The sequence below is a fragment of the Narcine bancroftii genome, chromosome 1 (genome assembly GCF_036971445.1).
Source record: "Narcine bancroftii isolate sNarBan1 chromosome 1, sNarBan1.hap1, whole genome shotgun sequence".
Classification (NCBI taxonomy): domain Eukaryota; kingdom Metazoa; phylum Chordata; class Chondrichthyes; order Torpediniformes; family Narcinidae; genus Narcine; species Narcine bancroftii.
Window position 1 is genome coordinate 159461985 of NC_091469.1, and position 144179 is coordinate 159606163.

General features: G+C 46.1%; 1 protein-coding gene across 4 annotated transcripts; it reads right to left on the reverse strand.

Annotated features, from left to right (window-relative positions):
* Positions 1–852: 852 nt before the first annotated feature.
* Positions 853–71410, reverse strand: LOC138765592 (uncharacterized). Of its 4 annotated transcripts, none has more exons than XM_069942593.1 (13): positions 71286–71410; positions 58180–58572; positions 55066–55461; positions 33681–33770; positions 31459–31498; positions 29764–29825; positions 26585–26632; positions 23594–23641; positions 20787–20834; positions 17806–17874; positions 11688–11723; positions 8455–9427; positions 853–3396 (listed from the first exon to the last, which is right to left on the reverse strand). In XM_069942593.1, the coding sequence occupies exons 1-12, from the start codon at positions 71344–71346 to the stop codon at positions 9393–9395; spliced, it is 1326 nt and encodes a 441-aa protein (XP_069798694.1). In that variant the 5' UTR covers positions 71347–71410; the 3' UTR covers positions 853–3396; positions 8455–9392. The 4 variants fall into 4 exon arrangements, with proteins under 4 accessions (XP_069798694.1, XP_069798697.1, XP_069798695.1 ...); XM_069942596.1 differs by having other exon boundaries at positions 58180–58379; positions 71286–71372; XM_069942594.1 differs by lacking the exon at positions 20787–20834.
* Positions 71411–144179: the final 72769 nt, after the last annotated feature.

Consider the following 144179-nt stretch of genomic DNA (forward strand, 5'->3'; position numbering starts at 1 on the left):
TCAAACTTTAATCCAAAATCCCCCCTTTTATAACAATGCCCACTGGTTACTATGCAAATTTCTATAACATTGTAAAACTAATAAATTCCCCAGCCTAAATATAATATATGTAATCAAAGTCTAAGATATATTTCCAACCAGCCCACAGAAAAACTTAGACACAAAACAAACACAAAAACACACAAGACTCATAAAACTTTGATCTCAACCGAAGCAAAGATCATGAACAAAATTCAGTTTGTTTGGTAAACTGAAGCCAAAAGATCTTTGCGAGAGAGAGAAAAGAGTCGCCTTCTTGTGTTGCTGCAGAGAGAGGAACAAAGGCTTGGTCCAGATCCTTCTGGCTGCCTTCGGAATGTTCCTCCCTTTTAAAATGCCCAACATTCCAAACTGTCCTCCAGACCATAACTCATGCTCTGGGCCTCCTTCCACTCCACAGCCACCCCAAGTGGTGGTTTATCATCCAAGTCCAGAGATTTCTAGATCATCTTCTGCACATGCCCCGTCCGACTCCCACTCTCTGCAGTCCACCTTCACCTTGGCTTTCTAAGGCAAACTCACTTTTTATCATAAAACCACACAAAGCATAGGCCAATACACAAACGAACTCTGTAACATTACACTGTTGTGCCCCGCCGGCAGGCGAATGCAGTTTCATCGCGTTGTCCTGGTCCAATCAGATGACAAATAAATTTGAACTTGAGGAGGCTGGGTCATTGGATGTATTTAAGGCAGAGATTGATTGGTTCTTGATAAACCAGGGCATCAAAGGTAATGGGGAGAAGGCTGGGGAATGGGGTTGAGTAGGGAAAGGGGATACGCTTGTCAGAAATAAAACTTCTCACACATGAGTCTCTTTAAAACTGATGACACGACAAGCTTTATTTACAAGTCTGCAGAGTTGGACTCAACTGGTTTCTCACCAGTTAAGCCCCGATACATACAGTGCATTGATTTTTATACCTTTATTATTTGCCCTTCCCCTTCTTATTAATACTGTTTTAATTGGTTAGTATTACAAAAACATTCTAAGTATAACTGCATTATTAATTATCACGTTCGTTACGTACGCTGTGAACTCTACATTCACTAAATTCTGTTTCTCACACTTCTTATCAATCCTTTGTCTCCTGCATGTCTCTCACTATGACCATGAAAAGATAGGTTTAAAAAAACATATTCAGCAGATCCTTCTGTCCTTGACTGCTAGTAAACTCTCTGTCCGTTCTGGCTTCCCTGTTTATGATTAATCATCACATTTTAACTTAAGTCTTTTTAACCTAAATTCTCTATATAACAATCCACCCCTTTCTCTCTTTAAAATGTGTTGAATATATGTATAGATATGAATGGGGATTCTAAGCTAGGGAAGAGAAATGTTTTATGATACATTAATCTCACGCTGAAATAAAAGTCTTACAGGGTCTCCCATTCCCCCTGGTTGCATAGCTTGTTCGACCATGGAAATCACCAGGCTGCGTAGACAGGGAATAATACAGGGCAAAATAAGTAGGAGGAATAAAATACCTCCGATGACCCACAAGAAGGTACGCCACCAGGTTCCTCCAAACCATTTGTCCATCCAATTAAATTGTGGGAAAGGATGCCAGGTTTGAACCGGTACATGGGACAATGTACGAATATTATCAGCGATTTTACGAACGGCTTTTCCATTATCATCAATCTGTAAGCAGCAGTTAGTCAAATTAAGTTTGCCACATACACCTCCTTCCGTGGCTAGGAGATAGTCTAGGGCTAGACGGTTCTGATATATAGCAGAGCGCATTTGACCTTGCTGGGATGCAAGTAATTGCAGGGCTATAGCTGTTTGATTTGTAACAATTTCAAGGACTGCTTGTAAGCGAATTATACGATTTAACATATATATAGGAGTACGATAACCCCAGGATCCATCTTGAGCCCATGTAGCGGGACCATAATATTGAATTATGCGTTCTGGAGGCCAATCATCTCTCCATTGTCCCAAATGTACCGTGGTAGAGCGGGGTTGACGATGTAATGTATCAAAGACCTTCACGCCTAATTTATGACCGTGATCGTGGGGTAAAAGGAAAAATTCTGGGTGGATTATTCCTAGGAAACAAGTTCCACTCCACTGTGAGGGAAGACGAGTATAAGCTTTATTACCACATACCCAGAATAATCCATTTGGGGATACTCCATACCCCCTTTCCCAAACTCTTTTAAGAACGGGATTTGATTGGTATGGTCCTGTGATGGTGGAAGTGGTACAATTCCAAAACTGAATACTGCTATTAGACAGGGGTAGGCAATTAGTTTTAAAAACAGTGGATAAGAACCAAGTCTGAGGTTTAGGAAACCAAGTGAAAACACCAGGCGAAATGCGAATCCATACAGCCTTGCAGGGACTTTCTCCTACTGGGTATTTGCCGGCTCGTGAGAGACAATAAAAACCAGAGGGGATGTTAGAGAGAGACCAGGTTTCTCTTGATCTCGTTCGGTTAGTTGTCCAAATCCGGGAAATCATGGTCAATGAATTGAGGGGTTCCCCCCACCAAGGCCATTGTTCTGACATCCGTGGACCCCCGCAGACCCAACAATTGGTTACATTAAAAGTTCCTGCAATTTTAGTTGCCAGATCTACAAAAAGGTTATCTCCCCCAATTGCATTACCGAAACTTACATGGTTATTTGGATGGACTCGAACTAAGTCCGGCTGTCTTAAAGGGACAGGCAATTTCGAGTGTGGAGTGTAACTTTTCATTGGAACAGTACGTTGGTGTATGCAAAACCAGAGTCCATCAGGGCATGGTGGGCTTGAGTCACCTTTCCAACCGTTAAGAGGGAAAGGAGTGGTATTAGGAATCTGTATATAATGACCCATATTATTTCCTTCTTTTTCCACACAAGGGGTATATGGATGTTGGGTGGTATTTTCTGCCCAGCATTTCTCAGGAACTGAGGTATGGGAAATGAAATTACCTTCCTTTCTTCCCCAAATGTGGTCCTGAAACAGGACCACTGTATCTCTGCATTTCTTACATTTCACACCTGATAAAGACATAGGCAAACTAAGAAAAATCAAAGAACATAACAATAACATTGTGAATTAAGTCTTTTTGCGAAATCGTAAGGTAAGAGGTTTTTCTCCAGGAATACAAGTCCAATCTGAGTTCGTATCAGGGTCCTGAGGCGCCTCTACAGGTCCCTTAAATCTGGATGCGTGTGTCCACCCCTTCTCTCTTGTTCGTGCTGCAGCTTCTGTAGTTAAGAGAATTTGGTATGGACCTTCCCACTGGGGCTGGAGTTTTTCAGTCTTCCAGGTCTTGATGAGAATCCAGTCTCCTGGTTCCACTTTGTGTAAAGAAAAGTCTAGAGGCGGTGTTTGTGCCAATAGTCCTCTCTTTCGTAAATCTGTAAGAGAGCGTGACAGTGCCTGTAAATAGTTCCTAACAAATATATCCCCTTCCCCCAAGGTGGGACACCCCTCAACTGTACTCCAGAAGGGAAGCCCAAACATCATTTCATAAGGGGACAGCCCTACATCTTTTCGTGGGGCAGTACGAATTCTCAATAAGGCCAGGGGCAGACACTTTATCCAAGGCATTTTAGTTTCCACCATTAACTTTGTCAATTGGATTTTTAGTGTTCCATTCATACGTTCAACCTTCCCTGAGCTTTGTGGATGCCAAGGGGTATGTAATTTCCAAGAGACCTGTAATGCATTACAAATCAATTGCTGGATTTTTGAAGAAAAATGTGGACCACCGTCTGAGTCTATAGAATCCATTATACCATATCTGGGGATTATCTGCTCTAGGAGGAGGTGAGCTACTGTAGAGGCTGTAGTATTTATTGTTGGGAAGGCTTCTACCCATCGGGTAAAGTGATCTATTATCACCAACAGATATTTCCATCTTTGAACTTGAGGTAACTCTGTGAAGTCGATCTGGATACGTTGAAAAGGGCGTATGGCTAATGGTTGACCTCCCATGGTCCCTGTCCTCATTATCTTCTTATTAATTTTTGTGCATAGGTAACAATTTTGCACCTCTTGTTGGGCCAAGGTGTAGATTCCCTTACACACATATTCTCGAAGCACTGTGTCACATAAGGCTTGGGTGCCCCAGTGGCTCTGATGATGCAGGTGTTTTAAAATATTGCGAGTTATTTCTTTATTTAGAACCATTCTTCCATCTGGTGTTTTCCATGTTCCATCAGGTAACTGGCTTGCGCCCAGCTGATCCATGTTCTTTTCTTCCTTAGCAGTGAAAATGGGAGCTGTCTTTATGCCTTGCCTTATTGGGATTAAAGTCAGCAAACGGACTTCTTGTTGCATGGCTGCTCTTTTGGCTTCTTCATCAGCCAGTCTGTTTCCAATTGCTGTCGGGTTATCTCCCCTTTGATGGCTTGGTATGTAGACCACTGCTATTTCTTGGGGTAATGTTAAGGCTTCTAAAGTCAGAGTAATCATCTGTTCGTGTGCCAATTCCTTTCCTCTTGATGTAATTAGACCACGCTCCTTCCAGATCTTACCAAAGGTATGCACTACCCCGTATGCGTATTTGGAATCTGTGTAAATCGTTCCAATTTTCTTTGCCAGTATTCTGAGGGCTCTCTGCAAGGCATATAGTTCACAGGATTGTGCTGACCAGCTTCCGGGTAGTCTCGTGGATTCTACTACTTTCCAAGTATTTCCTTCTATTATAGCATACCCATTTCTTCTCATTCCGTCAACACATCTGGCGGAGCCGTCAATGTAGAATTCATATCCTTCTCCCAGCGGAGTATCGCAAAGGTCTTCTCGGGTCTTGGTCCGAAGATCTGTCAACTCGACACAGTCATGCTCCACCTCTTTTTCTGTTTCACTGCCGTATAAAAATTAATAGCTGGGTTGCAGCTATTAATTTTTGCAAACTGTAAATCTTCTCCAACCATTAAAATGGTTTCATACTTTAATATGCGAGAATCAGTCAGCCATCGATGGGCAGTTTGTGTTAATAAAACACTCACAGAATGGGAGGTGTACACAGTCATCTTTCCTCCAAAAGTAAGTTTACGTGCTTCCTCTACCAACAGAGCAGCAGCCGCTACTCCCTGGATACACGTCGGCCATCCGCGAGACACTGGGTCCATCATTTTGGAAAGGAAAGCCACTGGGTGTCGCTGACCGCCTTTTTCCTGTGTTAAAACTCCCACAGCTGTTCCTTGGTTATGAGTGACAAATAGCTGGAAGGGCTGTTTTAAAGAGGGCAGAGTGAGTACTGGGGCTCGTGTTAGGCGATGTTTCAAGTCCTCGAACCATCCCTCCTCCTCCTGGGTCCATTTCAATGGATAGTCATTTTCATTTGTCAGTTTATCATACATAAACTTCACCAAAGCTGAGTAGTCCTCTATCCATAACCTACAGTATCCTAAGAGTCCCAGGAATTGTCTTATTTCCTTCTTATTACGAGGTAAAGGCATTCTAGTGATTCCCGCAATTCGTTCAGGGGTAATCCGTTTCTGTCCTTTACTTATCTGGTGTCCCAGATATATCACAGTTTTCTCAACAAACTGTAACTTGTTCCTGGACACCCGTAGACCCTTTTTCCCCAGATAATTCAAGAGTCTAATGGTCTCTCCCCTCATTTCTTGTTCCTTGGGTCCTGATAATAGTAAATCATCCACATACTGCATTAGTTGGGAATCATCAGATTGTGGATAGTCCATCAGGATTTGTTCTAGCATTTGTCCAAACAGGTTTGGAGATTCAGTGAACCCTTGGGGCAATACAGTCCACCGAAACTGTCTCCGTCTACCTGTCCATGGATTTTCCCATTCAAACGCAAACATATCTCTACTTTCCTCTTCTAATGGACACGTCCAGAAGGCATCCTTCAAGTCGATAACACTAAACCACTCATGGTCTGGGGGAATCCGACTCATAATAGTATAGGGATTAGGCACCACTGGGTGGCGGGTCTGAACAATAGCATTCAAACTTCTTAGATCCTGAACTAGGCGATAGGATCCATCTGACTTTTTTACTGGGAGTATAGGGGTGTTATAAGGTGACATGCATTCTTCTAATAGTCCGTCTCGTATTAAAGTCTCAATTACCGGCTGTAGCCCTTTTCTCCCTTCCAAAGAAATAGGATACTGACGTTTCCTTACCGGCTGATGACCTGGTATTAATGTGACATGTAAAGGTGGGATGTCCAGACCTCCTCGATTTCCCTCCTTATACCAGACTCTCTCGTCAATCTGCCGTTCATCCTCTTCCTTTAAAGCGCAGAGGTGGACTCGCACTTCTCCGTCCACAGGGAGAGCACCCAAACCTAGGAGAGCCTGTAAGTCCCTTCCTAGGAGGTTAAATCCAGCCGAAGGTAATAACAAGAGGTCTTGTACCCCTTCTCTTTCTTCCAGTTTCACTGTTATTTGGGGAATTATTGATACCATTCTGGGAGCCCCTTCTATCCCAGAAATTGTCAAATTACTTTTTATAGGCTCAGTTCCGATTGGCACAGTTATTACACTACTTCGTTCCGCTCCTGTGTCCACCATAAACACCACCTCTTCTCCCTTGGGACCAATTTTTAGTTTTACCAGGGGTTCCCTCTTATACTTGGTCCCCAACATTTGGAACCCCTGACACCCCTAATCTTCTTCCATAAGTTCGAGGGCACGCAATTCCCTCTTGTATCGGGGGCATTCCCTCTTAAAGTGTCCTTCCTCATTGCAGTAATAGCACTTAACGAACCTCCGGGGTCTTCCCTCTCTTGGATATCTTGGATTGTTTAGAGGAAGGTTTTGTTTTCTTTCCCCTCTGGATTCAGCATTCATCTGTCGGATAGTCTGTACCATAACCTTTGTCGCCTTCTTTTGATCTTCTTCTTCTCTCTGCACATATACTTTTTGTGCCTTTTTTAACAGTTCACTTAGGGGTTTTTCACTCCAGTCCTCCTCCTTTTCTAGTTTCTTTCTAATGTCTTGCCATGATTTGGAAACAAATTCAATTCGAATAAGCTGTTCACCCATTGGTGTACTAGGGTCCACACCAGCATACTGTTGGACATTCTTTCTCACCCTCTCCAAAAAATCAGTAGGGGACTCGTCTTTCCCCTGGTGGTTCCCAAATGCCTTGGTAAAATTGTGACCCTTTGGCACAGCCTCCCGTATCCCTTTAATTGTCCACTCTCTATATTGTCTCATACTTGCCAATCCCTCGGGTGTTCGTTTGTCCCACCTGGGTTCATTTAAGGGATATTTTTGTTCATGGGGTCTAGGGTCCCCAGGTTGTTCATATTCCCACATGAGGAGGGCAGCCCGTCGAATCATCTGCCTCTCCTGGGGTGAAAATAATGTTCCCATTATTGCCTGCATCTCTTCCCACGTATATGTGTTTGGTCCCAAGAATTGGTCAAGCTGTTCAGCCAGTCCTATAGGATCTTCCAATAACTTTTTCATTTCTTTCTTAAATCCCCGCACCTCTGTACTAGTTAGGGGAACATTCACATATCCCGTTCCCCCTCCCGGTCCTCCCATAGGAACTTCTCTCAGGGGATTTAGGTTTATTGAAAACTTTGATGGTCCTGGACCAGTCTGGGATCTTGTCCAGGGTCGGTTTACCGGTGGAAGTTTAGGGTCCGACTCCCTTAATTCATCCTTTTTTTCCCGGCCCCCTTCGGGGCAATCAGATTCATCACCTTTCCCCTCCGGTAATAAGCTTTCCTCGGGCGCAGTAGGCACCGGGGGAATATAAGGAGGGGGAAGGTTGTCCAGAGGTTCCCATTTCTTTTCTCCTGCTACCCTCAATTTAAAACATTTTGTTAAGGATCCTGGCCAGGGAACCCAACAAAATGCATATGCTGACTCTTCTTGATTCACCTTTGGTCTCGAATTTACATATATGTTTAATGCTTGTCTAACCCAATCCTCATCAGATCCAAATTTCGGCCACCAGACCGAGGAACCTTTAATAGGTTGTTTTGACCAAAGGAGACAATATTGGACCATCTTTTTCTTGTTTTTGTCCCGATATCTTTTACTATCCCAATTTTCAAACATTCTCCCCAAAGGGCTGTCAAGGGGAACTCCCAGGAATTGTCCTGAATTTTCAGACGAGCCCTTAGATTTTGATCCTCCCATTTTCCCACCTAGATCTGTTTATCGTTGCTGAGGACCCTCTCGCTCTGGACCCTACTCCCTTCTTCTCAGACGCCTCGTCGGAGGTGCTGTCCCTCCTTCGGTTACCGCTGAGGTTTTCCTGGGGTTGACCCCTCTCTTCTCGGCACTTCGTCGGAGGTGCTGTCCCTCCTTCGGTTACCGCCGAGGTTTCCCTGGGGTCTATCCTAGAGTCCCGCGACAGGGTCCTCACACCACGACAAAAGATCTATACTTAATCTATTCCGTTAGGTTTTTATCCAAACAGGTGTATCCCGTTACACCTGTTACCCAATCCCCACACCACAATCGTAAATCGTCACTTACCGGTGTCTTCCCGGGGATTGAACCGTCACCCTTCTCCTCTCCATCTTGTCGTGTCACCCTGTCCGGATACCACTCGCTCAAGCCGCCCGAAGCGACGAGCAAGGGACTAGGAGCCGCTGAACTCAGCGGGGTGCACCGCCTCCGATGTCCCTCTTCTCGCCTCCCCTCACGGCCGGAGTGTAGATCCCGGACGAGCCCCCATTTGTCAGAAATAAAACTTCTCACACATGAGTCTCTTTAAAACTGATGACACGACAAGCTTTATTTACAAGTCTGCAGAGTTGGACTCAACTGGTTTCTCACCAGTTAAGCCCCGATACATACAGTGCATTGATTTTTATACCTTTATTATTTGCCCTTCCCCTTCTTATTAATACTGTTTTAATTGGTTAGTATTACAAAAACATTCTAAGTATAACTGCATTATTAATTATCACGTTCGTTACGTACGCTGTGAACTCTACATTCACTAAATTCTGTTTCTCACACTTCTTATCAATCCTTTGTCTCCTGCATGTCTCTCACTATGACCATGAAAAGATAGGTTTAAAAAAACATATTCAGCAGATCCTTCTGTCCTTGACTGCTAGTAAACTCTCTGTCCGTTCTGGCTTCCCTGTTTATGATTAATCATCACATTTTAACTTAAGTCTTTTTAACCTAAATTCTCTATATAACAACGCTCATGATTGAATGGCGGGGTAGTCTCGATGGGCTGAAGGGACTTTTCTGTTCCTATATCTTATGGTGCTAATGAGGCTGGAATATTAGTGCCAACTCCCAACACAGGGACAGGATGGACAGCGCCAGGGAGCTTTTCATCCCAACCAAATATTGCAGAGTTGGGAGTTAAGTCCAGACCAGTCACGGGTTCCCAGCCCAGATGAGGGAGGGGACGGGGTCTCCCTGGGTCCAGCCGTCATCCATGTTCGGCACCTTCATTGGTTCATCCCCACATTGATGTAAATGGCACCTGAAACACAAGAAGCAAGATGGTGCTTGCACACTCCAGGATGGGCGCACCCGGACCCGAGATCCGTGGGGTTTCCAGGCGCAGAAGCAGCATCAGTGTGAAGGGCAGGTGACAAAGACCCCCCCCTCCCCTCCCTCTCCCTATGCCGAGTTGCAGCCAGCATCCCGGCCCGGCAGATGGTGCATTGATGCCCGACTCACATGCATTTCAACAGGGCTGGCCTTTCCACTGGTATCACAGACTCCCGAACCCAGTCCTCCCCAGTGGAGTACTGTGGGCAGTTACACAGAAACGCAGAACACTATGGCACACAAAAGGGTCCTTCAGCCCATCTAGTCTGTTCAAACTATACTGCCTCGTCCCTGTACCCAGACCCAATCCCTCCATACTCCTCCCCTGCACGGACATGTTCACATTTCCATTCAATGTGAAGATCAAGTCTGCATTCAACACTTCATCTGGTAGCTCATTCCACACTCTCAGCCTCTCTACATGAAGAAGTTCCCTGAATGTTCCCCTAAATATTTCCCCTTTCACCCTTAACCCATGCCCTCTAGTTCCTCTCTCACACAACCTCAGTGGGAAAAGCCTGTTGCATTTACTCTATCCTGTTGCCATTATTACACGAAGAGGGTCAATCAGACAGGAAGAGCTCAGGAAGTGCTCAGGAAGTTGCCGGGGAGTGGGGGGGCATCAGGTACAGGGAGAGGTTGGACAGGCGGGATCTTCATTCCCCGAGAGGTCAGCCTCTACAAGAAATCAATCGAGGGCATCCTGGCCGGCTGCATCACAGTGAGGTTCGGTTACTGCAGAGAAATGGAAATTTTGGTGGTTTGATGGAGGTTGGGGCCTGTCACTGACGGGAGGCGGGGTCCTGACACTGACGGGAGGTGGGGGCCTGACACTGATGGGAGGTGGGGGCCTGACACTGATGGGAGGTGGGGGCCTGACACTGACAGGAGGCGGGGGCCTTACACTGACGGGTGGTGGGGGTCTGACACTGAAGGGAGGTGGGGGTCTGACACTGATGGGAGTTTGGGGCCTGACACTGACGGGAGGCGGGGGCCTGACACTGATGGGAGGTGGGGGTCTGACACTGACGGGAGGTGGGGGTCTGACACTGATGGGAGTTTGGGGCCTGACACTGACGGGAGGCGGGGGCCTGACACTGATGGGAGGTGGGGGTCTGACACTGAAGGGAGGTGGGGGTCTGACACTGACGGGAGGCGGGGGCCTGACACTGATGGGAGGTGGGGGCCTGACACTGACAGGAGGCGAGGGCCTGACACTGACGGGAGGTGGGGGTCTGACACTGAAGGGAGGTGGGGGTCTGACACTGAAGGGAGGTGGGGGTCTGACACTGACGGGAGGTGGGGGTCTGACACTGATGGGAGTTTGGGGCCTGACACTGATGGGAGGCGGGGGCCTGATCCTGATGGGAGGTGGGTCCTGATACTGTAGGAGGCGGGGCTTGACACTGACTGGTGTTAACGGGAAATTCTGCAGCGACTGTGACTGTGGTGCCATCCACCAATGTGTTGGACAAACTCAGCAGGTCATGCAGTGTCCACAAGAAGCAAAGAGTAACCAACATTTCAGCCCTGGGCCCTTCGTCAGGAATGAACAAAAAGCAGGAATGTCCCTGAATATAATGGTGGGGGTGAATGGGGGAGGGGAGGTGGGGGTAGAGGGGAGGAGTGCAGCCTCATAGGTAAAAAGTCGGTGGTGAACATATATGGGAGGGCAGAAGGTGAGGGGTAGGGGGGAGAGGGGTGCTCACTGAATGGAGAGGGAAGGGGTGGGGAGCTGGTGGAACGGAGACAGAGGGGTAGGGGGAGAAAGAGATTGGGGGAGTGGGTGTGTTAACAGGAACTGGAGAAGTGGATGTTAATGCCGCACGGTTAGACAGTACCCAGACGGAATATTAGGTGTTGCGGTTCCCTTGTGGAATTAGCCAGGGTTTGGCCTTTTGACGTGTGGTGGGACCCGATACTAAATACTGAGCTCCAAATTCTCACTTTCCCTTGTCCCTCTGACTCCTTCCCTCCATCCCCCCATCCCCTTCCTCTCTGTGAGGAGGGAGCATCTTTCTCTGCCCCCCCCAGCCCCCTCCCCACCAGCTCCCCCCCCTCCCACCTATCACCTTTACACATTCCCCCTCCCTCCAGTTTATACCTATGGTCCTATCATTCAAACCCACTGTGGGTGTTTTGCCAGGTGAACACGTTCAAGAGTATCTTGAAGGATAGAGTTGACTCACCCCCATCTGAAGCTCTGACTCCGATCTTCAGGCCTCCTGGATCAGAAGGAGAAAGTGAATTTTATTTATTTATTTATTTATTGTTTTAATTAATTGAAAGATACAGCATGGTAACAGATACTTCAAGCCCACGTACCCGCACCATCCATCCACATCTGATTGACTGATTAACCTACGAACCCCATGGTTCTTTGGAATGAAAATCAGAAGAAATTGGGGCAGGACTCGGCTATCCGGCCCGTTGAGCGTGTTCCACTATTCAATGAGATCACGGCTGATCTGATGATTGGCTCATGTCCACCTTCCTGCCTTTTCCCCATATCCCTCAATTCCCCTACTACGTAGAAATCTATCTAACCTTGTCCTAAATACATACACTGAGGTCGTCTCCACTGCTTCAATGGGCAGTAAATTTCAGATTCACACCCCTCTGGGACAAGCAGATCCACCTCATCTCGTCCTAAATCTACGACCCTGTATCTTGAAGCTACGTCCCCCAGTTCTAGTTTCCCCCACCAATGGAAGCAACTTACCTATCTCTATCTGATCAATGCCTTTCACAATTTTATACATTTCTATGAGATCCCATCTCATTCCTCTAAATTCCAGCGAGTACAGGCCCAGATATCTCAGTCTCTCCTCATAGGCTCACCCTTTCATCCTTCGAATCGACCTGCTGGACCTCCCCTGCACCGTCTCCAAAGCCAGGACATCCTTCCTCACGTAGATCTGCAGGCAGTTCTCCAGATACAGCCTCACCAGTAACTTGTTCAGTTGTAGCACAACCTCCCTGCCTTTAAATTCAAACCCTCTAGCAATATGGGCAACATGAAGGAGCCGACAAGGTTGGTGTCGCCGTTAGTGAACCGCTTTTACAGCGCCAGCGATCGGGACTGGGGCCAACCCTGCGCTATCTGTAAGGAGTTTGTACATTCTCCTTGTGTTTGTGTGGGTTTTCTCTGGGGGCTCCAGTTTCTTGCCACTGCTCAATATGTACGAGGGGTTGTAGATTAATGGTTGTAAATTGGGCAGCATGGACTTGTGGGCCAAAATGGTCTGATGCAGTGCTGATGTCTAGATTAATTTTTTTAAATTAAGCATTCCATTTCCCTTTCTGATAACCTGCTGAACTTGCAAACAACCTTTTGCGATTCACGCACAAGCACTCCCAAGCCCTTCTGTACGGCAGCGTGCTGCAATCACCTACCATTTAAATAATATTCTGATCTTCCACTTTTCCTTCCTTCCAACGTGGATAACCTCACATTTACCAACATTGGACTCCACCTGCCAGCCCCTTGCCCACTCACTTAACCTATCAATATCTCTCTGCAGATTCTCTGTATCCTCTGTACAATTTGCTTTTCCACTCTATACAGTGTTATCACCAAACAGATACACCCCGCTCTGTCCCCTCTTCCAGATCAGATCGTATATGTATATTGTGGACAGTTGTGGGCACAGCACTGACCCCTGTGGTACCCTGCTCACCACTGATTGCCAACCAAACTGGAGTTCCCGGAGGAGTCCCAGGCAGGTCATAATGAGAACATGCCAACTCCTTACAGACAGTGAGGGATTGGATCCCAAGTCACGGAAACTGCAACAGGTTTGTGCTAACCTCTACACCAGGGGTGTCAAACTCAAATTCACAGAGGGCCAAAATTAAAAACTTGGACTAAGTCGAGGGCCGAACTAAATATTTATTGAAAATTTTCAACAACATCTGCATGTTTTCTCTTCTTTCAACATATGTAATGTTAAACTTTTATTAAAATAAATGTTTAATAATAGTTTTGGATAAACTCTTTCATTGTCATTGTCATTGGCCCATTTCCTTTGGAGATCTGAAACCGTGCACATGACGAGTCAATGAGGGATGATTAAAGCAGTGGTCTTCAAACTTTTTCTTTCCACCCACAGACCACCTTAAGCAATCCCTTACTAATCACAGAGCACCAATGGCACAGGGACGCGAGTGGAAAGAAAAAGGTTGAGAACTGTTGTATTGTGGTAACTCCACATCTGATTAGGTTAATTGTTAGGCAAGTGGTCAGAGAAGGACCCCCCCACCCCAAGAAAGGCTTAAATCACAGGAACAAAATAAGCTTCCGTCTCACTGCTCCCAATCTTACACACAGTCCTGATGTGGAATGTGGGGTCGCAGCTCCACGTTCACCCGAGTTCAGGTGCTGTCTGTGTGGAGTTTGTACGCTTTCTCCTTGTCTTGGACCAACAGGTCAGTCGCCTGACGAAGTCACCCGAACCCCCCGTTGAAACGCCGGCGTCCGGGGCAGTGGAGGAATTGGCTGAGAAGAGCGCGTTGCTCCCACCTCCCTCCCATGGTTGGAGAGGGATTAAACTGCGATCTCATGGCACCGGGCTCGTCTCCAACAAAAGGAGTGGGAGGCAGGGTCCGCCGCGCACAGAGCGAGGGGGAAGGCATCGCCAACGAGACGTTCGGCCCAGCGTCGCCGCTGAAGCGCAGATCCAGCGAGGATGGTCCCCAACTCCAGCCGCGTCTGTGTGTCCAGGAGCCGGGCGGGCTGAGTGCGGCGCTCCGATCCCCGGGATTCGGGACTCTGAGATCCCTCCACACCTCCGGCGTCTTCATTTTCACCTTCAGCGGCCAGTAGGCCAACTCTAATATATATTTAATATGATCTTGCAGGCCAAATATAATTGGCCCGCGGGCCAGAGTTTGACATATGTGCTCTACACTAACCATGTCACAAGATCAAGGAACAGAAGTAGGTCATTCAGCCCATCGAGTCTCCTCTGCAAATTCACCCTGAACTAAACCGTTCTCACATCTAGTTCCCAATTCCTGCTTTTTCCCCATGTTCCTTGATACCCTGACTAATTAGATACCTGACAATCTCCCCCCTTAAACTTCCCCAATGATCGGGGCTCCACAGTTCTATGTGGCAACGAATTCCGAAATCTATGACCCTCTGGCTAAAGAAATTTTTCCTCCTCTATTTTAAATGGGTTCTTCTAATTCGAAGACTGTGCCTCTTGTCCGGGAAGCATCCCATTCACAGCCACTCTGTCCAATCCTGTCAGCATTCAAGATGTTTCTGAGATCCCCTCTAATTCTTCTACACTCCAATGAATAGAGTCCAAGAGCTGATCAACCTTCCTCAAATGTTAACCCTTGAATTCCAGGAACCATCTTGGTAAATCCTCTCTGTACACTCTCCAACATCATTACATCCCTTCTAAGATAAGGGGCCCAAAAATGCACACACTTCTCCAAATGGGCTCTCCCCAGTGCCCCACAGAGCCTCATCAACACCTCTTTATTCTTATACACTATTCCCCTTGAAATGAAGGCCAACATAGCATTCGCTTTCTTTACTGCCGACCCAACTTGGTGGTTAAACTTTAGGGGATCCTGCATGAGGACCCCAAGTCCCTTTTCACTTCTAAATTTTGAATCTTTTGCCCATTTAATAATAATCTGCCTGTTTATTTCCTCATCCAAAATGACCAACCGTACATTACTCAACATTGGATCTCATCGGCCGTTTCTTTTCCCCTCTCCCAAACTGTCTAAGCCTCTCTGCAACCTTTCGGTTTCTTCAACACTTCCTACTCCACCACCCATCTTGGTGTCATCTGCAAACTTGGCCACAAAACCATTCAATCCATAATCTAAATAATTGGTATACATTGTGAAAAGAAGCAGCCCCAACATTGATCCCAGTGGAACGCCACTCGTAACCGGAAACCAACCGGAACAGGATCCCTTCATTCCCACCCTTTTGCTTCCTGCCCATCAGCCAATGCTTCTCCCTCTCTAATCTAATATAAATCCTGGAATTCCAAGGGCTCTCCTCTAATGTGGCAGAAATTCAAGACATCCACATTGACAGTAGGGAACACATCAGGGGTTTGTCAGGGCCCGATGGCAGGCACCTTGCCTGGTACATTTTACTTGACTTTACTTGATTGGGATGGAATGGGACCCCACTCCCCACCCCCCACCCCATCCCTCCCTCAGAAGGATGATAGATCAAGAAGGCAGGGGGCTGAGATACTCAGAACTACACATTAACTGTGCTCCTATGAAATGTAAATATGGTGGCCAAATTTTCAGAAAAACGTTCTGCTTTTCCCTTAAGTTACAGATAATTTTCTCCAGGGGACACAGCTTTGCATTTCTGCATTCTAGCTGCAATGCCCAAGTGCGAGTCAGATAGCCAGGGAACCGCTCTGCACTTCCTGGCCACGGCCAATGCAATCATTACACATTGGATTTGGAGTTTGGACGCCTTCATCTTGAGCATCATGTCCATCATGTTCCCAAAAAGGAACAGCTCTGTATCCTGGGAGAATTCTTTACCTCTGATTTTAATCTCAGGCTTGGCCCAGTTCCACCCAGAAGGGTCCCTCCCTTGGTACACGTCCAGGATCTGTGTACAAAGGTTCTCAATGCCACATCTGAAGAATTGGTCTGAAATTTATGGTTTAGCCTTATTCAATTTTTGTGGTGTCAAATATAGCCGGTGGAGAAAGTTATACTGCACCCGCCAATACCAGGCATTAATAATCGTGGTCATACTGTTCCGACATAGGTCCGACCAGCACCGCACATCAAGTCTGACTCCCAACTTTGCCATGATTTGTGAAGGGTCGGTTTTGGAGTAAGGAATACATCCTGAGATGAACTTCCCTGTATTCCCCCTTCAAATCAGGGACTCTTTGGGGACAGCCCCACTCCAGACCCTACGTATTGATTAATTTTGTTCCATAGAGAAATTATGTGTTTTAATATCATGTGGTCTTTTTTTCCAATTAAGTGTCCCACTTGTAAATAAAATCTCTTCCTACCTTTTCACCCACTGTGTGCAGACCAATTTGTGCCCTGGATGGTGCATCTCCCCCTCAAATAGTCAGGCAATATACCTCGACTGGGCTGCCCAATCATATTTCTTAACATCTGGTAGCCTTAAACCGCCCAGTCGAAAATCCCAGAGCGTGTGCCACAAGCAAAAGTCCTGAGATAACCAACCTTGAAGTCCCGCCTTTTAACTTCTTTCCTAACTCCCTATACTCCCTCTTCAATATCTCATCATTATGTCTCTCAATGTCATTGGTCCCACGTGGACCACAACATCTGGTTGCTCCCCCTCCCACTCCAGAATTCTGTGTACTCAATCCGAGACATCCCTGACCCTGGCACCTGGAAGAGAACATACCAACCTGGAGCTCCATTCTCATTCACAGAAGCCCCCATCCATTTGTCTAACCAAAGTGTCCCCAATCACTAATGCTCTCCTCTTCTCCCCTCTTCTCTTCTGAGCCAGGATGTCAGCCTCTGTGCCAGAGGGGTGATCACCTTGACTTATCCCTGGTAGGTCGTCTCCACCCACAGTATCCAAAATGGTATATCTATTATTGATGGGAATGGCCACAGGAGTTCTCTGCACTGTCTGTACCTTCCCCCTTCTCTCCCTCTCCTGACAGTCATCCAGCCACCTGCCTCTTGAATGTTAGGGGTGACTGCCTCCCTGAAATTCCTGTCTACCACTACCTCCTCCTCCCTCAAGATCTGCAGTTCCTCCAACTCCAGCTCCCTAACTCAGTTTGGAAGGAGCTGCCGCTGGATGCACCTTTTGCAGGAGTAGTGGTGTACGCTCACCCAGATTTCCCACATCCTGAGGCCGGACCAATCCACGGCCACAGGTGTTTTCTTTATCTAAATTTAATTTAAGGATTTAAACCACCTCCCTTGGTCTTACCTCTCTGGCAGCAAGCCAGCTCTTCCGCAGCCACTGCTCGCTGAAGCTTCTTGAGCCAAAGCCTCGCGCTCCACTACTTCCCTGTGCCTCTAACACAGGGGGCTGCTCCTTTACCTCCCCCTCCTTTTATTGGACCCTGCCAATTAACTCAATTACCCAATTTCTCCTTCCCTCAAAACTACACTCAGCTAAACTCTTTGCCGTCTGCGCCCTTTTCAAGCTTTCCAACAAACGTGGACTCACCAATCACTTGCCCCTCTTCCGACTCGACTGGAAATGAAATGAGAAGTGAGCCTCTAAAGCTGCTCCATTTCTCCACTGGCTGGAATCCAAGTCACCTGGGAGGTGGCGATGAAGAACATTGAACTTACCTGCACCGTGGGCTTCAGGTGCTTGGGCTTCTCCACCACCGACCACAAGGCTGGCGTACGTGCAGGTATCTGTAAGTCAGGCAGGGATGACTGCCGAGGTGCAGGTTGTCTGCAGATGTCCAACTCCACATACACGGAATCTCAATGAGGGTGGAGTTGTGATGGGAGGGCAGGGTCAGATAATGACTGGAGGGGGGGGCTTGATACCGACAGGAAGTGGGACTTGATACTGATGGAATGTGAGAGTTTATATTGACAGAATGTGGGGCCAGATATGAATGGGAGGCGGAGCAATGATACGATAGGATGGTGGGGCCTGATGCTGACAGGAGGTGGGACCTGACACTGACGTAGGAGGGGCCAGATACTGAGGGGAGGTGGGGCCTAATGCTGACAGGAGACAGGACCTGATACTGACAGGAGGCGGGACCTGATACTGACAGGAAGCGGGGCCTGATACTGACGGAGGCGGGGCAAGATTCTGAGAGGAGTTGGTGCCTGATACTAACGGAGGAGGGGCCTGATACTAACAGGAGGCGGGGTCTGATACTGAGTGGAGGTGTGGCCTGATGCTGATTGAGACGGGGCATGATACTGAGAGGAGGTGGGTCCTGATGCCGACAGGAGGTGGGACCTGACACTGATGTAGGAGGGGCCAGATACTGAGAGGAGGTGGGGCCTGATGCTGACAGGAGGTGGGACCTGATACTGACAGGAGGCGGGGCCTGATACTGACGGAGGTGGGGCCTGATACTGACAGGAGGCAGGACCAGATACTGATAGAGGCGGGGTCAGATACTGAGAAGAGGCGGGGTCTGATACTGAGAGGAAGTGGGGCCAGATACTGACAGAGGCGGGGACTTATACTGACTGAGGCGGGGTCTGATACTGAGAGGAGGCGGGGCCAGATACTGAGAGGAGGCGGGGCCTGATACTGACAGAGGCGGGGCAAGATTCTGAGAGGAGTTGGTGGCTGATACTAACGGAGGAGGGGCCTGATACTGGCAGGAGGCAGGGCCAGATACTGACAGAGGCGGGGCCAGATACTGACAGAGGTGGGGCCTGATACTGAGAGGAAGCGGGGCCAGATACTGACAGAGGCGGTGCCTGATACTGACTGAGGCGGGGTCTGATACTGAGAGGAGGCGGGGCCAGATACTGAGAGGAGGCGTGGCCAGATACTGAGAGGAGGCAGGTCCAGATACTGACAGGAGGCGGGGCCTGATACTGACAGGAGGCAGGGCCAGAAACTGACAGAGGCGGGGTCAGATACTGAGAGGATGTGGGGCCTGATACTGACAGAGGCGGGGCCTGATACTGACAGGAGGTGGGGTCTTATACTGAGAGGAGGTGTGGCCTGATGCTGACGGAGGCGGGTTCTGATACTGAGAAGAGGCGAGGCCTGATACTGAGAGGAGGCGGGGCCAGATACTGAGAGGAGGTGGGGCCAGATACTGAGAGGAGGCAGGTCCAGATACTGAGAGGAGGTGGGGCCAGATACTGAGAGGAGGTGGGGCCAGATACTGAGAGGAGGCAGGTCCAGATACTGACAGGAGGTGGGGACAGATAGAGAGGAGGCGGGGCCAGATACTGAGAGGAGGTGGGGCCAGATTCTCAGAGGAGGCGAGGCAAAATACTGACAGAAGGTGGTGGCAGATATTGAGAGGAGGCGGGGTCAGATACTGAGAGGAGGCGGGGCCATATAATGAGAGGAGGCGGGGCCCAATACTGACAGGAGGCGGGGAAAGATACTGAGAGGAGGTGGGGCCAGATACTGACAGAAGGTGGGGAAAGATACTGAGAGGAGGTGGGGCCAGATACTGAGAGACGGCAGGGCCAGATACTGAGAGGAGGTGGGGAAAGATACTGAGAGGAGGTGTGGCCAGTTACTGAGAGGAGGCGGGGCCAGATACTGAGAGGAGGCAGGACCAGATACTGAGTGGAGGCGGGGCCAAATACTGAGAGGAGGCGTGGCCAGATACTGAGAGGAGGTGGGGCCAGATACTGAGAGGCGGCAGGGCCAGATACTGAGAGGATGTGGGGCCAGATACTGAGAGGAGGCGGGGCCACATACTGAGGAGACAGGCCATATACTGAGGGGGCGGGGCCATATACTGAGAGGCGGCAGGGCCAGATACTGACAGAAGGTGGGGAAAGATACTGAGAGGAGGTGGGGCCAGACACTGAGAGGAGGTGGGGAAAGATACTGAGAGGAGGTGGGGCCACATACTGAGAGGAGGTGGGGCCAGATACTGAGAGGAGGTGGGGCCAGATACTGAGAGGAGTTGGGGAAAGATACTGAGAGGAGGTGGGGCCAGATACTGAGAGGAGGTGGGGCCAGATACTGACAGAAGGTGGGGAAAGATACTGAGAGGAGGTGGGGCCAGATACTGACAGAAGGTGGGGAAAGATACTGAGAGGAGGTGGGGCCAGATACTGAGAGGTGGCAGGGCCAGATACTGAGAGGAGGTGGGGAAAGATACTGAGAGGAGGTGTGGCCAGTTACTGAGAGGAGGCGGGGCCAGATACTGAGAGGAGGCAGGACCAGATACTGAGTGGAGGCGGGGCCAAATACTGAGAGGAGGCGTGGCCAGATACTGAGAGGAGGTGGGGAAAGATACTGAGAGGAGGCGGGGCCAGATACTGAGAGGAGGCGGGACCAGATACTGAGAGGAGGCGGGACCAGATACTGAGAGGAGGCGGGGCCAGATACTGAGAGGAGGCGTGGCCAGATACTGACAGAGGTGGGGGTTACCTAAAGCCGGGAACATGGAGATTGTTGCTGGTGGATTGGAGGGTGCCCGGGAGTAGATGACGTGTCGTTCTGTACGATCCTCAACAGTGGATGAGGCCGAGGACAGACCTGTCCATGTGGGAATGTGGACAGGATGGAAACGGCCGGGAGGTCAAGCTGGAATCTGTTGATCAGGTGACCCTGTACCAGACACGGATCTCTTGTCCAAAAAGGTGCTGGAGTTTACCTGTCTCCCTGTTGGTCATCAGGGCTTCGTAAGTCCTGTTGTTGTCTCCTGGAACACACATTAAAGAAGCAGGATGGAGATATTCAGCTTATCTTGGTTTATGCGGAGCCTATTGTGGGCAGGTCCTGGTGGGGATAGGGCCCGGTGGGGAGTTGGTGGGGCAGGACCCGGTGGTGACAGGGCATCTTTCTGCTGGGGTTGTAGCCTGTGTGGGTGTGTTCTGGTGAGTCTGGGACCTGGTGGCATTCTGGACACTACCTGCTGCCAATCCATTTCCCCATCCCACGATGAATCAGGTTTTGGATCTTAACACGTCCATGGTTTCCTCAGTCTGCACAGCATTGTGGGCCGAAGGGCCCACACTGTTCTGGAACATTCCATGTTCTATAACAGCTGTGACATGGCCCTCTGACCCTTTTCAGTCTCAATGCTGAGTTTCACGGGTCTGACAAAAACAGCATCCCTCTATTTAAAACTTTTCCCTCTGAGGTTGGAGTGAGACAGGAACTGGAGGACATGGGGTCTGGAGGAAGGAGAAAGGAAAATCCCGCCACCACAGGGTCTGCATCCAAGATGGTGGCACCAATGTTCGGCAGCATCAACGATTGGTTGCAGACTCCAGGGAACTGGAGGGGACTGGCTCAGGGCAGCATAAAACGGAGAGAGCAGCCTCCCATCCCCCTGTCTGAGAAGGAGAAGAAGAGGAGATGACCCACAGGGCGGTGACCAGAGAGAGGTTTTGCGGCCAAGGTACCGCACAGGCTGCGGGATGCTGGAGACGGCGGTCAAGGGGCTCGCACCAGGCTTTGGGCTGCTGGAGACGGTGGTCAAGTGTCTCGGTCCAGCTGTGGGCTGCTGGAGACCATGGTCAAGCAACTCGGTCCAGGCTGCGGGCTGCTGTAGACGGCTGTCAAGGGGCTCGCTCCAGGCTGCCTGCTGCTGGAGACGGTGGTCAAGTGTCTCAGTTAAGGCTGCAAGCTGCTGGAGACCATGGTCAAGCAACCCCGTCCAGGCTGCGGGCTGCTGGAGATGGTGGTCAAGGAACTCGCCCCAGGTTGCGGGCTGTTGGAGACCACGGTCAAGGGTCTTGCACCAGGCTGCGGGCTGCTGGAGACGGCGGTCAATTGGCTCACACCAGGCTGCAGGATGCTGGAGACGGTTAAGGGGCTCACACAAGGATACGGGCTGCTAAAGACCACATTCAAGGGGGTCAGTCCAGGCCATGGGTTGCAGGAGATCACAGTCAAGGGGCTCGGATCAGGCTGCGGGCTGCTGGAGACGGTTGTCAAGGGACTCGCTCCAGGCTGGGCTGCTGGAGACCACGGTCAAGGGGCTCACACCAGGCTGCGGGCTGCTGGAGAAGGAAGTCAAGGGTTTTGCAACAGGCTGTGGGCTACTGTAGATGGCAGTCAAGGGGCTTGTACCAGGCTGCGGGCTGCTGGGTACCATGGTCAAGGGACTCAGTCTAGTCTGTGGGTTGCTGGAGACGGTGGTCAAGGGGCTCGCTCCATGCTGCGGGCTGCTGGAGACGGCATTCAAGGGGCTCACTCCAGGCTGCGGGCTGCTGGAGACGGTGGTCAAGGGGCTCGCACCAGGCTGTGGGCTGCTGTAGACGGCGGTCAAGGGACTGAGAGGAGGTGGGGCCAGATACTGAGAGGAGGTGGGGCCAGATACTGAGAGGAGGCGGGGCCAGATACTGAGAGGAGGCAGGTCCAGATACTGACAGGAGGCGGGGCCTGATACTGACAGGAGGCAGGGCCAGATACTGACAGAGGCGGGGTCAGATACTGAGAGGATGTGGGGCCTGATACTGGCAGAGGCGGGGCCTGATACTGACAGGAGGCGGGGTCTGATACTGAGAGGAGGTGTGGCCTGATGCTGACGGAGTCGGGTTCTGATACTGAGAAGAAGCGGGGCCTAATACTGAGAGGAGGTGGGGCCAGATACTGAGAGGAGGTGGGGCCAGATACTGAGAGGAGCCAGGTCCAGATACTGAGAGGAGGTGGGGCCAGATACTGAGAGGAGGTGGGGCCAGATACTGAGAGGAGGCAGGTCCAGATACTGACAGGAGGTGGGGACAGATAAAGAGGAGGCGGGGCCAGATACTGAGAGGAGGTGGGGCCAGATTCTGAGAGGAGGCGAGGCAAAATACTGACAGAAGGTGGTGGCATATATTGAGAGGAGGCGGGGTCAGATACTGAGATGAGGCGGGGCCATATAATGAGAGGAGGCGGGGCCCAATACTGACAGGAGGCGGGGCCAGATACTGAGAGGAGGTGGGGCCACATACTGATGAGACAGGGCCATATACTGAGGGGGCGGGGCCATATACTGAGAGGCGTCAGGGCCAGATACTGACAGAAGGTGGGGAAAGATACTGAGAGGAGGTGGGGCCAGATATTGAGAAGAGGCGGGGCCAGATAATGAGAGGAGGTGCGGAAAGATACTGAGAGGAGGTGGGGCCAGATACTGAGAGGAGGTGGGGCCAGATACTGAGAGGAGGTGGGGAAAGATACTGAGAGGAGGTGGGGCCAGATACTGAGAGGAGGCGTGGCCAGATACTGACAGAGGTGGGGGTTACCTAAAGCCGGGAACATGGAGATTGTTGCTGGTGGATTGGAGGGTGCCCGGGAGTAGATGACGTGTCGTTCTGTACGATCCTCAACAGTGGATGAGGCCGAGGACAGACCTGTCCATGTGGGAATGTGGACAGGATGGAAACGGCCGGGAGGTCAAGCTGGAATCTGTTGATCAGGTGACCCTGTACCAGACACGGATCTCTTGTCCAAAAAGGTGCTGGAGTTTACCTGTCTCCCTGTTGGTCATCAGGGCTTCGTAAGTCCTGTTGTTGTCTCCTGGAACACACATTAAAGAAGCAGGATGGAGATATTCAGCTTATCTTGGTTTATGCGGAGCCTATTGTGGGCAGGTCCTGGTGGGGATAGGGCCCGGTGGGGAGTTGGTGGGGCAGGACCCGGTGGTGACAGGGCATCTTTCTGCTGGGGTTGTAGCCTGTGTGGGTGTGTTCTGGTGAGTCTGGGACCTGGTGGCATTCTGGACACTACCTGCTGCCAATCCATTTCCCCATCCCACGATGAATCAGGTTTTGGATCTTAACACGTCCATGGTTTCCTCAGTCTGCACAGCATTGTGGGCCGAAGGGCCCACACTGTTCTGGAACATTCCATGTTCTATAACAGCTGTGACATGGCCCTCTGACCCTTCTCAGTCTCAATGCTGAGTTTCACGGGTCTGACAAAAACAGCATCCCTCTATTTAAAACTTTTCCCTCTGAGGTTGGAGTGAGACAGGAACTGGAGGACATGGGGTCTGGAGGAAGGAGAAAGGAAAATCCCGCCACCACAGGGTCCGCATCCAAGATGGTGGCACCAATGTTCGGCAGCATCAACGATTGGTTGCAGACTCCAGGGAACTGGAGGGGACTGGCTCAGGGCAGCATAAAACGGAGAGAGCAGCCTCCCATCCCCCTGTCTGAGAAGGAGAAGAAGAGGAGATGACCCACAGGGCGGTGACCAGAGAGAGGTTTTGCGGCCAAGGTACCGCACAGGCTGCGGGATGCTGGAGACGGCGGTCAAGGGGCTCGCACCAGGCTTTGGGCTGCTGGAGACGGTGGTCAAGTGTCTCGGTCCAGCTGTGGGCTGCTGGAGACCATGGTCAAGCAACTCGGTCCAGGCTGCGGGCTGCTGTAGACGGCTGTCAAGGGGCTCGCTCCAGGCTGCCTGCTGCTGGAGACGGTGGTCAAGTGTCTCAGTTAAGGCTGCAAGCTGCTGGAGACCATGGTCAAGCAACCCCGTCCAGGCTGCGGGCTGCTGGAGATGGTGGTCAAGGAACTCGCCCCAGGTTGCGGGCTGTTGGAGACCACGGTCAAGGGTCTTGCACCAGGCTGCGGGCTGCTGGAGACGGCGGTCAATTGGCTCACACCAGGCTGCAGGATGCTGGAGACGGTTAAGGGGCTCACACAAGGATACGGGCTGCTAAAGACCACATTCAAGGGGGTCAGTCCAGGCCATGGGTTGCAGGAGATCACAGTCAAGGGGCTCGGATCAGGCTGCGGGCTGCTGGAGACGGTTGTCAAGGGACTCGCTCCAGGCTGGGCTGCTGGAGACCACGGTCAAGGGGCTCACACCAGGCTGCGGGCTGCTGGAGAAGGAAGTCAAGAGTTTTGCAACAGGCTGTGGGCTACTGTAGATGGCAGTCAAGGGGCTTGTACCAGGCTGCGGGCTGCTGGGTACCATGGTCAAGGGACTCAGTCTAGTCTGTGGGTTGCTGGAGACGGTGGTCAAGGGGCTCGCTCCATGCTGCGGGCTGCTGGAGACGGCATTCAAGGGGCTCACTCCAGGCTGCGGGCTGCTGGAGACGGTGGTCAAGGGGCTCGCACCAGGCTGTGGGCTGCTGTAGACGGCGGTCAAGGGACTGAGAGGAGGTGGGGCCAGATACTGAGAGGAGGTGGGGCCAGATACTGAGAGGAGGCGGGGCCAGATACTGAGAGGAGGCAGGTCCAGATACTGACAGGAGGCGGGGCCTGATACTGACAGGAGGCAGGGCCAGATACTGACAGAGGCGGGGTCAGATACTGAGAGGATGTGGGGCCTGATACTGGCAGAGGCGGGGCCTGATACTGACAGGAGGCGGGGTCTGATACTGAGAGGAGGTGTGGCCTGATGCTGACGGAGTCGGGTTCTGATACTGAGAAGAAGCGGGGCCTAATACTGAGAGGAGGTGGGGCCAGATACTGAGAGGAGGTGGGGCCAGATACTGAGAGGAGCCAGGTCCAGATACTGAGAGGAGGTGGGGCCAGATACTGAGAGGAGGTGGGGCCAGATACTGAGAGGAGGCAGGTCCAGATACTGACAGGAGGTGGGGACAGATAAAGAGGAGGCGGGGCCAGATACTGAGAGGAGGTGGGGCCAGATTCTGAGAGGAGGCGAGGCAAAATACTGACAGAAGGTGGTGGCATATATTGAGAGGAGGCGGGGTCAGATACTGAGATGAGGCGGGGCCATATAATGAGAGGAGGCGGGGCCCAATACTGACAGGAGGCGGGGCCAGATACTGAGAGGAGGTGGGGCCACATACTGATGAGACAGGGCCATATACTGAGGGGGCGGGGCCATATACTGAGAGGCGTCAGGGCCAGATACTGACAGAAGGTGGGGAAAGATACTGAGAGGAGGTGGGGCCAGATATTGAGAAGAGGCGGGGCCAGATAATGAGAGGAGGTGCGGAAAGATACTGAGAGGAGGTGGGGCCAGATACTGAGAGGAGGTGGGGCCAGATACTGAGAGGAGGTGGGGAAAGATACTGAGAGGAGGTGGGGCCAGATACTGAGAGGAGGTGGGGCCACATACTGAGAGGAGGTGGGGAAAGATACTGAGAGGAGGTGGGGCCAGAAACTGAGAGGAGGTGGGGCCAGATACTGACAGGAGGTGGGGCCAGATACTGAGGGGAGGTGGGGAAAGATACTGAGAGGAGGTGGGGAAAGATACTGAGAGGAGGTGGGGCCAGATACTGAGAGGCGGCAGGGCCAGATACTGACAGAGGTGGGGGTTACCTAAAGCCGGGAACATGGAGATTGTTGCTGGTGGATTGGAGGGTGCCCGGGAGTAGATGACGTGTCGTTCTGTACGATCCTCAACAGTGGATGAGGCCGAGGACAGACCTGTCCATGTGGGAATGTGGACAGGATGGAAACGGCCGGGAGATCAAGCTGGAATCTGTTGATCAGGTGACCCTGTACCAGACACGGATCTCTTGTCCAAAAAGGTGCTGGAGTTTACCTGTCTCCCTGTTGGTCATCAGGGCTTCGTAAGTCCTGTTGTTGTCTCCTGGAACACACATTAAAGAAGCAGGATGGAGATATTCAGCTTATCTTGGTTTATGCGGAGCCTATTGTGGGCAGGTCCTGGTGGGGATAGGGCCCGGTGGGGAGTTGGTGGGGCAGGACCCGGTGGTGACAGGGCATCTTTCTGCTGGGGTTGTAGCCTGTGTGGGTGTGTTCTGGTGAGTCTGGGACCTGGTGGCATTCTGGACACTACCTGCTGCCAATCCATTTCCCCATCCCACGATGAATCAGGTTTTGGATCTTAACACGTCCATGGTTTCCTCAGTCTGCACAGCATTGTGGGCCGAAGGGCCCACACTGTTCTGGAACATTCCATGTTCTATAACAGCTGTGACATGGCCCTCTGACCCTTCTCAGTCTCAATGCTGAGTTTCACGGGTCTGACAAAAACAGCATCCCTCTATTTAAAACTTTTCCCTCTGAGGTTGGAGTGAGACAGGAACTGGAGGACATGGGGTCTGGAGGAAGGAGAAAGGAAAATCCCGCCACCACAGGGTCCGCATCCAAGATGGTGGCACCAATGTTCGGCAGCATCAACGATTGGTTGCAGACTCCAGGGAACTGGAGGGGACTGGCTCAGGGCAGCATAAAACGGAGAGAGCAGCCTCCCATCCCCCTGTCTGAGAAGGAGAAGAATAGGAGATGACCCACAGGGCGGTGACCAGAGAGGGGTTCTGCGGCCAAGGTACCACACAGGCTGCGGGATGCTGGAGACGGCGGTCAAGGGGCTCGCACCAGGCTTTGGGCTGCTGGAGACGGTGGTCAAGTGTCTCGGTCCGGCTGTGGGCTGCTGGAGACCATGGTCAAGCAACTCGGTCCAGGCTGCGGGCTGCTGTAGACGGCTGTCAAGGGGCTCGCTCCAGGCTGCGGGCTGCTGGAGACGGTGGTCAAGTGTCTCAGTCCAGGCTGCAAGCTGCTGGAGACCATGGTCAAGCAACTCGGTCCAGGCTGCGGGCTGCTGGAGATGGTGGTCAAGGAACTCGCACCAGGTTGTGGGCTGTTGGAGACCACGGTCAAGGGTCTTGCACCAGGCTGCGGGCTGCTGGAGACGGCGGTCAATTGGCTCACACCAGGCTGCAGGATGCTGGAGACGGTTAAGGGGCTCACACAAGGAGAAGGGCTGCTGAAGACCACATTCAAGCGGGTCAGTCCAGGCCATGGGTTGCAGGAGATCACAGTCAAGGGGCTCGGATCAGGCTGCGGGCTGCTGGAGACGGTTGTCAAGGGATTCGCTCCAGGCTGGGCTGCTGGAGACCACGGTCAAGGGGCTCACACCAGGCTGCAGGCTGCTGGAGAAGGAAGTCAAGGGTCTTGCAACAGGCTGTGGGCTACTGTAGATGGCAGTCAAGGGGCTTGTACCAGGCTGCGGGCTGCTGGGTACCATGGTCAAGGGACTCAGTCTAGTCTGTGGATTGCTGGAGACGGTGGTCAAGGGGCTCGCTCCAGGCTGCGGGCTGCTGGAGATGGTGGTCAAGGGGCTCACTCCAGGCTGCGGGCTGCTGGAGACGGTGGTCAAGGGGCTCGCACCAGGCTGTGGGCTGCTGGAGAAGGCGGTCAAGGGACTCAGTCTAGGCTGCAGGCTGCTGGAGACGGCGGTCAAGGGACTCAGTCTAGGCTGCAGGCTGCTGGAGACGGCGGTCAAGGGATCGGTCCAGGCTGCGCACTGATGGAGACGGTGGTCAAGGGACTCGGTCCAGGTTGCGGAATGCTGGAGATGCCGGTTAAGGGATCAGTCCAGGCTGCGGGCTGCTGGAGACGGTGGTCAAGGGGCTCGCTCCAGGCTGCGGGCTGCTGGAGACGGCGGTCAATGGACTCGGTACCGGCTGCGGCTGCTGGGGAACACAGTCAAGGGACTCGGTACAGGCTGTGGGCTGCAGGATACCACGGTCAAGGGTCTCACACTAGGCTGCGGGCTGCTAGAGACCGCGGTCAAAGGACTTGGTCCAGGCTGCTGGAGACTGGCTTGAGACTGGATGACGGGGAACTAGGTATCGGAACTGGGATGTGAGACGCTTAAGGGTTCCTAATCGTGGTTTGGAACTGGAGCTCAAGTAGCCGATCGTTTGGACTAGTCTCTGTGGTTGCGGGGAGGGGGAGGTGCGGGAGCGCTGGAGGCGAATCCAGACACTCGGTGACTCTGTTGGGGGGGGGGGGGGTCCTCTCTTTTGCTTCTCTCTCTCTGACTGGAAGAGGCACTTCAGGCATTTTCTGCCAATGGCGAATCTATCTGCCTTACCACAGGCAAAAGTCCATTTTGTGGACCATGACACTGTTTTTATGACATGAAAATAAATTGAATCTTGAGTCCTTGAAGAAATGCAGTGACCTTGTCAAATGCCTTATTAAATTCTGTGGTTCCCCTTCCTTCCTCTCTACACCATCCACTCCCATTCTTATCTCTCGCTTTAACCTTCCCACGCTCCTGTCACTTCTCCCTCTTCCTTCCTCTCCACGTTCTGTCACCCATCATCTCCTGCTACCCCACCCCCCCTCCAACTTCCTTCCCCGTGGATATCTGTGTTCAGTTCTGGTCTCCAAATTATAGAAAGGATATAGATAAGGTGGAGAGGGTGCAGAGAAGGTTTACAAGGATGTTGCCTGGTTTACAGCACCTGGATTACAGGGAGAGATTAAGGAGACTGGGACTTTATTCATTGGAACCTAGACATCTGAGAGGTGACTTGATAGAGGTTTTTAAAATTATGAAAGGAATAGGTAGACTAGACACAAACAGACTCTTTCCCCTGAAGGCAGGGGAGTTTGAAACAAGAGGCCATGAGTTTAAGGTAAGGGGGCAAAACTTTAGGAGAAATATTAGAGGTGGTTTTTCACTCAGCGAGTGGTGGCAGAATGGAATGAGATAGTTGTGTCAGGGTCCCTTCTGTCATTTAAGAGAATGTAGGATGTGTACATGGAGGTGAGGGTGTTGGAGGGTTATTGGCGGAGAGCAGGAGGTCTGAGCTAGTTGAGTTGTTCTAGTGAACCGATGTGGACTCGAAAGGCCGACATGGCTTGTTTCCGCTCCATAAATGGTTATATGGTTATGTATTGCCCCATCCCACTTGTCTTGATAGAGGGTCTCGACCCAAAACGTTGCCAGTTCCAACTCTGTACCTGACACAGACTGTTGCTTCTTCTCCCCTCTCCCACCAGGTCTGGTGGAACTTGGAGTGTTCCTGTCGAAAATGGAACCAAGGTTAAGAGATCACAGCACCATCCTACTTGTGACCTTCCTCCACCCTCACTGTGGCCCCTCTCCCCCACACATGAAACAAAGGCAAATATTAGAGGCTAATTTACAGAGTGATTCAATATGACACCCATGACCCATGCTGCCAAACACACCCAATTAACCTACAACCCAGTCTGTTTTGAAGGGTGGGAGGAAACCAGAGCAGACACAGGGAGAACGTACAAACTTCTTACAAAATGCACAGGATTGGAAACCTGGCCCCAATCGTTGGCACTGTAATGGCCCAGCATTAACCGCTACATTAACCAGGCAGCCCCTACACCCATGGATGTAAGAACAATAACGGGTTGTGGGAGTGAGGGAGCAAAGGGCAGGATTTCTGTGGAGTAGGTTTACATGGGTCAGCACAACATTATGGGCTGAAGGGCCTGCACTGTGCTGTAATGTTCTGTGCTGTAAAAACAACACATTTTTGCAATCCTAGCCGATTCTGAATAGTTATTATTTTATTTTCTCTTCCCTTCTGTCGATATTTGTTATCATCTGTTTTGCCTCTTTGTGACTCGGTACATTCCGGAACCTGTTGTGAGTTGTTCTTTGTGTCACTGGGCAAGTGTGACAAGGACGACTTTGCCTGCATCTGGATATTGTACCTCAGCATTCAATCTCCTGCAAACATGGCATCTGAGTCTAAAATCTTGGACATCAGCAGGGCGTCCGTTTAAACCCGAGGGGAATCGGAAGTTAATCCGAGAACAGGGGACACGGGAGTTGGAATCAGAATGATTCTCAACTATCGTGTAATCATAGAGCCATAGACCATGACAGCACAGACACAGGCCATTCAGCCCATCTGGTCCATGCTGAACTATTTATTCGGCAGCCTCCCATTGACAAGCACCCGGACCATATCCCTCTCTACCCTCATCGATATACCTGCCCAAATTTTCTGTAAATGTCGAATTGTGCCCTGAGTCACCACTTCACTGGCAGCTCGTTCAACACCCCCACCACTCTCTGTGTGAAGAAGTTCCACCTCATGTTCCCCCTAAACTTTTCCCCTTTCAACATGAACCCATGTTCTCATGTTCTTGTCTCACCCAACCTTAGTGGAAAAAGCATGCTTGCCTTTACTCTATCCAACCCCCGCATCATTTTCTACATCTCTATCATTCTTCTAGACCCAGGGAATAAAATTCAAACCTGTTTAACCTTTCCCTGTAACTCAGTTCCTGAAGTCCAGGCAACATCCTAGTAAATATTCTCTGCCCTCTTTCTATCTTATTGATATTGTTCCTGTAGTTCAGTGACCAAAACTGCAAACGATTCTCCAAATTTGGCCTCACCAATGTCTTATCGAATTTCAACACAACATCCCAACACTTACACACAAAATCTCGATTTCTGAAGGCCAGTGTGCCTAGATCTCTCTTCACAACCATCTTGTTTAATCATTTTCAATGACCCTGATCTTCACCACTACTTCAGCTTACACAATGAACGAAAAATTAAATCGGACGAAGGGTGGATCACTTTGTAAATGAGGGCAGGGGTCCCTGAGGCCCATAGGGTCACATTGAGGCAGTTACCCTTGGCCTAATAACTGATAATCTTACCTTTTTGGATCACTTGAACATATCATTGGACACAGATTCACTGAAGGAATAAAAAGATGCGGAAGTATTAATCTTCAAACCTGATATCCACCCTGTCTACCAAGAGGGGCAGAATAAAAAATGGCAAATCAATGTCATGGATCAGGGGGACTCATCCCACCACTGACTCTCCCCCCGGACACTCTCCCCCATCACTAACTCACCCCCCATACACTCTCCCCCGTCACCCACTCTCCCCACAGACATTCTCCCCCATCACCAACTCTCTCCTCAGACACTCTCCCCCGTCATTCACTCTCCCAATGGACACTCTCCCCATCACCAACTCTTTCCATGAACACTGTCCCCATCACCAACTCTCCACTCAGACAATCTCCCCCATCACCCACTCTCCCCACGGACACTTTCCCCTGTCACCCACTCTACCCATGGACACTCTCCCCCATCACTAACTCACCCCCCAGACACTCTCCCCGTCACCCACTCTTTCCATGAACACTGTCCCCATCACCAACTCTCCACACAGACACTCTCCCCCGTCACCCACTCACCCCCCTGGACACTCTCCCCCGTCATCCACTCTCCCCACGGACACTCTCCCCCGTCACCCACTCTCCCCACAGACATTCTCCCCCATCACCAACTCTCTCCCCAGACATTCTCCCCCGTCACCCACTCTCCCCACGGACACTCTCTCCCGTCACCCACTCTCCCCATGGACACTCTACCCCTAACCTATGGACACTCTCTCTTATCACTGACCCCATCCCCAATGAATCCCCTCCCACACCTTGGATTCACATGACAAATTCAGCACGAAATTTATAACCTCACTCACCAAGCTGTAATCACACCATTCAGCCACATGAACAGTGAGCAGAATTGAATGGAGATTTATCACAACAGCAGTGAAGTATGAGGCCATTCGGCCCATGATATCCATGCTAACTTTGGACCCAGTTCTCCGCCAGTCCCGAGATCCATCTCCAGTTTGAACCAGCTGATGGTTTGTGTGGGCAAGGAGTGGACCAGTGGGAATCGCCACAGCACAGGTGGGTGGGAACTCCAGGTCATGGCATGATCTAAAAGGAGGTAGGTGCCTGAATAAAAAGGTGGGGAGGGAGAAGGAGGGAGGAAGGGGAAGGGGGGGTGAACACAGGCTGACAGGTAAAAGGTGGAGACAGGTGGGAGGGAAGAAGAGGAAGAAGCTGAGAAGTGATGGGGGGAGGGTAATTCTCCGAATGGAGAGAGAAGGGGGGGGGATGGAGGCAGCGGGAGAGGGAAAAAAAGTCTCAGAGAAGGGGGTTAATGGATATTGGAGGTCGTCTCTTGTTGGAGGGGGCCCAGATGGAATATTAGATGTTGTTCCTGCAATTTGTAGGTGCCCTTGGTTTGGCCGTGCGTCAGGTCATGGACAGACATGTCAGTGTTTGAATGGTGCAGGGAACTAAAATGGTTGGCCACTGGGAGGTCCTTGCTGTAGACGGAAAGAAGGTGCTCAGCAAAGCCATGTTCCAGTCTGTGCCCCGTCTCTCCGATGTAGAGGAGACCACAATGGGAGCACCGGATGCAGTAGATAACCCCTGTAGATTCACAAGAGAAGTGTTGCTTCACTTGGAAGGACTGTTTGGGGCCCGAAATGGTGCTGAGGGAGGTGGTGTGGGGGGCAGGTGGAGCATCTCTTGCGTGAACATGGGTAGGTGCCAAAGAGGCGATCGGGTAGGAAGGAAGGAGTGGACTAGGGAGCCATGGAGGGAGTGGTCCCTGGGGAAAGTGGTTTGAATGGGACGTTGGGAAACCAGGCAACTAGGGAGGGGCAGCAGAGATCACCCAACTTCATTTAAATTTGGACATGCAGCACAGTAACAGGCCCTTCTGGTTCATGAGCCCGTGCCACACAAATACCCAAATTAATCTAGAATCTCTGTATGTTTTAAAGATTGGGAGGAAACTGGAGCACCCAGGGAAAACCCACGCATGTCACGGAGAGAACGTGGAAACCCCTGACAGACAGCGCCAGATTGGAACCTGGGTCTCTGACGCTGTAACAGCGTTGCCCTAATCACTATGTCAACTGTGCCATCCATCTTCTGTTGGATAATCCGCTCCCACTTCACCCCCCTACACCCAGCACCGGCAGTAAAACAGAGATGGGTTAGCGACCTGATTAGTTCGGCCTCCTTCAGAGAGAGATGTGTTTGTTCAGCGAGAGAGGAGCTCACCTTTTTTCCGGAAGATGAGAAGGATGATGCCAAGTGTGATCAGGAGAACCAGGAGAACCGGCACATAAATGAAGGTGGGGTTCAACGAGACTGGGAAAGAGAGCGAGAACAATGTTGGTGCATTACACGTGAAGTCCTTGCCCCTCAAAGGATGGAGGACAAATGAGACTGCTGCACCCCCCAACACCCACCAGGTTCCATCTGGTCATCTCTCTCTCCTCTCTCACTTCCCCATCCCTTACCTGACCCCCTTCTCCCCTAACTGGTTCCCCCATCACTTCACTAAACCATCCCACTCACTCCTTCTGGTTTCCCCATCATTTACCTCCTCTCCCCCACTTAGTTCTATCTGCCTCATATCCACCCCAACTTGGTTTACCCAGATGCTGTCAGAACTTAAGGAATTGAGTTACAGGGAAAAGTTCAACAGGTTAGAACTTTATTCCCTGGAGTGCAGAAGAATGAGGGGGATTTGATAGAGGTATTTAAAATTCTGAGTGGGATAGACAGAGTAAATGAAAGCAGACTTGTTGCACTGAGGTTGGAGTGAGACAAGACCTGGAGGACATGGGTTAAGGGTGAAAGGGGAATAGTTTAGGAAGAACATCAGGGGGAAAGTTTTCATAAAAGAGAGTAGAGAGAATGTGGAATGAGCTGCCAACTTGAATTTGACAAACAAGAAAAATTTGGACAGTTACATGGCTAGGAGGGCCCTGCAGGGGTATGGTCTGGGTGCAGGTCAGTGGGAGAGGACAGAATAATAGTTTGGCACAGACTAGAAAGGCCAGGGGCTTGTTTCTTAGTGTAAGTGTTTTATGTTTTATGATTCTGTCCCATTCCCTCTACCCGATCTGGTACCACCTGAAAATCATCTACTGGCCTCTATCCCACTCAACTAGTGACCTATCGTGGACTATTATGGACACGCAACATCTCCTCAATTGATAGGTAGGCACAATAGTGCCTGCACTTCAAGAGAAGGCTGAGGCGGGCAAGGCTACCTGCCACCATGATGTCAACCTCCTACAGGAGATCTACTGAGAGACTTCTGGCCGGCTGCATCACTGTTTGGTACAGTTGCTGTGGAGAAATGGATTGGAGGTGAATCAACAGGACCAGAAGTGTGACAGAGAGGATCTCTAGAGTCTCTCTGCCCACCATTGATGTGATCTACCAGGATCGTTGTCTGAAGAGGGTGTGTAAAATTATTGAGGACCCCTTCCAACCTACGCACAGCATCTTTCAGCTGCTCCTGTCGGGGAAGAGATACAGGAGAATCAGAGCCGGCACCACAAGGCTGGGGAACACCTTCTTCCCACTGGCAGTGAGAATGCTGAATGACCAAAGGAACTGCTCACACTGACCATCCAAAACTCTCATATTCATAAAATAATATTTATATCGATAAAGTACTTGTCCCGCATGTGTATTATTTGTCTGTACATGTGTGATGTCTGGTTGTGAGTCTACGAGTTTGAATCGAGGACTGGAGACACTGTTTCATTGGGTTGTACTTGTACAAAGAGATGTCAATAAACTTGACCCTTTCTCTCCCACCTGGTTCCACCTATCACCTACCAGCCCCTGTCCCATCCCCCTCTCCCCTACCCAGTTCCCTGAACACTGACGTACCACACCCCAGGCTTCCCCAACTGGATCCTCTATCATTTACCTGTTTCCTCTCCCACCCCAACCTGGATCTCTCATTATTTAAATGTTCCCCCCCCTCTAATCTCGTTGCCCCACTATTTATCCATCCAAACCCCCCTCTCCCCCACCCCTTAGCTAGTTCCCATTCCCATATTTGTCCCACACCTCTCTCCCCCTCCTGGTTCCCCCATCGCTTAACTGTTCCCTTCTTCCCCAGATTCTATCTGTCCAGAATCCACCCTCACTTGGTTTGCAGGAATGTTGCCGGGACTTGAGGAACTGAGGTAAAAGGAAAAGTTAAACAGGATAGGACTTTGTTCCTTGGAGCGTAGAAGAATTAGGGGATATTTAATAGAGGTATTTAAAATTTTGAGGAGTACACACAGAGTAAATGCAAGCAGGATTTTTCCACTGAGGTTGGGGTGAGACAAGAACTGGAAGACGTGGGTTAGGGGAAAAGTTTAGGGAGAACATCAGGAGGAAACTTTTCACAGAGCGAGTAGTGGGAGAGTGGAACGAGCTGCCAAAGTGAACTTGACATACAAAAAACATTTGGACTGTGACATGGATGGGAGGGTTAGCAGGAATATGGTCACTGGGACTAGGCAGAATAAGAGTTTGGAACAGACTGGAAGCGTTGAAGGGCCTGCTTAGAACCATGGAACATTACAGTACAGAAACAAGCCTCTTCGGCCCTTCTATTCTTTGCTGAACCATTTTTGCCTAGTCCCACTAACCTGTACCCAGGTCATATCTCTCCATACCCCTCCCATCCATGCACCTGTCCAAATACTTCTTAAATGTTAAAACTGAGCCCACATTCAGCTGGCAGATCAGTCCACACTCCCATCGCTCTCTGTGTGAAGAACTTTCCCTCAACATTTTTGGAGTTGGAGTCAGGAGGCTGCAATTGAGTTAATTGATTAGGGCCAGGGAGCCATTCAGATAATAGATGAGGACATGGAAAAAGAGGGAGAGCTGTTAAAGCAGCCAGTGATGGGGGGTGGGGTTGTGGGGGTGGGGGGTGAGTGGGACATGGTGGCCTTATCCGCGGTGGCTGAGGAAGAATTTGCTCCCAGTAAGGGAAGAGTGGAAAGTTTCTTTCATTAAGCTAGTTAATTAACTGAGGAAATGGGTAATAGAGGCAGTTGTTAGGCCAGTCCAGTGTTCCGCCTGCAGGATGTGGGAAGTCAGGGACATCACTTTGTTGCCAATGACGACACCTGCAAGAGGTGCATCCAGCTGCAGCTCCTGATAAACGGAGTTAGGGAACTAGAGCTGCAGCTGGATGAACTTTGGATCATTGGGTCGGCAGAGGCAGTGATGGAGAGGAGTTTGAGGGAGGCAGGAACCCCTAAGAATCAGGAGGCAGGCAGCTGGGTGACTGTTGGGAAGGGCAAGGGAAGGGGCAGAAGGAGCAGAGAACCCCTGTGGCTGTTCCCATCACCAATCAATCTACTGTTTTGGATACAGTTGGTGGGGAGGAAATTATCTCTGATGCATCTATTTCAATGTGAGGAGTATTGTCGGTAAGGTAGATGAGCTGAGGGAGTGGATGGGCACGTGGGATTATGATGTTATTGCTATGAGTGAGACTTGGTTGCAGGGCTGGCAGTTCCATGTTCTGGAGTTCTGTTCTTTGAGACGGATAGAGGGGGAGGGATGAAAGGGGAAGGTGTGGTGTTGCTAGTCAGGGAAATTATCACAGCTGAGTTTAGACAAGACAGTCCAGAGGGCTCATCTACAGAAGCCTTTTGGGTGGAACTATGAAACGGGAAAGGTGTTAACACATTAATCGGCTTGTATTATGGAGCACCCAATAGTTTGAGAGAATTGGAGGCACAAATCAGTCGGGAGCTGGCAGACAATTGTAAGAAACAAAGTTGTGGTAGTAGGTGATTTTAACTTTCCACATATTGATTGGGACTCCCATACTGTAAAAGGACTGGGTGGCTTGGGAGTTTGTCAAATGTGTACAGGAAAGTTTTCAAAATCAATATGGAGATGAACCGATGAGAGAGGATGCAAAACTTGATCTCCTATTAGAGAACCAGGCAGATCAGTTGGCAGAAGTCTGTGTCAGTGAGAATTTTGGGTCCAGTGACCATAATGTAATTAGATTCAAGTTACTTATGGATAAGGATAGATCTGGTCCTCGAGCTGAGGTTCTACATTGGAGAAAGGCCAATTTTGTGGAAATGAGAAAGGATCTTGGAGGAATCTACTGGAACAAGTTGTTTTCTGGCAAGGATTCATCAAACAAGTGGAAGGCATTCAAGGGCGAGGTTTTGAGGGTGCAAAGTTTGCAGAGTCCTACCAGGATTAAAGGGAAAATTAACAGGCATAGGGAACCTTGGTTTTCAAGGGATATTGGTAATAGGATTCGGAAGAAGAGAGAGTTGTGTAACCTGTTATAGGCAACAAGGAGGAAATGAGGTAGTCGCAGTGTATCGAAAATGTAAGGGAATACTAAAGAATGAAATCAGGAAGGGAAAAATGGTCCCCTGGAGGATCAGAGTGGTCAACGATGTGTGGAGCCTCACTAAATGGGGGAGGAATTAGACAGTTTATTTTTACATCAGTATATCCTCAGGAAACTAGTATTGTGCATATGGATGGAAGGGAAACAAATAGAAGTGACATGAAACGTATGGAGATTGATCGCTGCCTGACAACGAAGAAAGGTAGACAAATCTCTTGGGGCAGATCTGATATTCACTCGGACCTTGAGAGAGACCAGTGTTGAAATTGCAGGGGCCCTGACTTATTCAACATGTTCATAGCCACCGGAGAGGTGCGAGGGGATTGGAGTGTGGCTCCTGTTATCCCCCTGTTTAAGAAAGGCTCCTGGAGTAAACCAGGTAACTATGGGCCAGTGAGCCTGACGTCAGTAGTAGGTAATTTATTCGGAGTTCTGAGAGATAGGATGTTTAGGTTTAGTCCAGACATGGACTGATTAAGTCCAGTCAGCATGGATTTGTGCATGGTAGCTCATGGTTAACAAATCTTGTTGAAGTTACCAAGAAGGGTGGATGAAGGAAATATTCCACAAGGGAGGTTAGTTCAGAGGGTTAAGACATGAGTGTTAGAGGATATGTTAGAATAATAATGGGTAAACTTGGAGAAGTGAAAAGTGAATGATTGCACAGTGAGACAGAACTTTCTTGAACACAAACACATTACATCCATGTGCACTTAGAATTAGTAGGGGATTAAGTTAGTAGTAATAAGTTAAAGTTTGATTCTGTTTTTATGTTCAAACAAAATTAAAAGCTGCTTTGTCTTGGTGAATTTCTACTACTGCTGGGTTTTGGGGCCCTCTGGGCTCGTAACACTACGTGTGCATAGAGTGGTTGTAAACTGGATTCGAAATTGTCTGTGGGTGAGAAAGCCGAGTGCTCGTGGATCATTGCTTCTCAGACCGGAAGCCTGTGATGAATGGTGTGCCTCAGGAATCTGTGTTGGGACCATTGTCTATATCAATGATCTGGTTGATAACGTGGTAAATTGGATCAGCAAATTTGCCGCTGACTCAAAGGTAGGAGGCATTATGGACAGTGAGGAAGGTTTTCAAAGCTGGAAGAAGGATCTGGACCAGCTGGGAAACTAGGCCAGTAAATGGATTTTTTTAAAAGTTTTTAAAATTTTTCACACTATGAACCATACTGACGAAAATACATACAGACATTTTTCTCTTCAATATATACAGTGTCATTTTCTCCCCTTTGTCCTCCTCCCTTCCCTCCCTCCCTCACCCCCCCTCCCATTTATTCAAAGTTCAATCTATAAGATACATTAAACCCGTTAAACAATGTCGTCACTTAATAAAAAAAACAAGAAATTTTACTGAGTCAGTTCTTTTCGTCTTCTTCTCCTTCTGTCATTTTAGGGGGTGGAGGTCCGCAGTAGGCCCTCTCTGTCGTGTTCCATGTACAGTTCCCAAATTTGTTCGAATACTGTGATGTTATTTCTTAAATTATATGTTATTTTTTCCAATGGAATACATTTATTCATTTCCATGTACCATTGCTGCATTCTCAGGCTCTCTTCTGATTTCCAGGTTGACATAATACATTTTTTTGCTACAGCTAAGGCTATCATAATAAATCTTTTTTGTGCTTCATCCAAATCGAGGCCAAGTTCTTTACTTCTTATATTACTTAGAAGAGTCTAGGAACAAGGATACCTTACTGCAGCTGTACAGGGCCTTGGTGAGACGCCACCTAGAGTATTGTGTGCAGTTTTGGTCACCTTATCTAAGGAAGGATGTTCTTGCAATGGAGGGAGTGCAGAGGCGATTCACCAGGCTGATACCTGGAATGGCAGGAATGACTTAGGAGGAAAGATTGCGCAAATTGGGATTGTACTCCCTGGAGTTTAGGAGATTGAGAGGGGATCTCATAGAGACCTATAAAATTCTGGCAGGACTGGACAGAATGGATGCAGATGGGATGTTTCCAAGGATGGGAAAATCCAGAACCTGGGGCCATGGTTTGAGGATAATAGGCAAACCATTTAGGACCGAGATGAAGAGGAATTTCTTGATCCAGAGGGTGGTGAATCTGTGGAATTCATTGCCACAGAAGGCAGTAGAGGTAGGTTCATTAAATCTATTTAAGAGGGAATTAGATCTATTTCTTCAGTATAAGGGTATTAAAGGTTACGGAGAGAAGGTGGGGACGGGATACTGAACTTTAAGATCAGCCATGATCTCGTTGAATGGCGGAGCAGGCTCGAAGGGTCGAATGACCTACTCCTGCTCCTATCTTCTATGTTTCTATGTTTCTAAGAAAGATCTCTGGATTTTTTGGGATGTTGCTTTTTGTAATTTTATTTAATACCTGATTGAGATCTTCCCAAAACTTTTCCACTTTCTCACATGTCCAAATTGCATGTCCTGTTGTTCCCGTTTCCTTCTTACAACTAAAACATCTGTCAGATACTGTTGGGTCCCATTTATTTAACTTTTGGGGTGTGATGTATAGCCTGTGTAACCAATTATATTGTATCATGCGTAACCTCGTGTTCATTGTATTTCTCATAGTTCCTTTTCATTCTTTATCTTTATGTTTAGATTTTGTTCCCATTTTTGTTTAGGTTTACCATTTGTTTCCTCGTTCTCCTTTTGTTTCAGTTTGATGTACATGTTTGTTATAAATCTTTTAATTATCATTGTGTCTGTAATCACATATTCAAAATTGCTTCCTTCTGGTAACCTCAGCCTGCTTCCCAATTTGTCCTTCAAGTAGGTTTTCGGTTGGTGGTATGCAAACATTGTACCGTGAGTTATTCCATATTTGTCCTTCATTTGTTCAAAAGAATAATTTATTTCCCAAAAAACAATTTTCTATTCTTTTGATCCCTTTTCTCTCCCATTCTCTGAAGGAAAGGTTATCTATTGTGAAAGGGATTAGTTGATTTTGTGTCAATATTAATTTTGGTAGTTGATCATTTATTTTATTCCTTTCTACGTGAATCTTCTTCCAAATGTTGAGCAGATGGTGTAATACTGGTGAATTCCTATGTTGCACCAATTTTTCATCCCACATATATAGTATATGTTCAGGTATCTTCTCCCCTATTTTATCTAGCTCTAATCTGGACCAATCTGGTTTTTCCCTCGTCTGATAAAAATCTGATAGGTATCTCAATTGTGCTGCTCTATAATAATTCTTAAAGTTTGGTAGCTGTAAGCCCCCTTGTTTGTAACATTCTGTTAATTTATCTAGTGCTATCCTCGGTTTCTCCCCTTTCCATAAAATTTCCTTATTATTTTCTTTAGCTCCTTGAAGAATTTCTCTGTTAGGTGAATTGGTAATGATTGAAATAAGTATTGTATCCTTAACCATATAACCATATAACCACTTACAGCACAGAACAGGCCAGTTCGGCCCTACTAGTCCATGCCGTAACAAATCCCCACCCTCCTAGTCCCACTGACCAGCACCCGGTCCATACCCCTCTAGTCCCCTCCTATCCATGTAACAATCCAGTCTTTCCTTAAATGTAACCAATGATCCCGCCTCGACCACGTCTGCCAGAAGCTCATTCCACATCCCCACCACCCTCTGTGTCAAGAAATTTCCCCTCATGTTCCCCTTATAATTTTCCCCCTTCAATCTTCAACCATGTCCTCTAGTTTGAATCTCCCCCTTTCTTAATTGAAAAAGCCTATCCACATTTACTCTGTCTGTCCCTTTTAAAATCTTAAGCACCTCTATCAAGTCCCCTCTCAATCTTCTACGCTCCAGAGAAAAAAGCCCCAGTCTGCACAACCTTTCCCTGTAACTCAGACCCTGAAATCCTGTCAACATTCTCGTGAACCTTCTCTGCACTCTCTCTATTTTGTTTATATCTTTCCTATAATTTGGTGACCAAAACTGTACACAGTACTCCAAATTTGGCCTCACCAATGCCTTGTACAATTTCATCATAACCTCCCTACTCTTGAATTCAATACTCCGATTTATGAAGGCCAACATTCCAAATGCCTTCTTCACCACACCATCTACCTGAGTATCAGCCTTGAGGGTACTATTTACCATAACTCCTAAATCCCTTTGTTGCTTTGCACTCCTCAATTGTCTACCATTTAATGCATATGACCTATTTAAATTTGCCTTTCCAAAATGCAGCACCTCACATTTATCTGTATTAAATTCCATCAGCCATTTCTCAGCCCACACCTCCAGCCTTCCATTTTTTTTTTCATTTTTTTTAAATTTTTTAATTTTTCACACCATAAATCACATTAGCCATGATATACACTTTTTCTTTTTCACACATATACAGTGACTTTTTCTCCCCCCCCTCCCTCCTCCCAAGCCATCCCCCCACCCCCCCCCCCCTCATCCATTTTAGGTATACAATCTAGGTTGCATTAAACCAGTCAGACAATGTTGTCATTCAACAAAAATACACCGGAAATTCTACTGAGTCCATTCTTTTCTTTCATTCTCCTTCCATCAACTTAGGTAATGTTTGTCCCCGGTAGGTTTTCGCTATTGTATTTAATGTAAGGCTCCCATATTTGTTCGAATATTTCAATATTATTTCTTAAACTATATGTTATTTTTTCTAATGGAATACATTTATTCATTTCTATATACCATTGTTGTATTTTCAAATTATCTTCCAATTTCCAGGTTGACATAATACATTTTTTTGCTACGGCTAGGGCTATCTTAACAAATCTTTTTTGTGCATCCTCCAAATCAATTCCAAATTCTTTGTTTTTTATGTTACTTAGGAGAAAGATCTCTGGATTCTTTGGTATATTGTTTTCTGTTATTTTATTTAATATCTGATTGAGATCTTCCCAAAATTTTTCTACTCTCTCACATGTCCAGATTGCATGATTTGTTGTTCCCATTTCTTTTTTACATCGAAAACATCTATCAGATACTGTTGGGTCCCATTTATTTAACTTTTGAGGTGTAATGTATAGTCTGTGTAACCAATTATATTGTATCATACGTAGCCTCGTATTTATTGTATTTCTCATCGTTCCAGAACATAATAACTCCCATGTTTCCTTTTTTATCTTTATATTTAAATCTTGTTCCCATTTTTGTTTAGTTTTACCATTTGTTTCCTCATTCTCCTTTTCTTGCAGTTTAATATACATATTTGTTATAAATCTTTTGATTAACATTGTATCTGTAATCACATATTCAAGGTTACTTCCCTCTGGTAAACTCAAATTGCTTCCTAATTTATCCTTCAAGTAGGATCTCAGTTGGTAATATGCCAGCGCTGTATCTCCAGTTATATTGTACTTATCTCTCATTTGTTCAAAGGATAAGAATCTACTTCCTGAAAAACAATTTTCTATTCTTTTAATCCCTTTTTTTTCCCATTCTCTAAAGGAAAGGTTATCTATTGTAAAAGGGAGTAGCTTATTTTGTGTCAATATTAGTTTTGGTAATTGATAATTTGTTTTATTTCTTTCTACATGAATTTTCTTCCAAATATTGAGGAGATGATGTAATACTGGAGAAGTTCTATGTTGTACCAATTTTTTATCCCATTTATATAATATGTGTTCAGGTATCTTTTCCCCTATTTTATCTAATTCTAATCTTGTCCAGTCTGGTTTTTCCCTTGTTTGATAAAAATCTGATAGGTATCTTAATTGTGCGGCTCTATAATAATTTTTAAAGTTTGGCAATTGTAAGCCTCCTTGTTTATACCATTCTGTTAATTTATCTAGTGCTATCCTCGGTTTCCCCCCTCTCCATAAAAATTTCCTTATTATTTTGTTTAACTCTTTGAAGAATTTTTCTGTCAGTTGTATTGGCAATGCCTGAAATAAGTATAATATCCTTGGAAAAATGTTCATTTTAATACAGTTTATCCTTCCTATCAGTGTTAGTGGTAGATCTTTCCAATGCTCTAAATCGTCCTGTAATTTTTTCATTAGTGGATTATAATTGAGTTTATATAATTGGCCTAGATTTTTGTTTATTTGTACACCTAGGTATCTTATTGCCTGCATTTGCCATCTGAATGGAGATTCCTTCTTAAATTTTGAGAAATCCGCATTATTCATAGGCATTGCTTCACTTTTATTTACGTTTATCTTGTAACCCGACACTTCTCCATATTCCTTCAATTTCTTATATAATTCTTTTATTGATAGTTCTGGTTCTGTTAAGTACACTATAACATCATCCGCAAATAGACTGATTTTATATTCCCTGTCTTTTATTTTTATTCCTTTTATATTATTATCTATTCTTATCAATTCTGCTAGTGGTTCTATAGCTAGCGCAAACAATAAAGGTGATAGTGGGCATCCCTGCCGCGTTGACCTGCTTAAGTTAAATTGCTTTGATACATGTCCATTTACTGTCATTTTCGCTAACGGTCCCTTATATAATGCTTTAATCCAATTAATATACTTCTCCGGTAAACTGAATTTTTGCAATACTTTGAACAAATAATTCCATTCTACTCTGTCGAAGGCATTCTCTGCGTCTAAAGCAAATGCTACGGTAGGTGCTTTATTCCCTTCTACTGCATGAATTAAGTTAATAAATTTACAAATATTGTCTGTTGTGCGTCTTTTTTTGATAAATCCAGTTTGGTCTAAATTTACCATTTTCGGTACATACTCTGCTAATCTGTTTGCTAATAGTTTAGCTATTATCTTATAATCTGTGTTTAGCAAAGATATTGGTCTATATGACGCTGGTGAGAGTGGATCTTTCCCTTGTTTTAGTATTACTGTAATTATTGCTGTTTTACATGAATCTGGTAAGCTTTGTGTTTCATCAATCTGGTTGATTACATCCAGGAGGGGCGGAATTAATAAGTCTTTAAATGTTTTGTAGAATTCTATTGGAAATCCATCCTCTCCTGGTGTCTTATTATTTGGTAATTTTTTTATTATCTCTTGTATTTCTACTGTTCCAAATGGTTCTGTTAATTTATTTTGTTCCTCTATTTGTAGTTTTGGTAGTTCAATTTTAGTCAAAAATTCATCTATTTTCCCTTCATTTTCAGTTCGGTATAATTGTTCATAGAATTCTCTAAAGTTTTCCTTAATTTCTTTTGGATTATATGTAATTTGTTTGTCTTTTTTCCTTGATGCCAATACCATTTTCTTAGCTTGTTCTGTCTTAAGCTGCCATGCTAGGATTTTGTGTGTTTTTTCCCCTAGTTCATAATATTTCTGTTTTGTCTTCATTAAATTCTTCTCTACCTTATATGTTTGTAATGTTTCATATTTTATTTTTTTATCCGCCAATTCTCTTCTTTTAGTTGTATCTTCCTTCATTGCTAATTTTTTTTCTATGTTTACTATTTCCCTTTCCAACTGCTCTGTTTCCTGATTATAGTCCTTCTTCATCTTGGTTACATAACTTATTATTTGCCCTCTAATGAATGCTTTCATTGCATCCCATAGTATAAACTTATCTTCCACTGATTCTGTATTTACTTCAAAATACATTTTTAATTGTTTTTCAATAAATTCTCTAAAATCCTGTCTTTTAAGTAGCATGGGGTTTAATCTCCATCTATACATTCTTGGAGGGAAGTCCTCTAGCTTTACTGTCAATATTAAGGGCGAATGGTCCGATAGTATTCTCGCTTTATATTCTGTTTTTTTTATTCTATCCTGCATACTTGCTGATAACAAAAATAGGTCTATTCTTGAGTATGTTTTATGTCTAGCCGAGTAATATGAATATTCCTTTTCTTTTGGGTTTTGTTTCCTCCATATATCCAAAAGTTTCATTTCTTGCTTTGATTTAATTATAAATTTGGTTACTTTGTTCTTTCTGTTAATTTTTTTCCCCTTTTTATCCATATTTGAATCCAAATTCAGGTTGAAATCCCCTCCTATTAGTATGTTCCCTTGCGTATTAGCTACCTTCAAAAAGATATCTTGCATAAACTTTTGATCTTCTTCGTTAGGTGAATATACTTTAAGTAGATTCCAAAACTCCGAATATATCTGACATTTTATCAGATCCCTGCTGGATCTATTATTTCCTCTTCTATTTTAAATGGCACATTTTTACTAATTAATATAGCCACTCCTCTTGCTTTTGAATTATACGATGCTGCTGTTACATGTCCTACCCAATCTCTCTTTAATTTCTTGTGCTCCAATTCAGTTAAATGTGTTTCTTGGACAAATGCTATATCAATTTTTTCCTTTTTCAGTAAATTTAGTAGTTTCTTCCTTTTAATTTGGTTATGTATTCCATTAATATTTAAAGTCATATAGTTCAGCGTAGCCATTTTATACTTTGTTTATCTTCTCTTTCCGTTTTTCCATCATTACCTTTCCTCCTTTTCCATTTCTGTTTTCTTATTTTCAACTCTTTATAAGACAACATTCCTACAACATCAAACATTTTCCTTATTCTCCTATTTATATCTTCTTTCTCCCCAATCTCCCCTTCCCCTCCTGAGTTGTCCTTTATCCCTTGTCGGACAACCACATCTCCCCTCTCCATTTGGGTTTGCGAATCCACTCGCAAGCGTCAACTGATTTTGCAGTGACCGCTATTTCCCCCCACCCAGCCCCCCCAGAAAAGATTTCACTTTTCATATGTCACAAAGGTCACTCTTTTAATTCCCTCCTTATTCTCTCTATTTCATTACCTTCCCTTATTAATTCTTGTCTCTACTATCTATATTTTCCTCTAATTACAGATACAATCACGTATGCACATTGTCTCTATTCACTCTTATGCCTCTTTACCCGCATACATATCAATCGTGATTATTTTTACTCTCATTACCCGTCTTCATCCCTCAGTCTATTTTTGTAATTGTTCTGCAAATTTTCGTGCTTCTTCTGGATCCGAGAATAGTCTGTTTTGTTGTCCTGGAATAAATATTTTCAATACCGCTGGATGCTTTAGTATAAATTTATACCCTTTCTTCCATAAAATCGCCTTTGCTGTATTGAACTCCTTTCTCTTCTTCAGGAGTTCAAAACTTATATCTGGATAAATGAAGATTTTTTGCCCTTTATACTCCAGTGGTTTGTTGCCCTCTCTTACTTTTTCCATTGTCTTCTCCAGTACCTTTTCTCTTGTAGTATATCTTAGGAATTTTACTAAAATAGAGCTTGGTTTTTGTTGTGGTTGTGGTTTAGAGGCCAATGCTCTATGTGCCCTTTCTATTTCCATTTCTTGCTGTAGTTCTGGACATCCTAGGGTCTTAGGGATCCAATCTTTTATAAACTCCCTCATATTCTTGCCTTCTTCATCTTCCTTAAGGCCCACTATCTTTATGTTATTTCTTCTGTTATAATTTTCCATTATATCTATTTTCTGCGCTAACAGTTCTTGTGTCTCTATAACTTTTTTATTAGATTCCTCTAATTTCTTTTTTAAGTCCTCTACCTCCATTTCTACTGCTGCTTCCCGCTCTTCCATCTTGTCCATTTTCTTTCCCATTTCTGTTAAGGTCATATCTATTTTATTCATTTTCTCTTCTGTGTTGTTTATTCTTCTTCTTAAATCATTAAATTCCTGTGTTTGCCATTCTTTAAATTACTCCATGTATCCTTTAATAAGAGAAAGTATATCCTTTATCTTGCCTTTCTCTTCTTCTTCTACTTCACTGTACTCTTTCTCTTCTTCTTCCTCTTCCTCCAGCCTTCCTAAATCACCTTTTAATCTACGATAATCTACCTCTCTGTCCACAACACCACCAATCTTTGTGTCATCCGCAAACTTGCTAATCCAATTTTCTACCCCTACATCCAGATCGTTAATATATATAACAAATAATAGTGGACCCAGGACCGATTCCTGAGGAACTGCACTAGTCACCGGCCTCCAATTGGACAAACAATTTTCTACCACTACTTTCCTTGGGAAGATGTTCATTTTAATACAGTTTATCCTTCCTATCAGTGTTAGTGGTAAGTCTTTCCAATGTTCTAAGTCGTCTTATAATTTCTTCATTAACGGCTGATAATTTAGTTTGTATTGATGGCCGAGATTTTTATTTAGTTGTGTACCTAGGTATCGAAGTGCTTGTGTTTGCCATCTAAATGGTGATTCTTCCTTAAACTTTGTGAAATCCGCATTATTCATTGGCATTGCTTCACTTTTATTTGCGTTGATCTTGTACCCCGATACTTCTCCATATTCCTTCAATTTCTTATGTAATTCTTTTATTGATATTTCTGGTTCTGTTAAGTATATTATAACGTCATCTGCAAATAGACTGATTTTATATTCCTTCTCTTTTATTTTTATCCCTTTTATTTTATTTTCTGTTCTTATCAGTTCTGCCAGTGGTTCTGTAGCTAACACGAACAGTGAGGGAGATAGTGGACAACCCTGCCTTGTTGATCTGCTTAATTTAAATTGGTTTGATATATATCCATTTATTGTCACTTTCGCCAATGGTCCCTTATATAATGCTTTAATCCAATTATTCTATTTCTCTGTTAGGTTGAATTTTTGTAGTATTTTGAATAAATAATTCCATTCTACTCTGTCAAAGGCTTTCTCTGCGTCTAAAGCAACCACTACTGTTGGAGTTTTGTTTCCTTGTACTGCATGGATTAAGTTAATGAATTTACAGATATTGTCCATTGTTCGTCTTTTTTTAATAAATCCAGTTTGGTCTAGTTTTACTATTTTTGGTACATAGTCGGCCAATCTGTTTGATAATAGTTTAGCTATTATCTTATAATCTGTGTTAAGTAGAGATACTGGTTTATACGATGCTGGTGTTAGTGGATCTTTCCTCATCTTTGGTATTACTGTAATTATTGCTGTTTTGCATGGATCTGGTATGTTTTATGTTCATTACTTCCAGGAGAGGAGGAATTAATAAGTCTTTAAAATTTTTAATAGAATTCTATTGGGAGTCCATCCTCCCCCATTGTTTTATTGTTTGGTCGTTTTTTTAATATCTCCTGTATTTCTTCTATTTCAAATGGTTTTATTAATTTATTTTGCTCCTCTGTTTGTAATTTCGGTAGTTCAAGTTTAGTTAGAAATTCATCTATTTTGTCTTCTTTCCCTTCGTTTTCAGTTTGATATAGTTGTTCGTAGAATTCCCTGAAGTTTTCATTAATCTCCGTTGGATTATATGTAATTTGTTTGTCCTTTTTCCTTGATGCCAATACCATTCTTTTAGTTTGTCCGGTCTTAAGCTGCCACGCTAGAATTTTGTGCGTTTTTTCTCCTAGCTCATAATATTTCTGTTTTGTCTTCATTATATTCTTCTCCATCTTATATGTTTGTAGTGTTTCATATTTTATTTTCTTGTCTGTCGATTCTCTTCTTTTAGTTGTGTCTTCCTTCATTGCTAATTCTTTTTCTATATTTGTTATTTCCCTTTCCAACTGCTCTGTTTCCCGATTGTAGTCCTTCTTCATCTTAGTTACATAACTTATTATCTGTCCTCTGATGAACGCTTTCATTGCATCCCATGGTATAAACTTATCTTTCACTGATTCCGTATTTATTTCAAAGTACATTTTAATTTGTCACTCAATGAATTCTCTAAAATCCTGTCTTTTAAGTAGCGTGGAGTTTAATCTCCATCTATACATTCTTGGTGGAATGTCCTCCAGCTCTATTGCCAATAACACGGGTGAGTGATCTGATAACAATCTAGCTTTAAATTCCATTTACTTAACTCTTCCTTGAATGTGGGCTGATAACAGGAATAGGTCTATCCTTGAGTATGTTTTATATCTATCCAAATAATATGAGTATTCTTTCTCCTTTGGGTGTTGTTTCCTCCATATATCCAAAAGTTGCATTTCCTGCATCGATTTAATTATAAATTTGGTTACTTTGTTCTTTCTGTTAGTCTTTTTTCCAGTTTTATCCATGTTTGAGTCCAAATTAAGGTTAAAATCCCCTCCTATTAGTATGTTCCCTTGCGTATCTGCGATCTTCAAAAAGATATCTTGCATAAATTTGTGATCTTCTTCATTAGGTGTGTATACATTGAGTAAATTCCAAAATTCTGAATTTATCTGACACTTTATCATTACATATCTCCCTGCTGGATCTATTATTTCCTCCTCTATTTTGATTGGTACATTTTTATTAATTAATATAGCTCCTCCTCTGGCTTTTGAATTATATGATGCTGCCGTTACGTGCCCTACCCAATCTCTCCTTAATTGCATTGTGTTCCACTTCAGTTGGATGCGTGTCCTGCACGAATGCTATACCAATTTTTTCTTTCTTCAGTAAATTTAACAGCTTCTTCCTTTTGATTTGGTTATGTATTCCATTAATATTTAAAGTCATATAGTTCAACGTGGCCATTTCAAACTTTGTTTATCTTTCCTTTCCATTTCCTCATCACCACCTTCCCTTCTTATCCATTTCTGTTTTTTTTTTGAACACATTGTAAGACAACATTTCTAAAACATAAAATATTTCCACAATTCCCCTATCTAAAATTCCTTTAACCCCAATAGTCCCTCCCCTCTCTGAGTTGCCCTTTGTCCCTTGTCGGGCAACCACATCTCCCCTCTCCATTTGGATTTGCGAACCCGCTCGCAAGCGTCAACTGATTTCGCAGTGACTGTTATTCTTCCCGACCCAGCCCCCCCCAGAAAAGATTTTAATCTTCATATATAACAAAGGTCACTCTCTTAATTCCCTCCTTACTTCATTTCTTCCCTTTCTTTCCCTTCTTAGTTCTTACTTATACTTTATTCTTCTTTTTTATATATAGTTTGTTGTCACTTTTGTTCTTGTTACATCTCTTTATCTCTCCGTCTGTTTTGTAGTTGTTCTGCAAATTTTCCTGCTTTATCCAGATCTGAGAATAGTCTGTTTTGTTGCCCTGGAATAACTATTTTAAGTACCGCTGGGTACTTTAGTATAAATTTATATCCTTTTTTCCATAGGATCACTTTTGCTGTATTAAACTCCTTTCTCTTCTTCAGGAGTTCAAAACTTATATCTGGATAGAAAAAAATTTTTTTGACCTTTGTATTCCAGTGGCTTTTTGTCTTCTCTTATTTTCCTCATTGCTTTCTCCAATATATTTTCTCTTGTTGTATATCTTAGGAATTTTACTAGAATGGATCTTGGTTTTTGTTGTGGTTATATTTTCGGGGCTAATGTTCTATGTGCCCTTTCTATTTCCATTTCTTCCTGTAATTCTGGTCTTCCTAGGACCCTGGGGATCCAATCTTTTATAAATTCTCTCATATTCTTGCCTTCTTCATCTTCCTTAAGGCCCACTATCTTTATATTATTTCTTCTATTATAATTTTCCATTATATCTATCTTCTGAGCTAACAGCTCCTGTGTCTCTTTAACTTTTTTATCAGATTCTTCTAATTTTTTTTAAAAAGTCATCTACTTCCATTTCTACGGCTGTTTCTCGTTCTTCCACCTTGTCCACTCTTTTTCCTCTATCTGTCATGACCATCTCTAATCTATTCACTTTTTCTTCTGTACTTTTTATTCTTCTTTTTATTTCACTGAATTCTTGTGACTGCCATTCTTTTACTGATTCCATATATTCTTTAAAAAAAATATATCCATGTACTTGCCCTTCCCTTCATCTTCCATTTCTCTGTGTTCTTCCTCTTCTTCTTCTGAGTCCACTCCAGGATCTGTGCCCTTTACCTCTGTCTCTTCTGGTTTTCTTGTTGGGTTGTTTGTTTTATTTTGTTGGGTATTTTTGGTCTTCTCATTTTTATTAGAAGTGTCTTGGTGTTGGTCTTCTTCCTCTGGGTTGGGCATCTGTTGTTTCTTTGATTTCCTATTTTTATTCTCTTCCTTCTTGTTCCCGTTATTTTCTATGTTTTCCTGTTGAGAGTCTTGCTGTTGTGTTGTACTTGTCTGATTCAGCTGTGGAGATTTAATCCTCAGCAGGTCCCCCCTCCCGTCGGTTTCGTATTTGTCTTGTGCCTCGCGCATGCGCGGTTGCACACTATTGTTTGGCTCCGTGAGCCATCATTTTAGTCCTGTGTTCGGGGTTTCCACTGACCTCAGGGAGCGGGCTTCTCTCTCAATGGCGGGCCTTCACCTTTCTCTTCCGACATCTTTCCTTCTTCTTTTCTTCCCGTTGTTTTTGGTTTTTGGTTTTTCTTTCTTTCATTTTCTCCACACTTCTATTTTTAATTTGTTCTGGTTTCTGTGTTTGTGGCTTTGCTTTTTCTTTATTTTTTTTAACTTTTCTGGAGAGGGCTGGTATTTTCTTACCAGTCACGACTCCATCTCATGACTTCCTCCGGCCAGTAAATGGATGATGGAGTTTAATGCAGACAAGTGTGAGGTGTTGAATTTTGGAAGAGCAAATCCAGAAAAGACCTTCACTGTAAATGATCAGGCACTGAGCAGTGTGGAGGAGGAAAGGGACCTGGGAATACAGGTACATTGTTCCCTGAAGGGGGTGTCACATGTGGACAGGTTGTAAAGGAAGCTTTTGGCATCTGGCCTTTATAAATCTAAGTATTGAGGATGAGTTGGGATGTTACGTTGAAGTTATTTAAGACATTGGTGAGGCCAAATTTGGAATATTGTGCGCAGTTCTGGTTGGCTAGCAACAGGAAGGCTATCAATAAGATTGAAAGGGCAGAAAAGATTTACTAGGATGTTGCTGAGTCTTCAGGAGTTGAGTTACAGGGAAAGATTAAACAGGTTCGAAATTTATTCCTTGGAATGAAAAAGAATAAGGGGAGATTTAATCGAGGTTTACAAAATTGAAGGGTATATTCCAAGTAAATGGGAGAAGGCTCTTTCCACTTAGATTAGGAATCTGAGGCGCCTGCAAGCTCACACCAAGACACAAGAGAAACTTGTCCGTGAACTACTCTTTGCAGACGATGCCGCTTTAGTTGCCCACTCAGAGCCAGCTCTTCAGCGCTTGACGTCCTGCTTTGCGGAAACTGCCAAAATGTTTGGCCTGGAAGTCAGCCTGAAGAAAACTGAGGTCCTTCATCAGCCAGCTCCCCACCATGACTACCAGCCCCCCCACATCTCCATCAGGCACACAAAACTCAAAACGGTCAACCAGTTTACCTATCTTGGCTGCACCATTTCATCAGATGCAAGGATCGACAATGAGATAGACAACAGACTCGCCAAGGCAAATAGCGCCTTTGGAAGACTACACAAAAGAGTCTGGAAAAACAACCAACTGAAAAACCTCACAAAGACAAGCGTATACAGAGCCGTTGTCATACCCACACTCCTGTTCGGCTCCGAATTATGGGTCCTCTACCGGCACCACCTACGGCTCCTAGAACGCTTCCACCAGCATTGTCTCCGCTCCATCCTCAACATCCATTGGAGCGCTTTCATCCCTAACGTCGAAGTACTCGAGATGGCAGAGGTCGACAGCATCGAGTCCACGCTGCTGAAGATCCAGCTGCGCTGGATGAGTCACGTCTCCAGAATGGAGGACCATCGCCTTCCCAAGATCGTGTTATATGGCGAGCTCTTCACTGGCCACCGTGACAGAGGTGCACCAAAGAAAAGGTACGAGGACTGCCTAAAGAAATCTCTTGGTGCCTGCCACATTGACCACCGCCAGTGGGCTGATAACGCCTCAAACCGTGCATCTTGGCGCCTCACAGTTTGGCGGGCAGCAACCTCCTTTGAAGAAGACCACAGAGCCCACCTCACTGAGAAAAGGCAAAGGAGGAAAAAGCCAACACCCAACCCCAACCAACCAATTTTCCCCTGCAACCGCTGCAACCGTGTCTGCCTGTCCCGCATCGGACTTGTCAGCCACAAACGAGCCTGCAGCTGACGTGGACTTTTTACCCCCTCCATAAATCTTCGTCCGCGAAGCCAAGCCAAAGAGAAGAAAGAGGAGAGAGAAATACGAGAGGACATGGCTTTAGGGTGAAAGAGGAAATGTTTATGGGGAACAGAAGGTGGTGAAGTGAGGAACGATGTGGGCTCAATTTTAACATTTAAGAAGAATTTGGAAAGATACATGGATGGGTTTGGTATGGAGTGATATGGACTGGGAGCAGGTTAGTGAAACCAGAAGGGCTGAAGGGCCTGTTTCTGTGCTGTAGTGTTCTATGCCCTCTGAGGATTCACAAGTGGTGTTGTTTCATTTGGAGTTGGAGAGATGAGCCGAGACCCTACATAGTGTCCTCTTTCCTTCCCTCATCCTGTACAGGACATGTGTGCCCAGTGATTGCTGCCGGTCCCATGGCCCTTGGTGAATAGCCACCGGTCCACACATGTTAGGGAGGCAAGGCTCCGCTAGACCGTGACACCTTCCCATAGTCGGCCTGAGTGAAGGAGGGTCCAAGGTCAAGGGGTGTAAGGAAGCAGACTGCGGGCGCTTGAATCCAGAGCCACAGACAATCCGCTGGAAAACTCAGTGGGTCGAGCAGCATCCGTGGGAGAGAGAGAACAGTCAACATTTTGGGCCAGATCCCTTCATCAGGGCTGAGGGTGTAGGGGAGATGGGCTCAGTGTAAATGACAATGGGCGGTGCTGGCGGAGCTGCTGTTACGGCAGTGCTGCCGCTGGTACAGACCTGGGAGAGCGGGGACACGGGGCTGCTCTGAAGGGCTCCAAATGCCAGCGGCTCTGTACAGGCTTTCAACGGCCCGTTAAAGGAGCCCACGGTGTCTGGAAATCAAATCCTGCATCCACAGAAGACTGCGCCCAAGATGGTGGTGCCGGAGGATTCGAGAGGGAGCTGAGGGCAAGAAGGGCTCCCAAATGGCCTTGGGGACTGAAGGCTTCCTGATAGGATCAGGGTTTTGATCCTATCAGGGTTGTCGATGGATCAAACAGGATTCTGTGTGGCTGCAGAGGCTGCGGGAGGGTTGGAGGCAAATCCACGGACACTCAGTGACTCAGAAGGGACTCTCCTTTGCTTCTTCCCCTCACGTGACACTAATGGCCACATTCTACCTGATGGAAACCGATTTCATGTAATATTACATGTTGTGTAACATTACATGACAAAAAGGGAATCTTAAATAATTAAGTCAGGGTGGGAGGGGTTGGGCAGGAGTCAGAGAGAGATTGATGTATCAGGGAAGGTTCATGGTTGATGGACAGAGGCCGGTGATCGGCAGGTGCCGAACAACAGGTGAGACAAATGGGTGTCAAGGAAGGGAGTTTGCCCAATTCCGGCAGCGACAGATCTGACCTTCAGCTCAAGGTTCTGGACATTGGGCGCAGGTCGCAGCTAAATGCCTGGTGTGTCCAAGCCTGTGACAGACTCTCCACCCCTCCCTCCACCCTGCCCTCCCCCTCACCACACACTGGAGAAAGTGCCAATTGTTTCTTACCGGGAGAGTCCACCAAATGGGCCTCGCACTGGCTCAGATAAATATACGGGGTCTTCACATGATCATAATATTTCCTTGGGTAACGGAAATCAGCTGGTTTCCTGGACTCCACCAGACACAGGTAGCCGTGACTGTCTCGTACACTCAGCTGGTTTATCCGGGTTGAGGCGTTTCCATGTTCAAGGTCCCCAACGAGCTCGTATCGAGTTGCATCACTTTCTGCCACCCACGATCCATCAGATCTGTGCCTGAATGTGACAACGTGCCAATAGGGATCCTTCATCATCCAGGTGACTGTGTGCAGGGTGAGGTCAGACAGAGGCCGTTGGAACACACAGGGTAAGGTGACTGAATCTCCCTCAGTCCCACTCACAACTGAGTCCTTCCCGTCAGGAGCTGAGGGAAAGAGAGACACCAGAATGTATCAGTCGACCCGCCCCCACCTTCACGGTCAATTTCTGCCAAAATTTCCACCTTGTAAAATAATAGTTGTGGGGTTGTAGAGCACAAAACAGGCCCTTTGGCCTGACTCCTTCATACTGACTCAGCTGGCATTCTGGGCCAGACCCATTTGCCTGCATTTATCCCATATCTTTCAAACCTTCTCATCCGTTCACCCCACCAAATGTCTTTGGGATGTTGCAATCGTGCCCATTTCTACAGGATCCTCTGGCAGCTCATTCCAGATGCAAACAACTCTATTTTAAATTTGAGATGTACAGCACAGTTACAGGCCCTTTCAGCCCACAAGCCCGCACTGCGCAATTAACCTACAACCCCCAGTACACATTGAAGGGTGGGAGGAAACCAAAACTCCCGGAGGTAACACACACAGACATGGAGAGAACATGCAATCTCCCTACAGACAAGGTGGGTTTTGAACCCCAGTTCCATTTGCTGATGTTGTAACCACAACCCATTTCTGTGTGAAAAGATGGCCATCAGGTCCCTCTTCTGTCTTTCCCTTCTTACCTCAAACTAAGGCCCTCTGGGTTCGGGATCATCTACCTTGGCAACAATTCTGTGAGCATTCACTTCATCCAGGTCCCTCATCTTCCTCTGCTCCAGGGAATAAAGACCCACCTTATCCAACCTCCCCTTTTACTCAACCCTTCCAATCCTGGCAACATCCTGGTCAATCTTCTCTGCTCCCCTTCCAATTTTATTGAACAACATAAAACACTCCAGCACAGCACAGGCCCTTCAGCCCCCAATGTTGTGCTGACCATATAAACCTACTCAACAGTATAAGCTTTCCCTACCTCACACACACAACCCTCAATTTTTCTTGCATCCCTGAGTCTAAGAGTCTTTTAAATGTCCCTATTATACCAGCCTCCACCACTACCCCTGGCAAGGTGTTCTAGGCACCCACTGTAACATAACTGATTGCACTCAGAGACGAGAGAGGAGCACAGACACACTTTTAATAGCTTACAATCAATGGCCAGTGGATACAATGGTCCTTGGGTGAATCTGAAGTAAGGCAGGAAATCCAGGGTTTATATTGTGGGGGGGGGGTGAGGTGGAGCCAAGGGAGGAGCCAGCCATCTGAACTCCACATAGTCAGTGAATTCCAGTTAACTGCACCCACCAGTCTCTGTCTAAAAACAAACTTACCCCTGATATCTCCCCTAAATGTCCCTCCCTTCACCTTGTACACGTGTCCTCTGGTGTTTGCTAATCCGGCCCTGGGGAACAGGTGCTGTCTGTTCACCCCATCTATGTCTCTCCTAATCTTGTCGACCTCGGTCAAGTCTCCTCTTGTCCTTCTTCGCATCAAATAGAAAAGTCCCAGCTCTGCTAAACTTGCCTCATAAGTCTTGTTTTCCAATCCAGGCAACACCTTGGCCTATCTCCTCTGCACCCTCTCAATAGCTTCCACATCCTTCCTGTAACACGGTTGTGGTCTAACAGGATATTTGTCGAGCTGTGACATTATCTCAGAACTCCTAAACTCAATCCCCAACTAATAAAGGCCAACGTACAACAGGCCTTCTGAAAGACTCCATCACCTGCAGCTGGTCTCTGAAGGACTGGATCCTGTCCAACTGCCGATGAAGCTCCTCACTCAAGTAATGTGCATGAAGGGAACCCTGATGTGACCTGAGATGGAAAATTGATCCTCGTCTCGGGAAAACTCAGCAGATCACTGAGCATCGTCAGGATGGAAAAGGAAGCCAATGTTTCGGGCCTGAGCCCTCTGTTACCACCTGGATAAAATAGTGGGGGGAGGAGGGGCACAGGCCCACAGGCAAAAGGTTATAGGTGGGTGGGTCATCATGGGTTGGCAAAACAGTTACCACAACGCTGTTACAGCGCCAACGATTGGGATCAGGGTTCAAATCCTGCGCTGTCTGTAAGGAGTTTCTACGTTCTCCCCGTATTTTCGTGGGATTTCCCCGGGGGCTTCGGTTTCCTCCCACCGTTCAAAAATGTTCCAGGAGTTTAGGTTAATTGGGTGTAAATTGGACAGCATGGACACGTGGGGCGAAAGAGCCAATTACCATGCTGTACATCTAAATTTAATTAAAAATTAAATTAAGGGAAAAATGCTGAGAAGTGTTGGGGGGGGCCTTTCTGAAAGGAGAGGATAGGGGGAGGTGGGGCACTAAGGAAAGGAGACAGAAGGATGGGCAAAGAGAAAGAGAGACAGGGGCTTGGGGGGTATTAACGGAAGGGGGCCCACATGGGATATGAGGGATTGTTCCTCCAATTTGCGGGTAGCTTTGGTCTGGCAGTGCATGAGGCCAGGGACAGAAACGTTGGTGCAGGAGGGGGGCGAGGAGAATTGAAATGATTGGCCCCTGGGAGCTCCTTGCTCTGGCAGTGAAGGTGCATCCAGCCTCCCCAGTGTAGAAGGGACCACAGCGGGAGCACCAGATGCAGTAGATGACTTATGCAGATTCACAACTGAAGAGTTGCTTTGTTTGGAAGGACTGTTTGGGGCCCCGAATGTAGGGGGTCTCAACTGAACCATGTGCAGACTTGGGTTGTGAATGAGCATAAAGAATTATCCTACTTTATTCCACTTGTAAGTTATGAAAACAATATGATTAGTTGGGGGAGGAGTGAAGACTGTGACCCACTGCAGCAGGTGGGCTCTTTGCTCACCTCTCACTGTCAGGTTCGTTGAAAGTGCAGTTTGAAAGTTACCGATGTTGAGCTCCACGCGGCTCCAATACTGAGCTTCGTCCTCCCGACTCAGACGATCCACCATGACCGAGGCGTCTCTTCGGCACAGGTTCCCCACGAACGTGAAACGATCCCCTCTGACCTCCTGTGTTGCCCGATCACATCGGGAGGATCCAAAGCTGGGACATGTACAGTTAAACACAAGTTGAGTTACTGATTTAACTCTTGATTTAATCTTGTACCACTTGATGGTACCAGTGAGGGTCTTCTCCGTGGGTGGGTGGGTGAAATGAAACGGCAACACGGCAGAGGCCCCTTCCACGGCTGACACCACATCAGCACCAGACATTGTCCAACCTTGGAAGGAATAATCTGCAGGGAGAGAGGGGAGGGGAATCAGTATTGGAAGAACTGGAGAAAACACCGGGAGTTTCAGGATGCGAATCTGTTCATCACACGTCGTCAGATGCTGCTGGGTCTGATTGAGACATAAACACAGTAGAACAGGGGTGTTCGAGGCAGGAGGAGCTCAGGGTGATTATACCTACAACAGAGGAGTAAGAGGCTGGAGGGGCTCAGGGCGGTTATACCTAAAACAGGGGAGATACAGGCTGGAGGGGCTCTGGATGGTTATACCTACAACTGAGGAGATACAGGCTGGAGGGGCTCAGGGCGGTTATACCTAAAACAGGGGAGATACAGGCTGGAGGGGCTCTGGATGCTTATACCTACAACAGAGGAGATACAGGCTGGAGAGGCTCAGGGTGGTTATACCTAAAACAGGCGAGATACAGGCTTGAGGGGCTCATGGTGGTTATACCGACAAAAGGGGAGATACAGGCTGCAGGGGCTGAGGGCGGTTATACAAACAACAGGGGAGTTAGAGGTTGTAGGGGTTCAGGGTGTTATATGTACAACAGGGAAGATACTGACAGGAGAGGCTCAGGGTGGATATACCAACAACAGGGGGGATACAGGCTGGAGGGGATCAGGGTGGTTATACCTGCAACAGGGGACATACAGGTTGGAGGAGCTCAGGGCGGTGATATCTACAAGGAAGCTGCAGGCTGGAGGGTCTCAGAGTGGTTATACCTACAACAAGGGAGATTCAGGCTTGAGGGGCTGAGGGTGGTTATACATACACCAGGGGAGATACAGGCTGGAGGGGCTCAGGGATGTTATACCGAGAACAGGGGACATACAGGTAGGAGGGTCTCAGGGCAGTTATACCTACAACAGGGGAGTTAGAGGCTGGAGGGGTTCAGGGCAGTTATAACAATAACAGGGGAGATACAGGTAGCAGGGTCTCAGGGCGGTTATACCTAAACAGGGGAAATACAGACAGGAGGGGCTCAGGGTGGATATACCTACAACAGGGGAGATACAGGCTTGAGGGGCTCATGGCGGTTATACCGACAAAAGGGGAGATATAGGCTGGAGGGGCTGAGGGCGGTTATACAAACAACAGGGGAGGTAGAGGCTCTTGGGGTTCACGGTGGTTATATGTACAACAGGGAAGATACTGACAGGAGAGGCTCAGGGTGGATATACCAACAACAGGGGAGATACAGGTTGGAAGAGCTCAGGGCAGTGATACCGACAAGGGAGCTGCAGGCTGGAGGGTCTCAGAGTGGTTATACCAACAACAGCGGAAATACAGGCAGAAGGGGCTCAGGGATGTTATACCAACAACAGGGGACATACAGATAGGAGGGGCTCAGGGCGGTTATACCTACAACAGGGGAGTTAGAGGCTGGAGGGGTTCAGGGCAGTTATAACGACAACAGGGGAGATACGGGCAGGAGGTGCTCAGGATGGTTATACCTACAGTAGGGGAAATACAGGCTGGAGGGGCTCAGGGCTGTTATACTGATAACAGGGGAGATTCAGTCAGGAGATGATCTGGGAGGTTATACCTACAACAGGGCAGATGCAGACAGGAGGGTCTCAGGGTAGTTATACCGACAACAGCTGGGATACAGGCAGGAGGGTCTCAGGGTAGTGATACCTACAACAGGGGAGATACAGGCTGAAGTGGCTCAGGGCATTATACCGACAACAGGGGAAATACAGACAGCAGTGTCTGAAGGTGGGTATACCTACAAAGGGGAGATACTGGCTGGAGGTTCACAGGGTGGTTATACCGACAACAGGGGAGATGCAGGCTGGAGGGGCTGAGGGCGGTTATACCTAGACGAGGGAAGATGCAGCCTGTAGGGGCTCAGGGTGGTTTTACCTACAAAAGGAGAGATACAGACAGGAGTGTCTCAGGGTGGTTATACCGAGAACATGGGAAATAGATGTTTGATGGGCTTAGGGCTGTTATAACTACACCAGGGAAGATACAGGCTGGAGGGGCTCAGCGTGGTTATACCAACAACAGGGGAGATACAGGCAGGCGGGGATCAGGGCTGTTATACCGACAACAGGGGAGATACAGACAGGAGGGTCTCAGAGTGGGTATACCTACAACAGGGGAGTTAGAGGCTGGAGGGGTTCAGACTGGTTATACCACCAACAGGGGAGATACAGGCTGCAGCGGCTCAGGGTGGTTATACCTACAACAGAGGAGATACAGACTGAAGGGGCTCAGTGCAGTTATACTGACAAAAGGGGAGATACGGGCAGGAGGGCCTCTGGACGGTTATACCTACATGAGGGGATATATAGAGAGGAGGGGCTCAGGGTAGTTACACCTACAACAGGGAGATACAGGCTGGAGAGCCTCAGGGTAGTTATACCGACAACAGGGGTGATGCAGACAGGAGAGGGTCAGGGTTTTTTTTAAATTTTTTTATTTTTCACACCATAAACCACATTGACCATGATACATACATTTTCCTTTTCAAATATATACAGTGTCATTTTCTCCCCCCCTCCTTCTTCCCATCCCACCCTCCCTACCTCCGCCCCCATTCATTTAAAGTACAGAATCTAAGATACATTAAACCAGTCAAACAATGTTGTCATTCAATAAAAATAAACAAGAAATTCCACTGAGTTAATTCTTTTCATTTCCTTCTCCTTTCGTTAATTTAGGTAGTGAATGTCCCCGGTAGGTTTTCTCTATTGTGTTTCATGTAAGGCTCCCATATTTGTTCAAATATTTCAACATTATTTCTTAAACTACATGTTATTTTTTCTAATGGAATACATTTATTCATTTCTATATACCATTGTTGTATTTTCAAATTATCTTCCAATTTCCAGGTTGACATAATACATTTTTTTGCTACGGCTAGGGCTATCTTAACAAATCTTTTTTGTGCATCCTCCAAATCAATTCCAAATTCTTTGTTTTTTATGTTACTTAGGAGGAAGATCTCTGGGTTTTTTGGTATATTGTTTTCTGTAATTTTATTTAATATCTGATTTAGATCTTCCCAAAATTTTTCTACTTTCTCACATGTCCAGATTGCATGAATTGTTGTTCCCGTTTCCTTTTTACAGCGAAAACATCTGTCAGATACTGTTGGGTCCCATTTATTTAACTTTTGAGGTGTAATGTATAGCCTGTGTATCCAGTTATATTGTATCATACGTAACCTCGTGTTTATTGTATTTCTCATAGTTCCTGAGCATAACTTCTCCCATGTATCCTTCTTTATCTTTATGTTTAAATTTTGTTCCCATTTTTGTTTAGTTTTACCATTTGTTTCCTCATTCTCCTTTTCTTGCAGTTTAATATACATATTTCTTATAAATCTTTTGATTATCATTGTATCTGTAATCACATATTCAAAGTTACTTCCCTCTGGTGACCTCAGACTGCTTCCCAATTTGTCCTTCAAGTAGGATCTCAGTTGGTAATATGCCAGCGCTGTATCTTGAGTTATATTATATTTATCCTTCATTTGTTCAAAGGATAGTAATTTATTACCTGAAAAACAATTTTCTATTCTTTTGATCCCTTTTTTCTCCCATTCTCTAAAGGAAATGTTATCTATTGTAAAAGGGATTAGCTGATTTTGCGTCAGTATTAGTTTTGGTACTTGGTAATTTGTTTTATTCCTTTCTACATGAATCTTCTTCCAAATATTGAGCAGATGATGTAATACTGGAGAACTCCTACGTTGTACCAATTTTTCATCCCATTTATATAATATGTGTTCAGGTATCTTTTCCCCTATTTTATCTAGTTCTAATCTCGTCCAGTCTGGTTTTTCCCTTGTTTGATAAAAATCTGATAGGTATCTTAATTGTGCGGCTCTATAATAATTTTTGAAGTTTGGCAATTGTAAGCCTCCTTGTTTATACCATTCTGTTAATTTATCTAGTGCTATCCTCGGTTTCCCCGCTTTCCAAAAAAAATTCCTTATTATTTTCTTTAACTCCTTGAAGAATTTCTCTGTCAAGTGTATTGGCAATGCCTTAAATAGGTATTGTATCCTTGGGAAAATGTTCATTTTAATACAGTTTATCCTTCCTATTAGTGTTAGTGATAAATCTTTCCAATGCTCTAAATCGCCCTGTAATTTTTTTCATTAGTGGATAATAATTGAGTTTATATAGATGGCTGAGGTTTTTATTTATTTGTATACCTAGGTATCGTATTGCTTGCATTTGCCATCTGAATGGTGATTCCTCCTTAACTTTTGAGAAACCGGCATTATTCATTGGTATTGCTTCACTTTTATTTACGTTAATCTTGTAACCCGACACTTCTCCATATTCCTTCAATTTCTTATGTAATTCTTTTATTGATAATTCTGGTTCTGTTAAGTATACTATAACATCATCTGCAAATAAACTGATTTTATATTCCTTGTCTTTTATTTTTATCCCTTTTATTTTATTTTCTGTTCTTATCAATTCTGCCGGTGGTTCTATAGCTAACGTGAAGAATAAGGGTGATAGTGGGCATCCCTGCCTTGTTGATCTTCTTAAATTAAATTGATTTGATATATATCCATTTACTGTCACTTTCGCCAATGGCCCCTTATATAATGCTTTAATCCAATTAATATACTTCTCTGGTAAACTGAATTTTTGCAATACTTTGAATAAATAATTCCATTCTACTCTGTCAAAGGCCTTCTCTGCGTCTAAAGCGACTGCTACTGTTGGCTCTTTACTCCCTTCTACTGCATGAATTAAGTTAATAAATTTACAAATATTGTCTGTTGTGCGTCTTTTTTTAATAAATCCAGTTTGGTCTAGATTTACCATTTTAGGTACATAATAGTTTAGCTATTATCTTATAATCTGTGTTAAGTAAAGGTATTGGTCTATATGACGCTGGTGTGAGTGGATCTTTCCCTTGCTTTAGTATTACTGTAATTATTGCTGTTTTACATGAATCTGGTAATCTTTGTGTTTTGTCAATCTGGTTGATTACTTCCAGGAGCGGAGGAATTAATAAATCTTTAAATGTTTTGCAGAATTCTATTGGGAATCCATCCTCTCCTGGAGTTTTATTATTTGGTAGTTTTTTTATTATCTCTTGTATTTCTACTATTTCAAATGGTTCTGTTAATTTATTTTGTTCCTCTATTTGTAATTTTGGTAGTTCAATTTTAGTTAAAAATTCATCTATTTTCCCTTCTTTCCCTTCGTTTTCAGTTTGGTATAATTGTTCATAGAATTCTCTAAAGTTTTCATTAATCTCCTTTGGATTACATGTGATTTGTTTGTCTTTTTTCCTTGATGCCAATACCATTTTCTTAGCTTGTTCTGTCTTAAGCTGCCATGCTAGGATTTTGTGCGTTTTTTCACCCAGTTCATAATATTTCTGTTTTGTCTTCATTATATTCTTCTCTACCTTATATGTTTGTAATGTTTCATAATTTATTTTTTTATCCGCCAATTCTCTTCTTTTAGTTGTATCTTCCTTCATTGCTAATTCTTTTTCTATATTTACTATTTCCCTTTCCAACTGCTCTGTTTCCTGATTATAGTCCTTCTTCATCTTGGTTACATAACTTATTATTTGCCCTCTAATGAATGCTTTCATTGCATCCCATAGTATAAACTTATCTTTCACTGATTCCGTATTTATTTCAAAATACATTTTAATTTGTCTTTCAATGAATTCTCTAAAATCCTGCCTTTTAAGTAGCATGGTGTTTAATCTCCATCTATACATTCTTGGAGGGATGTCCTCTTACTCTATAGTCAATATTAAGGGTGAATCGTCCGATAATATTCTAGCTTTATATTCTGTTTTTCTTACTCTATCTTGCATACGAGCTGATAACAAAAATAGGTCTATTCTTGAGTATGTTTTATGTCTACCCGAATAATATGAATATTCCTTTTCCTTTGGGTGTTGTTTCCTCCATATATCCAAAAGTTGCATTTCTTCCATCGATTTAATTATAAATTTGGTTATTTTGTTCTTTCTGTTAATTTTTTTCCCAGCTTTGTCCATATTTGAATCCAAATTCAGGTTGAAATCCCCTCCTATTAATATGTTCCCTTGCGTGTCTGCTATCTTCAAAAAAATATCTCGCATAAACTTTTGATCTTCTTCGTTAGGTGAATATACATTGAGTAGATTCCAAAACTCCGAATATATCTGACATTTTATCATTACATATCTCCCTGCTGGATCTATTATTTCCTCTTCTATTTTAATTGTTACATTTTTACTGATTAAATTAGCTACTCCTCTAGCTTTTGAATTATATGACGCTGCTGTTACATGTCCTACCCAATCTCTCTTTAATTTCTTATGCTCCATTTCAGTTAAATGTGTTTCTTGCACGAATGCTATATCAATTTTTTCTTTTTTCAGTAAATTTAGCAGTTTCTTCCTTTTAATTTGGTTATGTATTCCGTTAATATTTAAAGTCATATAGTTCAACGTAGCCATTTCATACTTTGTTTATCTTCCCTTTCCGTTTCCTAGAGGGTCAGGGTTGATATACCTTCAACAGGGATGATACAGGCTGGAGGGGCTCAGGGTGGTTATACCTACGACAGCGGAGATACAGGCTGGAGATGCTCAGGGTGGTTATACCTACAGTAGGGGAAATACAGGCTGGAGGAGCTCAGGGCTGTTATACTGATAACAGGGGAGATTCAGACAAGTGAGGATCTGGGATGTTATTCCTACAACAGGGCAGATGCAGACTGGAGGGTCTCAGGGTAGTTATACCTACAACAGCCAAGATTCAGGCAGGAGGGGCTCAGGGCTGTTATACCGACAAGAGGGGAGATACAGGTAGGTCAGTCTAAGGGCAGTTATACCTACAACAGGGTAGATATAGACAGAAGGGTCTCAGGGGGGGTATAACTACAACAGGGGAAATACAGACTGGAGGGGTTCAGTGTACTTATACCTACAACAGGGGAGATTCAGACAGGAGAGGGTCAGGGTGGATATACCTACAACAGAGATGATACAGGCTGGAGGGGCTCAGGGTGGTTATACCTACAACAGGGAAGATACTGACAGGAGAGGCTCAGGGTGGATATACCTACAACGGGTGAGATATAGGCTGGAGGGGCTCAGCGTGGTTATACCGACAACAGCGGAGATACAGGCGGGAGGGCCTCAGGGCTGTTATACCTACAACAGGGGAGATACAGACAGGAGGGTCTCATGATGGTTATACAGACATCAGGGGATATACAGGCTTGAGGGGCTTAGGGTGGATCTACCTACTACAGGGAAGTCACAGGCTGGAGGGGCTATATCTAGGCAGGAGGGTCAGGCTGGTTTTACCTAAGACAGGGAAGACACTGACAGGAGAGGCCCAGGGTAGTTATACCGACAACAGGGGAGATACGGGCTGGAGGAACTCTGGGTGGTTATACCTACAACAGGGGAAATACAGACAGCAGGGTCTGAGGGTGGTTATACCTACAACAGGGGAGATACTGGCTGGAGGTTCGCAGGGTGGTTATTCCGACAACAGGGGAGATGCAGGCTGGAGGGGCTCATGGCGATTATACCTACAACAGGTGGAGATAAGGACGGTACGTTCCTTAAGAAACACGGATAACCACTGATGGGAGAGGATTGGAGGGGAATGGGCCTGATGCTGGCATGTGGGACTAAAAGCAGGAAGGCAGGTTGTTCAACATAGACAGGCTGTGTCTGCTGGCCTGGTTCCCTGCTGTCAGACTGTAGGAGTCTCGCATTGAGGGGAGAGGACGGGACAGTGGGGAGAATGCTTGTGACCAGGCAGCGGATAGTCGAGTGTTCAGCTCGGGCTGACTGCCTGGCCCTCTCCTGAGGACATCTGTGTGTCCCTGGAGAAGGAGCACTCAGTGCTCACGGACAGTTTGGAGCGTCTCCAGAAATGGTTGGCTCCCCTAAGGGTTCACCAGATATGAGCCATAATAGACCCATCGGCCCATCGAGTCTATGCCACCATTCTAATCATGAGCTGATCCATCCTTTCATTCACCCCCACTCCCCAGCCTTCTCCCCATAATCCTAGATGCCCTGACTCATCATATCCCAGTTGATCTCTGTTTTAAATACCACCAACGACCTGGCTTCCACATCTGCCTGTGGCAACAAGTTCCATAGACACACAACCCTCTGCCTAACAAAATTTCTCCACATATCAGTTTTCAATGGATACTCTTTTATCCTGAAGTTGTTCCCTCTTGCCCTTGACTCCATGTATTAACAGAGATAATCTTGTTGGAATTTGTATTTTAGGTTGTAAACTTTAAATTTTATTTTATTTTATTTTGATATACAGCGCGATAACAGGCCTTTCAGCCCCACAAGCTCGTGCTGCCCAATTACAACCCTCCCAGCCACATTTGTTTGAATGGTGGGAAGAAATTGGAGCCCCAGGGAAATCTCACACGGACAAGAAGAGAAGGAACAAACTCCTTACAGACAGCGTGGGATAAAATCCCCTGTCCTGATCGCTGGCAGTGGAAAAGCGTTGCACTACCTGCTACGTCAAATGTGCCGTTATGACACCAGAAACCCTGGCAAATTTCTGCAGGTGTCGGGTGGAAAATGTGCTGACCGGCTGTATCATGGTCTGATATGGTGACACCAATACACCTGAGTGTAAAGCTCTCCAAAATGTAGTGGACACAGCCCAGGACGTCACAGGCAAATCCCTCCCCACTATTGAGAACATCTATATAGAACGCAGCCATCGGAGAGCAGCAGGAATCATCAAGGATCCACACCTCCCAGCACACGCTCTGTTCTCGCCGCTGCCATCAGGAGAGAGGTCTCGGTGCCACAGGACTCGTACCCCCAGGTTCAGGAACAGCTGCTCCCCCTCCACCATCAGACTCCTCAACAACAAACTCAGAGACTCACTTAAGAACTCTTTAACATAACATATAACATAACATAACAATTACAGCACGGAAACAGGCCATTAGGCCCTTCTAGTCCACACCGAACCAAGCACTCCTCTCGAGTCCCACCTACCTGCACAATGACCATAACCCTCCACCTTCTTCTCATCCATATACTTGTCCAGCTTTTTCTTAAATAATAAAATTGACTCTGCCACCACTATTTCTCCCGGAAGCTCATTCCACACCGCTACCACTCTCTGAGTCAAGAAGTTCCCCCTCATGTTACCTCTAAACCTCTGCCCCTTAACTCTTAACGCATGTCCTCTTGTTTCAATCTCTCCTACTCTTAATGGAAATAGTCTATCCACATCCACTCTGTCTATCCCTTTCATAATCTTAAATACTTCTATCAAATCCCCTCTCAACCTTCTACGCTCCAAAGAATAAAGACCTAATCTGTCCAATCTCTCCCTATACTCTAGATGCTTAAACCCAGGTAACATTCTGGTAAACCTTCTCTGCACTCTCTCCACTCTGTTTATATCCTTCCTATAATTAGGCGACCAGAACTGCACACAGAACTCCAAATTAGGCCGCACCAACGTCTTATACAATCTCAACATCACCTCCCAACTCCTATATTCCATGCAATGATTGATAAAGGCCAGCATACTAAAAGCCTTCTTCACCACCCTATTCACGTGAGTTTCTACCTTCAGGGAACGATGTACCGTCACTCCTAAATCTTTCTGCTCTTCTGTATTTCTCAATGCTCTCCCATTTACCACGTATGTCCTATTCTGATTCTTCTTACCAAAATGAAGCACCTCACACTTATCAGCATTAAATTCCATCTGCCATTTTTCAGCCCACTTTTCTAAGCAGCCCAAATCCCTCTGCAATCCTTGAAAACCTTCTTCATTATGCACTATTCCACCTATCTTAGTATCATCTGCATATTTACTAATCCAATTCACCACCCCATCATCTAGATCATTAATGTATATAACGAACAACAATGGGCCCAATACAGATCCTTGAGGCACACCACTGGTCACCGGCCTCCAACCTGACAGACAATTATCCACTACCACTCTCTGGCCTCTCCCTTTCAGCCAATGTTCAATCCATTTGACTATCTTAAAATTTATACCTAAAGACTGCACCTTCCTAACTAACCTTCCATGTGGTACCTTATCGAAGGCCTTACTGAAGTCCATATAGACAACATCCACTGTGCTACCCTCATCCACATTCCTAGTCACCTCTTCAAAAAATTCAATCAGATTGGTCAAACATGACCTTCCTCCCACAAATCCATGTTGAGTGCTCCTGATCAGACCCTGTCTATCCAGGTATTTATAAGTACTATCTCTAAGAACTTTCTCCATTAATTTACCTACCACAGACGTCAAACTTACAGGCCGATAATTGCCAGGCTTCCTCATTGAACCCTTTTTAAATAGCGGAACCACATGCGCAATGCGCCAATCCTCCGGCACTATCCCCATATCTAATGACATTTGGAAAATTACCGTCAGACAGTCCAAACCCTCGGCAGCCCAATCTCCAGATGCACATCTCCAACATGGTCAGGAAACCTCCAGCGCCCTCAGCACCCACTCACATCCCAGTTCTGATACCTGGTACCCCTTCTGTCGGTCTCCAGCTGGTCTCCAGAAGTCCACAGCCTGGTGTGAGACCCTCAACCACGGTCACCAGCAGCCACAGCCTCCGTGGACTCCTCTCCTCGGGTCACCATGTATGACTCTGAACATTATTTATTACTGAATATTTATTTCCTGTATCGTACAGTTTGTTTACACGTCCTTCTTGTTTACAGTTCTCCCTTTCTGCATCTTTCCTTGAGTCCAGGTTTTTTCACCACTGATAATAGAAATTCTGCCTGCCTTGCAGGAATAAGAATCTCAGGGTTGTACGTGATGCCACATCTGTTCTCTGACAATACACCTGAACTCAAAGAATATACTCCAGAACAAAATAAACAGGAGCAGGATGCGGCCATTCGGCCTGTTGAGCCTGTTCCGCCGTTCAATGCGATCACGGCTGATCTGGTCATGGACTCAACTCCACTTACCCAGCTGTTCCTCACAAACCTTAACTCCCCGACAGTGTAAAAATCAACCTGTGTCGTAAATAGAGGCCACCTCTAGTGGTTCATTGTCTTGTGATTCACGACTCTCTGGAAAAAGCAGTTCCTCCTCATCTCTGTCTTAAATCTGCACGTTTTAAAGTTGACATACATTTTGTATATCACGCTTTAAAATATTATTTTGTGACAATAAAAGGAACCTTGAAATCTGCAGCCCTATATCGTGAGGTAACGTCCCCTCATTCTCGTCTCATTTCCCATCCTATTCCCTTGCTGACATGTCTGTTCACGGCCTCATGCACGGTCGGACTGAGACCAGCCGCAAATTGGAGATTCACACCTCATCTTCCATCCAGGCACCCTCCAACCCAATGGCACCAACATTGACTTCTCTGGTTTCCATTAAACACACCACCACCTCCATCTTTGTCCCCCTGACTCCTTTTCTCTTTCTCTGTCTCCGTCCCTCTCCCCTTTTCGCCCTGTCACTTTACACAGAACCAACATCAATTCTCACCTGCCCTTTTGTTTTGAAAATTTTATTTATACATCATAATAAATCATACAACCAGAGTACAATCCAAAACATAATTCTTTATCCCATATAAACCCTGGCCTCGACCCTCTCCCACCCACCCTTCCCAACCCCCCTCTAAACTAACTGAAAGGAAGAGGAGATGAAAACATTTTTCCCTTCGATTATTGGCCCTGGATTGGGTCAACACCATCAATGCATTGGAAAGAAAATATTAATAATTAAATCACATCTATTCCATATACAGGCTCCAAGTTTTAACAAAAAGGGAACAATTATTTTGTAAATTGTATGTTATTTTTTGCAATTGGATACAAAACCTCATTTCCAAATGCCATCTTTCAATACTCAAATTAGTTTCATTTTTAAGTAATTGCGAGACATTTTTTAACCACCCTAAAGTCAATCTTAAAAATGCAATTTGAAATTTATCTAATTTTAACTCCAAATTTTTGAATCCCCACCCCCACCACCAACTGCCATGGAATGTCCCAAGTTCTGAACGATAAGGTTAGCAGAGAAGGTGAGAAAGAAAGGAGGCAGGGAGGTCAACAGAAAACACCTACTGTACCCCTGGATGGGAACCGACAGCAAGAGGACTTGAACGACACAGGTACCTACCATGTTGACCCATGTTGAAGTATGTATGACCCACGTAAAGTTCGACCTCCCCCCCACATTTGATCCGAAAATTTGGACCTAAAAAGTGGACTATTACACGAGTATATCCGGTTATTTTATTTTATTTTTTCACTACCTGCTGAACTGTGTCAATGGATAGCACATAAAACAAAGCTTTTCACTGCATCTGGGAACATTGGAAACATTAATTCAATACACTGCAGCCAAAAGCTTTCCCCATAACCAGGGAGGACCAAGGCAGGAAGCCTGAAGATGAACACCCAGTGGTACAGAAACAGCTTCTTCCCCTCCGCCATCAGATTTCTGAACAGACGATGATCCACAGACACAGCCTCACCTTCTCCTCTTGTCCACTAATTTATTTATTGTTTAAATTTCATTTGTAGCAATATGTGCAACTAATGCTGCCCCAATACAACAAATTTCGTAACGTTCATGACATTATAGCACGACCAAAACAGGGCCACCCTCCTCACCCTGGTTTTCCCGTCAAAGCCTTTCCCCCACCATGGAAATTCCAAAGTCCCAACCGCAACGTTAACAGAGACGATACAGAAAAAGACCTACTGAAACCCTGGACGGAGATCGACAGCAGGACCCCACAGAGACAGACCCACTGAAAGCTCATCACCAACGTTTCAGTGTCGACTTCTCTCAGCAAAATAATTCTTATTTTCCCACATTCAAAAATAGATGTGGTTGCAAATGTTTCTTCACTTCCTACCGTGGACACACATCATCTACTCATGTGTTCAGGAAGGTACAACAGTGACTGCGCTTCCTGAGAAGACTGAAGTGGGCAAGGCTACCAGCCACCATTATGTCATCCTTCTACAGGAGCTCTATCGAGGGTGTCCTGTTGGCTGGATCACGATGGGGTACAGTTGCTGATGAGAAATGGAACGGAGGTCAATCCACGTGATCATAATTGTGGCAGAGAGGATCAGTGGAGTTTCCTTCCCCACCCCACATTGACGAGATCTACTGGGATTGTTGTTTGAAGTGGGTGCATGAAATCATTGAGAACCCCTTCCACCCTGCACACAGCATCTTTCAGCTGTTCCTATCAGGGAAGAGATACAGGAGGATCAGAGCCAGAACCACCAGGCTGAGGAACAGCTTCTTCCCACGGGCAGTGAGAATGCTGGACGACCAAAGGAACTGATCACGCTGACCATCCGAGATTCTCACTTAGACAAAACAATATTAATTTATCTTTATCGAGGAAGTAAAAAGTTAGGTTCTACTTGTACAATCAGACAACAATAAACTTGACTTGACGAGACTTATCTTTGCCATATAAAGGAGACTCTTTGACCAGCTGAGTTTCTCCAGCATCGGGTTTTTACTTCAACCGTGGTGTCTGCACTTTTGTGTTTTACCCTCTGATTGAGTTTGTGGTTGAGGAGTCTGATGGTGGAGGGGGAGCAGCTGTTCCTGAACCTGGTGGAGCGGGACTTGTGGAACCGAGACCTCTCTCCTGATGGCTGCAGAGAGAACAGAGCATGTGCTGGGTGGTGTGGACCCTCAATGACTGCTGCTCCTCTCTGATGGAAGCGTTCCCTGTAGATTTTGAAGTGGGTGGGGAGGGTTTGGCCTGTGATTTGCTGGGTCCATGATCTTTTGCGGGGCTTTCCACTCAGAGTTCTTGGTGACCCCATACCAGACCATGATCCGACTTCCAAGAATTGCATCATGGTGCACTTTAGTGGATCCACCTGTCAAATCTCCGCCTGACTTTCCAACTGTTTTGCCTCCTGATGTCTCCTTCAACAGCCTTTCATGGGTTGGAATGTTCACCCCGTGTCTGTGTGGGTTTTCCCTGGGGCCTCCCGTTTCCTTCCAGCATTCTAAACGTATCAGGGGCGTAAGTTAATTGTGTGTAAATTGGGTGGCATGGACTCGTGGGCCAAAATGACCTGTAACTGTGTGTATGTCTATAAGAAATGAATAAATTACTAACCTGCTATTAAAGAAATGTGAGAGGGTACATCAAAAAGCAAGGTCACATGATCTTAAGACACGAGCAGAAATACACCATTCAGCCCATCGAGTCAGCCCCACCATTTAATCATGTGCTGATCCATTTTCCCACTCAGCCACACTGCCCGGCCTCTCCCATAACCTTTAAAGCCCTGGCTAATCAATAAGCTATCAATCTCTGCCTTAAATACACCTCAATGACCTGGCCTCCCCAACCAACTGTGGCAAAAAATTCCACAGATTCATCACCCTCTGGCTGAAGAAATTCTTACGGGTCTCTGTTCTCAGTGGACACCCTTCAATCCTAAAGCTGTGCCCTCTTGTCCAAGACTCTCCCACTGTGGGAAATAACCTTTCTACATCTACTCTGTCCATGCATTTCAACATTTGAAATATTTAAATGAGATTCCCCCTCACACCCTCACATTCTTCATAATTCCAATGAGTACAGACCAAGAACTGTCAAATGTTCCTCAAATTGTAACCCTTTCATTCTCTGAATCATCCTTGTGAACCTCCCCTGAATCCTCTCCAATGTCAGCACATCTTTTCTTAAATGAGGAGTCTAAAACTGCTCACAATTCTCCAAGTGAGGTCTTTCCAGGGCCTTATAAACCTCAACATCACATCCCTGCTCTTGTATTTGATTCCTCTTGAAATGAACGGCAGCATCGCATTGGCCTTCTTCACCACCACCTCAACCTGCAAGTTCATCTTCAGACGATACTGCACGAGGACTCCCAGTCTCTCTACATCTGAGTATCTTCCATTTTCTCCCCATTTATACAATAATTTGCTCATTTATTTTTTCATGACTGTACACTTTGTGACATCTCTGCGCATTCTCCTCTGTCCGAGTCCTTCTGCAACCTCCCTGCTTCCCCAACACTGCTAGCTCCTCCTTTGTATCAACTGCAAACTTGACCACAAAGCCCTTAATTCCATGACCAACAAACAAAGCTCCCGGCAAGGAATGCACCAAAGTTCACGTTAATTCTCACCGGTTCTGAGATGTTGAGATGTTCTTTTACAGGCTGGCCTGTTGGATATCTCATACATAGTACAATGAATAAGATATAGTACAGAAAATCAGCCTATCAATTCTTCCCCACCATTCAGCCCCACTGCCCGGCCTTCTCACCACTGTCTGGTTTTCTCCCCATTGCCCAGCCTTTTCCCCATTGCCCGGCCTTTTACCCAATGACTGACCTTCTCCCCACTGCCCCGCCTTCTCCCTATAAACTTTAATACCCGGGGGAATCAAGATCCTGTCAATCTCTGCCTTAAATGCACCCAATTATGTTCAAAAGCAGAATTGTGTTTAGAAACATACAGGATGTGGAAGCTCATTAAAGCCGTGAAACTGTTTTAAGAGGAAGTCAGAAGAGAGACAGGGTATTTCAAGAATGAGCCGAGAAAGCACTCGGAACATCGAAGCCCGAACCCCCAAAAGGAACAAAGGGACATGTTGCTGCAGCAATTAACGTTTGTCACACAAGCTACAAGAGCAGAAGTAGGCCAATTGGCCCATCGGGGCTGCTCTGCCATTTAATCATGAGCTGATCCTTATCACTCAGCCCCACTTCCCAGCCTTCTTCCCGTAACCCTTGATGCCCTGACTAATCATTTTAAATAAACCAAATGACTTTGCTTCCACCATCGCCTGTGGCAACAAGTTCCACAGACTCGCGACCCTCTGTCTAAAGACATTTCTCCGCATCACGGTTTTAAACTGACACCCTTTTATCCTGAAGTAGTGGCCCCTTGTCCTAGACTCCCCAGGATGGGAAACACCCTTTGCACATCTACTCTGTTCAGGCCTTTCCACATTGAAAATGTCTATGAATCCCCGCTCCTCCTTCTGTACTCCAACGAGTGCCGTCCAAGAGCTGACAAACGCTCCTCATTTGCTAACTCTATTATTCCTGGTATCATTCTAGTAAATCTGCTCTGAAACCTCTCCAATGCCAGCACATCCTTTCTCAAATAAGGTACCAAAAACTGTACAAAAGACAGGTAGTCCCCGACTCACAACTCTCCCCACAAACGTGCAAATTTTTATAAATATATACACATAAAAAGAACATAAGATTTACATGGTTTATGTTGTATTTCACAAACTATAACAGGGTTACAAGAACCAAGATGTGCGTACTTACCTTGTTAGTCAACATTCCGGATACTGAGGTTGGGCACGGCCATCTTGATTCCTGTGCAAATATGCGAGCCTTCAGACGGTGCATGCGCTGTGGGGTTCGCGTATTGGAGTTCGGTTGGCGCATGTGGGGGAATTAAGGATGTGATTTGAATATGGGCAACACAGAAACATAGAAGATAGGAGCAGGAGTAGGTCATTCGGCCCTTCGTGCCTGCTCCGCCATTCAATGAGATCATGGCTGATCTTAAAGTACAGTATCCCGTCCCCGCCTTCTCTCTGTAACCCCTAATTCCCTTATACTGAAGAAATATATATAATTCCCTCTTAAATATATTCAATGAACCTGCCTCTACTGCCCTCTGTGGCAATGAATTCCACAGATTCACCACCCTCTGGGTAAAGAAATTCCTCCTCATCTCGGTCATAAATGGTGTACCTATTATCCTCAAACCATGGCCCCGGGTTCTGCACTCCCCCACCATTGGAAACATCCCTTTCGCATCCATTTTGTCCAGTCCTGCCAGAATTTTATATGTCTCTATGAGATCCACTCTCAATCTTCTAAACTCCAGTGAGTACAATCTCAAATTGTGCAATCTTTCCTCCTAAGTTATTCCTGCCATTCCAGGTATCAGCCTTGTGAATCGCCTTTGCACTCCCTCCATTGCAAGAACATCCTTCCATAGATAAGGCGACAAAATCTGCACAAAATACTCCAGGTGGGGTCTCACCAAGGCTCTGTACAGCTGCAGTAAGGTATCCTTATTCCTATACTCAAACGCTCATGATATGAAGGGCAACATACCATTTGCCTTTTTAACCACCTGTTGTACCTGCATACTCGCCTTCAGTGACTGGTGCACAAGAACCCCTAGGTCTCTCTGCACTTCCCCATCTCCAAATCTATTGCCATTCAAATAGTAATCTGCCCTCCGGTTTGTATTACCAAAGTGGATAACCTCACATTTATCCACATTGTAGTGCATTTGCCATGTTTCTGCCCAGTCCCTCAATTTATCCAAATCACACTGGAGCTTCCTGACCCCTTCTTCAATGCACACAACCGCTCCGCGCTTAGTGTCGTCTGCAAATTTGGAGATATTACATCCAATCCCCTCATCTAGATCATTAATGTAAATTGTGAACAGCTGGGATCCCAGTACAGATCCCTGTGGCACCCCACTGGTCACCGCCTGCCACTCAGAAAATGAGCCGTTTATCCCAACTCTCTGTCTTCTATCTGCCATCCAGTTCTCAATCCACATCAATACTTTGCCCCCAATCCCATGAGCCTTGATTTTGGAAGCCAGTCATTTATGTGGGACCTTATCAAAGGCCTTTTGGAAATCCAGGTACACCACATCCACTGGCTCTCCCCCATCTATTTTACCTGTCACCATCTCAAAGAATTCCAATAGATTTGTCAAGCATGATTTACCTTTTGTAAATCCATGTTGACTCTGTCCGATCCCTTCTCTGCTCGTCATATGCTCCGCAATTATATCCTTAATAATAAATTCCATCATTTTGCCCACTACTGATGTAAGGCTCACCGGCCTATAATTCCCCGCTTTTTCTCTACTTTTTAAATAGTGGGGTAACATTATCTACCCTCCAATCCATGGCTTCTGATCCTGAGTCTATTGAGTTCTGGAAAATAATTCTTAAAGCATCTTCTATCTGAATGTCCACTTCTTTAAGTACCCTAGGATGTAGATTATCAGGCCCTTGGGATTTATTGGCCTTCAATCCCATCAATTTCCCCAAGACCATGTCCTTAGAGATCCTGATTTCTTTCAGCCTCTCCCTTGCATTAGTCTCTATGTTTCCCAACATCCTTGGGAGGTTATTTGTATCCTCTCTTGTAAAAACAGAACTAACGTAGGAATTTAATTGGTCTGCCATTTCCTTATTCCCCAATATATATTCCTAAAGAAATCTCTTGGTGCCTGCCACATTGACCACCGCCAGTGGGCTGATAACGCCTCAAACCGTGCATCTTGGCGCCTCACAGTTTGGCGGGCAGCAGCCTCCTTTGAAGAAGACCGCAGAGCCCACCTCACTGACAAAAGGCAAAGGAGGAAAAACCCAACACCCAACCCCAACCAACCAATTTTCCCTTGCAACCGCTGCAATCGTGTCTGCCTGTCCCGCATCGGACTGGTCAGCCACAAACGAGCCTGCAGCTGACGTGGACTTTTTTACCCCCTCCATAAATCTTCGTCCGCGAAGCCAAGCCAAAGAAAAAAAAATATATATATTCCCCTGATTCTGACTGCAATTTCACCAATCTTTTCCTCTTGACATATTTATTAAAGTTTTTGCAGCTGGTTTTTATGTTTGCCGCAAGTTTAGTTTCATAATTTATTTTTGCCCTCTTGATTAATCCCTTTGTCCTCCTTTGGTGCATCTTGAACTGCTCCCAGTCTTCGGATTTGGTACTTTTTTTGGCCAATTGATATGCTCTCTCTTTGGACCTAATGGTGTCTCTAATTTCCCTTGTTATCCACGGTTGAGTCACCTTTTTTGGTTTATTTTTATGCCAAACCGGTATAAACGATTTTTGCAATTTCTCCATTAGATCTGTGAATGCTTTCCAATGTCTATCCACAGTCAACTCCCCCATAAACACCACCAAATCAATCTTACTGAACTCCCGTCTCATACCATCATAATTCAATTTATTTAAATTCAGGACCTTAGTCTCAGTTTTAATTTCTTCATTCTCCATGTCGAGTTTTGCATCCTCTCTCATTGATTCATCTACATATTGATTTTGAAAACTTTCCTGTACACATTTGACAAACTCCCAAGCCACCCAGTCCTTTTACAGTATGGGAGTCCCAATCAATATGTGGAAAGTTAAAATCGCCTACTACCACAACTTTGTTTCTTACAATGGTCTGCCAGCTCCTGACCGATTTGTGCCTCCAATTCTCTCAAACTATTGGGTGCTCCATAATACAAGCCTATTAATGTGTTGACACCTTTCCCGTTTCATAGTTCCACCCAAAAGGCTTCTGTAGATGAGCCCTCTGGACTGTCTTGTCTAAACTCAGCTATGATAATTTCCCTGACTAGCAACACCACTCCTTCCCCTTTCATCCCTCCCCCTTTATCCGTCTCAAACAACGGAACTCCAGAACATGGAACTGCCAGCCCTGCAACCAAGTCTCACTCAAGCAATAACATCATAATCCCACGTGCCCATCCACTCCCTCAGCTCATCTACCTTACCGACAATACTCCTCACATTGAAATAGATGCATCAGAGATCATTTCCTCCCCACCAACTGTATCCAAAGCAGTTGATTGATTGGTGATGCGAACTGCCACAGGGGTTCTTCTACCCCTTCCCCTCCCCTTCCCAACTGTCACCCAAGTGCCTGGCTCCTGACTCTTCGGGGTTCCTGCCTCCCTCAAACTCCTCTCCATCACTGCCTCTGCCGACCCAACGATTCAAAGTTCATCCAGCTGCAGCTCCAGTTCCCTAACTCCGTTTATCAGGAGCTGCAGCTGGATGCACCTCTTGCAGGTGTCATCATTGGCAACAAAGTGTTGTCCCTGACTTCCCACATCCTGCAGGCGGAACACTGGACTGGCCTAACAACTGCCTCTATTACCCAATTCCTCAGTTAATTAACTAGCTTAATGAAAGAAACTTTCCACTCTTCGCTTACTGGGAGCAAACTCCTCCTCAGCCACCACAGACAAGGCCACCATGTCCCTTTCTTCCCCTGCCCTCCCCCCCCCCACCATCACTGGCTGCTTTAACAGCTCTCCCTCTTTTTCCATGTCACCATCTATTGCCAGCTGAGGTGGTGAATGTGGGCTCAGTTTTAACATTTAAGAAGTATTTGGTCAGGTGCATGGATGGGAGGGGTATGGAGGGATATGACCTAGGTACAGGTTAGTGGGACAAGGCAAAAATGGTTCAGCAAAGAATAGAAGGGCCGAAGAGGCCTGTTTCTGTGCTGTAATGTTCCATGGTTCTAAGCAGGCCCTTCAACCCTTCTAGTCTGTTCCAAACTCTTATTCTGCCTAGTCCCAATGACCATATTCCTGCTAACCTTCCCATCCATGTCACAGTCCAAATGTTTCGTGTATGTCAAGTTCACTTTGGCAGCTCGTTCCACTCTCCCACTACTCATTCTGTGAAAAGTTTCCTCCTGACGTTCTCCCTAAACTTCTCCCCTAACCCATGTCTTCCAGTTCTTGTCCCACCCCAACCTCTGTGGAAAAATCCGCAGATAGAACCACGTGGGGATGAAGGGAACAGTTAAGTGATGGGGGAACCAGCTGGGGGTGAGAGGTGTGGGATGGATATGGGAATGGGAACCAGGTAAGGGGTGGGGGAGAGGGGGTTTGGATGGATAAATAGTGGGGCAACCAGATTAGAGAGGGGGGGAACAGATAAATAATGAGAGATCACAACCAGACATCACACATGTACAGACAAATAATACACATGCGGGACAAGTACTTTATTGATATAAATATTATTTTATGAATATGAGAGTTTTGGATGGTCAGTGTGAGCAGTTCCTTTGGTCATTCAGCATTCTCACTGCCAGTGGGAAGAAGGTGTTCCCCAGCCTTGTGGTGCCGGCTCTGATCCTCCTGTATCTCTTCCCTGACGGGATCAGCTGAAAGATGCTGTGTGTAGGTTGGAAGGGGTCCTCAATAATTTTACACACCTTCTTCAGACAACGATCCTGGTAGATCACATCAATGGTGGGCAGAGAGACTCTAGAGATCCTCTCTGTCACACTTCTGGTCCTGTCGATTCACCTCCAATCCATTTCTCCACAGCAACTGTACCACACAGTGATGCAGCCGGCCAGGAGGCTCTCAGTAGATCTCCTGTAGGAGGTTGACATCATGGTGGCAGGTAGCCTTACCCGCCTCAGCCTTCTCTTGAAGTGCAGGCACTATTGTGCCTACCTGACAATTGAGGAGATGTTGCGTGTCCATAATAGGTCATTACTTAAGTCCACGATAGGTCACTAGTTGAGTGGGATAGAGGCCAGTAGATGATTTTCAGGTGGTACCAGGTCGGGTAGAGGGAATGGAACAGAACCATAAAAGATAAAACACTTACACTAAGAAACAAGCCCCTGGCTCTTCTAGTATCTTCCAAACTAATATTCTGTCTACTCCCACTTACCTGCACCCAGACCATACCACTGCAGGCCCCTCCTATCCGTGTAATGTCCAAATCTTTCTTGTATCTCAAATTCAAGTTGGCAGCTCATTCCACACTCTCTCTACTCTCTGTTATGAAAACATTCCCCCTGATGATCACCCTAAGCTTCTCCCCTTTCACCCTTAACCCATGTCCTCCAGGTCTTGTCTCACTCCAACCTCAGTGCAACAAGTCTGCTTTCATTTACTCTGTCTATCCCACTCAGAATTTTAAATACCTCTATCAAATCCCCCTCATTCTTCTGCACTCCAGGGAATAAAGTTCTAACCTGTTGAACTTTTCCCTGTAACTCAGTTCCTGAAGTTCTGGCAGCATCTGAGTAAACCAAGTTGGGGTGGATGTGAGGCAGATAGAACTAAGTGGGGGAGAGGAGGTAAGTGATGGGGAAACCAGAAGAGGTGAGCAGGATGGTTTAGTGAAGTGATGGGGGAACCAGGTAAGGGAGTAAGGGATGGGGAAGTGAGTGAGGAGAGAGAGATGACCAGATGGAACCTGGTGGGTGTCGGGTGGGTGCAGCAGTCTCGTTTGTCCTCCATCCTTTGAGGGGCAAGGACTCAACGTGCAATGCACAATCATTGTTCTCGCTCTCTTTCCCAGACTCGTTGAACCCCACCTTCATTTATGTGCCGGTTCTCCTGGTTCTCCTGATCACACTTGGCATCATCCTTCTCATCTTCCAGAAAAAAGGTGAGCTCCTTTCTCGCTGACCAAACACATCTCTCACTGAAGGAGGCCGAACCAATCAGCTCACTAACCCATCTCTATTTTACTGCCAGTGCTGGGTGCAGGGTGGTGAAGTGGGAAATGGGTTATCCAACAGAAGATGGATGGCACAGTTGACATAGTGATTAGGGCAACGCTGTTACAGCATCAGAGACCCAGGTTCCAATCTGGCGCTGTCTGTCAGGAGTTTCCACGTTCTCTCCATGACATGCGAGAGGTGCTCCGGTTTCCTCCCAATTTTCAAAACATACAAAGATTCTAGATTAATTGGGGTATTTGTGTGTTATGGCCTCATGAACCAGAAGGGCCTGTTACTGTACTGCATGTCCAAATTTAAATGAAGTTGGGTGATCTCTGCTGCCCCTCCCCAGTTGCCTGGTTTCCCAAGGTCACATTCAAACCTCTCTTCACTTTCCCCAGGAACCACTCCCTCCATGACTCCCAAGTCCACTCCTCCCTTCCCATTCCTTGGCACCTACCCATGTTCACACAGGAGATGCTCCACCTGCCCCCACACCTCCTGCCTCAGCACGATTTGGGGCCCCAAACAGTCCTTCCAAGTAAAGCAACACTTCTCTTGTGAATCTACAGGGGTTATCTACTGCATCTGGTACTCCCTTTGTGGTCTCCTCTACATCGGAGAGACAGGGCACAGTCTGGGACATGGCTTCACTGAGCACCTTCTCTCCATCTACAGCAAGGACCTCCCAGTGGCCAACCATTTTAATTCCCTGCACCATTCCAACACTGACATAACTGTCCATGGCCTGACATATGGCCAAACGAGGCCACCTACAAATTGGAGGAACAACACCTAATATTTGATCTGGGCCCCCTCCAACCAGAGACAACCTCCAATTTCCAGAAACACCCTTCCCTAAGATTTTCTTTCCCTCTCCCTCTGCCTCCTTCCCCCCCCCACCTTCCCCCCCCACCACCACCTTCCCTCTCCATTCAGAGAGTTACCCTGCCCCCATCACTTCTCAGCTTCTTCCTCTTCTCCCCTCCCACCCGTCTCCACCTTTTACCTGTTGGCCTGTGATCCCCCCCCTTCCCCTTCCTCCCTCCTTCCCCCTCCCCACCTTTTTATTCAGGCACCTACCTCCTTTTAGCTTGTGCCTTGACCTGGAGTTCCCACCCACCTGTGCTGTGGCGATTCCCACTGGTCCTCTCCTTGTCCACACAAACCATCAGCTTGCTCAAACCGGAGTTGGATCTCAGGGATTGGCGGACAACTGGGTCAAGACTGGGTCCAAAGTTAGCATGGATAGCATGGGCCAAATGGCCTCATACTTCACTGCTGTTGTGATAAGTCTCCATTCAATTCTGCTCACTGTTCATGTGGCTGAAAGGTGTGATTACAGCTTGGTGAGTGAGGTTATAAATTTCGTGGTGAATTTGTCATGTGAATCCAAGGTGTGGGACTCGATTCATTGGAGAGGGTGTCAGTGATAAGGGAGAGTGTCCATGGGTAGGATGTCTGTGAGGTAGAGTGTCCATGGGGAGTGGGTAATAGCGGAGAGTGTCCGTGGGGAGAGTTGGTGATGGGGGAGAGTGTCTGGGGGGAGAGTTAGTGATGGGGAGAATGTCTGTGGGGAGAGGGAGTGACGGGGGAGAGTGTCCAAGAGGAGAGTCGATGATGGGATGAGTCCCCCTGAGCCATGACATTGAGTTCTCCAGTATTACATCATCTGCTCAATATTTGGAAGAAGATTCATGTAGAAAGGAATAAAACAAATTACCAATTACCAAAACTAATACTGACGCAAAATCAGCTAATCCCTTTTACAATAGATAACCTTTCCTTTAGAGAATGGGAGAAAAAATGGATCAAAAGAATAGAAAATTGTTTTTCAGGTAATAAATTACTATCCTTTGAACAAATGAGGGATAAATATAATATAACTCAAGATACAGTGCTGGCATATTACCAACTGAGATCCTACTTGAAGGATAAATTAGGAAGTAGTCTGAGTTTACCAGAGGGAAGTAATTTTGAATATGTGATTACAGATACAATGATAATCAAAAAATTTATAACAAATATGTATATTAAACTGCAAGAAAAGGAGAATGAGGAAACAAATGATAAAACTAAACAAAAATGGGAACAAGATTTAAACAAAAAGATAAAGAAGGAAACATGGGAGAAGTTATGCTCTGGAACTATGAGAAATACAATAAACACGAGGTTACGTATGATACAATATAACTGGATACACAGGCTATACATTACACCTCAAAAGTTAAATAAATGAGACCCAACAGTATCTGACAGATGTTTTCATTGTAAAAAAGAAATGGGAACAACAATTCATGCAATCTGGACGTGTGAGAAAGTGAAAAAATTTTGGGAAGATCTAAACCAGATATTAAATAAAATTACAGAAAACAATATACCAAAAAACCCAGAGATCTTCCTCCTAAGTAACATAAAAAACAAAGAATTTGGAATTGATTTGGAGGATGCACAAAAAAGATTTGTTAAGATAGCTCTAGCCGTAGCAAAAAAATGTATCATGTCAACCTGGAAATTGGAAGATAATTTGAGAATACAACAATGGTATATAGAAATGAATAAATGTATTCCATTAGAAAAAATAACATATAGTTTAAGAAATAATATTGAAATATTTGAACAAATATGGGAGCCTTACATGAAACACAATAGAGAAAACCTACCGGGGACATTCACTACCTAAATTAACGAAAGGAGAAGGAAATGAAAAGAATTGACTCAGTGGAATTTCTGGTTTATTTTTATTGAATGACAACATTGTTTGACTGGTTTAATGTATCTTAGATTCTGTACTTTAAATGAATGGGGGTGGAGATAGGGAGGGTGGGATGGGAAGAAGGAGGGGGGGAGAAAATGACACTATATATTTGAAAAGGAAAATGTATGTATTTTGGTCAATGTGGTTTATGGTGTGAAAAATAAAAAATTTTAAAAAAAACCTTGACCCTCTCCTGTCTGCATCACCTCTGTTGTCGGTATAACTACTTGAGGCTCTCCAGCCTGTATCTCCCTGTTGTAGGTGTAACTACCCAGAGCCCCTCTGTCTATATATCCCCTCATGTTGGTATAACCGTCCAGAGGCCCTCCTGCCCATATCTCCCCTTTTGTCAGTATAACTGCCCTGAGCCCATTCAGTCTGTGTCTCCCCTGTTGTAGGTATAACCACCCTGAGCCGCTGCAGCCTGTATCTCCCCTGTTGGTGGTATAACCACTCTGAACCCCTCCAGCCTCTAACTCCCCTGTTGTAGGTATACCCACTCTGAGACCCTCCTGTCTGTATCTCCCCTGTTGTAGGTATAACCGCCCTTAGACCTCCTACCTGTATCTCCCCTGTTGTCGGTATAACAGTCCTGATTCCCGCCTGCCTGTATCTCCCCTGTTGTTGGTATAACCACGCTGAGCTCCTCCAGCCTGTATCGCCCCTAGTGTAGTTATAATAGCCCTGAGCCCCTCAAACCTCTATTTCCCATGTTCTCGGTATAACTACCCTGAGACACTCCTGTCTGTATCTCTCCTTTTGTAGGTATAACAACCCTGAGACCCTACAGGCTGCATCTTCCCTCATCTAGGTATAACCGCCCTCAGCCCCTCAAGCCTGTATCTCCCCTGTTGTAGGTATAACCACCATGAGCCCCTCAATCCTGTATCTCCCCTCTTGTCTGTGTTACCACCTTGAGACCCTCCTGTCTGTATCTCCCCTGTTGTAGGTATAACCACCCTGAGGCCTTCCAGCCTGCATCTCCCCTGTTGTCGGTATACCCACCCTCAGACACTGCTGTCTGTATTTCCCCTGTTGTCGGTATAATGCCCTGAGCCACTTCAGCCTGTATCTCCCCTGTTGTAGGTATCACTACCCTGAGACCCTCCTGCCTGTATCTCAGCTGTTGTCGGTATAACTACCCTGAGACCCTCCTGTCTGCATCTGCCCTGTTGTAGGTATAACCTCCCAGATCATCTCCTGACTGAATCTCCCCTGTTATCCGTATAACAGCCCTGAGCCCCTCCAGCCTGTATTTCCCCTACTGTAGGTATAACCATCCTGAGCACCTCCAGCCTGTATCTCCCTGTTGTAGGTGTAACCAACCTGAGCCCCTCCAGCCTGTATCACCCCTGTTGTAGGTATATCCACCCTGAGCCCCTCCTGTCTGTATCTCCCCTGATGTAGGTATAACCACCCATAGGCCCTCCTGCCCGTATCTCCCCTGTTGTCGTTATAACTGCCCTGAACCCCTACAGCCTCTAACTCCCCTGTTGTTGGTATAACCACGCTGATCCCCTCCAGCTAGTATCTCCCCAGATGTCTGTATAATCAACCTGAGCCCCTCCTGTTTGTATTTCCCCTGTTTAGGTATAACCGCCCTGAGACCCTGCTACCTGTATCTCCCCTGTTATTGTTATAACTGCCCTGAACCCCTCCAGCCTCTAACTCCCCTGTTGTAGGTATAACCGCCCTGAGACCCTGCTACCTGTATGTCCCCTGTTCTTGGTATAACATCCCTGAGCCCCTCCAGCCTGTATCTCCCCTGGTGTATGTATAACCACCCTCAGCCCCTCAAGCCTGAATCTCCCTTGTTGTAGGTATAACCACTCTGAGACCCTCCAGCCTGCAGCTTCCTTGTCGATATCACCCCCCTGAGCTCCTCCAACCTGTATGTCCCCTGTTGCAGGTATAACCACCCTGATCCCCTCCAGCCTGTATCCCCCCTGTTGTTGGTATATCCACCCTGAGCCTCTCCTGTCAGTATCTTCCCTGTTGTACATATAACCACCCTGAACCCCTACAGCCTCTAACTCCCCTGTTGTTTGTATAACCGCCCTCAGCCCCTGCAGCCTGTATCTCCCCTTTTGTCTGTATAACCGCCATGAGCCCCTCCAGCCTGTATCTCCCCTGTTTTAGGTATAACCGCCCTGAGCCCCTACAGCCTGTATCTCCTCAGTTGTAGGTATAACCATCCAGAGCCCCTCCAGCCTGTATCTCCCCTGTTTTAGGTATAACCGCCCTGAGCCCCTCCAGCCTCTTACTCCTCTGTTGTAGGTATAATCACCCTGAGCTCCTCCTGCCTCGAACACCCCTGTTCTACTGTGTTTATGTCTCAATCAGACCCAGCAGCATCTGACGACGTGTGATGAACAGATTCGCATCCTGAAACTCCCGGTGTTTTCTCCAGTTCTTCCAATACTGATTCCCCTCCCCTCTCTCCCTGCAGATTATTCCTTCCAAGGTTGGACAATGTCTGGTGCTGATGTGGTGTCAGCCGTGGAAGGGGCCTCTGCCATGTTGCTGTGTCGTTTCATCCACCCACCCACGGAGGAGACCCTCACTGGTACCATCAAGTGGTACAAGATTAAACCAGGAGTTAAATCAGTTCCTCAACTTGTGTTTAACTGTACAAATCCCGGCCTTGGATCCTCCCGATGTGATCGGGCAACACAGGAGGTCAGAGGGGATCGTTTCACGTTCGTGGGGAACCTGTGCCGAAGAGATGCCTCGGTCATGGTGAATCGTCTGAGTCGGGAGGATGAAGCTCAGTATTGGAGCCGCGTGGAGCTCAACATCGGTAACTTTCAAACTGCACTTTCAACGAACCTGACAGTGAGAGGTGAGCAAAGAGCCCACCTGCTGCAGTGGGTCACAGTCTTCACTCCTCCCCCAACTAATCATATTGTTTTCATAACTTACAAGTGGAATAAAGCAGGATAATTCTTTATGCTCATTCACAACCCAAGTCTGCACATGGTTGAGTTGAGACCCCCTACATTCGGAGCCCCAAACAGTCCTTCCAAACAAAGCAACTCTTCAGTTGTGAATCTGCATGGGTCATCTACTGCATCTGGTCTCCCGCTGTGGTCTCTTCTACACTGTGGAGGCTGGATGCCGACCGTTGAGCACCTTCACTGCCAGAGCAAGGAGCTCCCAGGGGCCAATCATTTCAATTCTCCTCGCCCCCCTCCTGCACCAACGTTTCTGTCCCTGGCCTCATGCACTGCCAGACCAAAGCTACCCGCAAATTGGAGGAACAATCCCTCATATCCCGTCTGGGCCTTCTCCAACCAGACGGCGTGAATGCCGATGTCTCCATTTCCGTTAATACCTCCCCATGCCCCCGTCTCTCTTTCTCTTTCCCCATCCTTCTGTCTTCTTTCCTTAGTGCCCCACCTCCCCCTTTCCTCTCCTTTCAGAAAGGCCCCCCCCACTCCTAACACTTCTCAGCATTTTTCCCTTAATTTAATTTTTAATTAAATTTAGATGTACAGCATGGTAATTGGCTCTTTTGGCCCACGTGTCCGTGATGTCCAATTTACAACCAATTAACATAAACTCCTGGAACATTTTTGAATGGTGGGAGGAAACAGAAGCCCCCGGGGAAATCCCACAAATATATGGGGAGAACGTAGAAACTTCAGGATTTGAACCCTGATCCCAATCGTTGGCGCTGTAACAGCGTTGTGGTAACTGTTATGCCAACCCATGGTGACCCACCCACCTATAACCTTTTGCCTGTGGGCCTGTGCCCCTCCTCCTCCCACTATTTTATCCAGGTGGTAACAGAGGGCTCAGGCCCGAAACATTGGCTTCCTTTTCCTTCCTGACGATGCTCAGTGATCTGCTGAGTTTTCCCGAGATGAGGATCCATTTTCCATCTCAGGTCACATCAGGGTTCCCTTCATGCACATTACTTGAGTGAGGAGCTTCATCGGCAGTTGGACAGGATCCGGTCTTTCAGAGACCAGCTGCAGGTGATGGAGTCTTTCAGAAGGCCTGTTGTACGTTGGCCTTTATTAGTTGGGGATTGAGCTGAGGAGTTCTGAGATAATGTCACAGCTCGACAAATATCCTGTTAGACCACAACCGTGTTACAGGAAGGATGTGGAAGCTAAGGAGAGGGTGCAGAGGAGATAGGCCAAGGTGTTTCCTGGATTGGAAAACAAGACTTATTAGGCAAGTTTAGCAGAGCTGGGACTTTTCTCTTTGATGCGAAGAAGGACATGAGGAGACTTGACCGAGGTCGACAAGATTAGGAGAGACATAGATGGGGTGAACAGACAGCACCTGTTCCCCAGGGCCGGATCAGCAAACACCAGAGGACACGTGTACAAGGTGAAGGGAGGGACATTTAGGGGAGATATCAGGGGTAAGTTTGTTTTTAGACGGAGACTGGTGGGCACAGTTAACTGGAATTCACTGACTATGTGGAGTTCAGATGGCTGGCTCCTCCCTTGGCTCCACCTCACCCCCCCCCCCCAATATAAACCCTGGATTTCCTGCCTTACTTCAGATTCACCCAAGGACCATTGTATCCACTGGCCATTGATTGTAAGCTATTAAAAGTGTGTCTGTGCTCCTCTCTCGTCTCTGAGTGCAATCAGTTATGTTACAGTGGGTGCCTAGAACACCTTGCCAGGGGTAGTGGTGGAGGCTGGTATAATAGGGACATTTAAAAGACTCTTAGACTCAGGGATGCAAGAAAAATTGAGGGTTGTGTGTGTGAGGTAGGGAAAGCTTATACTGTTGAGTAGGTTTATATGGTCAGCACAACATTGAGGGCTGAAGGGCCTGTGCTGTGCTGGAGTGTTTTATGTTGTTCAATAAAATTGGAAGGGGAGCAGAGAAGATTGACCAGAATGTTGCCAGGATTGGAAGGGTTGAGTAAAAGGGGAGGTTGGATAAGGTGGGTCTTTATTCCCTGGAGCAGAGGAAGATGAGGGACCTGGATGAAGTGAATGCTCACAGAATTGTCGCCAAGGTAGATGATCCCGAACCCAGAGGGCCTTAGTTTGAGGTAAGAAGGGAAAGACAGAAGAGGGACCTGATGGCCATCTTTTCACACAGAGATGGGCTCCACGGTTGGCGTTGTGGTTACAACACCAGCAATTGGAACTGGGGTTCAAAACCTGCCCTGTCTGTAAGGAGTTTGCATGTCCTCTCCATGTCTGTGTGGGTTACCTCCGGGGGTTTTGGTTTCCTCCCACCCTTTAAAGTGTACTGAGGGTTGTAGGTTAATTGGGCAGCGCGGGCTTGTGGGCTGAAAGGGCCTGTATCTGTGCTGTATATCTCAATTTTAAAATAGAGTTGTTTGTATCTGGAATGAGCTGCCAGAGGATCCTGTAGAAATGGGCACGATTGCAACATCCCAAAGAAATTTGGTGGGGTGAACGGATGAGAAGGTTTGAAAGATATGGGATAAATGCAGGAAAATGGGACTGGCCCAGAATTGCAGCTGGGTCAGTATGAAAGAGTCAGGCCAAAGGGCCTGTTTTGTGCTCTACAACCCCACGACTATTATTTTACAAGGTGGAAATTTTGGCAGGAATTGACTGTGAAGATGGGGGCAGGTCGACTGATACATTCTGGTGTCTGTCCTTCCATCAGCTCCTAACAGGAAGGGCTCAGTGGTGAGTGGGACTGAGGGAGGTTCAGTCACCTTACCCTGTGTGTTCCAACGGCCTCTGTCTGACCTCACCCTGCACACAGTCACTTGGATGATGAAGGATCCTTATTGGCACGTTCTCACATTCAGGCACAGATCTGATGGATCGTGGGTGGCAGAAAGTGATGCAACTCGATACGAGCTCGTCGGGGACCCTGAACATGGAAACACCTCAAACCGGATAAACCAGCTGAGTGTACGAAACAGTCACGGCTACCTGTGTCTGGTGGAGTCCGGAAAACCAGCTCATTTCCGTTACCCAATGGAATATTATGATCATGCGAAGACCCCGTATATTTATCTGAGCCAGTGCGAGGCCCACTTGGTGGACTCTCCCGGTAAGAAACCATTGGCACTTTCTCCAGTGTGTGGTGAGGGGGAGGGCAGGGTGGAGGGAGTGGTGGAGAGTATGTCACAGGGTGGGACACACCAGGCATTTAGCTGCGACCTGCGCCCCATGTTCAGAACCTTGAACTGAAGGTCAGATCTGTCGCTGCCAGAATTGGGCCAACTCCCTTCTTTGACACCCATTTGTCTCACCTCTTGTTCGGCACCTGCTGATTACTGGCCTCTGTCCATCAACCATGAACCTTCCCTGATCCACCAATCCCTCTCTGGCTCCTGCCCAACCCTTCCCACCTTTACTTAATTATTTAAGATTCCCTTTTTGTCATGTAATGTTATACAACATGTAATATTACATGAAATCGGTTTCCTCAGGTAGAATATGGCCATTAGTGTCACGTGAGGGGAAGAAACAAAGGAGAGTCCCTTCAGAGTCATTGAGTGTCCGTGGATTTGCCACCAACCCTCCCGCAGCCTCTGCAGCCACACAGACTCCTGTTTGATCCATCGACAACCCAAGCTCCAGATCCAAACCCTGATCCTATCAGGAAGCCTTCAGTGCCCGAGGCCATTTGGGAGCCCTTCTTCCCCTCAACTCCCTCTCAAATCCAGGTTCCAATATCTTGTTCCAAAGATCCAGTCTCCAGCAGCCCAATGGGTTCCCCAACCACAAGTCACCCACAGCCTGTGTGGGTTCCTCAGCCACTGAGCCCCTCGCTGCTCCACCGCCATGGTTACCACCCTTATAGTCATCGCTTCTGCTTCACCTGCTCAACTTTTGGGGGGTGGGATGTTCTCCCCATTTCTGCTGCTCCCCGCAGACTTCAACCCCTCACGGCCACTGCTGAGCATGGGCACCACCATCTTGGGTGCAGTCTTCTGTGGATGCAGGATTTGATTTCCAGACACCGTGGGCTCCTTTAATGGGCCATTTAAAGCCTGTACGGAGCCACTGGCATTAGAAGGCCTTTGGAGCAGCCCCGTGTCCCCGCTCTCCCAGGTCTGTACCAGCGGCAGCACTGTCGGGAGAGGAGAGGACAGAAGACAGAAGACAGAAAAGAAAAGAGTCGGGGGCAGGTAGGAAAACTTTTTTTAAAACGTCTCTTACCAGGGCCTGAGGGGAGGAGTCGGCGTTGGAGGCGGCCATTGGTCGGGAGGCCGTGCAGGTGAGCGTGTCGGGGTTAATTGGGTAAAAGGCAGATAAATAAGAGGCCCAGCGCGTGAGTGGCCCAGCGAAGGAGTGGGACTTCCAGGCTTTGGCTCATCAGGCTTCGGCGAAAGCAGGCGTAGAGAAAGACCTTCCTAGGTAAAGTGCATTGTGAGTAACCTACCATTAAAAGGCTGAGCCATGTCCATGGGGTTGGTGCTATGCTCAAGTTTCCAGATGTGGGAGCCATGGGTGACCTCCACCCTCCCAAAAGACCATATCTGTGCCAGGTACAAGGAGGTGGGGTTCCTTAGGGGCCAAGTTGAGGTACTGGAGCTCCAACTAGATGACCTTAGGCTCACCAGAGAGTGTGAGGAGGTTGGTGACAAGACCATAAACATTTCCACAGGACATACCTGCAGGGGATGTAATGAGACACAAGCATTTAGGAAAAAAAATTGAAGAAATGGAGATGCAGCTAGATGATCTGAGGCTAATCAGAGAGAGCGAGGAATTTATTGATTCAACACTCAGGGAAGTGCTTACCCCTGGATTGGGGGGGGTCAGGAAAGTGGACTACTGTCAGGAGTGGGGAAAAAGTTGCTAGCTCTGTGGAGAGCACCCCAGTGGCTACAGATCTTAGCAACGAATATACAGTATTGGATGAAGTAGGGGAAGATAACCTGCCAGAGGTAGCGCCAAAGGAGACAGTGGTACGGAAGGAGAAGAAGGGGAACAAGGTGGTCATTGGGGACTCCATCGCTAGGGGAACGGACAGAAGATTCTGCGAACCTGACAAGTGTTCCCGTATGGTGTGTTGCCTCCCAGGAGCCAGGGTACGTGACGTCTCGGATAGGGTTCAGAGTATCCTGGGGGGGGAAGGAGACCGGCCAGAGGTCCTGATACACGTGGGCATAAATGACGTAGATAGATTGAAGGAGGAGATCCTGAAGAGAGACTACCGTGAGCTCGGAAGGAGGTTGAGAAGCAGGACCTCCAGGATTGTAATCTCGGGGCTGCTTCCTGTACTGTGCGTGGGTGGGGGCAAGAATAATAAAATCAAGAGGTTAAACGTGTGGCTGAGGGAATGGTGCAGAGTGCAGGGATTCAGGTTCATTGACCATTGGGATCTCTTCTGGGGACCTATACAGGAGGGATGGTTTACACCTGAATGAGAAGGGGGCGAATATACTGGCAGTTAGGTTTAATAAAGCTGTCGGAGCTGATTTAAACTAATTTGGCAGGGGGAAGGGAACAGGACTGATAGGGAAGTAGATAGGAGAGAGAATATAGGGGTGGTTCCGATAGACAGTGAAACAATAAGGAATAAGGGAGCTAAAAGTGATAGGAGAATAAGAACGAATGCACCAAGAACCAAGGTGGAGGGAGAAAGGAGGTATGGCATCAAGGTATTGTGTATGAATGCAAGGAGTGTAAGGAATAAAATGGATGAGCTTGAGGCGCAAATGACAATGGGAGGTTATGACATTGTCGGAATAACGGAGACATGGCTGCGGGAAGGGCAGGATTGGGAAATAAATGTTCCAGGGTACACGTCCTTTAGAAAGGACAGAAAGTTAAGAAGAGGAGGTGGGGCAGCTCTGTTGGTAAGAAATGAGATTCAGGCATTTGAAAGGAAGGACATTGAAACAGGTGAGGTAGAGTCTGTTTGGATTGAATTAAGAAATTGCAAGGGCAAGAGGAATATAATGGGGGTCATTTACAGGCCTCCGAAAAGTAGCTCAGATATCGGTAGTAGTATAAATCAGGAATTAAGAGTGGCATGTCAAAGTGGTAGCAATACGGTAGTTATGGGGGACTTCAACATGAAGGTGGACTGGGTTAATCAGACGGGGGCAGGAACACAAGAGAGCGAGTTTATAGAATGTCTACGAGATACTTTCTTGGAACAGCTAGTGGAGGAACCTACCAGGGGGAAGTCGATTCTGGACTGGGTGCTGTGCAGCGACGCAGACTTAATAAGTAACCTTGATGTAGGGGAGCCATTAGGGAATAGTGACCATGGTATGGTTACTTTTAAGCTGCAACTAGAAAGGGAAATGGAAAGGAAGTCGGAAGCATCTGTACTTCAGTTAAATAAAGGGAATTTTGCAGCTATGAGGGAAGAGCTATCCAAAATAAAATGGGAAGATACACTAGCTGGGAGGACAACTGGGGAAAAATGGCAGGTTTTTATGGACATTTTTCACAGGATTCAGGACAAATTTATTCCAAAGTGGAGGAAAGGCTCTAGGAGATGCAAATGGCAGCCCTGGCTAACTAAGGAAATCAAGTGGATTATCAAGTCCAAAGGGAGTAATTATAAGATAGCGAAGCGGAGTGGGAAATTAGAGGATTGGGAAACCTTCAAAGAACATCAGAGGGTAACTAAGAAAGCCATAAGAGATGGGAAAATGAAGTACGAGAGGAAATTAGCAGATAATATTGCGGAGGATAGCAAAAGCTTTTTTAAGTATGTGAAGAGGAAGAAATTGGTTCGGTCTAAAATTGGCCCTTTGAAAATGGGCAAGGGTGAAATTATTACCGGAAACAAGGAGATGGCAGAGGAATTTAACAAATTCTTTGCAACTGTCTTCACCAAGGAGGATATAGGTTATAGTCAGTTAGGGGGTAGTGGTCATGCGGTACCAAGAGACTTGGGGAACTTTACTGGGGAGGTAGGGGATCTAATGGATATCCGGATCCAGAAGCAGGAGGTTATGAGTAAATTGTTGGGACTGAGGGCTGATAAATCCCCAGGGCCTGATGGGCTGCATCCTAGGGTGCTTAAAGAGGTGGCTATGGAAATTGTGGAGGCACTGGTCGACATTTTCCAAAGTTCCATAGATTCCGGAGAGGTCCCTGAGGATTGGAGAGTGGCTGATGTGGTGCCGCTTTTTAAGAAAGGAGGGAGGGAGAAAACGGGAAATTATAGACCGGTCAGCCTGACATCAGTGGTGGGGAAGATATTGGAGTCCATCATAAAAGGAGAAATAGCAGAACACTTAGTCAGTAATAATAGTATAAGGGCTAGTCAGCATGGATTCCTTAAGGGTAAGTCATGCTTGACTAACCTTCTGGAATTTTTTGAGGATGTGACAAAGAGGGTGGGCTCGGGAGAGCCAGTGGATGTGGTGTATTTGGACATGAGCAAATTTGCAGATGACACTAAACTGCGTGGCGGTGTGGGGTGTGAGGAGGATGTAAGGAAAATGCAGAGGGACTTGGACAGGCTGGAGGAGTGGGCGGCTAAATGGAAGATGAATTTCAATGTGAACAAATGTGAGGTTATTCATTTTGGGGGAAGTAATAGGAAAGCTGAGTATTATTTAAATGGAGACAAGCTAGGGAGTGGGGAAGTGCAAATGGATCTGGGTGTACTTGTTCACCGGTCACTGAAGGCTAGCATGCAGGTTCAGAAAGCTGTGAAGAAGGCAAATGGAATGTTGGCTTTCATAAAGAGGGGATTGGAGTATAGGAACAGAGACGCCCTTCTGCAGTTGTACAGGGCCCTGGTGAGACCCCACCTGGAGTATTGCGTCCAGTTCTGGTCTCCAAACTTGAGGAAGGACATACTAGCTATAGAGGGTGTGCAGCGCAGATTTACAAGGTTAGTTCCAGCGATGGCGGGGTTGACATATGCAGCAAGGCTAGAAAAACTGGACTTGTATCTGATGGAGTTTAGAAGGATGAGGGGGGACATGATTGAGGTATACAAAATCATCAGGGGGATAGACAAGGTGAAGTCGGATTACTTGTTCCCAGTGATGGGGGAGACGAGGACTAGAGGGCATAGTTTAAGAATACAGGGTAGGCCCTTTAGGACGGAGATGAGAAAGCATTTTTTTACCCAGAGAAGTGTGAATCTGTGGAATGCTCTGCCACAGAGGGTGGTAGAGGCGGATTCGCTGACTATGTTCAAAAGAGAGTTAGATAAGACTCTTGTGGGTAACGGAGTTAAGGGTTATGGGGATAAGGCTGGAAAGGGGTACTGATGGTAATGATCAGCCATGATCTAAAATGGCAGTGCTGGCCCAATGGGCCAAATGGCCTACTCCAGCTCCTATTGTCTATTGTATATTGTCTATTGTCTGCCGTAACAGCAGCTCCGCCAGCACCGCCCATTGTCATTTACACTGAGCCCATCTCCCCTACACCCTCAGCCCTGATGAAGGGATCTGGCCCAAAATGTTGACTGTTCTCTCTCTCCCACGGTTGCTGCTCGACCCACTGAGTTTTCCAGCGGATTGTCTGTGGCTCTGGATTCAAGCGCCCGCAGTCTGCTTCCTTACACCCCTTGACCTTGGACCCTCCTTCACTCAGGCCGACTATGGGAAGGTGTCACGGTCTAGCCTTGCCCCCCTAACATGTGTGGACTGGTGGCTGTCCATGAAGGGCCATGGGACCGGCAGCAATCACTGGGCACACATCTCCCGTACAGGGTGAGGGAAGGAAAGAGGACACTATGTAGGGTCTCGGTTCATGTCTCCAACTCCAAGTGTAACAACACTTCACTTGTGAATCCTCAGAGGTCATAGAACACTACAGCACAGAAACAGGCCTTTCAGCCCTTCTGGTTCTGCTAACCTGCACCTAGTCCATATCCCTCCATACCAAACCCATCCATGTACTTGTCTAAATTCTTCTTAAATGTTAAAATTGTGCCCACATTAACCACTGATCGTTCCTCACTCCACCACCTTCTGTTCCCCCTAAACCTTTCCCCTTTCACCCTAAAGCCATGTCCTCTCGTATTTCTCTCTCCTAATCTAAGTGGAAAGTGCCTTCTCCCATTTACTCGGACTATACCCTTCATAATTTTGTAAACCTTGATTAAATCTCCACTTATTCTTCTTCATTCCAAGGAATAAAATCCAAACCTGTTTAATCTTTCCCTGTAACTCAACTCCTGAAGACTCAGCAACATCCTAGTAAATCTTTTCTGCACTTTCAATCTTATTGATAGCCTTCCTGTTGCTAGGCAACCAGAACTGCACACAATATTCCAAATTTGGCCTCACCAATGTCTGAAATAACTTCAAGATAACATCCCAACTCTTATCCTCAATACTTAGATTTATAAAGGCCAGATGCCAAAAGCTTCCTTTACAACCTGTCAACATGTGACACCCCCTTCAGGGAACAATGTACCTGTATCCCCAGGTCCCTTTCCTCCTCCACACTGCTCAGTGCCTGATCATTTACAGTGAAGGTCCTTTCTGGATTTGCTCTTCCAAAATTCAACACCTCACACTTGCCTGCATTAAACTCCATCATCCATTTACTGGCCCAGTTTCCCAGCTGGTCCAGATCCTTCTTCCAGCTTTGAAAACCTTCCTCACTGTCCATAATGTCTCCTACCTTTGAGTCAGTGGCAAATTTGCTGATCCAATTTACCACATTATCATCCAGATCATTGATATGGACAATAGTCCCAACACAGATTCCCGAGGCACACCACTCATCACAGGCCTCCGGTCTGAGAAGCAATGATCCACGAGCACTCAGTTTTCTCCCCCACAGACAATTTCAAATCCAGTTTACAACCACTCTATGTAGTGTTACGAGTCCAGAGGGCCCAAAAACCCAGCAGCAGTAGAAATTCACCAAGACAAAGCTGCTTTTAATTTTGTTTGAACATAAAAACAGAATCAAGCTTTAACTTATTACTACTAACTTAATCCCCTACTAATTCTAAGTGCACATGGATGTAATGTGTTTGTGTTCAGGAAAGTTCTGTCTCACTGTCCAATCATTCACTTTTCACTTCTCCAAGTTTACCCATTATTATTCTAACATATCCTCTAACACTCGTGTCTTAACCTTCTGAACTAACCTCCCTTGTAGAATATTTCCCTCATCCACCCTTCTTGGTAACTTCTTTCAAAAACTCAACAAGATTTGTTAACCTTGAGCTACAACACACAAATCCATGCTGACTGGACTTAATCAGTCCATGTCTGGACTAAACCTAAACAACCTATCTCTCAGAACTCCGAATAAATTACCTACTACTGACATCAGGCTCACTGGCCCATAGTTACCTGGTTTACTCCAGGAGACTTTCTTAAACAGGGGGATAACAGGAGCCACACTCCAATCCCCTGGCACCTCTCCGGTGGCTATGAACATGTTGAATCAGTCAGGGCCCCTGCAATTTCAACACTGGTCTCTCTCAAGGTCCGAGTGAATATCAGATCTGCCCCAAGAGATTTGTCTACCTTTTTTCGTTGTCAGGCAGCGATCAATCTCCATATGTTTCATGTCACTTCTATTTGTTTCCCTTCCATCCATATGCACGGTACCAGTTTCCTGAGGATATACTGATGTAAAAATAAACTGTCTAATTCCTCCCCCATTTAGTGAGGCTCCACACATCGTTGACCACTCTGATCCTCCAGGGGACCATTTTTCCCTTCCTGATTTCATTCTTTAGTATTCCCTTACATTTTCGATACACTGCGACTACCTCATTTCCTCCTTGTTGCCTATAACAGGTTACACAACTCTCTCTTCTTCCGAATCCAATCCCCAATATCCCTTGAAAACCAAGGTTCCCTATGCCTGTTAATTTTCCCTTTAATCCTGGTAGGAACGTACCTCAAAATCTCGCCCTTGAGTGCCTTCCACTTGTTTGATGAATCCTTGCCAGAAAACAACTTGTTCCAGTAGATTCCTCCAAGATCCTTTCTCATTTCCACAAAATTGGCCTTTCTCCAATGTAGAACCTCAGCACGAGGACCAGATCTATCCTTATCCATAAGTAACTTGAATCTAATTACATTATGGTCACTGGACCCAAAATTCTCACTGACACAGACTTCTGCCAACTGACCTGCCTGGTTCTCTAATAGGAGATCAAGTTTTGCATCCTCTCTCATCGGTTCATCTCCATATTGATTTTGAAAACTTTCCTGTACACATTTGACAAACTCCCAAGCCACCCAGTCCTTTTACAGTATGGGAGTCCCAATCAATATGTGGAAAGTTAAAATCACCTACTACCACAACTTTGTTTCTTACAATGGTCTGCCAGCTCCCGACTGATTTGTGCCTCCAATTCTCTCAAACTATTGGGTGCTCCATAATACAAGCCTATTAATGTGTTAACACCTTTCCCGTTTCATAGTTCCACCCAAAAGGCTTCTGTAGATGAGCCCTCTGGACTGTCTTGTCTAAACTCAGCTGTGATAATTTCCCTGACTAGCAACACCACTCCTTCCCCTTTCATCCCTCCCCCTTTATCCGTCTCAAACAACGGAACTCCAGAACATGGAACTGCCAGCCCTGCAACCAAGTCTCACTCATAGCAATAACATCATAATCCCACGTGCCCATCCACTCCCTCAGCTCATCTACCTTACCGACAATACTCCTCACATTGAAATAGATGCATCAGAGATCATTTCCTCCCCACCAACTGTATCCAAAGCAGTAGATTGATTGGTGATGCGAACAGCCACAGAGGTTCTCTGCTTCTTCTGCCCCTTCCCCTCCCTTTCCCAACTGTCACCCAGGTGCCTGCCTCCTGACTGTTAGGGGTTCCTGCCTCCCTCAAACTCCTCTCCATCACTGCTTCTGCCGACCCAATGATCTAAAGTTCATCCAGCTGCAGCTCCAGTTCCCTAACTCCGTTTATCAGGAGCTGCAGCTGGATGCACCTCTTGCAGGTGTCATCATTGGCAACAAAGTGTTGTCCCTGACTTCCCACATCCTGCAGGCGGAACACTGGACTGGCCTAACAACTGCCTCTATTACCCAATTCCTCAGTTAATTAACTAGCTTAATGAAACAAACTTTCCACTCTTCCCTTACTGGGAGCAAATTCTTCCTCAGCTACTGCGGATAAGGCCACCATGTCCCACTCACCCCCCACCCTCACCCCCATCCCCCCCACCCCCCCCACCACCCACCCCCCCATCCCCCCCACCCCCCCCACCACCCACCCCCCCACCCACCCCAACCCCCCCCCACCCCCCATCACTGGCTGCTTTAACAGCTCTCCCTCTTTTTCCATGTCCCCATCTATTATCTGAATGGCTCACTGGCCCTAATCAATTAACTCAATTGCAGCCTCCTGACTCCAACTCCAAAAATGTTGAGGGAAACTTCTTCACACAGAGAGCGATGGGAGTGTGGACCGAGCTGCCAGCTGAATGTGGGCTTAGTTTTAACATTTAAGAAGTATTTGGACAGGTGCATGGATGGGAGGGGTATGGAGGGATATGACCTGGGTACAGGTTAGTGGGACTAGGCAAAAATGGTTCAGCAAAGAATAGAAGGGCCGAAGAGGCCTGTTTCTGTGCTGTAATGTTCCATGGTTCTAAGCAGGCCCTTCAACACTTCTAGTCTGTTCCAAACTCTTATTCTGCCTAGTCCCAGTGACCATATTTCTGCTAACACTCCCATCCATGTCACAGTCCAAATGTTTTTTGCATGTCAAGTTCACTTTGGCAGCTCGTTCCACTCTCCCACTACTCACTCTGTGAAAAGTTTCCTCCTGATGTTCTCCCTAAACTTCTCCCCTAACCCACGTCTTCCAGTTCTTGTCTCACCCCAACCTCAGTGGAAAAATCCTGTCTACATTTACTCTGTGTGTACTCCTCAAAATTTTAAATACCTCTATTAAATATCCCCTAATTCTTCTACGCTCCAAGGAACAAAGTCCTATCCTGTTTAACTTTTCCTTTTACCTCAGTTCCTCAAGTCCCGGCAACATTCCTGCAAACCAAGTGAGGGTGGATTCTGGACAGATAGAATCTGGGGAAGAAGGGAACAGTTAAGTGATGGGGGAACCAGGAGGGGGAGAGAGGTGTGGGACAGATATGGGAATGGGAACTAGCTAAGGGGTGGGGGAGAGGGGGGTTTGGATGGATAAATAGTGGGGCAATGAGATTAGAGGGGGGGGAACATTTAAATAATGAGAGATCCAGGTTGGGGTGGGAGAGGAAACAGGTAAATGATAGAGGATCCAGTTGGGGAAGCCTGGGGTGTGGTACAGGTCAGTGTTCAGGGAACTGGGTAGGGGAGAGTGGGATGGGACAGGGGCTGGTAGGTGATAGGTGGAACCAGGTGGGAGAGAAAGGGTCAAGTTTATTGACATCTCTTTGTACATGTACAACCCAATGAAACAGTGTCTCCAGTCCTCGATTCAAACTCGTAGACTCACAACCAGACATCACACGTGTACAGACAAATAATACACATGCGGGACAAGTACTTTATTGATATAAATATTATTTTATGAATATGAGAGTTTTGGATGGTCAGTGTGAGCAGTTCCTTTGGTCATTCAGCATTCTCACTGCCAGTGGGAAGAAGGTGTTCCCCAGCCTTGTGGTGCCGGCTCTGATACTCCTGTATCTCTTCCCCGACAGGATCAGCTGAAAGATGCTGTGTGTAGGTTGGAAGGGGTCCTCAATAATTTTACACACCCTCTTCAGACAACGATCCTGGTAGATCACATCAATGGTGGGCAGAGAGACTCTAGAGATCCTCTCTGTCACAATTCTGGTCCTGTCAATTCACCTCCAATCCATTTCTCCACAGCAACTGTACCACACAGCGATGCAGCCGGCCAGGAGACTCTCAGTCGATCTCCTGTAGGAGGTTGACATCATGGTGGCAGGTAGCCTTGCCCGCCTCAGCCTTCTCTTGAAGTGCAGGCACTATTGTGCCTACCTGACAATTGAGGAGATGTTGCGTGTCCATAATAGGTCATTACTTAAGTCCACGATAGGTCACTAGTTGAGTGGTACAGAGGCCAGTAGATGATTTTCAGTTGGTACCAGGTCGGGTAGAGGGAATGGAACCAAATTTTGAAGCTTCTGCTCATTTAATAATAATCTGCCTGTTTATTTTCTCATCCAAAAATGACCAACCGTACATTACTCAACATTGGATCTCATCGGCCATTTCTTTGCCCCTCTCCCAAACTGTCCAAGCCTCTCTGCAACCTTTTGGTTTCTTGAACACTTCCTACTCCACCACCCATCTTGGTGTCATCTGCAAACTTGGCCACAAAACCATTCACATGAGGCTCAAGATGAAGGCGTCCAAACTCCAAATCCAATGTGTAATTATCGCATTGGCCATGGCCAGGAAGTGCAGAGTGGTTCCCTGGCAATCTGACTCGCACTTGGGCATTGCAGCTGGAATGCAGAAATGCAAAGCTGTGTCCCCTGGAGAAAATTATCTGTAACTTAAGGGAAAAGCAGAATGTTTTCCTGAAAATTTGGGATCCATATTTAAATTTCATAGGAGCACAGTTAATGTGTAGTTCTGAGTATCTCAGTCCCCTGCCTTCCCGATCTATCCTCCTCCTGAGGGTGGGATGGGGTGGGGGGTGGGAAGTCGGGTCCTATTCCAGCCCAATCAAGTAAAGTCAAGTAAAATGTACCCGCCAAGGTGCTGGCCGTCAGGCCCTGACAAACCTCTGATGTCAATGTGGATGTCTTGAATTTCTGCCACATTAGAGGAGAGCCCATGGAATTCCAGAATTTATATTAGATTAGAGAGGGAGAAGCTTTGGCTGATGGGCAGGAAGCAAAAGGGTGGGAATGAAGGGATCCTATTCTGGTTGGTTTCCGGTTACAAGTGGCGTTCCACTGGGATCAATGTTGGGGCTGCTTCTTTTCACAATGTATACCAATTATTTAGATTATGGATAAAATGGACTTGGGGTCCTCGTGCAGAATACCCTAAAGGTTAACCACCAGTTTGGATTGGCAGTAAAGAAAGCGAATAGTGTATAAGAGTAAAGAGGTGTTGATGAGGCTCTGTGGGGCACTGGGGAGAGCCCATTTGGAGAAGTGTGTGCATTTTTGGGCCCCTTATCTTAGAAGGGATGTAATGATGTTGGAGAGTGTACAGAGAGGTTCCTGGAATTCAAGGGTTAACATTTGAGGAAGGTTGATCAGCTCTTGGACTCTATTCATTGGAGTGTAGAAGAATGAGAGGGGATCTCAGAAATATCTTGAATGTTGACAGGATTGGACAGAGTGGCTGTGAATGGGATGCTTCCCGGACAAGAGGCACAGTCTTAGAATTAGAAGAACCCATTTAAAATAGAGGAGGAAAAATTTCTTTAGCCAGAGGGTCATAGATTTTGGAATTCGTTGCCACATAGAGCTGTGGAGCCCTGATTATTGGGGAAGTTTAAGGGGGGAGATTGTCAGGTATCTAATTAGTCAGGGTATCAAGGAACATGGGGAAAAAGCAGGAATTGGGAACTAGATGTGAGAACGGTTTAGTTCAGGGTGAATTTGCAGAGGAGACTCGATGGGCTGAATGACCTACTTCTGTTCCTTGATCTTGTGACATGGTTAGTGTAGAGCACATATGTCAAACTCTGGCCCGCGGGCCAATTATATTTGGCCCGCAAGATCATATTAAATATATATTAGAGTTGGCCCGCTGGCCGCCGCGGCAGTATAGGGCATGCACACTGAAGGTGAAAATGAAGACGCCGGAGGTGTGGAGGGATCTCAGAGTCCCGAATCCCGGGGATCGGAGCGCTGCACTCAGCCCGCCCGGCTCCTGGACACACAGACGCGGCTGGAGTTGGGGACCATCCTCGCTGGATCTGCGCTTCAGCGGCGACGCCGGGCCGAACGTCTCGTTGGCGATGCCTTCCCCCTCGCTCAGTGCGCGGCGGACCCTGCCTCCCGCTCCTTTTGTTGGAGACGAGCCCGGTGCCGTGAGATCGCAGTTTAATCCCTCTCCAACCATGGGAGGGAGGTGGGAGCAACGCGCTCTTCTCAGCCAATTCCTCCACTGCCCCGGACGCCGGCGTTTCAACGGGGGGTTTGGGTGACTTCGTCAGGCGACCGACCTGTTGGTCCAAGACAAGGGGAGAGCGTACAAACTCCACACAGACAGCACCTGAACTCGGGTGAACGTGGAGCTGCGACCCCACATTCCACATCAGGACTGTGTGTAAGATTGGGAGCAGTGAGACGGAAGCTTATTTTGTTCCTGTGATTTAAGCCTTTCTTGGGGTGGGGGGGTCCTTCTCTGACCACTTGCCTAACAATTAACCTAATCAGATGTGGAGTTACCACAATACAACAGTTCTCAACCTTTTTCTTTCCACTCGCGTCCCTGTGCCATTGGTGCTCTGTGATTAGTAAGGGATTGCTTAAGGTGGTCTGTGGGTGGAAAGAAAAAGTTTGAAGACCACTGCTTTAATCATCCCTCATTGACTCGTCATGTGCACGGTTTCAGATCTCCAAAGGAAATGGGCCAATGACAATGACAATGAAAGAGTTTATCCAAAACTATTATTAAACATTTATTTTAATAAAAGTTTAGCATTACATATGTTGAAAGAAGAGAAAACATGCAGATGTTGTTGAAAATTTTCAATAATATTTAGTTTAGTTAGGAGTCAGAGGGACAAGAGAAAGCAAGAATTTGGAGCTCAGTATTTAGTATCGGGTCCCACCACATGTCAAACGGCCAAACCCTGGGTACATCCACAAGGGAACCGCAACACCTAATATTCCGTCTGGGTACTGTCTAACTGGACGGCATTAGCATCCACTTCTCCAGTTCCTGTTAACACCCCCACTTCCCCCAATCTCTCCCCCCCCCACCCGTCTGACTCCCTTCCTCCAGCTCCTCACCCCCTTCCCTCTCCATTCAGTGAGCTCCCCTCTCCCCCCTACCCCTCACCTTCTGCCCTCCCATATATGTTCACCTCCATCTTTTTACCTGTGAGCCTGCACTCCTCACCTCTACCCCCACCTTCCCTCCCCCACTCACCCCCACCATTATATTCAGGGACTTGCCTGCTGTTTGTTCATTCCTGACGAAGGGCCTAGGCCTGAAATGTTGGTTATTCTTCACTTCCTGTTGACACTGCATGACCTGCTGAGTTTGTCCAGCACATTGGTGGATGGCACCACAGTCACTGCAGAATTTCCCATTAACACCAGTTAGTGTCAGACCCCCACCTCCTACAGTATCAGGTCCCACCTCCCATCAGTGTCAGACCCCCACCTCCTACAGTATCAAGCCATGCCTCCCATCTGTGTCAGGCCCCGCCTCCTACAGTATCAGGTCCAACCTCCTGCAGTGTCAGGCCCAAACCTCCCATCAGTGTCAGTCCCCACCTCCTGTCGGTGTCAGGCCCCTCCTCAAATTAGTGTCAGGCCACGCCTCCAATTAGTGTTAGGCCCCACCTCCAATAAGTGTCAGGTCCTGCCTCACATTAGTGTCAGGCCCCACCTCCTTCAGTATCAGGCCCAAACCTCCCATCAGTGTCAGGCCCCACCTCCCATCAGTGTCAGCCCCCATCTCCTGCAGTATCAGGCCCAAACCTCCCATCAGTGTCAGGCCCCATCTCCTGCAGTATCAGGCCCAAACCTCCTTCAGTATCAGGCCCAAACCTCCCATCAGTGTCAGGCCCTGCCTCAAATTAGTGTCAGGCCTCACCTCCCATTAGTGTCAGGCCCCACCTCCCATCAGTGTCAGGCCCCACCTCCTAATGTTGTCAGGCCCCAAACTCCCATTAGAATCAGGCCTCGCCTCCCATTGGTGTCAAGCCCCACCTCCCATCAGTGTCAGACCCCCACTTCCCATTAGTGTCATGTCCCAACCTCCCGTCGGTGTCAGGCCCCAACCTCCATCAAACCACCAAAATTTCCATTTCTCTGCAGTAACCGAACCTCACTGTGATGCAGCCGGCCAGGATGCCCTCGATTGATTTCTTGTAGAGGCTGACCTCTCGGGGAATGAAGATCCCGCCTGTCCAACCTCCCCCTGTACCTGATGCCCCCCCACTCCCTGGCAAATTCCTGTGCTCTTCCTGTCTGAATGACCCTCTCCGTGTAGTAAGGGGAACAGGATAGAGTAAATGCAACAGGCTTTTCACACTGAGGTTGTGTGAGAGAAGAACTAGAGGGCATGGGTTAAGGGTGAAAGGGGAAATATTTAGGGGAACATTCAGGGAGCTTCTTCATGTAGAGAGGGTGAGAGTGTGGAATGAGCTGCCAGATGAAGTGTTGAATGCAGGCTTGATCTTCACATTGAATGGAAATGTGAACATGTCCGTGCAGGGGAGGGGTATGGAGGAATTGGGTCTGGGTACAGGGACGAGGCAGTATAGTTTGAACAGACTAGATGGGCTGAAGGACCCTTTTGTGTGCCATAGTGTTCTGCATTTCTGTTTATCTGCCCACAGTACTCCGCTGGGGAGGACTGGGTTCCGGGAGTCCATGATACCAGTGGAAAGGCCAGCCCTGTTGAACAGCATGTGCGTCAAACATCAATGCACCATCTGCAGGGCCGGGATGCTGGCTGCAACTCGGCATAGGGAGAGGGAGGGGAGGGGGGGGGTCTTTGTCACCTGCCCTTCACACTGATGGTGCCTTCTGTGCATGGAAACCCCAGAGGTCTCGGGTCCGGGTGCGCCCATCCTGGAGTGTGCAGGCACCATCTTGCTTCTTGTGTTTCAGGTGCCATTTACATCAATGTGGGGATGAACCAATGAAGGTGCCGATCATGGACGACGGCTGGACCCAGGGAGACCCCGTCCCCTCCCTCATCTGGGCTGGGAACCCGTGACTGGTCTGGACTTAACTCCCAACTCTGCAATATTTGGTTGGGATGAAAAGCTCCCTGGCGCTGTCCATCCTGTCCCTGTGTTGGGAGTTGTCACCAATATTCCAGCCTCATTAGCACCATAAGATATAGGAACAGAAAAGCCCCTTCAGCCCATCGAGACTACCCCTCCATTCAATCATGAGCTGATCCCCTTTCCCTTCTCAACCCCACTCTCCAGCCTTCTCCCCATAACCTTTGATGCCCTGGCTTATCAAGAACCAATCAATCTCTGCCTTAAATACACCCAATGACCCAGCCTCCTCAAGTTCAAGTTTATTTGTCATCTGATTGGACCAGGACAACGCGATGAAACTGCATTCTCCTGCCCACAGGGCACAACAGTGTAATGTTACTGAGTTCGGTTTGTGTATTGGCCTATGTGTTGTGTGGTTTTATGATAAAAAGTGAGTTTGCCTTAGAAATGCAAGGTGAAGGTGGACTGCAGAGAGTGGGAGACGGACTGGGCATGTGCAGAAGATGATCTAGAAATCTCTGGACTTGGATGATAAACCACCACTTGGGGTGGCTGTGGAGTGGAAGGAGGCCCAGAGCATGAGTTATGGTCTGGAGGACAGTTTAGAATGTTGGGCATTTTAAAAGGGAGGAACATTCCGAAGGCAGCCAGAAGGATCTGGACCAAGCCTTTGTTCCTCTCTCTGCAGCAACACAAGAAGGCGACTCTTTTCTCTCTCTCGCAAAGATCTTTTGGCTTCAGTTTACCAAACAAACTGAATTTTGTTCATGATCTTTGCTTCGGTTGAGATCAAAGTTTTATGAGTCTTGTGTGTTTTTGTGTTTGTTTTGTGTCTAAGTTTTTCTGTGGGCTGGTTGGAAATATAACTTAGACTTTAATTACATATGTTATATTTAAGCTGGGGAATGTATTAGTTTTACACTGTTATAGAGATTTGCATAGTAACCAATGGGGGATTTTGAAGGTGAATTATTTGTTAATAAAGTAATTGTTCATCTTTACCCCTGTGTGATATTGCCTTCTTTGTGGTTGCTGGTTTCATCTTGTAACACCTCTCATTGTTCAAAATGTACTGGGGTTTGTAGGTTAACTGGGTGTAAATGGGCAGCAGGGGTTCGTGGGCTGAGTGGGCCTGTTACCACGTTGAATGTCTGAATTTAAATTAAAATAATTTCATGATTCAGAATGGTAGAAGCGCCTTCCTGCTCATGAAACCCATGCTGCCCAATTAACCTATAATCCCCGTACACATTCGGAGGGCGAGATGAAACCCGAGCCCCCGGACAAAACCCTTGCAGGTCACAAGGAGACGGTACTAACTCTTGAGAGACGACGCTGGATTTGAACCTGGGTTACTGGCACAGTAATAGTGTGGCGCTAAGTTGCCCAAGGGAAGGATGTGGAGATTTGGAAAAGGTTCAGATTTGCCAGGGGACTGTCTGGATTGGGGGGGGGGGGTGAGGACACCTATGGAGAGAGATTGGACAAATGGGATTTTTTTCTCTGAAACGTGGGAGGCCAAGGGGAGACCTGATAGAGGTTTATAAAAATGATGAGGGGGGGAATTAAGGTGGATGATCAGAGTCTTTTTCCTCAGGGAGAAGTGTCAAATATTCTTCACAACATTTAACCTGAGGACAATTGGGAGGGTCCGCTCTGGCTGCATCATTGTGTGGGACGGCAGCTGCAAAGCATCGGAACGGACGTCATTACAGAGGGTCACCAATGTCAAAGGAGAACAGGCAAAGAACTGGCAAATGAAATCCAATGTAGGAAAGTGTACGGTCACGCATTTTGTTAGAAAGATTAAAAGGGTAGACGATTATTTGGATGGCGGAAAAATTCAAAGGGATTTGGGAGTCCTCATACAGGATCCCCTGAAGGTTGAGTCTGTGGTAAAGAAGGCAAATGCAATGTTGGCATTCATATCTAAAGGAACAGGATTCAAGAGCAGGGATGTGGGTTTGTGGCTTTATAAGGCACTTATAAAGGCCTCCAGGTGAGGCCTCACCTGGAGTACGCGTACAGTTTTGGGCTCCTTATTGAAGAAAGGATGTGTTAGCAGTGGAGAGGATTTAGAGAAGATCCACAAGAAAGATTCCTCGACTGAAGGGATGAGAATATGAGGCTCATTTGGCCCTTGGACTGTACTCCTTGATGCTCAGAAGAATGAAGGGGGATGTCATAGTAGCATTTCCAATGTTGAAAGGTCTGGACAGAGTAGATGAAGCCAAGGTAAAATAGGAAAGTCTGTAGACACCGAAGGTGAAGTAAAAACATGACGCTGGAGAAACTCAGCAGGTCAAACAGTGTCCTTTGTGGGTAAAGATCTATAACCAAGGCTTTGGGCTTGAGGTCTTCATCAAGGTTGGGACAAAATGTGGACAGGTGTCTGAACAAAATGGTGGGTGAGAGAAAGAGGAGTGGAAGGAGCACAGACCCAAAACCACCCTTAAATTGGAGGAGCAACGCCTAAAATTCTGTCTGGGTTCTCTCCAACCGGATGTCATTAACATCAGCTTCTCCAGTTTCTGCTAGCCCACGCCCTGTTCTCCCTCCCTCCCTCATTTCCCCTGTCTTTCTTTCAACACTCCTCCCTTTTCCCTCTCCATTCACAGAGAAATTCCCCCCTCCCCCAGTTCACTGCTGTGCCTCTCTCCCTTCTCCACCTATTACCTCCAGCCTGTGGGACTCTGTTTCTCCCGCTGCCCCTTCCCCACCATTTCGTTTGGGCACCTGCCGTCATTTTTCTCATACGTTGATGAAATTCTCCCAAGCTTTTCCTTCTTCGTGGTGAAGGGAGGGGGTGTTCTCCCCAGATCTGGTGCCCTGCATCAGTCCACTGCTCCCCAAGATTCTGCAACCCCTCATGGAAAGCTACTCAGTTCAGGCACCGCCACCTTGGACACAGACCTCTGTGGTTTGCAGGATTTTAAAAGAAACATTGGCTCCTTCAATGGGCCATTTAATGGCTGTACAGAGTACTTGGCCTCATGACCAGGCAGTAGGACCCTGAGGGGCAGTGCTGTGTCTCCCCTCCTCACTCTCCCGGGTCCTCACTAGTGGCAGTACTGTCGTTGCAGCAGCTCTGCCAGTGCTGCCATTTTGTGTTTGTTGTTGACAGGATTAGGGAATTTCCTATCGTGAGAGATGGGAAAAACTAGGCCTGAGGATGGCGGAAGTCGGAGAACACGACCCAGTCCTCGTGGAGGCTCAGGATTGGAGAGGGTCAAGACCTTCAAATTCCTGTGTGTCAACATCTCCTGGAGCCTCCATGTTGATATAATCATGTTGAAGCCCCGCCAGCGGCGATACTTTGTGAGGAGTTTGAGGAGATTCGATATGTCACTGAAGATTCAAACTGCAACAGGAGAACTGTGGAGACCATTTTGGCCGGTCACATCACTGTCTGGTACAGAGGGGCCGATGCTCAAGACAAGAGAGAACTCCACAGGGTCATTTACTCGGCCAGCAACATCACGGGCTCCAGGCTTCACTCCATCGAGGACATCTACATGAGGCGGTGTCTTAAGAAAGCAGCCTCCACCCTCATGGATTCACCACCCCCCCCCCCCCACCCAGGCCATGTTCTCTTCAATCTGCTACCATCAGGTACAAAGATGATTTCAGATTGATTGTCAGAGTACGTACACGACATCACATATAACCCTGAGATTCTTTTCTCCTGAGGGCCAGGCAGAATTACCACTAATTGGTAGTGCAAACATTACACAGAGTAAAACATGAAAACAAAGAACTGTAAACAGATAACGAATGTAAATCAACTGTAATGCAGTGAGAACAAAAAGAAAAAACAATGAAATGCTTAAATGAGTGTGGTGAGTCCTTTAATACGACGGCTGCTTTTCCAAGACAGAGGGAGGAATTAATGGAGGGGACGGGGATGTGTGGGTGTGATGGTCAAACTCAGTCATTCTCAACCATTTTCGCCTCTGGCCCTCTGAGGACACAGTTCAAACTTTATTGACCCCCTTTCCAGATTGAGCAATGCTGTTACATGCCCATGATCGGGACCTCCCTCCCTACGTTTTTGTTCAGATTCCTGCCGACATTTTTTGATACCATGATGAAAGTTTCAGGCCCAAAACATCAGTTAGATATTTTAACCTTTGCAATATAAAGGACAAGAAACATGAAAGGACCTAATGGTTCGGATGAGGAATTGGAGTTGGAGGCGGCCAGAAGAGGAGGAATGAGGAGAGAGTGACAGGGGTAAATTGGTAGAAGGCCATTCAAAGGAAGGTAAGTGAAAGGAGTGGCCAGCGAGGAGCGGCCAGGGAGTGAGCAGATCAGGAAAGGATTGGGGCACCGAGGCTTTGGATTGAGAAGATTCAGTTCTGGAGCAGATGGGACCAGTACCGAGGATGGTCTACATCAGGGCAGGGCCAGGACCAATGTTCCAGGGAGTTTGTTTGGTAGTGCTATTGGGGAATGTGCAGATAGCTATGAATGAATATGATATAATTGGGATGACAGAGACATGGCTTCAGCGAGACCAAGGCTGGGAGCTCAACATCCAGGACTACTCGATTTTCAGGAGGGATAGACAGAAGGGAAAAGGAGGTGGGTAGCTTTGTTGGTTAGAGAGGAGGTAAACTCAATAGAACGGAAGGACATTAGCATGGAGGATGTGGAATCGATGTGGGTAGAGCTGTGAAACACAAAGAGGCAGAAGACGCTAGTGGGAGTTGTGTACAGGCCACCTAACAGTAGCAGTGAGGTTAGGCATGGTATTAATCAGGAAATTGGAAATGTGTGCCTCAAAGGGACAGCAGTTCGAAAGGGTGACTTTAATCTACATGGAGATTGGGTGAACCAAATTGGTCAGGGTAATGAGGAAGTGGATTTCTTAGAATGTATGTGGCATTGTTTTCTAAACCAGCGCGTTGAGGAAGCAACGAGGGAACAGGCCATTCTAGACTGGGGATTGAATAATGAGGAAGGGTTAGTTCACAATCTTGTGGTGCAAAGCCCCTTGGGCAAGTGTGACCACAATAGGGAGAAATTCTTTATTAAGATGGAGTGTGACAGAGTTTATTCGGATACAAAGGTTCTGAACTTATTCAGAACCAGGGTTGATGTCACTTCTAGCTTCACTTCCAGCGAACGATGGGGACAGCCATCTTCAGGACGGACATTTTGGAGGCTGCCGACGCACACATACAATTGCAGCGAGTCAGACAATGAAATGACGCGAGCATCCATCGTTCTGGATCAGTGCAGCCCACATCAATTAGCAAGGCCCACCATGAATTGTTTGTTTGAAGCGGGAAGCACCGAAAGCTTTATACACCCTGGTAGAGTGCGGCGCTGCTCCCTCACAGTGACCCCAGTCAAGTGTAAGATCTCATTGCCCTCCAAGTCCCATTCGACCAAAATCCAAGGGAGCTGCATAGTAACACTAACCATGGGTGCCACCAAGGACAAGAATTTTAAATTGCTCATGTTGCCACAGCTCTGTTCACCATTTATACTTCCAGTGGCAACTTAAAAGTATTCTATATAACCATATAACAGTTTATGGCATGGAAACAGGCCATCTCGGCCCTACAAGTCCACGTCGGTTCACTCGAGTAGCTCCACTAGCTCCCCCACCTATTCTCCGCCCATAACCCGCTCAACCCTCTTATCCATGTATATATTCAGTCACCTCTTAAATTAAAGTATTGATTCTGCCTCAACTATTTCCTCTGGAAGATTATTCCATTCAGACACCTCTCTCTGAGTGAAGAAACATCCTCTAATGTTTCTCCTAAAATTTTGCCCCCTCACCCTCAACTTGTGTCCTCTTGTTTCAACCTCCCCTGCTCTCAGAGGAAAGAGTCTACTTGCATCTAGTCTATCTATTCCCTTCATAATTTTAAACACCTCTACCAAATCCCCTCTCATCCGTCTACGTTCCAATGAATAAAGTCCTAACCTCTTCAATCTTTCTCTGTACTCGAGGTATTTTAAGCCAGGCAACATCCTTGTAAGTCTTCTCTGCACCCTCTCCACCTTATCTATATCCTTCCTATAATTTGGAGACCAGAACTGAGCACAATATTCCAAACCTGGCCTCGCCAATGTCTTAAACAGTTGTAGCGTCACTTCCCATGCTATGCTATGATTTACGAAGGCTAGCGTACCAAATGCCTTCTTATCCACCCTGTCAACATGGGAATCCACCTTCAAGGAACGCTGCACCATAACTCCAAGATCACCTTGTTCTTGTGCATTCCCCAATGTCCTCTCCTTTACTACATATGTCCTATATTGATTATTTTTACCGAAATTAATCACCTCACATTCTCTACATTAAATTCTATCTGCCATCTTTCAGCCCAACTCTCCAGACAAAGCAAATCCCTCTGTAATCTCTGAAAACCTTCCTCGCTATCCACCACTCCCCCTATTTTCGTATCGTCTGCGTACTTACTTACACATTTAACCACCCCATCATTCAAATCATTAATATAAATTTTGAACAACAGGGGACCCAGCACCGATCCTTGAGGTACTCCGCTCATCACAGGCTTCCATCCTGACAGACAGTTGTCCACCATGACCCTCTGCTGTCTCTCCTCCAGCCACCTCTGAACCCATCTTACTATTTCTCTATTAATCCCTATCTTTTCCATAACTAAGCCATTTGCCTTACTTATCTCACATAGTCCTTTTCCTTCGTGAACACAGATGAGAAAAAATCATTTAATATCTCTCCCATCTGATACAGTTCCTCACACAGTTCACCACTCTCATTTTCCAGCAGTCCTATTCTATCCTTAACCCTCCTTTTAGTATTCACATCTGTAAAATCCCTTAGGATTCACTTTTATTTATCAGCTATTGACACCTCATACCTTCTTTTTACCTTTCTAATTTCTTTTTTCAGTATTTTTCTTCAATCTATGTAATAATCATCCATCATATCCATTTTTTTCCTTCTTAAATTTAGTACAAGCCCCCCACTTATCCCAAACTAACTTCCTAATTTTTCCAGAAAACCACGGTTCCCTTAAGCTTTTGGCCTTGCCTTTTGATCTGACTGGCTCGTAAAGATCCTGTACTCTCAATATCTCTTCATTAAATACCCTCCAAATCTCCTCTCCTCTACATCCTTTCCTGAAAAAAGATCAGCCCACACAATTTTCTGCAAATCCCTTCTCATTTCTTCAATTCTGGCCTTCCCTCACTCAAAGACCTTCAACCTCGGACCTGACCTATCCCTTTCCATATTCAAGTTGAAGCTAATGGACCGATGATCACTGGATCCAAAGTTCTCACCAATGTACACTTCTGTCACCTGCCCTATTCCGTTCTCTAACAATAGATCTAACACTGCCTCCCCTCTGGTAGGCATCTCAACATACTGCTGTAAAAAGCAATCCTGAACACATTGTACAAAGACTAAGCCATCCTGCCCTCTCACTGATTGTGTTTCCCAATCAATGTTAGGAAAATTGAAATCCCCAACTATCACAACCCTGTTTCTACTACACATCTCAGCTATTTCCCTGCACATTTTCTCTTCCAGTTCCCTATCCTCTTTGGGCGGCCTATAATATACCCCTACGTTTGTAGCCTCACCTTTCTTATTTTTTTAGTTCAACCCACAGAGCCTCGTGTGATGAATCCTCCAGTCTATCTTACCTCCGTACCGCTGTAATATCTTCCCTGACAAGCAATGCCACACCTCCCCCTCGTACCCCGCCAATTCTGTCACGTCGAAAGCAGCGAAATCCCGGAATATTTAGCTGCCAGTCACAACCTTCCTTCAACCATGTCTCACTAATTGCTTTCACATCATAACACCACATGTCAATCTACACCATCAGTTCATCCACCTTGTTTACCTCACTCCTTGCATTGAAATAAATGCATCTCAGAGATCTTCCACCTTTAACTTTCTGCCTCTCACCTTCTCTACAATTGTTGCTATGGCCACTATTTATTACTTGCCACTGTTCCACCTCCAGATTGTGTGAAAATGCCTTTTTACTTTGCCTAAAGACTCTGTTCTTGCTCTCCTCCCTGACATGAACCCTTGTCCCCAACCTTACTTGTTTAAAGCCCTAGCAAATGCCCCTGTCAGGAGACTGGTACCTCTGCGATTTAGATGTAACCCATCCTTATAGTATTGGTCCCATCTCTCCCAGAAACAGTCTGGACCCTGGCACCAGGAAGGCAAACCACCATCCGGTTTTCTTTATCTCATCCACAAAACCCTCTGATCAAATATGACGGGCCCCACCCCTCCCTCCCTGTCCGTAATAACCACCTTTTAAATTGCCTGCTGCCTCCCCGCACACAGTCAATCAGCGACCAAACACTGCCCACTGCTGACGACATGTGGTCAGTCCACCCTCCAGGTACCCTCCACCCTGTTCACAAACCTCACTCCCAACTGTAAGCAGGTGACAACCAAGAGCAGGTGATACAGTCCCGGAACAGAGTCTTTATCAAGGCTGTGTTAAGCGACTCCTGGCAAAGGGCATACTAGAGCCCAGCATCAGCCCTTGGGGTGTGCAGGTGGTGCTGGTGGTAAAAAGCGGAGAGAAGTACAGGATGACCATGGACAACAGCCAGACCATCAACCGGTTTTCCCTCTTGGACACCTACCCCCTCCGTCGCATAGCCAACATGCTGAATACTGGGTATTCTCCACCATTGACCTCACGTCGGCCTATCACCAGCTCCCAATCTGACTGGAGGACAGGCCATACAAGGTGTTTGAGGTGGACGGTCATCTCTTCCATTTCCTCAGGGTCCCCTTTGGAGTCATGAACAGAGTTTTGGTCTTCCAGAGAGAGATGGACTGAATGGTGGATGACCACCAACTGCAAGACACATTTCCCTTCCTGGACAATGTGACCATCTGTGGCCATGACCTGCAGGACCATGATGCTAACCTGCAAACATTTCTCCAGACAGCAAAAGCCCTAAATCTCATGTAAAACTAGCAGAAATGCGTGTTCCACACTTTCCCTCTGACTATGCTAGGGAGCGTGAAAGACAATGGAGCCATTGGGCCTGACCCTGAACATATGCAGCCCCTGCTGGAGCTCCCACTCTCCCATTACCTCAAGGCCTTGAAAAAGTGCCTGGGATACTTTTCATACTATCCAGGGGTCCGAAATTATGCAGACAAAGCCCACCCTCTGTAAAAACTACCCCCTTTCACCCATCGACCGAGGCCCAAGCAACCTTCACTTGCATCAAAGGCGCCATTGCCAAGGTGGCGACGGACGCTGTAGACAAATCCATCCCATTCCAGGTGGAGAGCGATGCCTTTCCCCTGGCTGCTATGCTGAACCAGGCAAGCATGCCAGTGGCATTTTTCTCCCGTACCCTGATCTCCAGCACTCAGCCATTGAGAAAGAGGCCCAGGCCATAGTGGAAGCTGTGCACCACTGGAGGCATTACCTAACCAACAAACCATCACCCTGCTGACTGGCCAACGTGCAGTCACATTCATGTTTAACAACAAACAGTGGGGAAAAATTAAGAATGACAAGATCCTGAGGTGGAGAATTGAACTGTCCACCTACAAATTCGAGAACTTGTTCCGGCCCAGGAAACTCAATGAGCCTCCCAATGCCTTGTGCTGGAGTACCTGCACCAAAAATCAAATAGATTGTCTCCAAGCCCTACACAACAGGCTCTGCCAGCTGAGGGCACCAAGCTCTATCACATTGTGAGAGCCCGCAACCTACTGTACTCAGTTAAGGACATCAGGGAGCTGACCCACAGCAGCCCGGTCTGTGTGGAGTGCAAGCCAAAGAAAGCTCATCTGATCAAGGCCATCTGCCCCTTCGAACATCTAAGTATAGACTTCAAGGGCCCGTTCCCCTCCATGAACCAGAGGGTGTATTTCTTCAACATTGTTGACAAATACTCATGATTCCCATTCGCCCTCCCCTGCCCAGATATGACTACGGCCACTGTCATTAAGTCCCCGAGTAAACTCTTCATGGTCTTCGGATACCCGAGTTATATCCACGGTGACCAGGGCAGTTCTTTTGTGAGTGATGAATTGCGTGAATATTTGCTGGCCAAAAGCATAGCCATGAGCAGGACCAGCAGCTGTAACCCCCTGAGGGAATGGCCTGGTGGAAAGGGAGAATGGCACTATTTCAAGGGCAGTCCTCCTGGCTCTCAAGTCAAATGGGCTGCCCATCACCTGGAGGCAAGAGGTCCTACCAGAGGCACTCCACATCAGAAAATCCCTCCTCTGTACAGTGACAAAGGCCACCCCGCATGAAAAATTATTCTCCTTCCACAGGAGGTTGGCGTTGGGAACAGTGCCACCCAAGGCTCCAGGTCCGAGCACGATCAGGAAGCCCTTCAGCGCCCAAGGCCCCTTCTTGCCTTCAGCGCCCTCTAGAATCCTGGCTCCGATACCTGGTTCCCATGAGCTGGGCTCCAGCAGCCTGTGGTGTGAGCCCTTTGACCTCGAGTCGCCAGCAGCCCATGTCCTGTGTGGGTTCCTGGCCCACAAGTCACCAACAGCTCACCACCCTGTGAGGGTCCTTCTGCTGTAGAAGCCCCTGGCTGGTCCACCACCATAGTCACCGCCCTTGTGGTTGTCTCCTCTCAACGGAGGGTGTTCTCCCCCTCAGAGATCCACTGCTCCCCCATGGCCATGGCCAAGCATAGGCGCAGCCATCTTCACCCCAGACCCAAACCATAAGAATATTACAGTACGTAAAAGGCCCCTTTCGGCCCTTCTAGTCTGTGCCAAACCATTCTTCTGCCTGGTCCCACTGAATCTGTGATTCAGTGATTTGAAATAAAACACCACCAGCTCCTTTAACTGGTAATTTAAAGCCTCAGGGGAACCGTTGGTAGTAGGACCAGACAGTAGGACCTGGTGGGGAAGCACTATGTCTATGCTCCCCGCTCTCCCTGGGTCCACACCAGTGGCAGTACTGCCATTACAGTAGCTCTGGAGGCACCGCCATTTTTATTATTGAATGTATCTGCTTTTACTGTGTGGGTATGTTGGGGGCTCAGTGTGGTTACCATCCTTGGATGTCAACTATTGAACATGCACAGGCCTGAGTTCAGATTCCAAATTTGTTAGTGTAAAATTTCAATTCAGTTATCCTGGATGTTTTTTCAAAAAAGCTAACTGCTAGTGGGCAATTATCAATAATGTCCTTCATTGCCCAGGGTCATCGAAGGTGGTAAACACAGAGAGGTCCCTCAGGCACTGACCACCCATCCACTGTAGAACAGAGGGATCTGGGAATACAGATACCGAATTCCCTGAAAGTGGCATCACAGGTGGATAGGGTTGTAAAGAGAATTTTTGGCATAGTGGCCTTCATAAATCTAAGTATTGAGTTGGGATGTTATGGTGAAGTTGTATAAAAAATTTGGAGGATTGTGTGCAGTTTCGGTCACCGAACTACAGGAAATAAATCAATAAGATGGACACCAAGATAGGTGGCAGCGAAGGAAGTATAGAAACAACGTGTAAAGGAAAAAGACAGATGAGGAAACTGGCAAAATTTATGGCAGATGATATTTAACATAGAGAAAGGTGCAGTTGTACACTTTGGCAGTGGAAATAAACAGGCAGAATATTATTTGGATGGGGTGAAAATTCAGGCCTCAGATGTGCAAAGGGACCTGGGTGTCCTCGTGCAGGGAAACCTAAAGGTTAAACACCTCCCTCTGCAATTGGATTCTCAACTTCCTGTTGGGGTGATCTCAGGCAGTCTGGATTGGTTACAGCAACTCCAAGACCATCACACTGAGCAAGTTCCTCCACCTCCCCCACCACACCGCCTCCCCCCCCCCGCCCCCCCCCCCCCCCCCCACCACCCTGGTCTGCAAATAGAGTAATTGGCCAAAAAAAGTACCGCAACCAAAGACTGGGAGCAGTTCAAGATGCACCAAAGGAGGACAAAGGGATTAATCAAGAGGGCAAAAATAAATTACGAAAGTAAGCTTGCGGCAAATATAAAAACCGACTGCAAAAGCTTTTATAAATATGTCAAGAGGAAAAGATTGGTGAAATCCAGAGTAGGTCCTTTGCAGTCGGAATCAGGGGAATATATAATGGGGAATAAGGAAATGGCAGACCAATTAAATTCTTGCTTTGGTTCTGTTTTTACAAGAGAGGATACAAATAACCTCCCAAGGATGTTGGGAAACATAGAGACTAATGCAAGGGAGGAACTGAAAGAAATCAATATCTCTCATGGTCTTGGGGAAATTGATGGGATTGAAGGCAGATAAATCACAAGAGCCTGATAATCTACATCCTAGGGAACTCAAGGAAGTGGCCATTCAGATAGCAGATGCTTTAAGAATTATTTTCCAGAACTCGATAGACTCAGGATCAGTACCCATGAATTGGAGGGTAGCTAATGTTACCCCACTATTTAAAAAGGGGGGTAGAGAAAAAGCGGGGAATTATAGGCCGGTGAGCCTTACATCAGTAGTGGGCAAAATGAAGGAATCCATTATTAAGGATGTAATAGCGGAGCATATGACTAGCAGAGAAGGGATCGGATGGAGTCAACATGGATTTACAAAAGGTAAATCGTGCTTGACAAATCTATTGGAATTCTTTGAGATGGTGACAGGTAAAATAGATGGGGGAGAGCCAGTGGATGTGGTGTACCTAGACTTCCAAAAGGCCTTCGATAAGGTCCCGCATAAACGACTGGCTTCCAAAATCAAGGCTCATTGGATTGGGGGCAAAGTATTGATGTGGATTGAGAACTGGCTGGCAGGTAGAAGACAGAGAGTTGGGATAAATGGCTTGTTATCTGAGTGGCAGGCGGTGACCAGTGGGGTGCCACAGGGATCTGTACTGGGACCCCAGCTGTTCACAATTTACATTAATGATCTGGATGAGGGGACTGGATGTAATATCTCCAAATTTGCAGATGACACTAAGCTAGGAGGGGTTGTGTGCACGGAAGAGGGGGTCAGGAAGCTCCAGAGTGATTTGGATAAATTGAGGGACTGGGCAGATACATGGCAAATGCACTACAATGTGGAAAAATGTGAGGTTATCCACTTTGGTAATACAAACCGGAGGGCAGATTACTATTTGAATGGCAATAGATTAAGAGATGGGGAAGTGCAGAGAGACCTAGGGATACTTGTACATCAGTCTCTGAAAGCGAGCATGCAGGTACAGCAGGCGGTTAAAAAGGCAGATGGTATGTTGGCCTTCATATCAAGAGGGTATGAGTATAGGAACAAGGATACCTTACTGCAGCTGTACAGGGCCTTGGTGAGACCCCATCTGGAGTATTGTGTGCAGTTTTGGTCACCTTATCTAAGGAAGGATGTTCTTGCAATGGAGGGAGTGCAGAGGCGATTCACCAGGCTGATACCTGGAATGGCAGGAATGACTTAGGAGGAAAGATTGCGCAAATTGGGATTGTACTCCCTGGAGTTTAGAAGATTGAGAGGGGATCTCATAGAGACCTATAAAATTCTGGCAGGACTGGACAGAATGGATGCAGATGGGATGTTTCCAAGGATAGGAAAATCCAGAACCCGGGGCCATGGTTTGAGGATAATAGGCAAACCATTTAGGACCGAGATGAGGAGGAATTTCTTGACCCAGAGGGTGGTGAATCTGTGGAATTCATTGCCACAGTGGGCAGTAGAGGCAGGTTCATTAAATATATTTAAGAGGGAATTAGATCTATTTCTTCAGTATAAGGGTAGTAAAGGTTACGGAGAGAAGGCGGAGACGGGGTACTGAACTTTAAGATCAGCCATGATCTCGTTTAATGGCAGAGCAGGCTCGAAGGGTCGAATGACCTACTTCTGCTCCTATTTCTATGTTTCTATGTTAATGACCAGGTGGGATTGGTAGTGAAGAAAGCGAATGCTATGTTGGCCTTCATTTCAAGAGGAATAATGTACAAGAGTAAAGAGGTGTTAATGAGGCTATGGGGCACTGGGGAGGCCTCATTTGGAGAACTGTGTGCAGTTTTGGGCCCCCTGTCTTAGAAAGGTCGTGATGTTGTTGGAGAGAGTGCAGAGGAGATTTACTAGGATGATTCCCAGAATGCAAGAGCTAACGTATGAGGAACGTTTGACAGCTCTTAGGTTATATTCGTTGGAGTACAGGAGAATGAGAGGGAGATCCCATAGAGACATTTCATATATTGAAAAGTTTAGACAAGGTGGATGTGGGTAAGATGTTTCCCCTGGTGGGTGAATCGAGGACAAGGGGTCATAGTCTGGGCCCAAGTGGCCAGATATCCGCCGTCTACAGCGATTCCTTGACTCAATTCACCAGCAAATCCGCGCCTGTGTGAGTTCCTTGCCTCTAGGTGACAGCAACCCGCCACCTGCAGGGGTTCCTAGCCTTGAGAGGCCAGCAGACCGCTGCCTGCATGAGTTCCTCACCTGAAGTCTCCAGAATCCCGTATCCCATGAGTGTTCCTCATCTCAAAGCGTTATAACCCCGCCACTTGATGGGATTCCTCAACTGAAATCGATAGCAGTTCACCACCTGTGTGGTTTCCTTGCCTCGAGTCGCTAGCAGTCCACAGCCTGTGCGTATCCTTCAGTCGCTGAGCCCCTCACCAGTTGGTCGTCATGGTCACCGTCCCATAGGGTCATCTCCTCTGCTTCTCCTTCTCAAATGGTAGGCATTCTCCCCATTACTGGTGCCCTGCACCACACCCCCGGAGTCTTCAACCCATCGATGTCGGTACCAAACACAAGCGCTGCATATCTGGAAGTACAGGAAGAGTCAAGTTGACCTTTGGGAGAAAATGCCAGTGATAATGAATATCTCAATCATTTCCAACCAAATTTGTTCCCCATTTATTCTTCTTTGGCTTGGCTTCGCGGACGAAGATTTATGGAGGGGGTAAATGTCCACGTCAGCTGCAGGCTTGTTTGTGGCTGACAAGTCCGATGCGGGACAGGCAGACACGATTGCAGCGGTTGCAAGGGAAAATTGGTTGGTTGGGGTTGGGTGTTGGGTTTTTCCTCCTTTGCCTTTTGTCAGTGAGGTGGGCTCTGCGGTCTTCTTCAAAGGAGGTTGCTGCCCGCCAAACTGTGAGGAGCCAAGATGCACGGTTTGAGGCGATATCAGCCCACTGGCGGTGGTCAATGTGGCAGGCACCAAGAGATTTCTTTAGGCAGTCCTTGTACCTTTTCTTTGGTGCACCTCTGTCACGGTGGCCAGTGGAGAGCTCACCATATAACACGATCTTGGGAAGGCGATGGTCCTCCATTCTGGAGACGTGACCCACCCAGTGCAGCTGGATCTTCAGCAGCGTGGATTCGATGCTGTCGACCTCTGCCATCTCGAGTACTTCGACGTTAGGGATGAAAGCGCTCCAATGAATGTTGACGATGGAGCGGAGACAACGCTGGCGGAAGCGTTCTAGGAGCCGTAGGTGATGCCGGTAGAGGACCCATGATTTGGAGCCGAACAGGAGTGTGGGTATGACAACAGCTCTGTATACGCTTATCTTTGTGAGGTTTTTCAGTTGGTTGTTTTTCCAGACTCTTTTGTGTAGTCTTCCAAAGGCGCTATTTGCCTTGGCGAGTCTGTTGTCTATCTCATTGTCGATCCTTGCATCTGATGAAATGGTGCGGCCGAGATAGGTAAACTGGTTGACCGTTTTGAGTTTTGTGTGCCCGATGGAGATGTGGGGGGGCTGGTAGTCATGGTGGGGAGCTGGCTGATGGAGGACCTCAGTTTTCTTCAGGCTGACTTCCAAGCCAAACATTTTGGCAGTTTCCGCAAAACAGGACGTCAAGCGCTCAAGAGCTGGCTCTGAATGGGCAACTAAAGCGGCATCGTCTGCAAAGAGTAGTTCATGGACAAGTTGCTTTTGTGTCTTGGTGTGAGCTTGCAGGCGCCTCAGACTGAAGAGACTGCCATCCGTGCGGTACCGGATGTAAACAGCGTCTTCATTGTTGAGGTCTTTCATGGCTTGGTTCAGCATCATGCTGAAGAAGATTGAAAAGAGGGTTGGTGCGAGAACACAGCCTTGCTTCACGCCATTGTTAATGGAGAAGTGTTCAGAAAGCTCATTGCTGTATCTGACCCGACCTTGTTGGTTTTCGTGCAGTTGGATAATCATGTTGAGGAACTTTGGGGGACATCCGATGCGCTCTAGTATTTGCCAAAGCCCTTTCCTGCTCACGGTGTCGAAGGCTTTGGTGAGGTCAACAAAGGTGATGTAGAGTCCTTTGTTTTGTTCTCTGCACTTTTCTTGGAGCTGTCTGAGGGCAAAGACCATGTCAGTAGTTCCTCTGTTTGCGCGAAAGCCGCACTGTGATTCTGGGAGAATATTCTCGGCGACACTAGGTATTATTCTATTTAGGAGAATCCTAGCGAAGATTTTGCCTGCAATGGGGAGTAGCGTGATTCCCCTGTAGTTTGAGCAGTCTGATTTCTCGCCTTTGTTTTTGTACAGGGTGATGATGGTGGCATCACGAAGGTCCTGAGGCAGTTTTCCTTGGTCCCAACAAAGCTTGAAAAACTCATGCAGTTTGGCATGCAGAGTTTTGCCGCCAGCCTTCCAGACCCCTGGGGGGATTCCATCCATACCTGCTGCTTTGCCACTTTTCAGTTGTTCGATTGCCTTATATGTCTCATCCTAGGTGAGGACCTCATCCAGCTCTAGCCTTAGGGGCTGTTGAGGGAGCTGGAGCAGGGCGGAATCTTGGACTGAGCGGTTGGCACTGAAAAGAGATTGGAAGTGTTCTGACCATCGGTTGAGGATGGAGATCTTGTCGCTGAGGAGGACTTTGCTGTCTGAGCTGAGCAGCAGGCTTTGGACTTGGGGTGAGGGGCCGTACGCAGCCTTTAGAGCCTCGTAGAAACGCCTGAAGTCGCCAATGTCCGCGCTGAGCTGGGTTCGTTTGGCGAGGTTAGTCCACCACTCATTTTGGATCTCCCGGAGTTTGCGCTGAAGATGGCTGCATGCGTGATGGAAGGCTTGTTTCTTCTCTGGACAGGACGGCTTTGTAAGGTGAGCCTGGTGGGCAGCTCGCTTCTTTGGCAGCAGCTCCTGGATTTCCTGGCTGTTTTCGTCGAACCAGTCCTTGTTTTTCCTGGAGGAGAAGCCCAGTACCTCTTCAGTGGATTGCAGTATGGTAGTCTTCAACTGATCCCAGAGGGTTTCAGGGGACGGGTCCGTGAGGCGGATTGCATCGTCGAGCTTTGCTTTGAGGTTTGCCTAGAAGTTTCCTCTCGCTTCGTCTAACTGCAGGTTTCTAACATTGAACCTCTTTCTGGGGGCTTTACTGTTCCTGGGCTTTGGCTTGAAGTGAAGGTTGAGCTTGCAGCGAACCAGCCGGTGGTCAGTGTGGCATTCCGCGCTGGGCATGACCCTGATGTGGAGCACATCTCGTTTGTCACTTTCTCGTACCAGGACGTAGTCCAGGAGGTGCCAGTGTTTGGATCGGGGATGCATCCAGGTGGTCTTAAGGCTGTCCCTCTGCTGAAAAAGGGTGTTTGTAATGACAAGCCGCTGCTAAACAACAGGATAGTGGAATTACCTTCATTTATTTCTGTATCACTAATCAACTTGTAAAAACATATGTTTGTTCTCTGAATCAACAACAGCATTATCTGCTCTTTCTCTGTATTTGCACCAGATCAATAAAAATCCATATTGTTTTCATTTATGTATGCACTGGCTGCCTGAGGGTAATAGTATCTTATGTTATTGGTTCTCGCTTCCTTTGTACATAGAACACAGTACAGGCCCTTCGGCGAACGATGTTAAACTATATAAACCAACTCAACAAATTAAACCTTCCTTACCTCAAACCCATAACCCTCTATTTTCCTTTCATTCACATTTCAGATTTGGGAGTAAACATGGTATCGACTGAAACAAATATTGGATTTGAGGAAAACTGTTCATTTTAATGCAATTTACTTGACCAATTAATGTTAATGGCAGATCTTTCCATTTTAGTCAAACCCGTTTTAATCCTTTTTAATAAAGGAACATAATTTAATTTATTTAAAGATTGATAATATGCATTTATTATAACTTCTAAATATTTATTTCTATCTGACCACTTTATTTTTATATTCTGAATAATCTCCATCCCCAACTGGCAATATTTCACTCTCATCCCAATTTATTTTATATCTAGACAACTCCCCAAATTTCAACAAACAGTCCAATAAATATTTCAAAGATTATTCCGGTTCTGTCAAATATACCAACACATCATTTGCTAATGAATTAATCTTATATTCATCATCCGCAATTTCCTTTCTCTAATCTCATTGTTTTGTCGTATTGTCTGAGCTAACGTTTCGATAGCCAATGCAAATAAGGCTGGTGACAATGGACAACCTTGCCGAGTCGATCGCATTAATTTAAATGGTAAAGAAATTTGGCCATTTGTCACCCCCCTGGCAATTGGGTTTGTCTATAAAGCCTTAATCCCACCATTAAAATAAGGGCCCAAATTAAACTTCTCTGACATCTTAAATAGAAACTTCCATTCAATCCTATCAAAGGTTTGTTCCGCATCCAGTGCGGTTGGGTTGCTGTCTAAATGCATTGACCAATGTTATGAATCTGAGAATATTATCAGACGCATTTCTATTTTTAATAAAACCAATCAAGTGAGGTAAATATTTAGCAAATCTATTCCCTAACACTTTCGCTATAATTTTATAATCTACATTTAAGAAAGGAATTGGCCTTAAATGAAGATACTTTCAACGGATCCCTATCTTTCTTGGGAATCACAGTAATTCAAGATTCTGGTAACAACTGTTCCTCAGTTACTTGCTGCAATACATCTCCAAATACAGAGGATAAATCTTCATAAAATACTTTATAGAATTCAAATGAAAATCTATCATCTGCTGGCGACTTTCCATTCGGCATCTCCTGTAGAGCCTCTTTAATCTCAAAATCCGTCAATGGAGCTTCCAATTCTTGAACCTCCTCCTCCCCTAAAACAGGTCAATTTAATTTAGATAAATAGGATTCAATAGAACCAGCGTCCTGCTTTCCCTCAGACGTATATAATTTTGGTAAAATGAATGAAACTGGGCATTAATTTCCTGAGGTTTATAGGTAACTGTTGAATTCTTTTTCACACCAAATAGTTTGTGATATCTGTTCTGTATTTAATTGCCATGCTAATACTTTATGAGCTCTCTCACCCAATTCATAATAACGTTGCTTAGATCGGTAAATTAAACGCTCATACTGATAAGTTTGTAATGTATTAGAACGTAATTTCAACTTCAGTTAAGCAGCTTTTTAAAATCTTCTGTAACATCTTTCTGAAATTCCTTTTCCAACTCAGTCATCTGTTTCTCCAATGTTAAACTTTCCGCCACAAATTGCTTTTTAACTTTCATGGTATAACTAATAATTTGCCCTCATAAATATGCTTTCAAATCATCCCACAATACAAAATTACTATGTACTGAATTGACATTCTCAGCCAAAAACAAAGTAATCTGCTTAACAAAAAATAATAAACTTGGTTTCTTCAGTAGCATTGTATTTAAACCTTCATCTATAAGACAATTGTACAACTTCTGGACTGACACAGGAGAAAAATAACATGGAATGGTCTGATACAACCCAACTTTTATATTCAGGCTGTAGTAGTCTACCTTGCAAGTGTGCCGAAACCAAAAAAAAATCTATTCTAGAAAATGAATCGTGACTCTATAGGGTTTACTCTCCTCCAAACATCAACCAGTTTCACATCTTTCATCAAAGCTTCTATTTGTATTGCCACCTTTGAGTTCCTTATATTTTTCGGAGATCTATCCAATAAAGGGTCCAAAACACAATTAAAATCTCCCCCAACCAGAATATTATTATTGGCCTGATTTAACAATAAAAAAGCCTCTGACATAAACCATTCATCTACATTAGGTGCGTAAATATTTAATAAAGTCCATGATTCAGCAAAAAATGTACAGTTCACCATCAAAACCCTCCCAGCATTTCCTTCAAATGATTCCAATTCAAACGGTAATTTCTTATGAATTAAAATAGCTACACCTCTCACCTTAGAATTAAAAGAAGAAGAAAACACATGCCCAACCCACTCTCTGCAATTTCAAATGTTCTTTTTCGGTCAAGTGTGTTTCTTGGAAAAAAAAAATCAACTTTCATTTTTCTTAAATAAGCCAAAACGCGTTTGCGCTTAATTGGGTTGTTCAAACCGTGGACATTAAAAGATTTTTTAAGGATCTGAATAGAGCGGTGCAAGAGATTTTATGGAAGGCAAAATTAGCACGAGTAGCTTTGCATCAACTTACATGGAAATATGCATTAGGTGGATTGCCGTTACCTCATTTTCAAAATTACTATGAAGCAGCTCAGTTGAAATTTGTTAGTAGATTGATGGATATGGACCAACCTCCAAGTTGAGCAAAGGTGGAAATGGCTTGTATTTCTGAAGCTGAGGTACACCAGTTTATATATAAATGGAATGTGAACTTATTATGGGAATGTAATATGCCGGTATTAATAGATTTGTTAAGAATATGGGTTAAGAGAAATATGGTTTTAGGATCAAAAGATAAATTATCAAACCAAACCCCGTTATATAATAATCAGCTTATTCCTTTTTCAATGTTTAATAATCATTTAGGGAGATGGAATTCTAAAGGTCTAAAGATAGTTCAGGACTGTTTCGAAGAAGGCCAGTCTTTTAACCAATTGAGGGAGAAATTCGATAGTTCTGTAAATTCTTTATTTGTGTATTATCAACTCAGAGCTCTGATAAAAGATAATTATGGTAAAGAGATAAATTTTCCTATGTTGACGAAATCTAAAGCTAAGAAAGGTTATATTTTGAATATGTATCATTTGTTACAAGACAGTATGGATAAAACGGAATGGGAGAAGTCTCGGCTTAAATGGGAAAGTGATTTAACTTACGTTTTTCCTGAAGGTAACTGGGAGGTTATGTGTCACGACAGTGTAACTAAATTGACGAATGTCAGATATGGAATGGTTAATTATAACTTTTTACATCAGTTATATTTGACTCCAGAGAAAATATGGGTTTAGCAATTTGGATTCTTGTTTTAGATGTGGACTATGTACTGGAACTTTTTTTACATGCAGTCTGGTCTTGTGTTAAAGTACAACCATTTTGGAAAGGAATCAGATTGATCTTGGAAACATTTTTTAAGATTAAATTACCATTAGACCCAACGATCTTTTTGTTGGGTTATATGGTTTATTTGCAAGGACTAGGATTGGATAAATTTAAAATTGCATTTGTACGTCGAGTTCTGTCTGTAGCACAAAAATGTGTAGCTAGTACTTGGAAAGATAATGTGGTGGTTAATATAGCACGCTAGCATAATGAATTGAGAACTTGTATAATTATGGAAAAAGTTACATGTAACTTGCATGACAATTTTTCTTTTTTTGTTAAAATGTGGTCTTCCTATTTGGAGTACATGAATTTAGAAATACTTTGAAATTCTGTCTATATTCTATGCTTTATTTTTATATTTGGCTCCCCTTAAGGGAGCTGGCTGAAGGGGTGGAGGATGGGCGGGTTTTTTTCTATTTATAAAAATTGGGTTTTTTTCTTCTGTTATGTTTGACTGTAAGTTGTTTAAAATCTTTTAAATAAAGTTTTCAAAAAAATGATTTCAGATGTATTGTCAGAGTACATACTTGACATCACATACAACCCTGAGATTCTTTTTCCTTAAGGCCAGGCAGAATTTCCAATAATCGATAGTGCAAAAAAAAGGCCTGACTCAACATATACCTGTAAACAAATAAATAAATGTAAACAAACTGACCGTACAATATAGAGAGAGAAAACACATCCGTGTGCCTGTCTAAGAATCTTTTAAATACCCCTAATGTTCTAGCCTCCACTGCCACCCCTGGTAAGGTATTCCAGGCCCCCACAACTCTCTGGGTAGAAAACATTTTCCACCAACGTCTACCCTAAACTTCCCTCCCTTCACTGTACACAAGTCCTCTGGTCTTTGCTGATCCTGCCCTAGGAAACAGGCGCTGGCTGTACACCTTATCTATTCCTCTCATAATCCTCTAGTCAGTCTCCTCTCATCCTTCTACACTCCAAAGAGAAAAGTCTCAGCTCTGCTAACCTTGCCTCAAAACAAGTTCTCCAATCCAGGCAACATCCTGGTGTATCTCCTCTGGACCCTCTCCATAGCTTCCACATCCTTCATGTCATGAGGTGACCAGAACTGAACAAGGTTAGCTGAGCTGAGACTTTTCTCTGGAGCAGAGAAGGAAGAGAGGAGACTTAATAGAGGTCTACAAGATTCTGAGAGGCATAGACAGGGTGGACGGCCAGCACCTATTTCCAAAGGCAGGAGAAGAAAACACCAGAGGAGATGTGTACAAAGTGAAGGGAGGGAAGTTTAGGGGAGACATCATGGGTACATATTTTTTTTAAACACAGAGAGTTGTGGGGGCCTGTAACATTAGGGGGATTTAAGACTCTGAGACGGGCACATGGATGGAAGAAAAGTAGAGGGTTACGGGTTAGTGAGGGGTTAGATCTTTTTTTTAGAAAGGAATATGTACGTCAGCACATTGAGGGTTGAAGGGCCTGTATTGTGCTGTAGTGTTCTATGTTGATCCCATTCCTTCATCAAAGTAAAATAAACATTTGAAAAGTATATTTATCTGCAGAATGTATTTTGGAAAATTGGCTTACATGTGAGTTCTGGTAAATATTAGAAATATCTTTCCTTTATTTACTAAAGTTTTATATTGTTAAAAAATCTCACTTCTGTAAAATGCATCAGTTTAGATTTAGGGAAATCTCCAATTATGGAAGTGGATAGGGTTGTGAAGAGAGGTTTTGGCCTTATTGGCCTTCATATTGAGTACAGGAGTGGAATGTTATGGTAAAGTAGTAAAGGCCAAATTTGGAGGATTGTGTGCAGTTCTGGTCACCGAACTACGATAAAAAGAAGCCAGAGAGGATTTACTAGGATATTGCCTGGACTTCAGGAACTGAGTTACAGGGTTAGGACTTTATTCTGTAAAGTGGAGAGAATGAGGATAGATTTGATGGAGGTAGTTAAAATTATGAAGGGGACAGACAGAGTAAATGGAGGTAGGTTTTTCCACTGAGATACAAATCAGAGGACATGGGAAAGGTTTAGGGGGAACATGAAGGGAAACTTCTTCACATAGAGAGGGTTGGGAATGTGGAACGAGCTGCCAGCTGAGGTGGAGAATACAGGTTCAATTTTAACATTTGAGAAGAATATGGACAGGTACAGGGATGGGAGGGGTATGGAGGGCTGTGGACTGGGTGCAGGTTGATGGGATTAGTCAAAAGAATGGTTCAGTACAGACTATAAGGGCAGAAGGGCCTGTTTCTGCGCTGTAATGTTCTACGGTTCCAGGAAGCTGGGCTGGGACAGTATTATTGCAAATCGTCACCATAGCTGATGTCTGGTTAATAATATCTGATTAGTTGTAATTGATCCAATTAAAATGTACCAAAATGTATATGAGGTTGTAGGTAAATTTGGGTGTAATTGGGCAGCACAAGTTTAAATGGCTGGGATCGGCTTCTACCGTGCTGTAAATAATTTTTTTTTAATGAATTTCTTTCAAAGTTATTACAGCACGAGCAACTCAGGTTCAAATCCCACACTGTCTGTAAGAAGTTAGTACATTCTCTACGTGTCTGCCTGGGTTTTCCCCGGGGACTCCAGTTTCCTCTCTTCAAAATATACTGGGGATTAATTGGGTGTAAATTGGGCGGCAGAGACTGATGGGTCAAAAGCCTGTTACTGTGCTGTGCTGGGAGACTGGATCTTGCGGTCAGTGAATCTGGGCATCTCCCCACTATCCCTTCTCGTTATACAGGAGGAAGGGGGAGTTACAGCTGTTGTGTTCTATCCAAACGCAAGGTTTGGCTATGACTGGTTGCCGTACTGATGTGGATTTCTTTGAGCCAGTAATTTTCTGTAGACAAAATTATTTCCAAGAGATCGCTAATGGGCAATCCATGAGCATGTAACACCAAGTTTACATTTTAAAAATTTTAAATTTTGAATGTTAAAGTTTAGGCAGACAGCATGGTAACAGGCCCTTCTAGCCCAAGACCCTGAGCTGCCCAATTCCACCAAATTGACCTACGTTTTTGAAGGGTGGGAGGAAACCAGAGCCCCCAGGGTAAACCCAAACAGACATAGGGTGAACGTACGAACTCCTTACAGACAGCGCGGGATTCGAATCCCGGTCAGTGGCGCTGGAACATCGTTGCATTAACCTCTACGCTATACGTGCCACTTGTTTTGTAATATTTGGGAATAACTTGTTTCTAAAGGTACTAACAGATGAATATCTCTTCAGAAGTAACACTGACTGGAAAGAATGTCCAAAATATCTGCACAACAGATATTAAGTAGACTCCTGCTACTTTAACCACACCTACACCTCAATCTGGGTTTCACACTGCACACAACTGAAATCTGACTTCCAGGATCAGAACGTCACTTTTGATAATTGCTGCTTCTCCTTCGATAACATAGGTAACAATAGATAAAATTGATAACAATGTTGGCATTTCTATCTAGACAAATAGAATGTAAGAGCAGGGATGTGATGTTGAGGCTCCTTATTTAAGAAAAGATGCACGGGCATTGGAGAGGGTTCAGAGAAGATTCACAAGAATGATTCCTGGAATGAAGGGATTAGCGTTTGATGGTTCTTGGATTGGACTCCTTGAAGTTCAGAAGAATGAGGAGGGACCTCATAGAAGCTTTTTGAAATTTGAAAGGCCTGGACAGGTTAGATGAGGCAAAGTTGTTTCCCATGGTATGGGAGTCGAGGACAAGCAGTACCCATTTAAAACAAGGATGTGGAGGAATTTCTTTTGCCAGAGAGTGGTGAACCTTCGGAATTTGCTGCCATGGGTGCTGCGGAGGCAGAGATTGATAGGTATCTGAATAGTCAGGGTATCAAAGGTTACGGGAAGAAGAGTGGGGAGTGGGGCTGAGCAGAAGAATGGATCAACTCATGATGGAATCGTGGTGCGGACCTGATGGGCCGAATGGCCTACTTCTATATCTTGTGGTAAAATCTTTAAAAAACTGCTAGGTCAGCAGGTTGGAATGAGTACAGTCGAACTGTTTGAACACTTTGTCTTGAAAGCACTCGGGTGGTAATGCCCATGAAACATTCCATCTCGTTTACACCCCTCTTCTGTAAACTTTAATCCTTGCTCTCACCAGAGCTGAACCCAGTCATTTTTTGGACCCATCACCATTGTTCACTATAATCCCGTTACCCAGTCACTGATTTCAATATTGCAATGCCCTTTAAGTGAAAATTATACTGGCTTCATTCCTTACTCCTCAGCTATTGGCTGGGATTTCTACCTGACAGATAGGGAGATTTGCTCGTGCCACTCAGGAGGTTTTACTTGAGAGTCATAGTGTTCTACAGCACAGAAACGGGCCTTTCAGCTCAGTTTGCCCATGCTAACAAAGCCAGACCCATTTTCCTCCAAACCCTTCATAGAAGCATAGATAATTACAGCACAGAAACAGGCCCCTTCGGCTCTTCTAATTTGTGCCAAACCTTTTTCTTTGCCTAGTCCCACTGACATTCCCCCAGTCCACAGCCCTCCATACCCCTTCCATCCATATACCCATCCAAATTCTTCTTAAATGTTAAAATTGAGCCCGCATTCACAAGAATGATTACTGGAATGAAGGGTTAGCATATGAAGAATGTTTGACTGCTCTTGGACTATCCTCCTTGGAGTTCAAAAGAATGAGAGGAAGAACCTCATGGAAGCTTTTCAAATGTTCAAAAAGGCTAGACAGGGCAGATGTGGAAAAGATGTTTCCCTGGCAAATTGTTCCACACTCCCACCACTCTCTGTGTGAAGAAGTTCCCCCTAAACTTTTCCCTTTTCAGCGTTAACCCATGTAGAAAAAGCCTATCTACATCTACATTTACTCTGTCTGTCCCCCTCATAATTATAAATAGCTCCATCAAATCTCTCCTCATTCTTCTATGCTCCAGGGAATAAATTCTTAACCTGTTTAACCTTTCCCTGTAACTCAGTTCCTGAAGTCCGGGCAACATCTTTTTATCTTATTGATATCCTTCCTGTAGTTAGGTGACCAAAACTCCAGCCACTCTCTTTGTGAAGAAATTCTCCCTCATGTTCCCCTAAACTTTTCCCCTCTCACCCTTAACCCGTCTTCTGGTTTGTATCTTGGCTACCCTCGGTGGAAAAAGCCTAGTTTCAGATCAAAAAAGCTGTCTCAATTTCATTTAAATATAACAATTATTCTCATCTCTTCTACTTTCTCTGGCAGCTTACACCTCAGTATAAAATTGATGTTCTTCACATCCCAATTTAAATCTTTGCCCTCTCACCTTAAATCCCAACCTTTCAGTTTTACATTCCCGTACCATGGGGAAAAGGCTCAGTTTGTTTTCCTTATCTGTGCCCCTTGTGATTTTCTAAATCTCTCCTTGAGGCTGTCTATCCTCTCTTATAATTATATCCTTCCAGCCCTGGTAACATAGAACATAGAGCATTACAGCACAGTATAGGCCCTTCAGCCCTCGATGTTGTGCCAACCCATATATTCCTAACAAAAAGTACTAAACCCTCCCTACCCCGTAACCTTGCACTTTTCCTCCATCCATGTGCCTGTCTAAGAGTCTTTTGAAATGCCCCTAATGTTCCAGCTTCCACCACCATCCCTGGAAAGGAATTCCAGGCCCCCACAACTCTGTGTAAAAAGAACCTTAATCCTGAGGTCTCCCCTCAGCTTCCCTCCCTTCATTTTGTACACATGTCCTCTGGTGTTGGCTATTCCTGCCCTATCTATGCCTCTCATAATCTTGTAGACTTCTATTAAGTCACCTCTCATCCTTTAAGCTCCAAAAAGAAAAGTCCAGGCTCTGCCAAACTTGTCTCATTAGACTTATTTTCCAATCCAGGTAACATCCAGGTGAATCTCCTCTGCACCCTCTCCAGAACTTCCACATCCTTCCTGTAATGAGGTGACCAGAACTGAACACAGTGAGTAGTCCACGAGCTGCAGCTGAGGAAGAGTGTTCTGAAACAGAACCAGATGAGAGTAAAATAGGTGATGACGTGGATAGTGTTGAAGGTTACACCAGGACAGGATGCAGAGTGGGGTGAAAAAGTGACAGAGGCAGTTCAATCCAGATAAATCTCTCCACTTTTCCTTCCCCATTCTCTCTCCCTCCTTCCCCCATTCTCTCTCCCTCCTTCCCCCATTCTCTCTCCCTCCTTCCCCATTCTTCTCTCTCCTCTGCTCCTTCCACCATTCTCTTTCCCTGCCCCCATTTTCCTCTCTCCCTCTCTGTTTCCATTCTTTCTCTCCATCTTCTCTCCCTCCCCATCTTCTCTCCCTCCCCATCTTCTCTCCCTCCCCATTTTCTCTCCCTCCCCATTTTCTCTCCCTCCTTGATTTTCTCTCCCTCCTTGATTTTCTCTCCCTCCCCATTCTCTTTCCCTCCCCATTCTCTCTCCTTCCCCATTCTTTCTCTTTCTTCCATTCACTCTCTCCCTCTCATCCTTTCCCCATTCAGTGTCCAACTGCTCCCCTGATTCCCCCATATTTATTTTCTTTTTGAGACCACCAGCACACTGGTGTAAATACCTGCTTCGAGAAACCCTCATACTTTCCCGGTCTTCTATCTCTGTTTTTGTTCTCTCTTCTCTCCTGTGTTGGAGTTCAACTGGCCAGTTTAGACAGGGAACCCGAGGATCCCTATGTATCTCTCTCTCTCTTTTTCCCCCAAAAATCTGAGAACTTCAGCCAACCCACCTCCTCCCCCCACTCCACTCTCCAGCTGCCAGTGTGGGTCACCGCATGAGATCCTTTGCAGTGGAGGGGAGGGAAACTAACTGGATTCCTTGCACTCTGTGGCAACCCCTTCTGAAGTGAACCCACTTTGTCAAGAGATGGAGGGGGAGTTTGTCGGAAAGAGATTGAGCATCACATGACCCCCAGTTTCTTGCTCCCCTTCCCACCCACTCTGCACACATCCTTTGGCACCGACACCTGTGACTGGATGCCGCACATTAAAAGGCTTGGATAAGCTATTAAAATCCAAAATCTGTTTGAAATGAAGGCAGGATGGTTTAGGGGAGACATCAGAGATGTCTTTTTTAACACATAGTTGGTGGGTGCCTGGAATACATTGCCAGGGTGAGGCTGGTATAATAGGGATATTTACGACACTCTTTGAGAGACACATGAATTTAAGAAAAATAGAGGGTTATGAGTGTGAGAGAGGGAAAGTTGATTGTTGAGTAGGTTTGTATAGGTCAGCACAACCTGGTGGGCCGAAGGGTCTGTACTGGGCTGTTATCTTCTATGTGTTAAGTCAAACCTGAAGGCAGAGTATAAGGTTATTGGCAGGATTCTTAACAGTGTGGAAAAAAAAGGGCCCTTGGGGGTCCAAATCCATAGATCTCTCAAGGTTGACACATAGGTAGCTAAGAAGGCTTATGGAACGCTGACCTTCATTGTTCAAGAATCAAGAGGTCTTGTGGGTGCTCTATAAATCTCTGGTGAGACCAGACTAGGAATATTGTGTTCAGCTCATTGCTGGAAGTATGTAGAAGCTATGGAGAGAGCGCTGAAGAGATTGACCAGTGTGTTGCCTGGATTGAAAAATAAGCCTCATGAGGCAAGGTTAGTAGAGCTGGGACTTTTCTTCTGGAGTGAAGAAGGATGAGGGGAGACTTGATAGAGGTCTACAAGATTATGAGAGTCATGGATGGCCAGCACCTGTTTCCCAGGGTGAGAATAGCAAACACCAGAGGACATCTGCATGAGGTGAGGGGATGAAAGTTGAGGGAAGACATCAGGAGTGTGTTTTCTACAGAGAGAGTAGTGGTGTCTGGAATGCCCTGCTAGGGGTAGTGGTGGAGGCTGGTACAATAGGGACATTTACAGTGCCCTCCATAATGTTTGGAACAAAGACACTTTTTTCCCCTTTACTTACCCCTGTGCTCCACAATTTTACATTTGTAATCATACAATTCATTTATAATTAAAGTGCACATTCCAGATTTTATTCATGATTACTTGTGTACATTTTGGTTTGACCCTGTAGAAATTACAGTACTTTTTAGACATAGTCCCCTCATTTCAGGGCATCATCATGTTTGGGACATTTGCAAACCATTAGTTAGCCACAGAGAGGATGGCCAGATTACAGTTTGCCAGAAGTATTTCAGATTTCCTGTCAGAATAAGTACGTACATGACATCACATACAACCCTGAGATTCGTTTTCCTGTGGGAACGGTAGAATTATCGCTCATTGGTAGGGCAAAAAGACTACACAACTAATACATCTAAGAACTGTAAATAGATACTGAAATTAAACAAACTATGCAATTCAGGGAGCATGAAAAAACAATAAAGTGGACAGTCAGAATCCTTCAACGAGTCCCTCATTGAGTTTGATGTTGACGAGTCTGATGGTGGAGGGGGAGCAGCTGGTCCTGCGAGTGTTGTGCATTCACCAAATGAAATAAGTCTGAGTTAGTCAGTGTTGTACTGGAACCTTTACTCAATGTCCATAAGACATAGGAGCAGAAATAGGCCATTCTGCCCATTAAGTCTGCCCTGCCATTTTCCCACTCAGCCCCACTGCTTATAAGATGTCGCCGCCTTCTCTCTCACCTTTCTGAATTTTTGTGTTAATCTTTCTCTGATCTTTTAATTTTTTTCTTTCCTTCATAGATTGAAGCCACTTTGACCTCCCATCCCATTTATGCTCTTGTTACCGGCAAGAACTATGAAGTCAGACTCCGATGTAAGCAGATCGCCAACGGGGATTTCAGTGAATTCAGTGACACCCTGCACATCTCCATCCCAACATCTCAATCAGCAGAAGGTAAGTCGATCCAAACACATCACAATGAGCTTTTTGAGAAGGTGATTGTTGGGGGCAGAGCAGTGGATGTTGTCTAAATCGACTTTAGTAAAGACGAGTCACACTACAAGGTGGAACATCTCGTGATTTGGTGAAAGAATAATTACTTCACTCTCAACCTGGACAAGGCCAAGGAGATGATCCTGGACTTCAGGAGGACCAGAAATGACACCCCCCCCCCCCACCACACATTAACAAGTCTGCAGTGACAAGAGTGGAGAGCACCAGGTTCTTTGGAGTTCCCTTAACTAGTGACCTATAGTGGACACTGAACATCTCCTCACTTGTCAGGAAGGTGGAACAGTGACTGCACTTCCTGAGAAGGCTGAAGTGGGCAAGGCCACCCTCCACCATTAAGTCTATAGGAGTCTATCAAGAGCATCCTGGCCGGCTGAATCACAGAGTGGGTATGGTTGCTGCAGAGAAATGGATCAAAGGTCAATCCACAGGACCATAAGTGGCAGAGAGGATCACTGGGGTCTCCATCAGATTTCAGATTTATTGCCAGAGTACATATGACATCATATAAAACCCTAAAATTCTTTTTCCTGCGGGCCAGGCAGAATTCCAAAAAAAATATAAACAGATAAAGAAATGTAAACAAACTGACTGAAATACAGAGAGGAAACAATAAATCGATAAAGTGCACAAGTAAGAGACCTTAAATGAGTCCCTGATTAAGTTTGATGTTGAGAGATCTGATGGTGGAGGGGGAGCAGCTGGTCTGGAAGCTGGGGGTGCGAGTCTTGTGGCACTGCCACCTCTCTCCTGATGGCAGTAGTGGGAACAGAGCGTGTGCTGGGTGGTGTGGATCCTTGATGATTGCGGCTGACAGCAGCATTCCCTGTAGATGTTCTCGATGGTGTGGATATGTGATATCCTGAGCTGTGTCCACTACTATTTTTCAGGGCTTTGAGCTCAGATGTATTGGTGTCCCCATACTGGACCGTGATGCAGCCGGTCAGCACACTTTCCATCACACCTCTATAGAAATTTGGCATGGTTTCCGATGCCATTGCCAAATCTCCGTTAACTCCTAGCAGTGACGTGCTTTCTTCATAATGACATTAGTGTGCTGGGTCCAGGAAAGATCCTATGAGAAAGTGACTCCTAAGAACTTAAATCTGCTCACCCTCTACGCCTATGATCCCTGATTGATTACTGGATCCTACACCTCCAGTTTCCCTTCCTGAAATCAACAATCAACTTCCCACCATCGACGTGATCTACTGGGATTGTTGTTTGAAGTGGGTGCATGAAATCATTGAGGACCCCTTCCACCCTGCACACAGCATCTTTCAGCTGTTCCTATCAGGGAAGAGATACAGGAGGATCAGAGCCAGAACCACCAGGCTGAGGAACAGCTTCTTCCTATGGGCAGTGAGAATGCTGGACGACCAAAGGAACTGCTCGCACTGACCATCCAAGATACTAATATTACTAAACAATATTGATTTAGAATTTTTTATATTTGTACATTTGTCCCAAGTATGCATTATTGCCTGTCTGTGTGTTACATCTGGTTATGTGTCTGCATGTTTTGCAGCGAAGACCAGAGAACACTATTTCATCAGGTTGCACTTGTGCAACTGGATGATAATGAACTTGAACAAGTTCCTTCATGGTCGTCTGATCCAGAAGATTAAAGCTCGAGATCCATTCAGTACAATACATTTGTGTATTGCACTCAATCCCAGCATCTGCAGACATTCTTGTTTAACTGAGATCCATGAAGACTTGAGTGAAACACGGAAGTGTGCCAATGCTGTGATTGTAGTAAAAACACACAGCACTGGTGGAACTCAGCTAGTCTCACAGTGTCCATAGGAGGTAAAGATCTATCACTGATGTTTCAGGCCTGAGCCCTTCTTCAAGGTGTAAACAAAAAAACAGGAAGGCGTCTCCATAAAGACTGAGAGAGAAAGAGGGAAGAATGAGGGGGAGTGAAGTCCAGACCAACAAACAGAAGATGCTCAAAGTCTATGATAAGAGGAAAGGTGAGAATAGAGACTCATGCACTACCTGACTGAAACCACTGCAAATTGGAGGAACAACACCTCTTCTACCATTGGGGACCCTCCAACCGGGTGGTGTTAACATCAACTACTTCAGTTTCCATTAATCCCCCATCCCCATCTTCATTCCCCTGTCTCCTATCCTCTACTTCTGCCTCACCCTCTCTCTTCCCTTTGTCTCCTTTCACAGAGCCAAAATCAATTCTCACTTTTCCTCTTATCATGTCCAACGAACACCTTTTCTCCAGAGGGATGTTGAAATGCAACTCCAGAACTCCCTGAAAGTAGCAACATGCATAGACAAGGTGGTAAGGCATTGGTGGCTAAGGGGAGACCTGATAGAACTGTATAACATTATGGGAGATATGGAGCAGGTCAATTTTAGACATACAGCACAGTTACAGGCCCATGAGCCCGTGCCACCAATTTACACCCAATTAACCTACAATCCCCGGTATGTTTCGAATGGTGGAAGGAAAATTGAGCCCTAGGGGAACACCCACACAGACATGGGAGAATGTACGAACTTGTTACAGACAGCACGGGATTCGAGCCCTGGTCCCTATTGGTGGCGCTGTAACAGTGTTGCATTAACCACTGTGCCACCCTAACCAGTCAGAATCCTTCTCCTCAGGTGTAAATGTCAGATATGAGCAGGCATGTTTACACGTTACCCTTACAACTCAGTTCGGTGATAACACCAGATACAAATTTGCTGACGATACCTTGATCGGGGGTTGTATTAAAAAGGGACAATGAGTTAGCAGAAGGAGATTGAAAACTTGGTTGAATGGTGCACCAACACCAACCTTGCATTCAATGTCTCTAAAACCAAGGAGCTCATTATGATTTAGGAGGGGAAAATAAATAGGTAAAAAATATGTACATTTAAAAGTGGCTCCACCTAGTGGTCAGTTCCCTAATCCATGCCTCACGCAATCTCAAGCAAGTGGCAAATTGAGATACAAAAGCAAGTGGGTGGGGGGTGATTCGGCATCTACCAATCCCCATAGGTGCCGGATACTGGGGGGGGGGGGGGGTGTTAGCGTATTTTTTTCTGTCTTGCAGTCAGTCTGTCTGCCCTTCTTTCTTTGTGTTCACTTCTCTCTCTTGTGCACATTTCTTGAGTTTTTCTTTTTCTACTGTTTTTTGCATTACCAGTAACCTGGCCCACAGGGAAAAGAATCTCAGGTTGTCCCGTGATATCATGTATGTACTCTGACAATAAATCTGATCTTTGAACTTTGATACATTTAAGGGGGAAGAGGGAAGGCTCAAAGGCAATGAGTGAGGGTAGTTTTTTCCACAGAGAGTGATGAGTGCTTTGAACGGGACCCTGTAGCCAGGTGTGGTGGTTGTGTTGGGGGGGGGGTGGGGGGTGACCGGAAGCAGATACAGTAGAAATGTTGAAGAGGATTAGCTGTCCTTGCGCCACTAGGTGTTCGTCTTCAAGCTCCTGTACATCCTTCCTGATGGTAACAGTGAGAAGAGGGCGTGGCCAAAGTAGTGCGAGTTCTTGAGGAGAGAGACTGCTTTCTTGCAGATGTCCTCGATGGAGTGAAGACTGATGCCCATGAGAGAGATCTGGGAATACAGATACATTGTTCCCTGAAGGTGGTTTCGCAGGTGGACAGGGTTGTAAAGAAAGTTTTTGGCATCTTAGCCTTTACATATCAAAGTATTGAGTATAGGAGTTGGGATGTTAGGTTGAAATTGTTTCAAACATTGGTGAGGCCAAATTTTCAATACTGGGTGCAGTCTGGTTAGCTCGCTGCAGGAAGGATATCAATAAGATTGAAAGAGTGAAGAGAAGATTGACTCGGATGTTGCCAGGTCTTCAGGAGTTGAGTTACAGGGAAAGATTAAACCGGTACGGACTTTATTCCTTGGAGCAAAGAAGAATGAGGGGAGATTTGATAGAGGTTTACAAGATTATGAGAGGTATGGAGAGTGGAAGTGCGTAGGTTTTTTCCATTTAGATTGGGGGAGATAAATACGAGAGGTCATAGTTTTAAGCTGAATGGGCAAAGGTTTAGGGGGAACATGGGGGGAAAGTTCCTCACAGAGAATGGTGGAGTGTGCAACAAGCTGCCATATGATGTAAATGCTTTAAGAACGTAAAAGTTTGAAGAATAAATTGGATAGATACATGGATGGGAGAGGTCTGAGGTTTATGGAATAGGAGCAGGTCAATGGGACGAGCAAAATAATGGTCAGCACAGACTAGCAGGTCTGAATGGCCAGTTATCTGTGCTGTAACGTTCTATGGTTCTATTATTATGAGAGGAATAGTTTAGACAGGAAGGACTGAATGGTCAGAGTTAACATTTCACAAGTCACAGCCCGGCGATAATTGAAGCATTGGAGGAACTAAAGGAAGGTTTATCACAGTCTGTTCCAGATTCAAGACGTTTGCAAAGACACTGGAGAGGAAGCAGCTTTTTCATGAAGCTCCTGTGGTCCAGCTACTTTGTGGAATTCAGAGCAGAGCCGGCTCTGTGAACGACTGGGCCTCTTCGGTGGATTGACCTATGCCAGGAGGGTCATTTTAGGAAGCAAAGTGCTTCATTTTGATTGTGACTAACAGTGAAGATCACTTGGAGAGACCGGTGCCAGGGTTTTGGAAGCTTTGTGGAGGCCGCCCAGTTCGAGTCTCACCTACAAAAGGACCAGGAGTGTTATGACCACAGCTCGTGTGGATGGACATTTCTTCAAAGGCAACGCAAGAAGAATTCGTGAGTCTGTAGTAGCCACAACTCCCGTCTTCCCATCAATTCAACATGAATTCTGGGCATCAAATTTCAAAGGTCTGCGCTTCAACACTGAATTTAAAAGTCTGAACTTTGAAGTAACTTTCTCAATATTGGCCTGGACGGTAAAGGTTTGGGTATATTACACACACACACATACACACACATATATAAATATACAGTAGACACCTGCACTTAGCTGGGGATAGATTTAGTGTTAAGGATAGTTTAAGAGTTAAGACTATATTTTGAGTTAGAAATGAAATTAGTGTTTTAAAATGAAACACTTTCAGGTTCATTGTTTATTGGTGCCCGTTTTGCGTAGTTTGTAACAGGTTCTATGATGGCACTGGCTGATTTAACAACTCTCTGCATCACGTTCCTGTCTTGTGCATTGGCTCCTCTGTACCAGACTCGGTTCTGGAGTTTCTAGGCCTCAGTCGTCTTCCTCAAATGCCATCATCTGCTGCTCTCGTTCCATAAGGACTTCATTGGTCAGTTCTTCTGCATGGAGTCCAGTAACTCTGTTACACCGTTTTCACTGATGTCCGATCACTTTATTATCTCCACTTTATTTTCAATTGTGCTCGCTTTTCTTTTCTTTGATGGATCATCAGTACTTTCATCAGATTTACGCTTTGGAGACAGGTTACAAGGGTAAATAAGAGAAACATTTCTGCCAAGTACAAAGTTGCCAAGTACAGTGTTACTGGCAACATGATCTGACTTAAAATGGCGGACACTGATCTCCTTCCTCTAGCTGACGAATTGCTGAAGCCGTGCATAGTCCGTTCGTAAGTACGAGTTGTCCGTATCTCAGTTGTTCTGAACCAGGGGACTTACCCAGTTCTACGTATGAGTTGACTGGCTGCACTGCTTGCAAATAGACTTTCTCACTGCATGTTGGTACATGTGACAATAAATTTGAACACCATTCTGAAAACACCACTCCATTAAAACCTTCTGACTCCTTCCACTTACCCAACTTGGAACCCAGTTGGTCACTTGTAACGCCACTGATTTACCACAGCTTACAAAGAAACAAAGAAAGAAAGAATAAATACATTCGCTCGCTCGCTCCTTTCAGCATGAAGTCGACTTTCATTTTATTCTTCCCTCGACCCAACATTCTTCAACTCCATAAACACCACCCAGGCAAACTCCTCTGACCTTCTTACTGGCTCACCACCACATGGGTGATGCTGACAATCACTCCCCCCTCCTGCGTCTGAGATTCATCGCCCCTGTACTGACGATTAACACACCCGTGCATCCACGCTATTGCCCCCGCGTGTTGTGTCATTTATGTATTCAGCGGCAGTCGGCACCACACTCGACGAAGATAAGCATGTGATTGTGACAAGCTCACCTTCCACATCGACTTAGGTTCACCACCCTGCCCTCGTCAATCCTGGTCACGTCATCAAACCTCAAATTGGAGGGACCACATCCCAGACACAAAGACAAGCTGACTCTCCCTTATCAGACCTTGTTCATCTAAATACCGGTAGATCCTGCCCCTCAGAATCCCCTCCAGGAACATACCCACCACAGATAGAACAATACAGCACAGAAACAGGCCCTTCAACCCTTCAAGTCTGTGCCAAACTATTATTCTCCCTCATCCCACTGACCTGCACCCTGACCATAGCCCTCCATACCCATCACGGTTGGTGTAGGGGTTAGCACAACACTGTTACACAGCAGCAGCGATCGGGTCCAGGGTTCGAATGCTGTTGGTAAGGAGTTGGTACGTTCACCCTGTGTCTGTGTGCATTTTCCCCAGGAGCTTTGGTTTTCTCCTACTGTTTGAAATATACTGGGGGTTGTAGGTTAATTGGGTGTAATTGGGCGCCATGGACTGATGGGCTGAAATGGCCTGTTACTGTGCTATATCTCTAAATTTAAATACCCCTCCAATCCACATACCTGTCCAAATTCTTCTTAAATGTTAAAATTGAGGCTGCATTCACCACTTCAGCTGACAGCTCATTCCACACTCACAGGCCTGTCATTCCCATGCTTGTCTATACAACCCTTTGTAATGAAGGCACAACATTATCCGCCCTTCAGATTTTCAGTAACGTGACCCATGACTAACGATGTTGCAAAACACCCCAACAATTTCCTCCCAAGCTTCCCAAAATGTACCAGGATATTCCTGATCACGCCCCAGGGTTTTATCCACCTTAATATGTTCAATGGCAGCTTGCATCTCGTCTTACACAACTTGGATCTGGTCCAAAGCATCATCACTCACTTGCCACAATTTCTGAGCTTGCGTGACCTTCTCTAAAGTGAATTCAAAGGAGAAATATTCACTTAAAATGATGCCCATGTCCTATGGCTCCACTCATAGACGGCCATGTACATCCTTCTTTACCATCCTATGTGTGGTCCCTTTCAGTGCACTGGACTCCCAGATCCCTCTGTACATCAATGCTTTTAAGAACCCTACCATTAACTGTATATATTCCCCTTATGTTAGGCCTCCCAAAGTGCAGCACCTCACAATTGTCCAGATTAAACTCCATCTGCCATATCTCTGCCCATATCTGTAACTCGTCTATATCCTGCTCTATACTTCGATCACCCTCCACACTGACCACAGCTCCACCAATTTTTGAATCACGTGCAAACCTTTGAAATCGACCCACCTACTTGTTCAAGAGTAAAAGTCTGCGGACACTGAGGTTGAAGTAAAAATGCAATGCTGGAGAAACTCAGCAGGCCAAACAGGGTATTTTATTTAGCAAATACATTTTGTCTGCACCTTGATGAAGGGCTCAAGCCGAAACACTGTCATGTATCTTTCCTGTATAAAGGTCACTGTTTGACCTGCTGAGTTTCTTTTTCATCCAAGTCATTTATGTACATGAATGATGGTGTTCATTTCAAGAGGAATCGAATACAAGAGCAGGGATGTGATGTTGAGGGTATATAAGGCCCTGGTTAGAGCTCAAGTGGAGGATTTTGAGCAGTTTTGGGCTCTTCATTTAAGAAAGAATGTGCTGAGTTTAGAGGACATTCACAAGGATGATTCTGGGAATGAAAGGGATATCAAATGAGGGATGTTTGATGGCTCTTGACCTGTACTAATCGGAATTTTGGAGAATGGTGGGGAGGGAGGAAACTCATTGAAACTTTTCAAATGTCGAAAGGCATTGAGAGAGTAGATGTAGAATGGTGGTTTCCCACAGTGGAAGAGTCTAGGACAAGAGGGACAACTTCAGGATTGAAGGGTGTCTGCTGTGAGCAGAGGAATTTCTTCAACCAGAGGGAGGTGGATCTATGGAGTTTGTTGCCACAGGTGATGATGGAGGCCGGGTCATTGGGTGTATATAAGGCAGAGATTGATAGGTTGTTAATTAGCCAGGGTATCAAACTTTACGGGGAGAAACCCAGACAATGAGTGGGGCTGAGTGAGGAAATGGATCAGCTGAAGATTAAATGGTGGGGCACACTCGATGGGCTGAATGGCCTATTTCTAGTCCTATGTCTCAAGGTGTTATATCATTAACAAAAGGGGTTCCCAACACTGATCCCTATGGAACACCACTGCACACATATGTCCATTCTCTTCCGCCCCTACTCTTCTGTGGACCAGTTAATTTCAAATCCAAACTATCAACTAACCGTGAATCCCCTGCATCAGCAGCTTTTGGGCCACCCAACCATGAGGGATCTTGTCAAACATGTTACTAAAGTAGATTAGTGATTAGTCATTAGGCAGCATGGTTAGTGAGGTGGTTAGCGCCACACTGTTACAATGCCAGAAACACGGGTTCGAACCTAGCACTGTCTGTACTCGCTGTGTCTGCGTGGGTTTCCTCTGGGGGCTCCAGTTTCCTCCCACTATTGAAAATGTAGCCTGGTTGTGGGTTAATTGGGTGTAACCGGGCGACACGGGCTCTTGGGATGAAATATGTTTAAATTTTTAAAAATGTAAAGTCCATGTAGACAGCATCCGTTGGCCCACCCTCATCAATCATCCTGTCATCTCCCTCCTCAAAAAACCCAACTTGGTAAGACATGACTTGACCCCTAACAAAATCACACTGACCACACATCAGTCCATGATTTTCCAAATGTACAGGCCTGAGTTTTCCCCAAATCTAAGGGTTGCTGTTTGATCTTCAACATGATTTAAATCTGGTTATTTTTAAACAAGATTTAAACCGC

Excerpts from the sequence above, each read along its gene's own strand:
- LOC138765592 (XM_069942593.1), bottom strand. The coding sequence starts at position 71,346 with ATGAGCTTTCAGTGGGTCTGTCTCTGTGGGGTCCTGCTGTCGATCTCC. Across the intron at positions 58,573-71,285 it reads GATCTCCGTCCAGGGTTTCA|ATTATTCCTTCCAAGGTTGG; the intron begins GTAGGTCTTTTT and ends CTCTCCCTGCAG. Across the intron at positions 23,642-26,584 it reads GATGACCAACAGGGAGACAG|GAGACAACAACAGGACTTAC; the intron begins GTAAACTCCAGC and ends TGTGTGTTCCAG.